The sequence below is a fragment of the Chelmon rostratus genome, chromosome 11 (genome assembly GCF_017976325.1).
Source record: "Chelmon rostratus isolate fCheRos1 chromosome 11, fCheRos1.pri, whole genome shotgun sequence".
Taxonomy (NCBI): Eukaryota; Metazoa; Chordata; class Actinopteri; order Chaetodontiformes; family Chaetodontidae; genus Chelmon; species Chelmon rostratus.
In genome coordinates, this window is record NC_055668.1 from 12,791,646 (window position 1) to 12,929,815 (window position 138,170).

At 43.5% G+C, this 138,170-nt stretch overlaps 13 protein-coding genes and 1 non-coding gene across 25 annotated transcripts in view; 6 read left to right on the plus strand and 8 right to left on the minus strand.

The window, feature by feature from the left end:
• gdf10a (growth differentiation factor 10a) overlaps positions 1-3,016 on the plus strand; it is a 6,143-nt gene extending 3,127 nt beyond the window's left edge. The window contains exons 2-3 of the mRNA XM_041947633.1: positions 1-185; positions 561-3,016. The exon at positions 1-185 is cut by the window's left edge and continues 981 nt beyond it. Of these exons, the coding sequence (XP_041803567.1) occupies positions 1-185; positions 561-752 (377 nt within the window). The 3' untranslated portion in view covers positions 753-3,016. The remainder of the gene's footprint in view (positions 186-560) is intronic.
• Positions 3,017-5,322: 2,306 nt separating this feature from the next.
• prdm8 (PR domain containing 8) lies at positions 5,323-8,375 on the minus strand. The gene is made up of 4 exons (XM_041948081.1): positions 8,265-8,375; positions 7,277-7,496; positions 6,644-6,872; positions 5,323-6,419 (listed from the first exon to the last, which is right to left on the minus strand). The coding sequence occupies exons 1-4, from the start codon at positions 8,273-8,275 to the stop codon at positions 5,323-5,325; spliced, it is 1,557 nt and encodes a 518-aa protein (XP_041804015.1). The 5' UTR covers positions 8,276-8,375.
• Positions 8,376-9,933: 1,558 nt separating this feature from the next.
• Positions 9,934-32,306, plus strand: antxr1d (ANTXR cell adhesion molecule 1d). Its single transcript, XM_041946978.1, has 18 exons — positions 9,934-10,333; positions 14,795-14,866; positions 14,949-15,020; positions 15,377-15,458; positions 15,912-15,942; positions 16,026-16,099; positions 16,291-16,359; positions 16,445-16,525; positions 16,649-16,709; positions 20,581-20,679; positions 21,133-21,202; positions 24,739-24,817; positions 25,111-25,206; positions 25,296-25,334; positions 26,297-26,395; positions 26,722-26,886; positions 26,997-27,077; positions 31,105-32,306. Exons 1-18 carry the CDS (start codon positions 10,173-10,175, stop codon positions 31,393-31,395), a joined length of 1,722 nt encoding a protein of 573 aa, XP_041802912.1. The 5' UTR covers positions 9,934-10,172; the 3' UTR covers positions 31,396-32,306.
• On the minus strand, positions 32,273-44,073 carry rrp12 (ribosomal RNA processing 12 homolog). The gene is made up of 34 exons (XM_041946977.1): positions 43,888-44,073; positions 42,891-43,120; positions 42,613-42,696; positions 42,432-42,508; positions 42,216-42,321; positions 42,008-42,124; positions 41,753-41,891; positions 41,512-41,639; positions 41,309-41,407; positions 41,141-41,232; positions 40,949-41,060; positions 40,631-40,731; positions 40,426-40,540; positions 40,198-40,340; positions 39,989-40,110; positions 39,838-39,902; positions 39,585-39,744; positions 39,334-39,488; positions 39,112-39,179; positions 38,924-39,017; positions 38,661-38,819; positions 38,485-38,565; positions 38,297-38,402; positions 37,769-37,876; positions 37,515-37,672; positions 37,335-37,426; positions 35,821-35,976; positions 35,557-35,729; positions 35,345-35,455; positions 34,577-34,623; positions 34,389-34,467; positions 34,153-34,220; positions 33,975-34,057; positions 32,273-33,863 (listed from the first exon to the last, which is right to left on the minus strand). The coding sequence occupies exons 1-34, from the start codon at positions 44,024-44,026 to the stop codon at positions 33,761-33,763; spliced, it is 3,870 nt and encodes a 1,289-aa protein (XP_041802911.1). The 5' UTR covers positions 44,027-44,073; the 3' UTR covers positions 32,273-33,760.
• Positions 44,074-44,718: 645 nt separating this feature from the next.
• ubtd1a (ubiquitin domain containing 1a) lies at positions 44,719-51,380 on the minus strand. 2 transcript variants are annotated; one of them, XM_041947877.1, is made up of 5 exons: positions 51,169-51,380; positions 50,646-50,732; positions 46,537-46,764; positions 45,829-46,014; positions 44,719-45,614 (listed from the first exon to the last, which is right to left on the minus strand). In XM_041947877.1, the coding sequence occupies exons 1-5, from the start codon at positions 51,218-51,220 to the stop codon at positions 45,400-45,402; spliced, it is 768 nt and encodes a 255-aa protein (XP_041803811.1). In that variant the 5' UTR covers positions 51,221-51,380; the 3' UTR covers positions 44,719-45,399. The 2 variants fall into 2 exon arrangements, with proteins under 2 accessions (XP_041803811.1, XP_041803812.1); XM_041947878.1 differs by lacking the exons at positions 50,646-50,732; positions 51,169-51,380 and adding an exon at positions 49,220-49,477.
• A 1,897-nt stretch (positions 51,381-53,277) lies between these two features.
• Positions 53,278-59,473, minus strand: zdhhc16a (zinc finger DHHC-type palmitoyltransferase 16a). Of its 3 annotated transcripts, none has more exons than XM_041947412.1 (11): positions 59,339-59,473; positions 58,022-58,279; positions 57,746-57,940; positions 57,565-57,653; positions 57,002-57,030; positions 56,780-56,913; positions 56,525-56,608; positions 56,351-56,436; positions 54,216-54,339; positions 54,015-54,085; positions 53,278-53,900 (listed from the first exon to the last, which is right to left on the minus strand). In XM_041947412.1, the coding sequence occupies exons 2-11, from the start codon at positions 58,253-58,255 to the stop codon at positions 53,798-53,800; spliced, it is 1,149 nt and encodes a 382-aa protein (XP_041803346.1). In that variant the 5' UTR covers positions 58,256-58,279; positions 59,339-59,473; the 3' UTR covers positions 53,278-53,797. The 3 variants fall into 3 exon arrangements, with proteins under 3 accessions (XP_041803346.1, XP_041803344.1, XP_041803345.1); XM_041947410.1 differs by lacking the exon at positions 59,339-59,473 and adding an exon at positions 58,782-59,302; XM_041947411.1 differs by lacking the exons at positions 56,525-56,608; positions 59,339-59,473 and adding an exon at positions 58,782-59,301.
• Positions 59,474-59,556: 83 nt separating this feature from the next.
• mettl18 (methyltransferase like 18) lies at positions 59,557-63,515 on the plus strand. Its single transcript, XM_041947864.1, has 2 exons — positions 59,557-59,952; positions 62,358-63,515. The coding sequence occupies exons 1-2, from the start codon at positions 59,848-59,850 to the stop codon at positions 63,324-63,326; spliced, it is 1,074 nt and encodes a 357-aa protein (XP_041803798.1). The 5' UTR covers positions 59,557-59,847; the 3' UTR covers positions 63,327-63,515.
• A 1,481-nt stretch (positions 63,516-64,996) lies between these two features.
• Positions 64,997-79,345, plus strand: sufu (suppressor of fused homolog (Drosophila)). Of its 3 annotated transcripts, none has more exons than XM_041947941.1 (12): positions 64,997-65,275; positions 69,357-69,491; positions 69,868-70,004; positions 71,395-71,537; positions 71,961-72,046; positions 72,449-72,521; positions 74,721-74,877; positions 75,028-75,130; positions 75,500-75,634; positions 77,378-77,516; positions 77,603-77,671; positions 77,758-79,345. In XM_041947941.1, exons 1-12 carry the CDS (start codon positions 65,268-65,270, stop codon positions 77,845-77,847), a joined length of 1,275 nt encoding a protein of 424 aa, XP_041803875.1. In that variant the 5' UTR covers positions 64,997-65,267; the 3' UTR covers positions 77,848-79,345. The 3 variants fall into 3 exon arrangements, with proteins under 3 accessions (XP_041803875.1, XP_041803873.1, XP_041803874.1); XM_041947939.1 differs by lacking the exon at positions 64,997-65,275 and adding an exon at positions 66,645-68,981; XM_041947940.1 differs by lacking the exon at positions 64,997-65,275 and adding an exon at positions 66,645-68,981 and having other exon boundaries at positions 74,724-74,877.
• Positions 79,346-81,148: 1,803 nt separating this feature from the next.
• On the plus strand, positions 81,149-91,766 carry trim8a (tripartite motif containing 8a). 2 transcript variants are annotated; one of them, XM_041947521.1, is made up of 7 exons: positions 81,149-81,416; positions 81,986-82,588; positions 88,361-88,456; positions 89,155-89,388; positions 89,671-89,702; positions 90,278-90,393; positions 90,494-91,766. In XM_041947521.1, exons 2-7 carry the CDS (start codon positions 82,019-82,021, stop codon positions 91,150-91,152), a joined length of 1,707 nt encoding a protein of 568 aa, XP_041803455.1. In that variant the 5' UTR covers positions 81,149-81,416; positions 81,986-82,018; the 3' UTR covers positions 91,153-91,766. The 2 variants fall into 2 exon arrangements, with proteins under 2 accessions (XP_041803455.1, XP_041803456.1); XM_041947522.1 differs by having other exon boundaries at positions 81,149-81,412.
• A 7,740-nt stretch (positions 91,767-99,506) lies between these two features.
• On the minus strand, positions 99,507-101,904 carry npm3 (nucleophosmin/nucleoplasmin, 3). The gene is made up of 5 exons (XM_041947925.1): positions 101,741-101,904; positions 101,484-101,569; positions 101,151-101,270; positions 100,963-101,056; positions 99,507-100,127 (listed from the first exon to the last, which is right to left on the minus strand). The coding sequence occupies exons 1-5, from the start codon at positions 101,811-101,813 to the stop codon at positions 100,024-100,026; spliced, it is 477 nt and encodes a 158-aa protein (XP_041803859.1). The 5' UTR covers positions 101,814-101,904; the 3' UTR covers positions 99,507-100,023.
• Positions 101,905-103,143: 1,239 nt separating this feature from the next.
• oga (O-GlcNAcase) lies at positions 103,144-115,911 on the minus strand. Of its 4 annotated transcripts, none has more exons than XM_041947229.1 (19): positions 115,416-115,911; positions 114,619-114,670; positions 114,413-114,510; positions 114,085-114,215; positions 113,767-113,938; positions 113,571-113,669; positions 113,151-113,435; positions 112,855-113,013; positions 112,509-112,612; positions 112,097-112,360; positions 111,727-111,930; positions 111,087-111,261; positions 109,493-109,546; positions 107,917-108,002; positions 106,730-106,834; positions 106,237-106,328; positions 105,922-106,114; positions 105,675-105,834; positions 103,144-105,064 (listed from the first exon to the last, which is right to left on the minus strand). In XM_041947229.1, exons 1-19 carry the CDS (start codon positions 115,579-115,581, stop codon positions 104,928-104,930), a joined length of 2,736 nt encoding a protein of 911 aa, XP_041803163.1. In that variant the 5' UTR covers positions 115,582-115,911; the 3' UTR covers positions 103,144-104,927. The 4 variants fall into 4 exon arrangements, with proteins under 4 accessions (XP_041803163.1, XP_041803161.1, XP_041803162.1 ...); XM_041947227.1 differs by having other exon boundaries at positions 112,509-112,699; XM_041947228.1 differs by lacking the exon at positions 109,493-109,546 and having other exon boundaries at positions 112,509-112,699.
• Positions 115,912-118,323: 2,412 nt separating this feature from the next.
• Positions 118,324-128,733, minus strand: pprc1 (PPARG related coactivator 1). Its single transcript, XM_041947448.1, has 14 exons — positions 128,627-128,733; positions 126,296-126,391; positions 126,020-126,169; positions 125,716-125,796; positions 123,550-125,623; positions 123,263-123,316; positions 122,183-122,243; positions 121,812-121,879; positions 120,812-121,532; positions 120,522-120,707; positions 120,342-120,408; positions 120,134-120,255; positions 119,637-119,788; positions 118,324-118,762 (listed from the first exon to the last, which is right to left on the minus strand). Exons 1-14 carry the CDS (start codon positions 128,705-128,707, stop codon positions 118,662-118,664), a joined length of 4,014 nt encoding a protein of 1,337 aa, XP_041803382.1. The 5' UTR covers positions 128,708-128,733; the 3' UTR covers positions 118,324-118,661.
• LOC121614392 lies at positions 119,880-120,019 on the minus strand. Its single transcript, XR_006007230.1, has one exon. It is a non-coding gene; the product is annotated as a small nucleolar RNA SNORA50 (small nucleolar RNA).
• Positions 128,734-135,379: 6,646 nt separating the features above from the next.
• The window catches only part of ldb1a (LIM domain binding 1a), a 17,110-nt gene continuing 14,319 nt past the window's right edge, over positions 135,380-138,170 (plus strand). For all 3 annotated transcript variants that reach the window (XM_041947358.1, XM_041947359.1, XM_041947355.1), the window contains exon 1: positions 135,380-135,555. In XM_041947358.1, the coding sequence (XP_041803292.1) occupies positions 135,528-135,555 (28 nt within the window). In that variant the 5' untranslated portion in view covers positions 135,380-135,527. The remainder of the gene's footprint in view (positions 135,556-138,170) is intronic.

Below are 138,170 nucleotides of genomic sequence, written 5' to 3' on the forward strand. Positions count from 1 at the left end.
GTTTTGATGAACAAACCATGCGTAAAGCCAGGAGGAGGCAGTGGGGGGACAACCAGCACAGGGGCTGCTCCAGGAGGAACCTCAGAGTGGATTTTGCAGACATTGGCTGGAGCGAGTGGGTCATAGCGCCCAAGGCCTTTGATGCCTACTACTGCGCTGGCACATGTGGATTTCCCATGCCCAAGGTACGAGCGTTACACTCTACAACAGGCGTGTGAAACTCATTCCATAAAGGGCCGTGTGGCTGCAGGTTTTTGTTCCAACCAAGGAGGAGCACAACAAGCCAACCAATCAACATCAAGGGATCACTTAGTTATCAGCTGAAGACTGAGATCAGCTGATTAATTGATTCCAGCCAGGTGTGCTCCTCCTTGGTTGGAACGAAAACCTGCAGCCACACGGCCCTTTATGAAATGAGTTTGACATGCCTGCTCTACAACATCTCATTTGGTTCCAAAATGCCGTTAGCAAGTTATATTGAGTAACTGTAGTGTGTTGTTCTTTTCCTTTTTATTCATTTTCTCCTTTGCACGCCTCTCCTCCACTCAAACCTATCCCAGGTGGCGAGGCCATCTAACCACGCCACCATCCAGAGCATAGTCCGAGCCGTCGGGATCATCCCCGGAGTTCCTGAGCCCTGCTGCGTCCCAGAAAAGATGAGTCCTCTGGCTGTTCTCTACCAGGATGAATCCAGGAACCCAGTGCTCAAGGTTTACCCCAATATGTCCGTCCAGTCCTGCTCCTGCAGATAGGAAGGGGAGGGCAAGGGGGGCAGAGGATGAAACAGGCTGGATGTGGAGAGAAACAGAAAACAGGACTAATGGAGACAGAACCATACCTCTGTTTGTCAAGTGGTTTCTTGATACTAAGAAACAAAGTCACTTTGGCCGTCGTTATTCCTGGAGGAACATAGGCTGTAGAGAAATCACTTCCATCTCTTCTGCCCTGCGGCAGCAGACTTGAAGAGACACATTGTCTGGCGGCTGCCTTAGCAAGAGGAACAGAGTCGCACATGTAAAGTCCGGGCTCCTCATGTCCAAGATGCCCAGTTGTTTCGATCCTGCCCTTGAGATAATATTGAGGATTTCATGGGCAGGAGCATTTAAGGGATGTTTTCCTTTCATCGCAGAACTTTTTCAAACAGCTCACAGTGAGTTTGTGTTCATGTTTTCTTTGGACACAAAGGCTCTAAATAAAAGACTTTATCATTTTGTCATCGGGCAGCTCACACAGTCAGGGAGATTATGAGACACATTTCTACATTTTTACATGCTGTGTGCAGCTGCTCTTACTTTTAAGATAATCATATGCCACACTGTACATACATGCAAAGTTAATTTGTTTGCGAGACAGGAAGATTATTTTACATACTTGCTCTGTATATCTTTAAAAGGAAATATCCAATGGATTGTAGAGAGCATCTGGAATTCATTCACACCCACCAACCCCCTCATAACTCTTCAAGAATGTTATATTGAAACCAGAAATATTTTTCTATTTTGAATGTGAAACTTGGTTAAAAATAATTTGTCATGGTTACTAGGTCATGTATTACTATATTTTAGATGAGATGGTCTCTTGTACATGTGTATTGTTTAAATTATGAAAAGGTAACCTTCTATAAATTAGAATAAAAAAGTAATTTAATCCCAGGCTCTTGCTGGAATATTATTGTTTCATACACTTTGTGTTATTCTTGGTCGTTGCTGCATATAACGCTTGATTCTTGGGGGAACTTTTCTTGTTAAAACAAACCTAAAGGGGCACCACTGTTCCAAAATAACTTAGGACAAAAGCAGGAAGGTTCCACTCAAAGATAACCAACATTCCCCTAAAGCCCCTTGAACCCATTATTACCCCACACCAAAGGCTCAGACGTCCGTTGTCCAGCATATAATGTGACTGATGCAGTTGTTGTGGGTTAATGGTTGATGGAGGAAGCAGGCACGCACCTATTAGGACGTCAGCCACTGGAACTTCAAAACATTATGCACCCCACCCCCTCGAGCGCAGGATGTTCTCCTCAACCACTTTAACTCGACCTCTTGTCGCCTTCATTCACAAGAGGAAGACGGTGAGCCATGTGGTGCCTAAACAGTGTGTCAAGCTGACAGTGAAATGACAGAGGGAACTTTTTGATTATCAACCCATTACGCTGCGGCTGCTTTTGCCTTGAGCCTGAAAAAGTTGGCACAGAGCTCCACATCTGTTTGCAACAGCAGAAGGCTCTGAAGTTTGCCAAGACTGGACAGTAATTTTGTCTCAAAGAAAGAGACATTTAGTAACCGCTTACGGGGGAAAAGGAACAAAAGGCTGGGCCCTGATGTTGTTTATTGTAAAGAATAATGCTGTAAGTCTTTTGGCTTGCAATTGTGCAGGGAGAGCTAAAAAAAGAACAGTCAGTCGCCTGTCATCATCTCTAAAAACGAACTGTGCCACCTCCCTGCTGTCTGCATTGCTTTGTCCATCACATATACATAGACTACAAGACAGTATTCAGCCTCTTTCAAAGTTGTTGTGTTTTATTGTCTTACAGTAATGAGTCAAAGGGGATTTAATGTTTCTGCAAATGTGGCATTGACTCAACAAAATCTGGACCTTTAGGAAACAGGTGTACTTCTGCTGCAGTCAGTTTATCTCATTGTCGACACAACGTGTGACTCCATTTAACTAATAATGTGAAACCAACTCTGTGCGCCACACACTGATGATTTAGATGCATGTGTGTGGGGGGGAGGTGATTTGCAAACATATATTTTGTATTTCATATTTGTAATTGATTTAGATCAATTTGTAGAGACCTGCTTCCACTCGGATATAAAAGGGTCTTATTTTCTGTTGATCAGTGTTAAAAATCCACATTAAATCTCTGACATCTGATTTAATGTTGTAAAACAATAAAACATGAAACATTCCAAGAAGGGCGAATACTGTGTGTATTAGACCAGTAACTATAATAAAAAAGGGAAATCTAATCATTTTACCTACGTAACATAAACCATGTTAAACCCTATTTTGCCATTTATCATTATAAGAATTAAACTGATTTTTTTTTTGTAAAAGAGATTTTCAAGAGACACTGTGGAGTATTCACTGACATTATGTGCTGCTGTTTTACTGTGACATGATGATGTGAGATGATAAGCAGTATCACAACCCTAAAAGGATTATCTTTAATCCATATTTGAGGATGCCGGAGAGAGACAGATGAGGGCAGAGAGACATATCTGAAATACCAAATGCATGATTTACTTTTCTCCACTTTGAACAAGTGGAAATGTTCAGCAACAACAAGCCGTTTTTACGAATGCAGCCTTTACGGGGTCTAACCTCCATTTATATTATGATGATGACCGTAATTGCGGTTATTATAAATCATGTTTACATTAATAGATGTTTTAGCTTCAAAGTAGGTCGGCCCAATTGTAACGAACACATGCAGGTTCATTTTTTCCCTCATTTCCTGACTGATCCCTTTTACAGTCTGGACCCACAGTCTGCTATTACAAAGTGAACCCCATGTCAACCGCAATCACAGTCACGGGAGAGCACTTACAATGGTCAATTCCAGCCGAGAAAACCACACTAGTCTCGGCTCGTGTTCAGAGCCCAGTGCCTAAAAGCCAAAACCAAACGAGACCAAGCGGGGAACCAAGAACAATATTTGTTTTTCCACATGATGACTGTTCAATTAAAGGAGAGCAATACGGCCATTATTAGACAACAGAGGATTTTCTGTGTCTGGGCTGAAATGGCTCTTTCCTCACATGGTCACTGAGCTCAGAGAACTGTTCACTGGGACGTAGCTTCAACAGAGTGTGCCTCTTAATCACCCATTTAATCATGTGGGCCGCTGGGTATTTTGCTTTAAAATCTTATTTTTCCTTTGGAGAGTGGGGGGAAAAACTTTTACCAGTTTCCAAATAACTTTTAGAACTTTTATTCAGCCAAGGAGTTCATTTCAGACTGGAAACAAATATTATTTGGGCAACCAAAAGATAAATGAGGGTTTAAAACTCAATGAAAGATTATAAACATGTTGCAGTGTGTTTGCTCTCATTGTCAAATGTTTGTACGGTGCAGTTTTCGTGCCTTGTGTAGGTTTCAGTACCGCTGGTAAAACAGAGCAAAACGTCTATGAAAGAAACCTCTTATATTTAGTATTAATGAAGTCCCTGCAGGCCCCCTCTGATAGTCTGTGGTATGAAGATAGTGGGCAGATAAACTCTGTTACTCAAATAAAAGTAGATAACAGCAGTGTGGGCGGGTTTCCATCCCTGCTTACGTTACAGAGTGACTGAGCAGGGTTGAGGCTTGACTTTCCCATGAACTTCATGCCTTCTTCCCGCCTCATTTACCTGCAACAGAGACGGCTATTTATGTCCATCTGTCGGCAGCCTGACCTGAATGGGACGCAGTATTGGTGGAGGAGCATAAAGTCACAAATTCAAAGCAGTGGGCTTCTGTGGACCCCATCCAGGTCTGCAGATGAACGATAAGCATGAAACTTTGATTTCTGGAGCAGCGGCCTGGAATCAAACTCTTATTGTTTCAGCTTTTCAAACAGCTTGTGGAAATGTTGGATGAGATGACAAACAGCTATTGTATGGATGCATCAAATTGTGAGTGAGAGCAGAGTGAGAATAAAAAGATGTTCATTTCCATCCATAAATTCACGCACTGTGCTTCCTTTCTATAAACGACTCAATCCTGGTATCATTCAGGACAGTCTAATGACAAAGTGAACATGTGTGATGCTCATTGTTCTGCTGAATAGTCTGCAGAGGGGAAAAAATTGAGAAAAGTTGGACACAGTCGCCGCCTATTGGAGCAGACAAACACTGGCACCCTCTCAGGCTTGAACCAATGATGGTGGAAGAAAAAACTCGACACGTCTGTTTCATTCTCATAACTTTAGATTTCAAAACGAATGTGCAAACACACTCAAGTCACATCTCTTGTACAAATCAAAGCAGAGAGAAGCCGATAAATAAAAGAGGATTGCGTCGAGACGTGTGACAATCGTGAGCTGTCCTCGAGATCTCTCGCCTTTCTTCCCTCCTGAGTTCCGTAAGGCACAAAATAATTATCAACCTAACACACAGGGCTATTGGACAGACAACAAACTGCAGTGGGATCAGCTTACACGCACCTCTATCGTCATCTAGTGGACGAGCTGCGGCGGCCACGTGTGTCCGTTTTGCTATTTTCTACCTACATTCACTGTGATACAGCAAAGTCTCGCTGTGGATCTAAACCTGTTAAATACGAGCATCGTTTAGCAAATAAATACAGTTTTTTTTGTGTGTGTCCCTTCTTGTCTCAGTTATGCGAGGTCATATGTCTGGACAGGTGGTGCCGCTCTCGGAAGTATTCGTGGCAGATCGGGCAGGTGAGTTTCTCCTCCCTCCTCCTCCTCACCTGGGACTCCGCCGCGAACTCCTTCTTGTGGTGAGAGCGCATGTGGAAAACAAGGTCGGAGGTCATGCGGAAGGACAGGTTGCACTTGGCGCACCAGTTCTGCACCGAGACGCCGAATGAGGTGAAAGTCGGCGGGAGGATCGTGAGGGAAGATGTGGTCTGCAGCTGGACGCCAACGTTCCTGGACCAGTGCTCCGGCGCGTAGTGGAAAGCATTGTTTAACGCAACCGGGGAGGGTACGGTCTGTATGTCACCGCTCAGGATGTTGGACGCCATCAGGTTGTTGTATCCCATAACAGTCCTGGAGGGAAAGGGGTCAGTCATCTCCTCTAGGCGGCTAGAGGGGGCTGTTGAAGCGCTGCTGTGATGCGACTGGGGGTTAATGGGAGAAGGTCTTTTACTCGGTTTGCAGAAAGCGCTTTTCTGCTCGCCCTGACTGTTGGACAGGACCAGAGAAAATGCGCTGCTGCTGCTGCCTGAGTGCACACCAGAACTCTCGCCTGTCTCCGACCGTGCCTCCATCTCTCTGCCGTGCGTAAAAGTCCCTTTCATTTCCCTCGCCTCAGCAAAACCATCATTCTTACATCCCAAATGATCCGGTTTGACCTTGTCGGCTTTCAGTTTCCCCACAGAGGCAGGTGCATCCCCCGCTGCCTGGTCGTAGCCCTTACTCAGCTGTGTAATATTGTCATCATTTGAAATGTTCGTTTTTTCCAACAGAACCGTTTTACGCGCTTTGGGATAAAGACTTTCCTCGTATTTCCTTCTCTTGGGGGAAATCTCCGCGTCCTCGCTGCTGCCAGATTTTCTGTGTTCCAAATCTCTGGCGATGTTGTGGAAATCTGTCACTCGATGTTGCCTCTTAATTTCCACTTGCTTGTGCTCGTAAACCTCGCGGCTCCAGGCGTCGCTCTTGACTTGAGTACACAGGAATCGGCAGTGAGCCAGGAAGGGATACTCATTCTTGAAGACCTGGTGACATCTTCCACATTTGAACGCTGAAAGAGACAAAAAATAAAAAAATCACACGACGTGACCATGCGCAGAAAAATCAGTGTATAACATAAACAGTTCAAGCAAACACACATAATGACAGCCTACATTCTGGAATAAAACAAAATCAACTTTTGCTGAGACGCTGCAGTAGAGCGGTTTTCTCGTTAACGTCCATGTTTCTGTAAGTATCCTGACCTCGCGCTCGCTTCACAGAGCTGTGCCTCACCTTCACTCGATCCCCTTGTCATGTCTGTGAAGCCCAGCAGGTGGGACAGCTCCTGGTCATACCACACCAGCAACTCTTCCTCCTGCTGGATGTCCCTGGTGGTCCGCACATACAGCTGACCTGCTTTAAGGAAGGCCTCCGTGTTCTGCTCCTCTTCATTGCGCGCAGCCTGCACGAGCCGCAGCCAGGACAGCACGAGCGCAGAATTACGCATGGCCTCGGGGTCCACCTGTTGACAGGAATCATTGACGTTAAACTCGAGATCTCAGATTATTACCATTTCCTACAAGCGTGGTATTAATAAACATAATTAAAACTCCAATATTGGCAGGGGCCACTTAAACCTTTTAAATGATCTAATCCACGTTTTTAAATGTTACTTTCATTGATATAATAACCAAGACAGCAGCTTCGTGACAAACAAAAAATGCAGATGAATAGCATGAAAATGTAGTCATATAAAATAAAAAACAGGGTAAAACAGAATTGTAAATTCAATCAAAATTAAAATAAAATAAATTTAGTGTCCAAAACACCCTGTTCATGAAACCACCAGGCGCATCACCCCCATCGAGTTATATCTCTGAAGTGTCCATGTTTAATGACAGCTGAGCACAAAATTGCACAACTCACCCTGAACACGTAGGATTTGGCTCTCTTGTCGCAGGATTTCTGCGCTATGAAGGCGATGGTGTCGTAGAAAGTGTTTTGGAGCAAACATGGGCCGAAGCACGTGCCCGCGGGGATGCTGCGCGTAACGACCACACTGGTGTAGAGATCCGCTGGGTGCTGGAGGAATTTACTGTCCCCGGTCCAGATGGAGCGAGGCAGGAAAGTCTGATCCATCGTTAAACTGTGAGAAAACACAACGAGGATTATTAGTCGGAGAGCAGGTAAACAATTGGCTGTATTGTTTTATCGTGCAGAGTTGTTATTATGTCAAGTCAAAGGTAAAATCGCGAGGCCTGACTTGATCTTTAATAGAATAAGACTAAAGTCCTGAGACCTGTAACAACTAATACACATTTTATTTTATGTTTTAACCAAGTAAAATAATTGAATGAATGAATGGCTAAATAAAAATAAATACAGGTTTTAGTAGTCGAGCATGCCGTCAGCCGATTTGGACTCAGATGCTCTAAACACGCTGCACCGTCTTCCACGCAATGTTGACAAAAATTATTTATACAAGAGCTCTTTATGGTTTTCCGCTAAAGTAACGCGTCCCAACCGCGTTGCAGGCGCAGCCGGTGTCGAGGCAAAATGATTTCTAACGTCCTTTGTCTCAGTTTTTCAGTCGGTTTCTCCTTTTGTCTCCCCATCTGCCGTAGAGCCCAACTGCCTCCTCTGTGCGCACGATAAGTTCGATATGTTTATTTTCTAATTTATTAACAGCATTACGCACAAATAGCACGCGAGTATTGATTTCCCCCCTCTCTGGTCAATAAAAAGTATCGGTTGTTTGATGTGCCTTCTTTAAAAATATTGACTGTTGACCGCGCAGCATCACCACAGAGTAACCTGGTGCCAGGCTGGAAATGCCAGTCCTCCTCGTGAGAATAACAGCATATGAGAGAAAAAACGTGTGTCCCTGTGATCATCGCGTCGCATGAGGACTCACCCGCCGGACATTGAGGAGGATGTTTGCGCCGTGTGGCAGCAAGTTGCAGCAGGTGCAGTGGACCTCGGCAGCGATGCCCTCTCGCTTCTTGGTGATGAGTTACTTATCCGACTGAATCTTCCTCCCGACTGTCGTCCGCCTCCTCTCCCACTCCCACTTATCCCCTTCACAGAGCGCACTGAAGCGTTGCGCATTGATGTAAACACGTGCGCGCTCACGTACACACGCGCGCGCCCTCACACGCCTTGAATTCAGTCCTTTGGTTAATTGTCCCTTATCTGATTTAGGAACCGAAGAAGAAGAGAGATATGGGGCAGACAGCGATAATCTGCCCAGTAATGCACATTATGAGGTCTTTATCTGGTGGTTCATCCAATACATGCATGCATCTGTGCACCACATAAGGACAAGAGTAACATTTCCATCTCTTTGACAGTGTGACACGTTTTAAATACAATGTTTCGAGTCATTGCTGCTTATAAATTACAGAATTTGAGGCAGTGCGCAGAAAATCCTTAAACCATGATTTTAGAGGACCACAACCTGCGGAACAGGACCTCACACACTCCCATAGCCTGCAGTTAGTCAGATAAAATCATTGTGCGCATGGAGCTATTCTGACATCTTATTTTCTGTCACAGATTTAGATGAAAGTCACTCCACTGATTCAGATTACGCAGTCTACACACGCTATGCGGAACCCAAAGACAGTTTTTGGTCACGTTTCTGGAAACAATGAGTCCAGCTACGCAAGAGTTACACGAGTGGTGGAAATTGTCCTGGCTCATGTGGCCAATGGGAAAATGTTAAGTTGGCCAATAATACATGATATGATGCAGGGTGGTCTGGCTTTGCCACCGGGCAAATGCATTATTCATCAACTAAATGTTTCTGTGTAATGAGCATTTAATGGATTATTCTGCCTCAAAGCTTTGGTTTGGGTGAATGTCCTCGTGGTTATCGTGCCAGGTTTCTGTAATGAGAAAGAGGGAACACAAAAAAGGGAGTCCTCGGGCGCACTCCAGCTGCTTGCTTAAAGGGCAGTTGCACTACGGGCTGAAACATATTTTATTTTGTACTAGGTAACATTTCCTCTAATTTAAGTAGCTCGTTGCATTGTGTTGGGAAATTTGCTGACGATCTCATGAACACTTTGCAAACCTTTCACATCCTGTCAGGGGTCGATGTGCATTCAGGCCCGTAATTGAGTTGCACTTGTTTCTGCAGTTTTTCATTTGAGGGCTGAACGCCAGAGGTAGAGGATAAAAAAAACACACACACAATTTCTGAGGCACAAAAAATGACCAAATTGTTCATTGTTCAAAACAAAGTGCATGATTACTTCCTAAAGATAATATTAAATCACTGACCACATGAAAACCGGCCTGCTTATTTACTTTTACGCGAGAAAGCAAAAATATTGAGTTGAAACGTTGCATCAAAGCACGTGAATGTAATTTTAATAAATCACACGCAGGCCTATTATCCATAATTTCTGGTCTTCTGATCTTTCAAAACACGAAGAAACAAAAAAACAAGGCAGATTTTTTTTTTCTTCCATTCTCACACAGTCTGTTGTTATTTTGGGTGATCCCACCCCATAACTGCTCGCTACTTTTCATGGGGCTTTTTTTCCTGTGTAAAAGTGGAGTTTTGTGTCTCTCCTCGGGTGTCGCTCCTCTCCTCCATCCTGCCCTGCTCCACTGCATTTTTTTCCCCTCCTCATCTGAAAGAGAAGACTTGGAGAGGCCGGCTTAAAAGAGACTCCTGTGGGCTGAATGCGCTCGACCTCACAGGACCGGACGCCGAGGAGAAAAGTCGATTCAGTGAGCGACGACAGAGAGAAAATGTGAAGCTCTCCGCCTGTCACGGTGTTGTGTTGGAGTAGTCGACTGTAAACCGGGAAAGATGGCGAGGACGCAGACTCGCATGTTCGTCGCCTTGGCTTTGCTGGGAATTTTCCTCCTCGATGTGTCGGTGAAAGGAGAGCTGCGGGGAGAGCAACAGGAGGAGGAGGAGGAGGAGAGGTCCTGTCAGGGCGCCTTCGACCTCTATTTTGTCCTGGACAAGTGAGTGTCCGCGATTATTTATGGCTTTGTTACTTTCTCACCGCTGCGCATTGCCATGCAACCGCCCAGTTGTTTGGAAACGCGGCGCGCATCCGTCAGATTCAGCCTCCACGTTTCTGTTGTTGTAGAATAAAAGCAACATATAAGTTTGAGCTTGTAAAGTCAGACGCCTTTTTTCCTGTTTGCTTTGTGTATCAAGAGACCAGCTCTAAGTAAGGTTCTTGATTAGTGGGGTTGCTACACGTCCACATTCACTTAGACCTTCATTATTTGTGTGTCTTTCACAGTATTTTTACAGTTTTTATTTGAAGGAAGTGGGACGCATAGTTGGAGCAATGGGGCATGCTTTTCTTTTCTCTTCGTCCGGTTCAAAGTGGAGAGGCAAACAGAATGAGCTTTACCCACGGGATGTGGGCAGGGCGAGCAGGATGGATAGAGTTTCAGCCTGATGACGCCTGCGGACACAGCTGCAGCAGCTGCCCCACAGCGGTGCTGCAGTATGTGGCTGCTCTCTCCATCTACTGGGATACTGTTGTATCCTGAACCGGCCGTGTAGTGGAGAGGAGCAGGGGCCTGTCTTTATTGTTTTTTTTTTCTGCAGGGGCTTGTTTGTTTCTTAACATCTGAGTGGGTTGATGTTTTTATGGAACAAAGACACCAGAAAAGAACATGACTTCCATACTGGTGCCATGTTCTAACTATATCACTGGTTAATATGTTTATTAATGCTTTATACATCTGTAATAAGTCTTTAGTAAGAGTAATATTTAGGTTGCTGACTCATCTTAGCATCACCAGGATGTCACCCACTTGCCTTCCAGAAAAAGGCCAACAGAACCTGAGCTCAAATATATTAATTTTACACTTACCATTTAAAACCTTCTTTTGAAGTGTGTGTCATATACTTATGACACATACCCTTTTGAAGTATGTGTCATAAGTATGTGTCACTTCTCTAAAGACTGTTACTACTCCGTCTTTAGAGAAGTAGCCCAAATTTTGAAACTTATCCCAAAACTTATCCCAAAATAACCCAATTTATTTCCTGAAGTATTTCATGGGCATGTTTGTGTTCATTTGATGAGAGCCAGTCGAGGGTAGACAGGAAATGAGGCATGAGAGAGCGAGGACGACAAACAGAGGTCTCCAGCCTGATCTGAATCAGAGACCTTGCGATTACTTACGCCTCTTGGAACTCAAGGCCACAAAGACACCAATGACCCCAATTCTAACATCAATAACAACTCTCAGATCAGTCTTTGAATAGCTTTATTTTTAACACTTCTATCACCTGAAACTCAATGCACATTTCGGTGGCACCATTTATAAGCCAAGAGGAATGCACATTCAGCCACCTCACAGCCCCGAGAAACATATTACATCTCATAATGGTAAGATTTGCCAGGCAGTAATCTCAGTGAGGATGTTTTTGCCACCTTTTTGGCTTGTGTAAGCCTGACTATGCAGTAATTATCTGTGTGAGATCTCTCTGCGGTCTCAGAGCGCGCTGACTGCTGTTCATAGCAGCTCAGACATTATAATTGGCATTTTTGTCCCATCTTGGCTGGCGTTGCAAGGTGAAATTAAGCATGTGGACACAGAGCAATCAGACATGTCAAAACAAGCTGAATGCGGAGAGAGACAACAAAAAGACATAGAGCGACTGAGTGCAATGATTTTGCAGTGAAGGAGTTAAACACTGCGGTATCTGTGTATAACATTTGGGAATACGGTGAGGTAATGCTTTTCAGAAAGCTCACTGTATGTCCTCAGTTGCCCTACGTGCACCACCTATGTGCCGTGCGTGGACACGATGAGCGACATTTTACTTTGGCTTCGGCTTGTTTCACGATCTCTCTGAGTCTGCGGCAACATCTGTCAGCCGCTCCTCAGTCTTTACCCTTTGCTTCAAAAAGTTTAGGAGGAGCCTGGGGAGCGTGGCACGTCACGCATGGCCAAGTCTGTGGTACGCCTCTGTTTGTTTGACTGTCTGGACCCGCATGCTTCAGCAAGCCTTCAGGAAGCCTCTGCTCTTTTTCCCGAGATGGCACAGACTTGTTGGCTGTTTTTCAAATCTTAAATGCCACACAGTGACCTAATCTGATGCTTCTGCAGTGGATAGCAGAGCTAAAGTCCTGCATAAGGGATGTTTGTACATGTCCACACTGGTCTTCACCTCTTTATTTTTGGCTTTGGCTTCACAAGGTTGTGAGGCATGCTGCGTAGAGAATGCATGTGTGCAGAATGTACATTAGAAAAAGTAAAACGCTATCAGCTCCCTGCATTCCTGCACTCCACGTCTGATCCACACCAAATACCAGGCCACATTTTTCCTCTTTATCTGGTTACCCACAAATAGAATAATAGGTGTTGTGTTTTATAGCTTGAATAGAGGTTTGTTTTCACTGATCCAAGTGCTTGCAGTCTAAAAGAGACCCTACCCTGATATTATACAAGCTTAAGAGGCAGTAAGGTGAAGACTAATTGCTGAATTGGTTGGATGATGGCAGTGATTTAGATCTGTGGCCCTCTGTGCGTCTCTGTCATGAACTGACTTTACATTAGCTGAGAATGAGGACTGTCCTGTTGCATGCTGTTAAAAGCAATTAAATGTGTGCCTTGATGGATTATTTCATTATTTTTCCCATCAACTGAATAATATTTTATTCCAAACATTGTCAGAAAAGAATGAAATATGTCCGGAAGACCAAGGTAATGTCACTAAATAGCTTGTTTTATATGAACAACAGTCCAAAGCCACAGATGTTCACGGACATAAAACAGAAGAACCGCATATCTTCACGTTCATACACGTAGTATACGGGATGATATAAAGGCAGTGGAGCCCTTTTTCTTCTCTCTCAGTCTGATGAAAAGAACACTTGAAGGGTTCGACGTAAGCAGTGTTTTAAGATGCTTTCTGTCCTTCTCACAGGGTTGAAACTGAGCTTTGTTGTGCACGTGTATCAGTAAACTGTGAATTTCAAGATTTAGCCATTGCAATAGTACCATGACCGTGAGAAACGTTTTAATCATGCCCTCACTTCCTGGGAAGAGGATAAGTGGAGAAGGAAGCGACTGGTTAAATGAGAGGTACAAAGCAGCCATCGTGTGTCTACAGCTCAGACTTTCACTGTGTTTATGACCCTGTTACACACTCACACACACACACACACACACACAGCCTTGCTGAGTTCGGGGTGGAAGCTGTTTGATGTTGCGTCCTTCAATAGACGCTCACACTCATATTTACCCCCTGCTGAGTGTTACTACTGTGACCCGCTGTTGTTCACGTTGCAGCCTTTTCACTCTGCGGACCCCCAACCTGTTGTTAGACTTGCTGTGCTCACTGGGACCATCTGTTCCCCCTCACAGTCTCACACACACACACATGCACACACTCACACGCACGCTCATATAAACACAGATACTACACACACACAAACACAGACACACAGGCCAGCTGCCTGCTACATGGTCCCTGCTAGAGGCAGACTGCTACATCTGTCCCTGTCTAACCTCAACCCTCTGGCCCAGCAGCAATTAGCCCCCATTAGCAGCCCCCTGGGACTGGGCTTCATTAAGGAGACTGTCATGGACACAGCAGCATGTAGCAGGCTAACCAGCAGCTCTCACCGCTGACAGGTTACTGTCCGCAGTAATGGAATGTGACTGAGTGGCCGGAGGAACGTCCTCAAATGTGGACGAGATAAACTGTTACTGCTGTTCCCGAAACGTATCTCATAGCCATTAAATCCAGCTTGTACACATTCATGTGCGTCCACTAACTTTGAATCACATCCTATGAAAAGCGATTGCCACATTGTTCAGATATGGATTTGTATTTGTGGGCTGATGGCAACGTCAGTGAGGTGTTTAGAGATCCTGAAAGTTCTCACACTTCTTCCTGTGCTGAACATGAATGCAACAAATTTCCTGCTGATCTGAATCACATCCTACAAAGGCTGACATCTCTATTATTCACACTTGTATTTTTAGAAATTATCAGTGAATTTGGGGCTCTTATTTTGTAGGTTTTTGCTTTAGTTTTCTAAAGTGAAGGAAGGGTAAAATAATTTTGTTAAGGTGTAGATCAGGTTTTAGTCATGGTTATGTGCAGTGATTTTTTTCCTTGCACGTAAGGCCCGCCCCCTCTCTACCTCTGATTGGCTCTGATCCTGACATTTTTTCTAGCCAACCATCTAATCCTAACCCTAACCAAATGATGAACACTAGCCAATCAGAGGGACACTGGGTGGGTCTTTTTGGACTTTTCTTGGACTATTGGGTTTTTTTTTTCATGCAATAGGCAGATATGTTTTTTTTATGGCTGCATGAATAAAACTAAACTTCCTGGAAGATCTGGCCGTGTTTCTCGGTAATCCTGCTGTAATCTGCAGTAATCTGTGTCAACATCACATTGTTTCCTTATAAAGTTGTGTTTCTGTTGTGTTTTTTTAGATCTGGAAGTGTGAAGAATCACTGGATAGAGATTTACTCCTTTGTGGAGCAGCTGGCAGAGAAATTCATCAGGTAAAAGCAGGATTGGTCATTAAATCATTTGGACGTTTTCTGTGCTTGTCCACGTTAATATAAAACAACTGTGTGTTTGCAGCCCCATGCTGCGAATGTCCTTCATTGTCTTCTCCTCACGAGGAACCATCATCATGAAGCTGACTGAGAACAGGTGAGACCCGCAGCTGAACAACACCTGGATCTTTGCCCCCCTGTGGTCCTACATTTCACTGGCAGACGTGTCCTCTCTTGTTGTGCTTGTCTGAAAACTGAGATTTTCTCAACAGATTGCAACTGAAATTTTTAAATATACAAATCATCCAGTTTCAAGTAACCTACTAATACAAAGCATTGCATTCAGTCTGCTGACCGACTGAGGGCTGACCTTGGATACTACTGAGCCACACAATTACTTGCCAACTCAAACTACTCTCTACCTTCCTCTTTCTCTCTGCTGTATTGGGAATATCTTTCCCTAAGAGAATCTCTCTTCCAGTTTATCGGGTTGTTTGTCTGTTTACTCTACAGAGAGGCCATCACGGGAGGCTTAACAGCTCTGAGAAGGGTCATCCCTGGAGGAGACACATTTATGAACTTAGGCCTGGAGATGGTAAGGATAAGGCTGAGAGCCCGACACGTTGGTAAAGCCAGCCTGAATCATACTTCCTTAGTCTTTGCTATAAGATTTTATTCTGGAAAACATTCGCTGACGATTAATTGAGCCTGGCAGCTGGAACCAAGACCAATTAGATCAGTATGAGGAGTGGGTCAGATCATGAATGACTTTCTGTCAGTGGTCATTCATCCAATCAGTGGTGGGAAGAGTTCATGATGGCGTCCTAGTAAAAGAGCACTAACAATCTTATGTTAGAGAGTAGTTGAAGTGACACCTGTACCAAGCTAGTGCGCACCGAGCCTGGCCAGACCACACTTGTGAGCTGGCTTTAACAATATCAGCATATTCAAACCCAGTGCAGGCTTTTGTAACATCTGAAGCTGTTCTTTCTTTCTCCTTTACTGAACCAGTTCAGAATCTTGACTAATGCCGTCTTTGCAATTGCAGGCTAATACACAGATTTATCAGGAGAAGCACGGTAAGCCCGGTCTAATATGCTCATGACGTTAGCGTGCATCTGCCGCGTTGTTTCAGAGGACATGACAGTTCTGTGTTCTGCAGGGACAGCCAGCGTTATCATCGCTCTGACTGACGGAGAGCTGAATGAGTGGCAGTTTGACACAGCTCAGCGAGAGGTAAGATGCGAGGGGTGGACGAAATACTGTGAGCGCTTAATGAAAAGGGATCTTAGATTGAAGTCGCTTGCAAATGTTACCACAGGGGTCTTCTTACTGTAAGAGTCCATTCTATTCCTGCAGGTTCAAGTTGTTACTGCCGTTCTGTTTTATTATGTATACTGTTTTGGTTCATTGTTGTTTCTTTGCAGGCAGAGAGGGCCAGATCAATGGGAGCCATTGTTTACTGTGTAGGGGTCAAAGAATTCAACCAGACCCAGGTAGGTTCCAGCAAAGGATACTGAAGATGTGGCAAATACATAGAAAAGCAAATACATTTCTTTCTGTGTCTGTATGTTTTTCTAGCTTGCAACCATTGCAGACACTGTGGAACATGTGTTTCCTGTATGGGGAGGCTTCCAAGCCCTCAGGGGAATCATTGACTCGGTATGACACATACGTACCACATGTACACTCACACAAACTCTCCTCCGCACACAGAGAGGACTGTTATGTCATGAAATTGTTTGTGACTGTGTTTTTCCTTCCCCCTGCTGTCTGATCTCCCAGATCATCAAGAAGTCCTGCATCGAGATTCTAGCGGCAGAGCCGTCCAGCGTGTGTGCAGGAGGTAAGAGGTGTGAGGAGGAAATCTTTCTGCTCTTTGTCGAGACGCTGGGCAGTCACGGTGTGCGATTGTGTCAGATGACAGTCATCTAAAGCCTCTGGAGTGGAACATGGGGTTGAGTAATCGCATGGACGCTTATGACCGCAGAGTGACAGAGAGCGTATTGTCATTCACGGCCGGGGGAAATTAGCATAGCCGCTTCAGCGCAGCGTGTGCGCAAAATAAGAAGGAGGGGGGGCAGCGGGTGTTGGTCAGAGGAATTAGCCTTGAATCTTTAAGCATGGCTGCTTCTCTGGCCTAGTTTGCCACATCGTATATGTTAAAATGGCTGTTTCAACCCTGTCCTCCTCCTCACCTCTCCTTCCATGTCCAGCTCTTGTGCTTCTGGACAGTTTCAGGAAGTAAGAGACAGGATAAGAACCAAGGGAGACGATGAGAGAGAGCTTTTATGTGTAGCCAGCAGGATGGATGAGCTCTGACATGACCTTATTAGGACTCACTTAAGAGAGTGCATTTGCAGCCGCGCTACCAGGACGACCAATGGAGATTAGCACCCATTATGGGATGTGAAGGAGGGGAGAGGACATGGAGAGGAGAGGAGAGCGGGAGAGGAATGAAAATGTTGTCTTGAAAGGACAAAAATGAGGAAGGAATAATAAAGAATAACAGTTGTCTCCATGTGATAATTACAGACTCTGGTTTGTTGCCTGAGTGTGTCAGTTGACATGTGCCCAAATATCCTCCAACAGCCTCATTTATTATTCGATTGATGAGCAGCCTAATGGTCAGTGAACTAAGAAAGCAAGGACCCACTTAAACCAAGACTTGATTCTGGCCTAATTAATGAAGGCCAGAGATTGTATAGTGCTGAACACGTGCTTATTGTGCGTTCGCCTTTGTTGTGCCATGAATAATACACAGCTTTTATTTCCAATACTTCGATCTTATGTCTATGAATAGCTATAAATTGCATTCCGGAGAAGTAGCTCATTTCTGTCCCTTACTCAAAGCTTATTCATAGAGTATAATGTGATATAATGTTATTGTCAAGGACAGTTTAGAAAGCGTTTGCTTTTATTTTGAACTGAAAGACTGTGGACAAGTTTTAAATAGAGCCATCTACCCACATCCATCCATCCTGATGCATTTGAATATAAGTTCATACTGACACATTGCATACTGCATCTGTGTCTTTCTCTCTGGGTGCATGTAGTCACATACCATACATGCTTTACACCGACACACACATGTTAGGATGTTCTTTCGTCAGCACACACACACACACACACACATCTTCAAGCATGTACACACATGTCCCTCACATTGATTTGAAGTGACCAGACCGAGCTGCCTGCAAACAGGCCATCAGACTGGACAGTGAACGTTGGGCCACACTATCCGACATGACAGCACCGATTCCCCTCACACAAACACACACACACACACACACACACACACACACACAAACACACACCGGGCCTTAGATCTAACATGACAGCAGAGATTGCTGCTTTCATTAACGCCTGACCCTTTCCTCCCTGTTGTCCCGTCCTCCTTTGCCCCTCCCTGCCCTTCACTGTCCCGTCGCACTAACGTGATTGAAGAGCGGCCGTTCAGACAAGCCGTACCCCATTTTCTCCACGCGTGCAAGACACGCGTGCGCATACGTGTACATGTGTTATATCCGCACAGAGACACACAGTCATGCATCCCCTCCTCAAACGTTCAGGTGTGGATGTATGTGGACATGTGGAGACAGAGGCAGGCAGTAAGCAGAGAGGAGAGGGCAGCAACATATGTGTTGTACATGTCAGCAGGACACCACCAGTCCCTGCCCACCATGTGTCTGACAGCACTGACCTTTCAGCCCATCAAGCCTGTGTGTTTGTGTGTGTGTATGTGTGTGTGTTTCGAGGTGTGTGTAGAAGATCGATAAAACATATGTGGAAAAATACTGATACAGAGCATTTGACCATGTTTAGCAAACTTTTTAGTTTGGAAATATTCAGGAAGACTCACGATTTAATATATGAATGAATAAGCTCCTTCTCTGACAGGCAGCAAAGCCGGAAAGCAATTTTCAGACAACAATCAGTCTCAAAAAGACATTTGCCATTGGAGTAATATCTGCCATTTACCACGTCCATGTTGATTTGTGTTAGTGTGTGTCCACAATTGCAGTTGCAACTCATGCTATTTTATGGTAGCACTGTATGAAGGCGGGTGACTGCTATAGCAGTAATAATCAGCGCTCATACCTCTAATTAAGTTGCACATTGTTGAGGTTGCAAACCACTACAAACCACACAAACCATCAATTTATGTGACCATTAATACAATCCGAGTTATTGGATGTTCTGTTGTATAGTTGTAATTTATTATTCTGATTGTTGTGATGTGTTTTACATTAAAGTTAGGGCAGGAGGAGGGAGAAGACATGGGCTGTGGTTAACAGTAAATGATTAGGCTGTCTAATGAGGTGTGTGGTTAACTGGGTGGCGTGTGTTTGACTGTGTGTGTATGTACATATAAGCCGAAGAGATGACATGAGCGCTACTAGTTGCAAGTCACTGAGCATCTGTAAAAAGGCATGTACACACACACACACACACACAGAGAGAGACAGTTTAAGAAGCTTTTGTCTTTCTGAGGCTGTATAACTGCACTGTCTGAATAAATTAACGTGTAATGCATTTATAATATGTATCATCTGTATATCATATATGCAATGTATACAACTTATCTTTGTTCAGTGAGAGCTTGTACATCACTGCTTTTCCTCCTACATCTGCTCCAACAGCAAATCAGCAGTCTTCAGCATGTTTACAGCCTCTGTAAACATGCTGAAATGTGCAGACAAATGTAAAGTGATGTTTGTTTTCCTCCACTCAGCTCTGCCTCCCTTTGTGTATCTGTGTTTAATGCTTTTCATAGCAGCATGTCTGACCTTTAAGGAAACACTGTCACATATACACCCACACCCCGTGATGTTTTTGTCCAGTGATCTTCACGCTGGCGCTTTAAATGTTAAAGGTGTGGCAAACGCTCGCTTCTATCAGCCAGGATAATGCTAGAGGAAACCCTGGTGCACAGCCAGAGACCACACACACGTGCACACACGCACACATGCACATTCAAACACATGTCTGCACACATTCATGCATGCACACACTGACATGAAGACGCTTGAACGTTCCTTGGAAAAACATGAAGGCAGTTCACACACGCAGTGTGTACACCAGTATCTACATATCTTCACACACACATCCTCGACACACACATGTGCTAATGGCGCCATAGGTAAGGTCAGACCTACTTTGACAGTGCTGTGCTGTTGTCAGCCCTGCAGGCATGTTTTTAAGCAAGAGGTTTTTTTCCCGCTCTCTAACATATGCTGGGTAGCAGCCACATAGACACTCCAGCATATGCTGGCAAGGCTCTGTCAGTGCGCTTTAACAGCGCCTGGGGGGAACTAAAGGTCAAAGACACACACGCACACACACACGCACACAGCTTCTGGCTACTGCACAGCACATATTTGTGAATAGCAGCACTTTTAGCATTAGCACCATTGGAGCTTATTATGGCCTTTCCACACACACACACACACAAGCACGCAGATATAAACAAGCAGTAATGAGGCGTGCACTTAAGTTGAGCACATCAGAGGAAGGAACTGGCCGTCAGCACTCACCATAATGGTGCACCAGAAATTTTCTTCCACTTCAAATGAGAATAGGAGGCCAATTTGGATCTCTTACATCTCATATTTTTACATACAGCAGAAAATATGTGTCTAACCATTGTTGTGCATGAGCGTGCATGTTGCTTATCGTTTCTGATGGTGCATGCACTTTTTCTGCTTTTGTCTCAGAGAGTTTCCAGGTGGTGGTGAGAGGCAACGGGTTTCTCCATGCCAGAAACATTGACCAGGTCCTCTGCAGCTTCAAACTGAACGATACATACTCTGTGGGTAAGTTCTGCAAATATACACAAGCGACACGCACTCACAGATACACACAAAAGAGCAATATGCCTTTTTGCACAGGTTGCCAGGATAAAAACAATAATTCATGTTAAAGTAAATATCAGAAGCAACCAAGCAAAAGCTTGTGTCAGTCATTAATCAAGTTTAGGGCTTTTACATAAGACTTTTCCTGCTGGTGTTTAGTCTCTTGAGAATATAATGCTCTAGAAAATACATTCGAACAAAGAACTATTATCAGATCACTGAAATCTGCTGGATCAGTTTATTTTGTATCCTTCTTATTTCAGCAAATTGCTGTAATACATTAATGCTCACACTTAAACACATCATGAGATTTTGGTTTGGCTTGTGCATGTAAGAGAAATGTGGGACTGTGCTCAGGTGGCAGATGTTAAAATGTCGACAACGCAAAGTATGATTTTGTTTTTCCCTGTACAGATGAGAGACCAGCTGGAATAGAAGATACCGTCCTGCTCTGTCCTGCTCCTGTCGTAGAGGAGGTTGGGAGGTAAGCTGCCGATCTCTTTGAGCTCTCGCTGCCTTTTCACCTCCACGCCGTTTGTCAGCCAGTTGCTTAATTCTCCATGTTCAGCTGTGACACTCAGAGCCCAGATATTTGCCAGCTGCACGCAAGTTTGCTGTGGACACAGAAGACTGCTGTCCTTGAACAAATTAGGGCCAAAGTCATTGAGTGTCTGTGATCAATCAGTGTTTGTCACAGCTAACGAAGCCAGACACCAATCACAAGGGGACAACAGGAGTAGAGCCCAGGAACACGACTTAATGAGAGCCTGCTGGAGAGGACCTTCGCAACCGTGTATGTGTGTGTTTGTGTATTTGCGTGTGTGTGATGTATCCCAATCTCTGTCTCACACTTTGGGAGAGCGAAAGTGTGAGTGGAGTCGGCGGGGCAGTGTAAAGTTTCCTCCGAGGGCTTCCGGCTTTGCTCACGGTGATTCAGAGCAGAAGTTTCTTGCGGGGCAGACAGAGCGATGCTGTGGGCTGAGCTCGGAGAGGACCGAGGCCCGGCAGCCTGCAGTCCTGTGCATAATTATACACTCCAGCCTGCGGCCTCAGACACCTCCCAGTCATCATCTGTCTTGTTGCTGTCACTCAGATTTCTCGTGTGATTTGAGGTTGTCTTGTCCGCCAGTGAAAAGTATTGCTTTGGTGGGGAAGTAGTGCTCAGAGATGGGGGGTACATTTTGTTTTCACACTGTGGCAGCAGGGAGATTTAAGAGTCTGTCACACACACTATATTGTAGACTGTAGATTTTTATTGTAACATACAGACAAATTGTGGGGGATTGACAAAAAGACAGAATTAGAATCCACAAAACAACAATTCATTAACTCACAATATTCGGTCCCAATAAGTCTGCCAGTCAGGCTGCTCCTCCTGAACGCAGAGCAGAACATGGAGCATCATTACACTCTGCAGTGGTGCCTGAAGGAGGCGTCCTCCCATGTCACAGGAGCCCATCAAAGCAGAGGCAGCGCTGCCTAATACCCTGAGTGCTACCAAAGAGGAAGTCAGCTGTGAATGGCTGAAGGGCCCAGAGAGGGGCCAACAGCTGGCTAATGAATCCTGGGCTGCGATGCAATAACGGGCCGAGAGAGGTGGAAGCATTTAGTGAAGTGAGAGGGCCGCTGTGCAGGCTGGACAGGTGATTGTGACACAAATTGATTTCCTTTGAAAACTGCGGTCTATTTTCAGTCGTCTCGACAGAATCCTCCCTTGCATCGCCCAAGATCACCTGATTCATAGCTATATATGCACATTTATTTTCAGTCTGAGCCGCTTACCAAGAAAAATATATGTTAGATAAGATAAAACTTTTTCCATCCCCAGCAGCATGTTAAAGCAGTGGTAAGAAAAATAGCAGCAGAGGTAGAGAACATTCGAAAAAAAAACAAAATACAAAACAAAAAGTAGACTATATATATGTACATATTATACAAGCACAATGGAATTTGACTATATAAAAGAAAAATAAAATGTGCAGAAAAAAATATAAAACATATGTAAAAAGTGTGTATTGCTCCAGTAGCTGTGGAAGACAAGAACAATGTAAGCTGCCTTCAGATGTTAGTGTAAACTGAGCACCTTTGGACAGGCAAAACATGGAATAAGAAGTCTTCTTGCGTGATCTGAAACTGTGATGGTATATTTTCTTTTTATATATCAAAGATTATTGCTCTAAAGGGAAAGAGGAACACAAAAGCAAAAGCGTGGTAGATGAGACACATCATAAAAAGAACCTAACCACACAAACTGACCAAAATAACAGCACCATCCCACCAACGCACTTTCTCTGAAACTTTCAACCCCGCCTCATGGCCTTCCTCAGAGGGTAGAGCTGCTCTAAGGTAAACACCACGCGGACCTTCTGATGAAAATCTTTTGTCAAGCTGCTGTTTTCAAGGTCAAGAATGAAGCTTGAAGCTCACCTGTTCAAGTCCATTATCACAGCATCTGTTGAGGTCATTGAGTGACCAGTAAAAACAGCCATGACGCATATATTAAGTAACACAGAGAGAGAAAAAAATGTGGTTAAAATCAACTGTAAGATTTGCACATTTTATCTGCTGACATACACAGAGCCACCCAGGGTGGGAGGAACCAGCCCACACACCGGAAGTGGACAGATTACACCAGTAGTATAAAGATAGCTTCCTAATAGAGCTCATTTTTCACTGTTTTCTTCAGCTGCAGCCCTAAAAATCACTCTTATATGTCAGATCACATTATAGGTGAACTGCTTCCTGTTTTGGGGTTGTAAAGTCTTGAGGTCTCAGGGACTCGAGCTCCCAGCGTCACCTCTTCACCCAAACCCCAAACCCCCTCGCTCACCTCCTGCTCCACCCGAGTCTTATCACATGTAATGAAGTCATTGACGCTGCCGTCACACAAATCTGTGTTGACTGGGAACCTTCCGGATGCAGCACCCCCTCCTGCACACACACACACAGGGCACGAGACATATATAGTGGGCAGATTGATGATTGATAGGGGCTGAGATCTCTCTGTCAGAGAGGGGCTGATAGCACCGTGCCTGCCTGAAAGGAGGGCTGACCATATGAACAGGAAGGATGGCGAGGGGCTGAGAAGGGAGGGAAGAGGTGAAAGAAAAGATGAGTGGCACCTGCACCGCCAGTTTCCTGCTCTCAAGTCAGTGTCAGCATGAGTTATGAGTGGATGCAGGAGGGGCGAGGAGGCGAAAACAGAGTCGGTGATTGAGGAAGTGAAGCGGGGGTCTCGGAGGGGAGGGACAGTGCTGAAGGGATGTAGAACAGGAAAGGCCCGCCTCCTACCATCCCCCCATTCTCTGTTTCCTCTCCTCGCTCCCACCCTGCAGTGACCTACTCCCCCTTGCCGCCCCCTCCTCAAATCTAAACCCAGAGCTCAATGCCCCCCTTGTCTCTCCATTCTTTTCCAAGCCTTCAACTACAATCCAGCTGTCTGCGTTTCCACCCTCACCCGCCCATTTGGCCAACATGTCTTGTTTTTGTTCATATTTCTTAAAAGCCTTATGAATAACCTGTCAACTAACTATCCCATTCTCCTCTCCACTACCTCAGTCCTGTCCAATCTTCCATCAACACCACTATCCCATCACCTTCCCAACCAAAAACTGCTTGTTTTCCCCGTCTCTTGTCCACGCCCGGCCTATCTTTGTGCCGTTACAGCTGCGTATATCAGCGCTGAATACTGGAGAATAAGAAGCCATTTATCTGTCTGTGGTTTCCACATTAGAGGTTTGGGTCTGATCCAAACAGGAGAGATTCCTTCTGTGGGTGGAGAACTCCCTGACCTCTTTAAAGGCTTTGGTTTTGTGTCTATGTCAGCATGTTTGCGTGCTTATAAAGCGGCAAGTATGGACAAAGTGGGTGAGGGAATGCATTCGGCACCTCTGGCGAGCGCCTAACCGTGGCCCGAAACCAGGCCGGGAATGTGCACACGAGCCGGCGTGCGCCCGTCTGTGCATTTCTGTGTCCGATGATCAGATGATCAGATCAGTCATGAGTGTGTGTGTTTCGCAGGGTGATCTACCTGCAGGTGAGCATGAACGAGGGCCTCTCCTACATCACCAGCTCCGTTCACATCACTACTACTGAATGTGTGAGTACATCCTGTCTGCATTTAGTCTGCACTATTACAACAACTCCTGATGATGTTTCCCTGTGGCATGCGTTCTTATTTGCATCAACTTCCTTTCAACCTTCTGACTTCCTCCTGGTTCTCCAGCCGTCTTCTTCTTCTCTCCTTCCTCTCTGAGGTCTCCTCTGTTGTGTCTGTCCATCAGAGGAGGCTGTGAGTACTCTTGCTTTTCTTTTTCACCTTTTCTCGCCACTTGTCTTTCAGTTCAGTTTAAGTTTAACCTTAATCCTGCCGTTCTCTGTGTGTGTGTGTAGTTCGACGGCACCATCGTGCTCATATCGTTGCTGGTGGTGTTCCTGCTGTTGGCTCTGCTGCTGATGTGGTGGTTCTGGCCTCTCTGCTGCACTGTGGTAAGTCTGAACTTCATTATTTTGACACCGTGGTCATTTCTTGATTATACTGTTATTTCTCTCATGACATTTTATTTTTAAATCTTCAGGTAATCAAAGAACCTCCACCACCTCCCCCTCCAGAACCAGTAAGACTTTTCTCTATTCATTCAGGAAACAGGGATTCATGCTGTATTATCAGAGTTCATATAAAGTCTTGAGAGTTTGGAAAATGCCTAATTTTAACTGTTATATGTTGAAGGTTAGGAATATGCTCGAATTTGAATGTACTCCTTGAAAATGCTGGATTTCCAACATAGTCTGGTGTTTCATCACCACAAACACCCATGTAAACAAAAAATATTTTAATATTTGAAATGAAACAATCTCGCCGTCATATTTGTTTGTTGTCTGAGAGACAGTAAAAGAAATGAATGAGTTGCCATGAGCATGAAGCCTCTCTAATGTAAATATATGCATAATTTCTCATCTAAACATGTAAATAGACTGAGTAAAAAATTAAGTATAGTAAAACTGAATTTTAGAAATTTCTTATACCACTATAAACAACACCATTGTAATTCATTACGTCATACAGTATATCCTCTGGTTGCAATTCAAATGATTTTATTCAGTAATGATTTTCCTTAAAAAAACAACACAGGGATCTTTTTGTTCATTTGATCATTTTTGTTGTTTGAACAGATACAGATTCTGCTGTAGTCGCTGTTATACGCAGACATGTGAACTGTTTATTAATTGATTTAAAGGCTGCCTGTGCTTTGACGCAACTAAAGATACCAAAAAAGCAAGGTTTTTTTCTTGTGTTCACTCATCCCTCATGGCTCGATAAGTCCTCTGTTGATCCCTCATTCTGGAAATTAGCGACAATTAAATAATCGTGATCAAAACATACAGTCAAAGTTAATATGAGCAGCTGTTAAGATAAACAACGCGATGGTATACATTGATTGCTGTGCGTATAGAGGAAGGTTGTAAATTTTATTTTTTGCAGTTGCATTTATAAAAACAATTTAGATGGGATGCTAAAGGCTTGAGAGTGTGGGAATTTTTGGTTTGAGCTGTGTCATGTAATGAGTCTCACTCTAAGGACTCAGATGATGATGACGGGATGCCCAAGAAGAGGTGGCCCACAGTGGATGCATCCTACTATGGAGGAAGAGGAGTGGGTGGCATCAAACGCATGGAGGTATGCATACCACACACACACACACACACACACCTATTCCTCTGTCCATCACTTCATTACATAGACTTACATTCATTTCCAGGAGACTTACCCTAATCATAACCATAACCACTACTTACCAAACCCTAATTCCTACCCTAACCTTAACCCAAATCCTCACCCTAAAATTTAATAATTTTAAATTATGGGGACTTGTGTTTTGTCCCCATAAGAAAGATAAGTCCGCACAATGTGACTGGAACCAGATTTATGTTGCAACGATGTGAGTTATTCAAGTCCACACACACATTTTAAATGCTCAAAAGAATTTAATGTGGCTCTCTTAGGTGCGATGGGGGGAGAAGGGGTCCACCGAGGAAGGTGCTAAGCTGGACAAACCCAAAAATGCTGTTGTAAAGATGCCAGAGCAGGAATTTGAACCATATGAGCCAAAGCCCCGAAAACCGCCCCGCCGCCTCCCACAGCAAAGGAGGTGGTACTCGCCCATCAAGGTTGGTTTCGTAGTAAACTATAGTGAGAATTTTAAATGTACGTTCAAGGTTTTTGATTCTATATGAAATATTTTTTTCTTGCATCAATGTGTTCCTTCTGGGTTTTCCAGGGGAAGCTCGATGCTCTGTGGGCTCTGTTCAGGAGGGGCTATGACCAGGTATCTCTGATGAGACCACATCCCGGAGACGAGGTGAGCCTGCCAGTCACATTTTGTCTTCACCTAGAGTATGACTGGAAAATCAGATGCACCGCAAACAGGCATAATGACTGACACAAAAGTGTAATTTGGTAATTATGTGTCATTTTCGGGATTGCTCTGTGGGTACCAACCACTTAAAAGCTTTTTATGAGCAATTTGGATGGTACAGTGTGTTTCCCGTCTCTGTATGTGGACAACTGAGCATCTGCATTCTGTTTTTCTGTCTGTCGCACTGCATAAAGACGACATGTGTCGGCGAGCAGCATGTACAGCTTCAACACAGCAGCTCAGTACCGATTGTCTACGCACACACACAGCGAGTCAATGAGCTGCTGGTACCACTCGGCTCGTCAAAGCTGCCATTGTTCAGTAGGACTGTACTCTTCTGTGCTCTTCTTTGAGAAGTCCCTGAAAGCGACTGGGCTTCTATGACGTTTCCAAATAGCATGTTACACACACTCGCTCTCAAGTGCTAATTATAGTAAAACCAGCCACTGTGTCGAGCTGGGTTTTATTTGCTTGGTTTCATGTAAAATTCTGAAAAAATGTAACGTGCTGTAATACCGGCCACCAGTGCTGCTCCTGAAAAAAACTCATAAATCAGAACATCGCTGGCCAAGTGTGTGTGACAGAGCAAGAGAGAGCAGAGCGGCCCTGTTATCTAACCTTGACCCAGTGTATGGCATCCCATAACCCCCACATGTTTTCATCATCGCACCGGTTGTCATGGTGAAACATCTGCTCCGTTGTAAATGGTGTCATTGTCGCCTCTCGTAGCTGAGGCCATATCGCCGTGAAATTTATCGATTTGTTCTTTGAATGGCGTGATTCATCTTTCTGGTTTGATTCGGGGAACAGCACGAGTGTGCGTGTTTGCTGTATTCGGAGTCTATAAAAGTGGTCGTCTTCAATGATTTTATCCCTTCTTTCCAATCTTAGATGGGGAACAATTCATCTCTGTCATCAGGACAGAAGTTTCTTGAGCCTTTGTCAGCCACTTTCTGTGGGGCTGCGGTTCACAGAGCCGCTCAACAATGACCCCCACAACTCCCTTCACGAGCCATTAACTGCAGAAAATGAAAGGCTACTTCTCACATGGAAAGAAATGAGTGGAAAGAAATCCACTTTTGTTGCGAGGGGGATAGTTGCCATATCAGACATGAAAGACGACAGTGATTCCTCGTGCTGACAAAAGCCGGGCGCAGATCTAAATTCTCAGCGTGAATTCTTCACAGTAGTGATGTCAAACACCTTCACGAGAGCAAGAAGCTGCAGCGGGACGACAAACAGCAGAGAGGGATTACAGAAAGCCCAACGAGGCTGGCGAAAAGCACAGCGTTAACAAGCGTGGATCAGACTCCCTGATGCAGATTGTTAACCAGCAGCTCGGGAGGAGCTCGTCCTGCTTTCTCCCCACATTACCGCTGCTTCACTGCCTCTGCAAACGGCCATCAGCGGGCTGCCAGTTTCTGCCACACTCCCTGTTCTGCGTTTGATCTCTCCCTGCTGTGTGTGCGTGCGTGCGTGCACGTGTGCGTCACTGTAACGTGTGTGTCAGCTCTCCCGAGCGAGCGTCACACAAACAGATGGGGAGCTGAAAGGCCACGAGCCATATTGTGACAGAAGAGATTCCCTTCTTTTGTCCCCCGAGCTGACGGCACTGATGGCCTCGTCGCACAGACCAGACCAGACCAGAGGGCGGCCACCATCCCTGCGTACTCACACATGGGCGGCGCCCCCCCCCCCCCCCCCCCAACACTTTACACAGCTTCAGTTTAACTCAGTTCATCTCTCATCCGTATCACACAGTTTTCATTAGGAGACTGAGTTTGCTCAGTTGCCACGGAGATTTTTAATTGGAAAAAAATGATGAGCAACATCTGTTTCAAGTATCAGTTTCTCTGGTATTCTGGATGATCCACAGGAACTGCTGTTAACAGCTATCACAGGGACTATTTCCTCCGTAGAAAGTAGTTCCAGTGAAAAGTGTCGTGATCCTTCATTATCCAGAGCACTGAATGCCAACCAGGAAGCATCTGCAGCTGCCCGGTGGCACGTGGAAGGATTATGGGGTGTAGTTATTGTCACAATAACCAGTCAGCAGCTACTGCTACTACATATATGGCTACCACAAGATTTAAGTGATAAATATTTTACGTAATTTAGCTTAGCAGACCCTTTGATAGACTCTAAATTGTCCGTAGGTGTGAATGAGTGGTGTGCATGGTTGTCTGTCTTTATGTGTAGCCCTGTGGTAGGCTGGTGACCTGCCCAGGGTGTCCCCTGCCTTCGCCCGAGAGACGGCCGGGATAGGCTCCAGCCCCCCCGTGACCCTGCAAAGGATTCAGCGGTGTATAGATAATGGATGGATGGATGGACCCTTTAATACTCAGTCTCTCCGTTTCTGACGTTATTCGACATTAAGTGTTGCACCTTTCAGAGCAGCATATGTGCTCTATGACATGTGTTAACTCTTGTGGGGACACACGGAGCGTCTTCCTCACGCGAGTGGATCGCTGTAATGTCACGCGAGGTGACAGGCAAAGCTGTCAGGTCGGATGTGTGTCTCCGCTCTCTCGTCTTTCTCCTGTTTTCTTTACTTTAATGGCGACAAACGTGCGCACACATCGGTTCCCCGTGAACGGCCACAGAGGGAAGGGCGAAGTGTCGGGGCTCAGGGGGAGAAACTGGGGCCGGACAGAGGAGTGGTGTGAACAGGGACGCTGGAGGTGCTTTAGGGTTTTGTTTTTCTCCTAAAAAGGAGCTGAGGGGTTTTAAGTAAACAATCGCCAAGAGGGGAAGTAAAGCAGTGACAGACTTTACAGCCGCGGGGAGACTGGCCATCACAAGCGACACATTGCTGACCTCTCACACAGCTCATCTATGTGCATATCATTTACCTCAAAGTGGGAAAATCTCCTCTTTTTGCCACTTTCCTGTTGCTCTTTTTGCAACCAACGGTATGTTTCTTGACGCTGCCTCGCAGCCAGCCCCCTAGCCTTTCTCTCCCCTGTTATTCATGAGGCCGAGGTTTCATTCAGGCCATATGTTCTGTTGGAGGCATGCTCACAGTCACACACAAACACAAACACACTCATATTCATGAGCTTGTGTTCTCATTGTGTCCATATGCTGTCTCTGGTGTTGTGCTGCTGCTCACAAACTGGCCCTTTCACCACGGCCCCGGTGACAAGACCGAAGCAGTCACCCCCCCAACGGTGCCCCCCCCACACACAACAATTACACACCCCTCATATAGGCAAACACACAATGGCCCCCTCAGTCACAAAGCTACTGCTGCTGGGATCCTCTTATTGGCCCCTGTGTGACTTTAGGGCCTCTCTGTTTAATAAGGTGTTATAATCAGACCACCAAGGGTCTGTGACACAGAGACCTACTCTCCATCCTTCACACACTGACTGAGGAAGACAGGAGTTTCTGTGTGTGTGTGTGCAGGAGGATGCTATGCAGTGAACAGAGAGGGGAAACCATCAATGAGAACAATAAGAGAAGCGTTCCATTCTACCAGACTTGTAAATTATGTTAAACGCCAAGAGGCCTCTGTTAACTATTGTGGGGATATTTAAATCTCCCTTTTCCATTCCAACAAGTCAAGCACATAAGAGACATAAACCACTTTCTGTTCTGCATCAAGAGGGGCCGCATCGCAGCAGAGGCTCCTGCAGAAGAGGAGGGGAAATGGGGAAAGCTGCAGCCTGCAAAAGCGTGTGTGTGTGTGTGATAACTTTGTCAGTGCCTGTCTCTGCTAGCATCACAGCTATTGTAGTGCAGGTGTGGACAGAAGACAGAAGCAGCTCTGTGTGCCCTCCAGGGCTTCAAACACACATGCCTCTGTCAGCAGAGCTGGGCAAAGGCTCACACCAACCACCCTGGCTGGTGGATCTCAGAAGCTCATTGATTTTGCACAGACAGACTCCGTTTTAATCTGTGTTCTGCACCGAAATGATGAGTCGTCGCTGTGGTTTAACCTTCGTCTGTCTGTCTGTGTGTCGTGCAGGGTCGCTGTATTAGTTTCCAACGGGTCAAAGATGGAGAGTCCACCCCGAACAACCAGGCTCCTCCTCGCACACATCACTCTCCCTCGCCTCCTCCTCCTCCGCCCGTCGAACAGCAACCTCTGGTCTCTAACTCCGTCCCCCGTACGAAGCCTCCATCGAGAGGGCCCCGCACCACGCCGCCCTCCCGCGCACCCCCTCCCGTGTTCCAACCCCCTCCAGGTCCACCCCCAACCCGCGCGCCCCCTGGGCCTCCAGGACCCCCGCCATCTCGACCCCCACCCAGGCTCTGATGATGACGAGAGGGCCTCCGATGAACAACTGATACATCAAGTCTTTGCGTTAAAAAAAAACCATGTCCTCCTTTCACCCTAAAGACTGAGACAGCAGAGAGGCGTAAAATCTTATAAGGCAGGAGCTCTGACCTGAAGCTCTGTGCTTTGTTGCTGGACAGCAAAAAATATTTATCTGATATCAAAATCAGCTACTGACTTTCATCAAAGGTCACATTTTTTCTAAAACACACCAACATTATAGGAAAGACAAGCATGTAGTTACTTGATTAAGCCTGTGTGTAGAGTAATAGACGTCATGTGGACTGAGGCGGTAAGAGTAAGTGCAATCCTTTCTGGAAATTCAACCAAATGGATTTACGTGTTGAAAGTTAGATTGTGACAGTTTATGTGTGTGTGATGGTAAACAGACTTATTTACTTTGGGTTGGTAGAGACTAATATTGGGTGAGGACGTGGTGAAAAATGCAGCATGTAGTGAAAGATAACGATGTCGGTGATGTTGGCTCTTGGTTTTTTAAATGTATATCTTAGGTTGCTACAAATCAGCCTGTTTCATCATTTTACCTTTTCAACCAAAGAAACCTTTTTTACATCCTACTTAAAATCCAGTGTAAAAGTTCATTGATCTTATTGCAACTGCAGGGCAGTTTCTCCATATTTTATTTATTTTAATACAAGCCCTGTCTGCATCTGTTTTCTTTTTAGTGTCAGGTGGCTTTTCAAATTTTGAGGAAGGGGAAGATTAAAGTGGAAACAAGGGAAGCATCCTGATGTATTTGATTGCATTGAAAATTAGTATCTTCAGGGTTCTCCTGTATACTGCATTTACTGACTGAAATGATCATTTGCATTATTTCTTTATTAACAACCTTTTGTGTCTGTCTTCAATAAACAAAATGGGTTTTTTTATGTGCTGCCTGACTGTGATTTCTTTTATGGTTATTAAAAGTGTTAAAAAAATGTGGCATTATATTTCAATAAGACTTTTTTTGCAGTCACACTGTGAATCACCTTACAAACACGCCAGGGTCAGTGCCGCAGAGACCTAATGACATATTTATTAGTTAATTGGATATTGCAAGCGGCAGCATTTGGTGTTGTTATGGGGTTCTCTTAAAGCAACGTTCTGAATTAAGCTAATTACACTTCAGCTGCTGTCAAGACACTAATAATCTAACCATGACGTTTATATAGGTGTCCTGCAAAGTTATTGCGAAATTCACTGCATTTGGATTTGTTCAAAGTCACATTTCTGGAATACATCAGCGCTCTGAAATACATCTTTTTACCACTTCTTTCTTAATTTAAACATATGGCATACAAATCCTGCATTGTGCTTCCAGCAGCTTAAGGACAGAATTCAAACCAAATTTCTAAAAACTAATTTTCACTTTTTCATTCTGTAATATTTTGTGTAGGAAAAAAAAGTGAATTTAAATTCAACTCTGTAACACAATGAGGTGGGTAGGAAGTGAAATGGTCTGAATACCTTCTGAAGACACTTTATATATACACATCTACGCTCTGATGATGCCCAGTCTGAGAATGTCCTGAATCAGCACAGGACATCTGCCCCCCCCTCCTCCGAAACACTGCCTGACACACTGAGCTCAGTCACAAAACAGTGCAATTAGGAGGTCAGTCTGCCACTACATGACTCATTTCTCTGCAACCCATTGAGGGAAATGAATCACATGAGGCTCATGGTATGTGAACTCACCCTGCACAACCAGAACCTACAGCTTCCCTCTCCGTGTCTTTAAAAGGAGCTGCACTGAAGGCACACTTAACCACAGGCTGCAGATAACTGTGGGCTTCTGTGAGGAAAACTATCAAAGAGGAAAGCATTGATTTATACGTTTCAGAGCAGCTTTAAATCTGTATTTAAATCATCTTTAAATGCATTCATGAAAGCACTAATGCACTGTTAATAAGCCAGAAGTCTACAGCGCCCTCAAGTGACCACAAATTACATTACACTTCCCAAACCTCTCTTATTGTCTGTCTACACATCTAGACAATGTTCACATGTATATTTATCAGAAAGGAGAGTTGATTGATCTTTTTTTGACAGTAAATGTATTTTCCATTTGGTCTGTCAATATCTATCAAGGCAGGTACGGCACATACAACACACACACACTGACTACTGACTGTCGTTAGAGCTGTCTAACGCCAGTCAGAGCATTTAAAGAGTTTACAAGGATGGAACAGTTTAAAAACAAACTGGTTTCACCTTCAATGAGTCTGTCTGAAATACACAGACATACACACACATCCAAGGTGTATGTCTACATTTTAGTATGTTTATCAACACACCAACACACATGTTTCAAGTCCATTCTGAAATATTATCACGTTCTTCAAGCTTTCCCCTTCCTCTTCTGCATTTTCTTTCCAGACAGCGCCCCCTTCTGGGCTCCTTTCACCATGCCCTTGAACTGGCCGTGCAGTTTGGCACGCTTCCTGTGGACACACAAAGGACGAAAACATGTTAGCGCCTGGTATTCTCATTTAAATCTGCTCCTCGTCAGAGAAGTTCATGAAAATCTATGAAAACAAAAATGCTGCCAGTACCTGCGATTGAGCTGGGCCTTCTTCAGAGGGATGTAAGCGTAAGGATCAAGCTTTCCTTTTTTCTTCACATCTCCTTTTCCTTTCTGTGAGATGTGGGATGAAAGAATAAGACACTCAGAACTATAGTTTCTTAGCAACACCACCTGCAGTGTGCCTTTCTGCATGTTGTCGGACTCACCTTTGACTTGTAGTCTGCCCCGATGTCTTCCTTTCCTCCAAGGGGTCTGTGGATACCCGAACCCCCGGCTGAGAAGAAAAATTATGTGTTTCTTAGTCTAAATTCGTTATGCACACAATGCTTTCTAATCATGTCGCAACTCCAGAATTTTCCCAAATATTAACCTAAAAAGAGATAATGTGATCTCGAACTCCTGCCTATGACCTAAAATTGCTGCCAACTTGCTTCCAGTCTACCTTTATACTTAAGCTGGGGTTCAATGTCCATGTCCTCATCAAAGTTGTCATCTTGGAACTTCCTTTTCTGTGTCTTTTTCTGAAGGTGATCAAAAACACACAAATGATAAATGAAAAACAGCAATAAACATGTCTCTACAGCCACAGGAAAGCCACATAAATACTGTGTGACATAGAGCAGCACTCACACTCTTGACTCCAGCCTCTTCTAGGATATCTTTCATCTCTCCCTCATCTGTGGGGAAAGTTAACAGGTTATTAGCCATGTTTCCATTTAACTGTAAAGGGAATTTGAAGTGAACTTTTGAAATGTTGCAAATAAAAAAAAATGGAAACAACAAAAACACAAGAGCCACAACAGACTTGTTTAAGAGAGCAAAATGCTGTTAGCAGCCGTGGGAATACATTCAAAGTGATCCTTTATTATGCACGATTATCCTTCACAATCACAGTAAGTGGAATTTTAAGACGAAATAATGAGTGGATTAACCACGCTGTTTCAATCAGCTAGGATCAGAGGAGTGACACCTGAATGTATTTTACCAACCGTCTTGACAAGGAGGATGGATTATGTGTCATGACCAGACACAGGGGAGGAGGCTACTAACGAGGTTTTCTTTGGACAACTTGTAAGTTAACATTAACTTGTTAATGGCAGCTGGGAACACGGTGCAGACCGGGTCTCCTGGCCGGGTTCTGCCTGACATCTCTCAGTGTTGCACTGGTCCCGGTCTTCAAGTAATAGACAGGTCCTCTTCGAATGCGAGAATACATTTCTAAGTCTTTTTTTTGGGTTTGGTCATGATTTTTTTGGACAGCTGATCACTCATGTGAGTTGTTGGTGTTTGCTCAGAACTTAGTTGGAAAAGGTGTTTCCATCTCTAATAAACGCATAAACTCCTTTTGGAAAAGGCAATGTATAAGACAGGTGGACTAACTGGAGGATTTCCTCTTACCTTTGTCTTTTACATTCTCCTCTTCGTCCTCTCTGATAATCAGCCGTCCGTCTGACGTCACCTTGAAGCCGTGCTCAACCCTGGCACTCTTTTTCAGCGCCGGGTTGGTGGCTGAGAAACAACAAAAAGCATGTTAACAAATACCAAGACACAATATTTATTGAGCTTTTTTCTTGATAAACACATGCAGGCTCACAGTAACCATCTGTTACCTAGCACTCTCTGGGAAACCTTGGGATCCAGGAAGTTAAGTGGGTCATCTTCCTCTCCTTCTTTGAGCCAGGCCCGTCCTTTCTGCGGTTTGCCTGCCTTCTTCTGAGCATTACCGGCCTTCCCTTCATCCTCTGACAAATCACTGTCGGACTCTGCAAGGATGTCCTCAATACTAGAGAGGAGAAGACGGCAGGTTTTTAAGGAGCAAGTGGGGTACATGTATAAAGGATGGCAGGGTTTTGTGTTTGGGAACAGTAGTCTACCTTGTGCTCTTCATTTTAGGTGCCTCCTCTTCGCTCTCTGAGTCGTCCTGCTGCTCTGCGGCCTGTTTCCGCCTCTTGGTGCGAGCCTCAGCCTTGCGGATGTTTGCGAGCACCTTGTGGTGTTCTGCAGGCAGCATGCTCTTCACCAGCTCAAAACTGGAAATCCAGCAGATTGTTAGACACAAAAATACACACAGAACATGACTCTGTACCATGGTACACTGACTGCCGGAGCAGGGTTTCTGTTATCTGGTAGTTACAGGTTTTTAAAGGGAAAATCTGTTGAAGACCGACATGCTTCATTCTCTCTGGTCATAAAGTCTGCTGAAAGTTAGATGTGAAAATATTCTGATGTGGTCTGTTTTACCCTGCTGCTTCCCTGGATCCTCTCCCGATACTTTCACATCTAAATCATTAAATTGAAGATTTATTTCAACCAAACCAGAGTTGATGGTGTTTGTTGGATCAGTGAAAGATGAGGCACACTGGAATGAAGTGTGCTTTACCATGTTAAAATAATGGCTTCTGGTTAACCAAAAAAGGATCTTACTCTTTAACAATCAATCAGTCGATCTCTGTAGGGATCCTTTCCATCATGTTGTCACTTAGAATAACGAGTCTGTCAGGGGCAAAACACTTCTGGTAGACGTACACTAACGGTGCACAAACAACACATTGCAGCCCGTTTCACAGCTGCTGGCTGCAGCGCTCTCACTCAATACTGAACCACTTACAAAAAATGTTGTTTCCATTAGTCACTTGGAAACAAAAACATGGGAAAACAGGGTCCATAAACACAGATAACATTGACCGGAATTTCTTCCATTTGTCCGGGACATTGAAATCTTTCAGGATACGTGGACCGGCACCAGCTCTTCCAAACAGAAACAATGAGGAGGACATGTGGAACTGTTTCATCTTCAGCTCTAACCTCTATTCCAAAGCAATCAGAGTTTAGGAGGAGTCAGCTGTGCCATTATAAAACAAAGCTCTTCTTTGTTAATGTGAGCATATGATAAGTATTGGTATAATAGGTATTATTGCTAACATCTTCCAATAATTTCACTGGACAGTCCTTTAATCAATTGTGTTTACAACAAGACTGTTTTGGTTAACTGGTAACAGAAAAAAAGGGAATCAGTAATCAGAATCATCCCTGATTATCAAATATTTGCTCCTAATGAAGTCCAGCACAGACATCAATCAACTCTGTGCAGTTCTTTTAAGAATACAGTGACAGACATTTGTTAACCAAGCTCTATATCACATGTCCCAAAACGCAAATATGTAACATGATTACGTACATGCGTTTGTCCACTTATGTGCTGATATAAGGTAAAAGGGATTTAGTGACACTGCTGTGGAAGTGCTGAAGACACAATCTGAAATAATCCCTTAAAAAAAGACGTGCATCATCACACACACCACCATGTCTCCCTCAGAGCAGCTAGCTAGCTGCACGACACCCGGGAGTAAAAAAAACACAAAGGGAGCGAAAGACTAGCAGCACTTACCCAAACTTTCTGATGAACTTAGTGAAGATGTTCTTCAGTTTGGTCCTGAAGTGCCTCCTCACGTCGTCTTTGATGCTCCCGACGCCCTCCATCTGAACATGAGAAAGAGTGAAGCCTGTATTAAATGAGGGCACAAAACTCTTTACTGTGGACTCATGAATCTATAATGCAGGTCTCTACCATGACGGTGACGTGTGACGCCAGCGTTTTGGGGTCCATGATGAAGAGGATGACCTTGATGAAGCCCAAAGCCGCCTTGACTACCTCTCTGGTACGAGAGGACAGCAGGAGACAAACATTGTGCAGCAGTGGCTCCCTGGTGCTCGCCTCGATGCTGTCTAGGAAGGAGAAGGCACCAGACTGAGTCTGCCAGTCCGCGAACACAAGCAGTCAAAAACACGAGCAGGAAATAGCTGAAAGTCAGCGGCCCCTACCTTTATACTCAAAGATGAGTCTAGTAAGCGCCAACACTGTACAGGTGATCATGGTGACGGAGCCTGTGAGTCCTGCGTACACCAACACCAGATACTCCTCCATGGCAGCTGGATCACAGACGGATACTCAGTTAGGATTTTAAGCATTCACTTGAAATGAGAAACTTGTGTCCACATATACAGTTAAGACAGGTTCATATAGTTTTTAAAGAGTACAATTCAAGCACTTTCAAGATACCAAGAATTCAAAAGCCTTATTTTAGCAGCTGTTCAGATTAAATTTGATTTCATATTTTGATCAGGGATATTTAATGCTTGCCAATTTCAATGTCAGGAGACAAACAAATATGACATTTCATATAAAAAAAAAGATTTGTGGTTCATATGACTGATTGTGAAAATAAAAACACCATGTTGCAAAGAGTGTAATTGCAAGTATATGTCTAACCTTGAAAACGGTTATAATTTTTGCATTTTCCAGACTTTCAAGACGTTGCATAGACAACAGAAGGACGACAGGTGTGTCACCTTTTGTGTTGCCGCAGAAGCGGATGAATGCGTTTCCTATTTCCACCAGCAAAGTGTAGGCGTTCTTACGAGCTCCAACAGACACCTCCTTGGTACATATAATCACCTGAAAGAGACAACAACCTCATAAAGATGATAAATACCGGTATCCTCTGCGTGTGTTTGCCAGGACTTATTTGTGTTTGTACCTCTGGCAGCAGTGTGGTGATAAAGTCTTTGTGTTCTTCACTGAGCCTTTTCACGATGTGGATCAGACACTTCAGTCTCGGCTGAGGAAGATAGGATCAGAGAGCTCGGTAAATCAAGGTGTATAGTCCCATCTAGTGTCTGCTTCATTTTCTTCCTCTCTACACAGCAGTCTCACCCTCTTTGCTGGCGATGAGGCGTTTTTCAGAGTCTCCAGCAGGACAGCTTTGAGCGTTTCCAGATTCGCCACGACAAACGACCTGCACTCATCACTCTCTCCTCCGCACAGCTCCTCCAGCACGCGGTACGCCTTCTTCTGCATGCCCGGCTCTTTGGTCTGCAAACAGCAGATCCAGGAGTTAAAAAGGAAAATACTTGGCCTCAATAGCTGTGATTTTAAAAAACAGAGAATGTCGTTCAGCACACTGTGTGTACGCTTACCTCCAAATATGGCTTAATCAGCTCAAAGGTTTTAGTCATGGTGGCCTCGTCTACAGAGGGAGCCATGGTAACCAAAAGGTCCATCATTGATAGCCTGAGAGATAAAGGCAGACAGAAGAGTGAGTACACTAATATGTATTCTATGACAGACATGAGTCTATGGCAATATATCAGTATTCATGTCCTACCGTGTGAACTCAGTGGTCTCTGTGCTGATGAGTCTGTCAGTGGCTTTTTGCAGGAATGTACAAACCATCTGAGGATGATGATGACTGTGATTAGTAAGACACCGGTACAAGAAATATGGCCAGTAACAGGACAGACAGCCTATCGGAAAGTATTTATTCTAGACATGGTTTTTCCATGCACGGGAAACATTGCGCAGCAGAATGAAAGCAAACTTTACTCACCTGTCTTTCGGTGACACTTAAATAGACCTTGATGGTGTCTAACACAGCCATCCTGTATGCACCAGACTCTCCAGCTGCAGGCTGCAGGCTGTACACGTTGAAGAAGATGGGCAGGAAGTTCTTGGAGAAGCGTCCCAATTCTGTCTTCTCCTCCTCTACAGACACAAAAGCAGACACACAGGGGGTTTGGGATGACTTGATTCAGGAATAAGAAGTGTGTCATCTCTCTCTGGATGTGTGCATCTTCCTACCGGTGGAGCTCTTGTTGATGATGGTGCGTAGAGCCTGGCACACCGTGAGTCTCAGGTCTGGACGTTCGTTAATAGCCATGCCGAGTACCCGGGCGATGCCTTTGAAAGAGGCCAGCAGGTCCACGGGACATGTACAGAAGCCAGGGAGCATGGTCCAAATCTGAAGAAAAAGTACAGACACCCACTTCTAAACAGCTCATTCACTGTAACCCTTTCCTCCGAAAACACCAAAGTTAAGTGAGAGTAGAGCTACCTGTAGCTGTAATGTTTGGTAGACTTTGGCCTCAAGCTTCTGTCCTGCTTGCTCCAACTCTTCGGCTACAACACAAGAACAGAGTCATCCATTAATAAACATTAAAAAATACGATCACCCGACCCCTTCAAGTGCAGCATCACACACTTACCTCTTTGCTTGAGTGTAGAGGCCAGAGGGAGGAAATAAGAAGTGAAGAAACCAAGGTTGGTGTTCTTCACATGATCCCGTATGACGGGGACCAGCCAGCTGCGTGGGAACTCCAGGTCATCCCTGGAGGGGGACAAAACACAACACTCATTCAGTTAAACCACTGTAATGACAAGAAGGCCGCGCCACGGTGTTTGTGCGTCCACTTACTCGTAACCGGTGATGTTGAGAGGCACTGCACCCAGCACAACTTCAGGCCCCATGCTCTCCACAGCTCCTCCTACAGCCAGGTCCAACTCACCACTGAAGGGGAAGTGAGGAGTGGAGCGCAGGTCTGCCAGAGACTGCAGGGACTGTCGGGGACACAATACAGCAGACTCAGGCAAAGTTCTCTCCTTCTTTACTCACATGGTGGTCTACAGATATAAATGACTGTACCTTGGTCATGATGGGGTGAGCTTGTTTCCCTGCAACTCGATAGAAGCAGCCCAGGACCTGCAGCACAAACGGCCAGGAGGCATGGAAGCGATACGACAGCCCTTCTTCTACAACGCTGGAACACACAGACACAGCCACAATAATCATAATGAGTCTCTACAGAAAAGGGGGGAAAGACTGAGGCTAGCTCGGTTAGAGAACTCACCGAAACATTTTGCAGACATATGAGGGGTTCCCTGCAGAGGCTGTGGCAGTGATTCTGCCCATTTCCTCCATGCAAGGGGCAACACATTCAGTCAACAATGTCTGAAACAGAAAACATATATAAATCATCAATCAGGGCCCTGCATATACTGTGAAAAATGAAAATCAGCTGAATCTTTTAGAAAGATTTACTAATTTTGCAGACCTCCTTGTCTGGAATACATCTTTAAAGATTTGATTACAATGCAAGAAATAACCTGAGCCTGGCAGGCCTTGACAAACAAAAACATCTTTATCAGTTAGCGGATAACGTCTTTACCTTTAGCGTATTGGCAGCTGCGGAAACCACCTGAGTGTGAGGCGACAACAGACAGGACATGGTGGCAGAGAAAAGGCGAGGGAGGTGACCCAAACTCAGAGAACTCTGCAAACTAGACAAAAACACACAGACTGTTGACTAATCTGAATAGAAAACATGCAATTACCATGATTACATGAACAGATTTGTTACCTTGCTAAGTGAATGTGTGCTTTCTCCATGACAGCGAGCCAGGCCAGCAGAGGCTGCAGGTCGTTCTCACTGGGCAGGTAGTCATAAAGCGCCTGAGGATGACAATTAGCATTTAGCTTTCACACCACATTATGACAGAGCCCCTTTGTGTGGTTTTTATTTCCTCACCGTGATGATCTGTGCGTTGAGTTCTGGTGAGAGGGTGGACGCATTCGGCTTCCCGCTGAACAGCCTGTGAAAGGCCTGCATGGCGCTCGCCGTCACCAGCTGTCGCCAGAAACACAGCAGCCATATTAAAATCTACACATGAGCGCCCGTGAAGGTGAGCAAAGGGTATCTGACTGCACCTATTAAAGTTTTTGTGCCCTCACCACATGGCTGAGTGTCATCACTCGCAGCAGAGTCTCGCAGCAGGACTTGACAGCTCCCAGAGGAAACGTCCCCATCAACTCCTTTAGGAGGCCCAGCACATGAAGTGTGGTGGTGTCCTCTTTGCTCCCTGGGGGGGACAAACAAACACACAACTATTATCTTCATCACAGTGAGAACAATGAATAGGCACATGCCAGCTGTATGCATGAGCGAAGCATGTCAGTGAGTATGTCGACTTACCTCCGGCCTGCTCCATTTCTTTGATGCAGAACTTGGCTGTGGTCACAGCAGCAGGGTGATGGGCTGGTGCATTATCTTTAAACAGGAAGTCACTACCTCTGAGAATGGAGCAAACCCCTTGCTGCGCTGCTTTACGGATCTGACAGACAAAAGTGGAAATAAATTGAAAAAAATGCATGATTTTAGCATCTCATTCAATATTAAATCAACATGTAATGCTGCTGTGGCAGTCACTGGTAGGCTGGTGAGACAGACCTTAGGCTTGCTGTGCACTGTGAAGCTGAGAAGGCCGTGATAAGCCTGAAGAGTAGACGGGTAAGTCCAGACAGATGCATCCTGTTTCCTCAACAAAGTGGCCAGACAGGACAGGATCTATAGGTGCAAAAATGACTAAATCAGCCTTTTCTGCAGTTTATAAATGAACAATAAACAGTCAAACAGCCTCAGAGAGAAGTCTGCTCACCCATCTAAGAGCCGAGGCGGTCTCAGACGTGGCCTGTTTAGACATGACGTCCATCAGAGCCTTGGTGGTGTCCGAGAACTTGGACATGAGCACTGGAGCAGGAACCCTAGGGAACACAAAACCAATCAGATGAGAAACATTTCCAATCACAGCCCATTAGCCTCAAAATGCGTGGTGGGGTTTTTTTTGGAGGAAAGAAAGTTGTTAAAGTCCAACCGTTTCATGACAAGGTTGAGGAGGTACGCCACTGCAGCCTGTGACTCTGCTGAATCAACAACCTCCAGGGTGGTCATCTACAAAAAGGACAACACCTACGTTCACTATCATTTTTCGACACGCCACAAGTTATTTGGTACCGTCTTAGTGAAGATAGTGAAAACAAAAGGGCAGCGCTCACCAAAGCAGCAAAGTACTCTGTTTCAGTCTCCTTCCCTCCTTGACCACGGATCACCTCAGTAACAGCTGCCAACACTGCACAGATCTGTGACACACATCAGGTGAAATGTCATCAACAACTTTGCAGTGCTACCCTCAGTTACTTAGCTTTTGCTCCTGATGCAAGCGAGAAATTTCATTACATCAAAAAAAAAAATCTGCAAAAATCACAAATCAGTTATATAAATCTCTTTTGGTGGGTGTTGTGGATGCATGATCTACCATCAGTATAACAACTACCTCTTTATGAGCAGCAGAGTTGGACTCCCAGTAACGCTGCACCTTTCTGAAGGTCAGGTTGGAGCAGTCCGACAGGCCGCTGAGGAAGGTACCCGAGGTCCTCTCTGAAAACGCCTCATCGGGCTCCTCTTCCATGCAGGCGTCTTTACGGCCGCCTGCACTGAGCTCCAGCGGTCCTGCCTGCAGCTCATTGTGCAGCTTAAGAGCATCGACCGTTAGATCACTCTTTGCTGTAGGGATAAAAATACCACTGCATTAAGCTGACCTCCCCACAAGACAAATGGAAGCCATCCTCGGGCATGATGGGGTCACATCAGAGTCAATGGCATAAACAAGGATACATAAAAGACTGGCATAGACAAGACAACTAGAGTGCTGTCTCAAAGTGCCTAGAGAGCCTATCTGTGTTGTTCTAGCTATATACTCCAACTCGCTGAAAGTGACATGGAATAACGACAAGCCTGAGTGCTGATACACAACTTAAAGGTGCTTGAAGGGGTTTTATATAATATATATACGGCTATGTATGGCTGTAAACATCTTAAAAGTGTAGCTGAAAATCTAAACTTTAACTTCAGACTAAGCATAAACACTAATGTGCTGGAGTACAGAGCCAACATGAGTAAATGTGTGTCTCTGCCCTGACAGTTATAAACTGTTTGTACTGTTACTGTCAGGATTATTTCAGGGTGTGATCTGCCTGGCATCAGCAAGAATGAACAGATATTTTGATCTGACGACACAGCTCAAAATGTGTCTCTGCGGCTCACACAGCCACAAACACACAGCAGTTGTTGACGTTTCAAATCGAGGATTAATCTGACTGACCGGTTATTTCAGATGACCAAAGGCAATAGACGGAAAAATAGAGATACTTTCTGCTGACAGCATTTAATGGCGCAGCATTTACAGTTAGCTTGGGTTGTTAACAAGTTAAATGGCTGACGCTAGCTAACGTTAGCACTAGCCACAGACCCACGTGTGGTGGGAAGCTCACCGGTGGGTCGGCTGAAGAAGCGGCTTTTAGCAGCCTGCCGGAAGCGACTCGTCTGCGGGTTTGAGTCGCTACTGTGTCCTTTCTTCCAACGTTTGAGTTTCGACCCGGTCCCGGATCGAAGTTTGCCCGACTTGACCATTTTCGGGCTGAAAATACTCGCGTTACCCCAAACTGTCTGAGCAGCTCCAGATGACTCTGTCGCTCGGCAAATGACGCCACGGCTGTGCTCACGTGGCCTGGATGTTTTTCTACCAGTAGATGGCGCCATTCAACACTAAACAACATGCACAGCTTTAAAAAAAAACACAGCTGCTCAGCTTGCATGAGAGTACAACTGAGCAGCCATTAGGCTGCTGAGGAAGACTGTGTGATGCGGTTAAAAGCACCGGAAAATGCAAGTGGACCTTGAATTTGGATTGTTTAGTTAGATACTGAGAGATCCATATCCATGTCAAGCAAACTGATTAACATGGTGTATGATATAGCTGAAAGCTCCTGAAAATGCAACAAATGGACCTTGATTTGGCCTTTGTTTAGTCAAACATATACATTATTTTACTGTGTCCTGTATGCACTTAAAACAGGACTTTAAGGGGTTTTATTTTGTTGTGAGCTGTGAGCAGGTCCTATTTTTCCTTCATAGTTCTGTCATTTGAAGGATTTCTAGTAAACTGAAGAGATGTCAGTAGACAACATGTTACTAGAAAAAAAAGTCAAAATTAAGCAAAAATATATTTATAGAGACTTGTGGTGCTTAAGAATGAGGAAAGCAGAGAATTACTTTAAATTTACAATATTTATTGATTAGTTATTCAAGTACAGTGAGCATCATATTGTACAGAAGACTGCTGTATCATGTTCTGAGTGATGAAATAAAAAACAGGTCTAATTATCTCTTATTACCTTTCAGAAAGGTGCCATCATTACATTCCGTGTCTTCATTATGAATATACAGTGAATTGAAAACGTAGTGTGCACAGTTACATGACTAAACAACACATATGGAAACTGATATTTACATTTTCCTTTTTCCCTACAGTTTTTTGCCATCCTTAAACTACTTCTCATACAGCATGACAGAAATCTTTAAAAAAAAAAAAAAAGAGAGAGAAAGACAAAGAATGGATTTTCCTTATCCGGTTCCCCATATTCAGTTTATCAATAAGCACAAGTAACACACATGACAAGGAGGGGAGCCGTGTAAACAATAGAGCTGTGAGTTGATGTCCACACTGACAGACAGACAGACAGACAGACAGACACTGGGATGTGCATGTTAGGACTCTACTCTTCATCTAAAGTGTTTCAGTGCTTTTCAGTATTCTTACTTCATTTGGAAAAAGGAAAAAATACAAAAAGGAGCAATATAAAAGCAATATCTTATAAAAAATGTACACAAAATTCCACTGCAATACCAACAGGAAAATGATTTCAAGCCCTACTCCCACTCCTGCACCCCTCTCTGGCACGTCCTTCATATTTTCTTCACTCCACAGCCCTCTGTCTCACTCCTCAGTTAGCTATGACCGGAGGGTTCATATTCACAATCACTTGGACGACAAAGTCCTTCTGGATCTTGGCATCTTGCAGACGGGTCTTGTCAGTCAGGAGCTTCCCGGAAAAGAACCACCTCTGGCGGGTCACGTCTATTTCTTCCTGCTCTTCCAACTGCTTCTTGAGCTCAGCGATGGAGTCCGCCATGCTGGCTGTCAGACGCACATCCTTCCCTGAGAAAACCACCAGGCATAAACAGAGTTGACACAGATTTCGGAACGAGCTGTGAGACACTAAAAAGCCATGAATTATACATCGGTCTCCAGCCTAGATGAGACAAGATGCCATGAAATGTCATATGCAAGGGGAGAGCTGCATAACATGTTGTTCTTTCGAGTTAAATGTCATATTCTACTTACATTGCAGGTCATCCTGAGTGATTCTTACCTGTCGACAATCGCACCCGCAGCTGGAACTCTTGTCTGCACGGAGGGGCCTGAGCTTGTTTTTGTGTGGATTCAGAAACCTTGCTCTCACTGCACGTTTCAGTGATGAGGTTGACAGGCGGGGCTAAAGTGTAGGCTGGGAGCTGGTAGCGGTTGCCCAGTTCATCATAACTCTCTGTGAGAGAGCCTGCGGAGGGAGACATGACCTAGATAAACCACAGTTTTCCAACAACCTTTCTATCAAGAACAGCAAAAACTATAACCCTGATACACATCGACCTTCTCTGCTCCCAACCATTGTGAATAAACCAGAGGCGTTCATATGTACATAGCATTTACTTGCATCACATTTACATGAACAACACCAGTGTCCTCAAACTGGTAAAATAGCTAAAACAACAGCAGGTGCAGTAAATTTGTGCGGACAGGGAGTAACTCTGTCAGGGCTTTCTGTGCACCAATCCGTTCACAGTGGTCACGCAGCACTGCGACTATTATGTAACTATTACAGCAGTAATCTCTGAACAACTGATGCATGGGATTCTGCAAACTGTCCTTTGACATTTTGAGAATTATTACAGTGAGTGATGTATTTGTGCTGGAACTTTTACGACATCTACAGCTTACAACTGAAAGCTGAATGAAGCACATTTACATATCTGAGAGAGGGCACGTGCGTGCGCTTAAGTGCATGCGGGTGTTTTCATACCGTGCGGTAGAGTGATGCAGGCTCCATCCACTATAGCCTGTGCTAGCTCCAGGTCATTGCACTCTGCAGCCAGCGCTGCTGCTCTGAGTGCATCCCAGATCTCTTTCCGTCCATCAAAGGCCGGAGCCGTGTCCCAAAACTCATCCCTCTTACTCCTCAGCTGGCCCTCCGTCATCGGGTACTCGCTCTTCCACTTTGGACGCTCCTTCTTGAGGGGCTCGTTGCGTCCTGACAGAAAAGAGAAGGCCGTGTTCAATCTGATCTTAAGACTGACCTCAGAAACATCAGGGCAATGCTCTGCTCGACGGTCATGTAAACAACTTTTTCAAAGGGTGCCAGGAGCTACATTTGCAGTAACTTTTTGCAGTTAGTTTATCCTAATGATATAATGGCTGAAGCTAAAGGGGATTATAAGGCAGTAAAACCAAGTATCTGGTAGTGAAGATCTGAGAAACCTACTTAGTGTGTAGACTGGTCAGCTTAGGTCACAACCCGTTGTGTAATTCAAATGTGTTACTAATATACTGCCCAAAGTAGAGCCACTTCTGGCAAACCTTCTCTAACTTTACTGTTATAACTTACTGTTGTAACTTTATGTTCACTTGGTCACGTAAACACCAGTGAGGTCAGACAAAGACAAAACGGCTCATCTTAAGTCAGCATCTGATAAATAGATTTGGTAACAGGTCTTGAAAATGCACACGTCTTCACCCCCTTGCAACTATGACACTCAACACAATTTCATCTGCGATATAGAACTAAAGTAAAGCCAATTTGATTAATTTTATACTTTCCACAATCGCATGTATACATCCGCTTTACCAGCATACCAAGAAAGTCCATTTGATTCACCGAGGGAGGAAAATCAAAGTGATTATTTTTAGTGTTGTGGATTACTGCAGTGGCTAGTAACACATACATGTGTACTGACAGGCACACACAAACACACACACACGCACACACACACCAGTGGATTATGGGCAGTAATCAGGTTCCACATAACAGGATTTATCTGCTCCTATCCCATAAGGCATTGGGAGGAGAGATGAGCACTCTTTGGCCAGTGGAAGCCAGCAAAAACACTCTGTGATGAAGTCTAAACTACGAGCGCATGGAAAAACAAACACATAGCTTCAACAAATTCATTATCACATGATCGTGTTCCTGAAATGTACAACATTTTTCTGTCTTATATCTAATGCAAAATGTCTCATACCAAGAACAAATGTCCGTGTTTACTGTTTACTAAGTTGGACATGAGGTGCCATCCCATCATACAATATGCACAGATTGATGTGATTTTCTATTAAAAATGCAGACCACAAAATAATGATGAATGTGATACCATGACATTATACCTGCATATGCATGAAGAACGCATTTTATAATTTACATTTTATGCATAAGTTTAAATATCCAAATCCATAATTACAATATAGCTGACTCTGAAGGAGGTAACTACTATAAAAAATATAGCCAGTTTTGCCCTGATCCAGGGTCTGTGACATTATGTTGCTTCCCTTGCACAAACATGGCTTTTAAACTTTCTTATCTTCTTTTGTTCCCGTGGACAGGCAGCTGCAACGTTGCTGTTAACCTGGCAGCCAAACGAATGCAAATATTATGGTCGTCTGGAATCCTAACAAGCAACCTGACTGACAGGAAGGTACACTGAGATAATTGCAAGGTCTTCCTGATCTGTTGTCATGACAAATGAATCTAAGAAGCGTGCACACAACAGCTGCAGAAAAACAACTGTCAAGCCTGAGCATCCTGAAACACAGTCAGAGACCAAAACCCAAAAGGCATTCTTAGGTTTTTACTAGAACACAACATGACCGTAGGTGGGTTTGGTTTGTTGCTCACTAGAATGAGGCGAATGTAATCAGTGACAACAACCTGCATGACATGGGGAATGTTTTACCCACTTTGCTGCTGTAGAGAGTCAGCGAGGCTGACTGACTGGGAGCAGTGGAGAGCGCGTGTCCTCAGAGATCAGCTCTGACAGCGTGTCGTCAGCTGTAAGCCTACGGCAGCTACCTGGAACCTAAGCTTAGACATTTCAATTGAAGCCAGTGGATCAAGTTGTTTTTTTCCTCGAGCCTAAGCATTCCTAGTGGATGGAAAAACTACCTACTGATTCAGTTTCTGTTATGTCAATGAAAGTGGTATTTTTGGGGCCATTACCAATCCTGCATTTCTATACACAATACTAACTTAAAAAGCATCATTAGCAGTAATAGTGCTAAATAGTATTTAGCATGGTACATGAAAAACAGCACTGCTGGAAAACACATTAACTAAATATGAGCATTGCAACCCTAACTGAATTAAATCAGTCTCACAACTCCATCATCAGTGAACCTCTCCATGAATGCAGGGGTCTCAGTAAGGGGCAGAAACATAAATGCTATCAATTATATTGTTTTGACCTCTTGCTATTTGTTTTTCATGCATTTTTTTAGCCATTTTACTTAATGCTCGTCATTTGTCCCTTCTCATTTTCTGTACGCATTGTTATACAAACGCACCTTGACACAATAACAACAGCATTAACAGAACAGACAATCTTGAGTTCAATACACGAAACCCTTGGAGACAAATTATGGCACAACACAGTGAGCGGCAAAAACATGAAAATATGAAAATATTTCTCTCATCCTGCATAAAAATCTTTACTTACTCTTCAGCAAAATCCTAAAGGGTGTGTTTGGAGCGTGATGGTAGTTGTATTCTCTGGAGTTTGGTACTCCCATAGCTGTTCTGTCTGAGGTTTGACCGCTCAGTTTAAAGTCTGCATTAACAAGCTCCAGATGCCGACCCCGAGGAAGAGGACTGACCTGCTGTGTCCAACCAGCTCGCTGCAACAATTGACAACCACTTGCTCTACTTTGCCACGATGTGCAGACTCAGACTGAGAGCTCAGTTAACAGTCGTGACACTTCCCCAGTTGCTTAAAAGTGACAACAATCCCTCCACTTATATCCCTTCTAATAACAAACCCTGTACAACCCCAAAATACCACAAGATCAATTCATGGAATGAGTTTCAGTTTAGAGGGAGAGTAAGTTGAGTGTCCAAGGTAGGAGGTAACTTCTTTACACAAGTGGCTTAATCCTATCAGCTCTATTTAGAGACAGGACAGGAATACCCAAAGGCAACATGCTAAACCTATTAACAGACAATAAACCCTTGTCAGTCTGTTTGAAGGAGAAGCTACCGTACTTCTGTGAACTGCCTCCCACAGGTGATTGTTTTTCTTGACAGAGGCTATGCTATTTATATGAATGAACGCAAATCTGTCTCTTGGATACTGCATTTTCCACGACTAACACTCAGGCACTTCATCACAAAAGCCTTTTGCGTTTGCACCTCACAGAAGCAGTATGTCTACGTCTAGTGTACGGGCATGATCTGAGAAGCCTGTCTTGCAGGTAAACCTCCTCTCTCTCTGCCCATGTAAATGTATTTCGCAGCAGGTCGACACAAGGCAAATCATGCACCAAGTAGGCCGAACTAATATGAAAACTCTCCGCGCAGGCTGCTGCTCAATACATAATGCATGACAACCCAGCTGAGCGCACAGCTGCCTTTTTTCCGCAAGGAATGGATTGACCGGTGTTTATATAAAACACTGTCCTGTCAGGGCAGGTCCCCAGCACAGATTAGACACATGACTAAGCCTTGACGCCTGAGACAGTAAGCTCCCAGACAGAGAATGACGTGCATGCAACAGGGATGTAGCGAGGCCTCCAACCTGCATATTATCATAAATGCATGAATTGTTAAGGCTTCATCTGACTCGTGCTATATATGTATGTACATCCCGTTGCACTGTCCTGTGCAGCGAGTAACATGGTGAAAATCACTGTTGTACTGGTCCTTACAATGTTTCCTGATATATTTACATGTCTGATTTATTGCCACAGTCATCTCATTTGTAACAGCACACACACACACGCACAGTTTACACTCACTCAGCATGCAAAAATAAGTGTATAAAAAATGCTTTATTTCCAGTTTCTGGTTTAAGAACACCATGGCTGATGCTTAAAGTACTTCTGCTAAATCCAGTCCAACATACAGTCCAGTGGGTTCCAGCTTCTTACCTCCACGTTTTTTGCTCCTTGTCGAGCTTCTGGCACTCCCTTGTCCATCCATCCTACTCCTCCCCACACAGCCTCCCATCACTGTCCCTATACATTCCACACCAAGGAGAAAAATCATCAGTCTATCCACACATTCAACACATATTCAGGTCCGAATGCTTTAACATGCAAATGATCGTGTCGGACAGACAAACAGTTAACGATGGTGTCAAATTATGTGCCATAAATGAAAAGCATGATCAGGGAATAATGACAGCTCAGCACTCCTTGTTCCTGTGAGGTCAGACGAGCTGCGATGTTTACGTCACGTGTACTGCCAGCTGACGGGGACACGCGCCTGAACCTCATGCCACCATCGCTCTGATTTTCCATTCACATATTAAAAAATACATGTTATCTATCACATTTATGTTGCCTGTTTGTAATTTATACCTCCAACGGGATTTGATTCATTTGCAGTCTTATTAGTAACAGGCCTTTTGCTATATCTTTTTTTTTTAATGCTGTGATTCATTTTGCCTACCGGAAATCCAGTCTGCTAAATTATGCATCCGTCTGCAGTTTGCTTGCCACATCCGAACTTGCTCCCAAGTGAAGTTATCACTGGATCCTGTCGCGATGATCAGCAGAAGATGCGAGTCAGCAGGTTGACAGACACAGGCTGGGAGCAGCGTGTCCGTGCAGGGCTGGCGGGCTGGAGAACAGTCTGGCCCTGCAGAGCCTCCGGGAAATCTCAGCAGCTTCTCCCCAAAAACCTGCACTCAATATCCGTGTTCCCCCAGAATCATAATGGATGGAGCTCACCCGTACAAGCCGTTTGCGCTGATCTAGAATTAAATCCTTATCAGTCTGCACGCATGCGCATCTTAGATCAATTGGTGGACCCTGCGTCAAGCTCAGTAGAATAAGAGCGGAAACTGAGAAATGATCCCTCCAGAATAAAACGGCAGATTGGAAATAATTAACAATTCCAGTTTCAGAACATTACGATGCGATGAGAAACAACATAACTGCAATATTGTCCAAGAAATGCACATAATACATACATTTTTAAGTCAAGTTCGTGGTGTAATGTGATGTATTAGTTGTAAAGCACTTTGAACTGCAATTCTTGTATGAAAGGTGCGATACAAATAAAATGTCATTATTTGCATACGTTAATAGGGTTTTAATCTGAAAGGAAAGCGGAAGTTTATGTTGTTTTGTTAGTACTATACATGTCATCTGACGCTTGCCCACAGCCAACGTGCAGTTCAGCCTTTTTTATTATTTATTTAATGTGACATTTGCAGTAAAACTGCAAATTGGGTAGTTTTCTTAAAAAAATGCAAATGTTGAGTGACACGTCTCAAACAGTTATTATTTAGCTATTTAAACAGCCTGATACACTGAAAATATGTCAGTTCAAGAAGATTATTTTGTATGTCGCTTAAATAAAGTGAACTTGTTTATGTTCAAATGTACATTTGCATCCCAGTATGAGAGAAATCCCATCTGTTTAATGCTGACAAACTATAATTAACTTTATGTATAAAGCCTATCCATTGTCTACGTGTATTTATAGTACATGCAGGTAAGGGTAAAAACAAAAACACCTCACAATATAAATAGCTTCAGGAATCTCATAGTAGGACTACCATTTGCATTTGGTCGAAGTTTAGAAGTTCTGAAGTGTGTTTGGTGAAATACTTTTCTAGTTAGTAACAGAAATCTTGAAGCATTAAAATCGAAATAGTGTAAAACACCAACGGACCAAAGCACCAACTGGAAATGGTCAAAATAAATTAAAGTATGCAATCAGAATACTACTATTGAAATTATGTTGTTTCCTTATTATGATCAATGACTTTTATTCTCCTATTATAATTCACAGCTTCTGACCAAACCCTGACATGTTGAGCACTGACATCTGCTGGAAGACAGAATATTGGCAGGTATATGTGTGTGTGTGTGTGTGTGTGTGTGTAGCCTGTTTTAGACAGAGTGGGAGGGTCTGATGAGCAGTGGCTGGATGAAAAACAGCCTGAAAACTGTTACTATGCCTTAATCTCTTCTGTCTTTATCAGACACCCCCTTTCAACCGCATTCACTCTTTTAACTGACAAAATCACATCCATTTTTTAATAGTCTGCTTATCAAAGGCATTAAATGCAAAAATGAACTTCAGGCCCCTGGAATACTTTCATGTAAGCCAGATTTTTCTCAAACTAGAGGGACAACTTTTGTGTCTCCTCTAGGTCATTTGCTTTCATCTTTGTGCATTTCCACTATCGCAGCTGCTTAGTTCTGATGTAACATAATCATATGAATCTGCAGATCAAATCTGGTAGGCATTTCAGTTAATCCTCCCCTACAAGCAACATGTCTCTGGGTCTGTCTGCGTAAACAACACAGTGACGTAACACTGGAGCTGCTCAGTATTGTAAAGTGACCCTGGGGCAAAAACACTGAATACCATAATTGACAGTGAAATAAGAAGAGTGAACATTTATACCTTTCAAAAAGAGTCTGAGTTAAAAAAAATGCAATCTGTGCATGTATCTGCGATGTGCATCTTTAGTAATAAATGAATACTCAGTGTGAGCAATTGTTTAAAAAAAACAATTTATAAAGATTTATTAACTTAACAGGTACAAAATACAGATAAATAATAACATTACCACTGTACTGCTGTTTTCCATGAAAGTTCATTTCAAATGCTAATATTGGACTGGAGTGTGCAGCTGGAATAGTGAGGTTGAGGCGTTGGGAGGGACAATTATGTCCCAAATTTTAGAGTTTTTTCAGAACTAGCAGAGATAGATTACTTAAAAAAATGTTATTCTAAAGGAACTTCAGTCCAATAATATGTCAGTCAGTACATGTGATTTATAAAAATATCAAACCCATTATTAGCTCAGAGTCAAGTAAGACCTGTTTTTAATACTAACTAAAACCCAGCAGAGAACAAACCATCCAAAATGTAGACTGTCGAAGCATGAGCAATGTCACACCACGTTTTTGAGGTATTGGAGGTTGATATGACCCCATTTCTTTAGCTGTACGGAGCCACCATGCTTGGATCCTCTCAGCCAACCAGATCAAATGACCAGAGCAGGTTGGCCACAGCAAATGTTGCAGAAATTAGGCTACATGTATGCCTCAGTAGTCCGTCATACAGGTATTAAGTCCTTTTTAACTGGGAAGACATCCCATGTCAAACCATTGCCATGTGGGGTGTGTCCAGAGGGAAGGAGAACGCGTGTCACCCAGTGACTAGAGACAAAACATAAAAGAAAACAGGGATTACCAGAAGTGCAAGGCAGCTTTGATCATATATGATAAAAGTTGCCTTAACAGAAAATCATTCTGAACATCAGAGAACCACACCTTTTCTTCTCCACGCCAAAGAAGACTTTCCAGTTATTCAGCCTGCCATAGTTATAAGGGTTTCTGTACACCTGGCAGAGCCATTAAAGAAGAAAAGGGACCAATTAAAAGGCAACTGTCATTTAATTGAGAGTTTCATCATAATCTCCCTTAATTTATCACAACTTTAATTATTCCATTTGAAATATTTAACATGCTCACCTTTCCTCGTTTTGCCATTCGCTTTGTTTCTTTGCTGTTAATGTGTCTCTCTATGCTGGTCTCTCCTCTGGAGATGAGAACGGCGTGCCAAAGAGTCAGGGCTCCCAGAGCCACTCCCACTGTGCTAAAAAACACAAAACACATTTTGTTTGACCCGCAGCCAAGATAATAGAAGACAGCCACCATGTCCCAATTCTATACTGACAGCTCATGTCATATAAATTATAGTACACAGTGATATGGAAGGCCAGCCAGGAAAATTGCAGACTACAAAAACCACCTGCTGTTTAACCCTGAGATGCCGACATAACAGACTTACACCAAACAGCCTACGTCTAGGTTCTACAATAAAAGGCTACAGAGTTGGAATAAGCTTAGAGAAGACACAGAACCAGATACTGAATGAAGCAGTGAGACAGGTCCATTACATCACTGAAGCTTTGAATAAAGAGGCTGACAATTTACTCCAGATACTGAAATCACATCTGTCTGATGCAGTCTCAGAGAAGGTCACTGATTTAATTGAGAACACAACTATCTCAACACCAAAAGCAGGGAAAGACAGACACGGAAATTCCAAAACCTCCAGTTTTCCCAGAACAACTGACCTGGAGGCAAAAGATAATTCCACACTGGATGAAATACACAACAGACTGGTGAAGAACCTGTTAGACAGGGACCTTACCCAACCAGATCAAACCAGAAGAGGTTTGAATATGGTTGAACTGTGCCATCACACCACAGCTTTTACCAATAGAATCACCGATATATCACAGCAATAGAATCAGTCATAAGGAAAAATAGCTTAACAGGAACTGAGGCAGAATATCTCAGGTTGAAGTTATCGACCACCTTTTCCAATACAAAGACGTTCCCTTCCAACCTCACCATGCAGGACAGTGACACTGAGTAAGGATCTGAACGTCACCATCCTGACAGCAGATGCACAGTGGTCCTAGCACAGCAGGGTCACCACGCCACTGAGTGAAACTTACATATGTAACGCTGAGGTGAAGAAAAAGACAACAGAATGTCTGCAGCTAGAGAAAGAAATACCATCACTGTAAACAATACCATTGTCTGCATCCTGGAGAAGCCATCCCCGGCCTGTACCAAGACCCCAAGATCTTCGAAGAAGGAACCCCCCTCAGGCCCCTTATCAGCAACATCAACTTAGTTACTTTAAACATTTCAAAACACATCTACCACATTAGCCCCCTCATTTGGCAACACGCCTCATATTCAAAAATCTATGGACTTTGTAAACAAGGTTCAAGGATTGAAACTGGACCCAGATGAAACTACAATGTCTCATGATGTGACTGCATTGTTAACATGCATCCTAACTATGGAGGTGGAGGAAACCATAAGGAAAAAAAATGCTACAAGACAACAACCATAACAATAAAACCAACCTCAGCCAGATCAGATTTGCAAACTGCTGTACCTCTGTCTGAACACCAACTATTTCCAGTACAACAGGGGGGTTTACAGACAGAAGTATGGCTCTGCCATGGGCTCACCGGTATCTCCCACTGTGGCTAACCTCTACATGGGCAGAGAGGACAGATGCCTGAACTCCTTCCAAGGATATTTAACATCTATTCACATTGGGCCTCGTGCCAGCTCCCACACCTGTCATTTACACTTGGCCTCAGGTGACTCTAATGAATCTAATGCCTGCCAGGAGCACTAACAAACCAGGTGGCTTCAATGACCTTGATAACAACCCCACTGAGGTTATATGCCTGGGACTCCCCACCAGTTAGTTAGAACTGAAGAAGCCCCTTGGATGAGAGGTGAAACCTTTCCTAGTATTTACAACCAAGTCTAGTTGCCCTATATTCATCCCTCCTTGGATAACTATGACTTTTTTTGTTCCTCTTCTTGGAGCAGTTTTACCACAATTTGTTATTTTTGCAGGTGTACGCTCCTTACTTTCCTTTGTGCATTGCATTGAGGGACAATAGTGTCCATCAACAGCACATTCAAAAAGTGTATGCATACTCTTAACTGTGAGCATACTTAATTTTGTCACTTTTCTAGTGTGAACACGCTACATATGCAAAACCTGCTTTGAACCGGCTGGCATGGTTGTACATATGACAAGTGACAACATGAAATGCATTTCTTACCTGGTCAGCACCCACATGTAGATGATGCTCTTATGAATCATCTTATCCTTAAAGGTGTATGGTGGTGCAGGTGTCTGATAGCTGGTCTAAAAAGAGCAAATATTATATAAATAACAGATAATAAATACACATAAGCTTAAGCATGTCATTGCATGCATACTTTTGAAACTATACCTGGCCTGGGGGGAGAAGCCCTATAAGTAGTCCCATCCCTGTTACTGGTACACCTGGCTTGTCCATGTCCAAATGCTTAAAGCGCTAATGGAACAGCCCGCAAACACGAACCCAAGTGTTAAAGACAGAAACAAGGCAGTGTCAGTCAGAAACAGTTAAGCCCCGCCAAGAGACACCAAGCATTGAGGAAACATAAGAGACAAAACCTAACAAGCAGGCCAGCAGTAGTATAATACAGCAGCTTGAGAGTCTCACCTCAAGAGCATTGTATGCACCCAGGAACAAGTTTCTGCCACTGATGCTACAGTAGACACAGCCCAAGGTCATGAAGAGGCAGAAAGAGAAGAAGTAACGGTGGTTAAAGTGACCCACGCAGTTATTCAACCAGGCTGAGATGCTGACATTAAGGAAAAGCACCATTTCTTCACAGTCACACTGTCATTTCTGATTCTATTTCACGTAAACAGAAAAGGATACGACAATGATGGTCCATCTTCAGAATGCAACTGCAAAGGAAAAGCAAAATATTCAGTCTGATACTTATACAAACAACTATTCAAGGTTAACAGGCACCCAACAGCCTGCCACCAAAAACCAGACCGGCCCACTGTAAGTCCATTATATTCCACTAAACATATGACAGGGTCTTGGTCGACCAAGACATTTTATTCAGGTAGGTATTTTATGTCTAGAAATAAACCAAATTAATAGTCACATCTCTAACATCAAAATCATCTGTTTTCATCTGCAGGGAGTAGCAATACTGGAGAAACAAATGTATGATAAAAAAAGGAATCCTACAGGTTAATTAAGAATTTATGTAGTTAAGGACAGCTCTTTTACTAACCATCATTAACTGTGTTAGGATGTCCAAAGTTTGAAATTCTACAGCACTAAGCATTTTTACTACCTCAACAACTTAGCTTTGGTGGTCATAACATATAGACAGTCCAAATAGACAGGCAGCAAAACACCTGATACTCCAATCACAAACCAGGTGGCTATTACAGAAGTACAGAGGAAAAACAACTTTGACTCACCTGTTACAGATACCACAGTGGTGTGTTCTTGCTGGTTTGGGCATGATGCATTTTTTGCAGACTGCCACAAATGGACTGTCATTTTTTTCCTGATTAAAAGAAGACATTTGTGTTGCACTACTAAAGTCTAGATTAGTAAAGTTATTTGTGGTACTGCAGAAAAGTGTAGCTGACATCTTACTGTAGGGGGGTACCCAGGGGAGGTCTTGGTGGCCTTGTAGTAATGGAAAGCTATCATGATGAGGTTCCAATGTCCATAACATACGTGCCAAGCAATCCACGGAGGGGAGTAAGTGTTGAGGATCAGAGGCAGGAGGACCAGATAGGCTATCACCACGATGGAGCTGGTCAGCGTCACCACAAGAAAAACAAACACCTGCCAGAAATAGAGAGCTTTCTTCAAAGAAAAACTCATAAACTCCGTCTGACTAGTTACAGAAAACAAACAAACACTCACCGTGCCAAACCAGCGGGTGACATAATCCACAGTCCAAAACACTGGCTCAAAGATTGAGTCAAAAACCACATCCGAGTCCGTGAGGGAGTTAAAGTAAAGAGACTGCACCAGCACGCTCACGTAAGCCCATATTTCCCTAATCCACAAAGGCAGTCTGCTCTTTCCTCTCCTGGTACACGCCCGTAACCGCACACAGCGCAGCAGGTGGAGCACTGAGTTGGGACACCACCGCATCCTGCATCTGTGATAGGAACGCACCTTCAAAGGCAATAAAGAAATAATGAACAATAGACCCTCACAGCTAAAAATAGCTGTAACAAGTTGTAACCCCAATTGCATGTATAATACATCCATCTACAACAAAAAGGAAGAGAAGGTAATTTCGACTGACAATCCAGTGTAAGGCTGCAATCAACAGCTATTTTTAATATTGCATGATCTAAATAGTTAGCATAATTTAGCAAAATCTGCTAAATATTTTCTGGATAAATCAATTCATTGTTTGGTCTATAATATGCAAAAATATGTTAATGTAAAAACAGTCCAAAGCTACCATTCGTATTAAATTCACTATCACTTAAACACAGAAATGCAGCATTTCCTTACAAACTGTAAGTTGCAAACAGACAGTGTTTGGTATTTTATCTTGAAAGGTGACAACAAACCAATAATTCATCGATTATCAGAGCAGTTGCCTGTTCATTTTCTGTGGATCGACTAATCATTTCAGATCTAATCCAGTGCATTATATCAAACTTACCCAACGCTGAATTTGGGAGCCAGTCATGTTAGATGTTTTGGCAGCTGACTCTATAACTCGCCACATCAATCTGTGCCAACTAACACTTCAACTTCACCCGCTGCGGCCGCAATTTCTACACTTGCAAGAGCATCCGTTGGTGAGTAAAGCAGAAATATAAACGAGTGTCAAAAAGAGCTGGCTGCTTAAGACATATGCTAAACGTCAACCCTTGCTGTGCTGCATTCCAGACAGGGTGGAGTCTGGGTGGAGGTTTTTACCTGAAGTGTGAGGGGCAGTGGTCTGGACTGGAGCAGACTTCTGTCAGCAGCAGTATTTAGATTCACCCCATCAGGTAATGTCAGGCTATTCGCCGACCATTACGAGGCAAGTTAACTAAACTGTCGCCTTATGAAAACCCGAACATTTCATTTGTTTTGACAGTCTAATACAATCCTAATGCTTCCAAATCCCTTTTGTTTGGATGTCATTCAGTGTTTTCCTATTCAAAAGCCCGACGCTGTGCGCTGCGTTTTCATATGTAATAATATTTCAGATTTAATTTAGGGCATACTCACTGTTCTACAAGGGCAAGAAACCTGCCGAAATCACCCTTCCCGTCGGCATTGTCAAAAGGTGGGCAAAAACGGAATTATTGCCACATATCAGCAGCAGAAAAGCAGGATCAGAGATCTTCTGTGACAGTTAACAGATCTGAATCCTGATCCGGACTGAGTGCGCATGCGCAATAACGGCGGCGAATGGCACCATGGTTGTCTGAGTCCGGAACTAATTACAACAGTTCAGACATGGTCGGTTAGGATTCCCTCGAAAGTTACATTAATGTGCTTAAATTTCCAATTTTATATTCCTCTAAACCTAATCTTACTTGTACATACTTGTAACTGTTACTTAATTGATAGAAAGGCAACAAGTTGGCGACTATGGTCCTCAGAATTCTGGGACTTGCAGTTCTTCCACGCAGCGGCTCTGCTAAGCTAGACTTGCTTGCCATGTGCATCCTGTAGTTAGAGGGGATACTAACTTTTCAACCTCAAGACAGCTGCGTGTGGTGTTGTCCGTCATCATGTCATTTTGTTTCAACTTCGATGTTCCAGCACAAACAACAAACCCGGAAGGCGTTGATGGAAGTGAATTGCAAAACAGAAAGAAAGACAATGCTGCTAAGTCTGTAAGTAACATTAGCTAACAAATAATTTGTTCTAGGTCAAGTTAACGTACTCAAAGTACTCAAAGAACTTGATTTGGACTAGGAAGAACTGCACTCTAACTTGATGACTGTACAACATCAACATTACATTCACAGCTATAGCAATGCAAAAATCCTAGCTGCATGAAAGCAAAGAGCGCAAAACAGTAAAACTATACAGAGATAACTTCAAGTGAAAGTTCATTCTTATTAAAAAAAAATCTTCACTCAAGGTCCACTTCCTACAGCACTTCGTGGTCTTCATCACTTATTAATTTCTGCATAAGTAGGCTTAGATTTAAGGAGTTAAACAGTTCATTAAACAGATTACTAAAGAAATCTCTTTAATAAACTGAAGAAGAATTGTAACAATAAAGGAATTGATATGACAAAAAAAAAAAAACTGCTAAACTCATCAAACAAGAGAAACTGATTCATGACTCAGTACACTTTCCGGACTGGCTGGTGTGTGAGTGAAACACCCCTAAGGGAGAAAAGTGATTCTTGAATCGGTGGGTGTCTGTTATTTTCAATTCATATTTATTAATGTGGAGTCTACCCATCATAATGGAAAATAATTGATCTTTTTAGATATTTCATTTTACAGACCAGAGTTTACAATACATTAAAGGGTAGAATAGTATGGATTTTACGAACTATGAAAATAGACCTGTCTTCTGCTACAGCAGAGAGAGCAAAAGTTGTCCTTCAAATGGCACACAGAGGAAAAGGGCAGGGACGCATCCCCTCACCAATACACGCACATTACATGAATTAATACTTGGATTATTTAATTGAGTAATTTCCACTGGCTGAGTAATTCCATCCCTATTTACAGTGTGAATTCTTCTGTTAGATGTGCATCCGCTAGAGAGCATGGGTTGGCTTGCCCACAAACTTTGACGTCACAGGGCAGAAGCAGGTCAAGAAAAATTCGTAGCGGAAATCATACAAGTTCATACTAATAGTGGACTGTGTGAGTGGTTATTGTCAAACACCAAAGTTCTGAGGCAGGCGTCACCAGGCACTTTTAAGTACACATTTGTGCTCTGGTGGGTGTGACTACAGTGTGACCAAACAATCCAATTTGCAAATAGTGTTTCAGTCACACAGTGAATCACATGGCCGATATGTAACAGTCTCATGTCCAAGATCATCAGCCCGCCAAACAGTATTTTAGTCTTTGTTTACTGAGCATCGTGTAATTGATATGTAGACGGTCTGTGGCATGGTTTTAAACTAATTAACATTCAATCAAACATCCTATCCTCCATCCTATAATAACAGCGCCTGCTTCATTTGACCACACAACATTAATTTCCGCAGCAGATGTCACTTTGTGACCCAGTTTTAACCCATTTTCCCCTTAGTTATCTATTGGTTAGTAAAAATTCAAAGTAAGCTAAGGATGAGAAGTAAGGCAGTACATTAGTCAGATGTTGGCGTATGTTTGGTAACGGCTTTAATATTGAGTTTTGATAAAACATAAACAGTTGTCTTTTTTTTTTACCAAAACACTTACAGCACACAGAACAGCATATTCATGACACCTACAATTTGTAGGAAGTTACTATGTAGATCCAAATCCGACCACCATCATCATTTCTAGTGGTAGCCTCTAGGTACACTGATTCATTTCTGTACAGCTAAATGTGCCTCAAACCATTGGTATTTAAAGTGATAATCTCTAAGATTTTCATTTAAACAAATATTTGTTAAATCACTGTGTATCACTGAATTAGGTAGCACTATTGGGATTGAATTTACAGCCCACTGATGAAAGTATTACAACATTTAGATATTTACAGTATGAACTTGGTGTTGGTCCTGACATTAAAAAAAATAAAGACATTAGGTTACTGCTAATGCAAACAAAACATTTCCCACTGCTGCAGCATTTAACTGGCGAAACATGAGTCGACCTATGACGTGGTACCAGGTGGTCACAACCATCATTTTTGGCATTTTTGGACAGCGGATCAGTTTGATATATTGCAGGGAGTAATGGAACAAAAAGGAGCAGCCACAGTGAGCTGTTTGATGAAGAGCTGCACACCTACAGCTTAACAAGCTCCTTTCAATGTGCACTACTTACAGCAGACTTGTGCAGTGTGCAGCATCACATCAGATCACTGTTGTTGACAGAATGATGAAAAAAGGTTGATCATTAAACTTCTTTATTAAAACGGAAATAGATTGTTTTGCTGCTTCCACAATTTTGTTACCTGTAGAATTAAACCGCATCCACCAGTAACTACGCGGACCACCAAATCAGCCAGGACTGAAATCTACGAGGTTGCCACTTTAACAAGTGAAGTCAAACATAGGTATGTAGCTGAGGGAATTAATTTGTTCCCTAACCATTCATACTGATTTTTATTTTTCAGACTGAGGGTAACACCAAACCAGCTGAGCCAGTAAAAGAGGCCAAAGAGCACCCTCCACTATCTGACCCAGAGTTCGCCCTCATGGATGCTGTCGCTGAAACGGTTACCATAGGAACTCTTCCTCCTCTTCACTTTCTCAACGAGACAGTTTTCGAAAGGACGGCCTCGGAGAGAGAGGACAGGGAGGAAATTCTTTCTCGCACTGCGGAGCAGAGGTCTGATCTCATCTCTGGGGTGTACGAAGGAGGGCTGAAGGTGTGGGAGTGTACTTACGACCTTCTGGAGCTGATTGAGAAAGATGGAGAGACCTTTGGGGGGAAGGCGGTTTTGGATTTGGGCTGTGGTGCGGGGCTGTTGGGGATATTGGCTCTGAAGAGAGGAGCCAGGCAGGTCCACTTCCAAGATTATAACAGTACAGTTATCGAACAACTCACAGTGCCAAATGTAATATTAAACTGCCAAGAGGATGATGAAGGAGACAGTGAAGATGACAAAGAAGGGAGGAGCAAGGGAAAAATACAGGAAGAGGATGGTCGTAAAATGAAGGCCAAAGGGACACAAGAGGTAAAAGATGGCAACCCACCACCTAAGAAAAGAGCCATAGACCTATCCCAGCAGCCATTGCTAGCCAAGTGTCGTTTTTTCTCTGGTGACTGGAGCACATTTCTTGCTTTGGTTAAAAAGGAGGACCCACAGCCCAAGTATGACATTATATTCACCTCAGAGACCATCTACAACACTGCATACTACCCCGCGCTACACGAGACCCTCCACATGCTGCTGGCACCAAGAGGGCTGGTCTACCTCGCCACCAAATCCCACTACTTTGGTGTAGGTGGTGGGCTGCACCTGTTTGAGGCGTTTGTTGAGCAGAGGGGTATATTCTCTTTGGATCACCTGTGGGACGGTGAAGAAGGACTTCAGAGACATGTAGTAGTCCTGCGTTTTAAAACGGCAAAGGACACTTGAATAAGTGAAGCGGCCCTGGATTTGAAAACACTGGGATTCATGTAATAACTGCCAGAGACTCTTTTGCTCTGTTAAAAAAGAACAGTGTTTGTGATGCAAGTAAGTACATCAGGGTTTCCTTTCAGTCTTCCATATGAAGATTGTAAGTTATATGGTGGTAAAAATAAGGAAGAGCTGTAATAAAAGATGCTGTCTCATCTCCTGTTTGCTCCTTGATTACCTACACCTTCTTTCACTTCCTATATAGAAATTTGAATGTGTCTGCCAGTAAGTGAAGTGCAGTTGAAAGGGGCTGTTACAGGTCTTTAGATGCATGGGGAGGAAAGAAAGGAAATGGGCTCAGTGACCTTTGCGAGTGATTTCCCCAGTGTTCAAACAGCAGCATGAAAGCCAGGCTTGTTTCTGAAGTCCGGCACAAAATGTCAATTGCAACTTATCCCGCCAGCCCAAGGATGTAGTTTGAAAGTGGAGTCTAGAGTCACTGCACATCAATGGTGGGACTCTATGGGGTCTCTGTACCTCTGATTCTCGTAATGGCTCCTCGTGATTTTGTGGGTTTTTACCTTCACTACATAATCTGGGTGTGCTCCTTTGCAAAAGCCATGACACATTATAGTGACTACATACATCCAGGAAATATGTGCAAATACACATCCAAGTACAAGAAGAGAACTGTGCTGAGATTTTTTTTTCCAACAGCGTGTGGATTCCCCCCTTTTGTCCAGATCAAGGAAATCAGTTGAATTAATCTGACAGGGCTTTTTCTGAGGAAGTATGCATGAAGTCCAGGCTAGTTTCTCATACATGAGGTGATGTGGTAAAGAGGATGAGGAAATCAGAGGGTTTTTACAGGGTCGTTGAACAATGAAACTGTAAATACTGCACTTCCCAGGCTTGTGGTTTTTACCCTGTTAACCTACTGTCATGTTCATCTGAACACAGTATCGTATCCCCGTCATGTTTGACTATGACCAGAGAGCAAACAAAGTAATCTTATGACGGCCGCCTTATTGAATCCACCCCTATCAGACCTCACCTGAATAAATGACTCCGGCTATACAAATATTCACATGAATTGATCTCATCCCAAACACACCCATGACGCAAATAGTATGCGCTGCCCTGCTGATAAATAATACTTAGCAGAGATAAAAAACACTTTTCTAAGAACCGTGGTGTCACCGGCTCAAACATGACTGTGCATTTCAACGCCCACTGTGTGTGGACATAATTTCCATTCACTTATTATGTAAACATACTGTAGTGCTAAACACTATTTCACTCTCGCGCTCATACAAAACACCCAACACAGTTTCTGTTTGCATACGCACGGCCAGCAAACTTCCAGTGTGTCGGCTTCGTCATCGTCTCTCATCTCGACAGCTGTTCACGGCCTGTGGGGGAATTCCTGGTTCCTCAAGTAGACACAGCCTTTCCCCTGCTTACTTTATGGGAACAGGGGGCAGGGCCAGTCAGATGGTTTTCCTCAGAAACTATTATGTGTTGATTCACTGTGAGGGGGCGTGCTCTTCACTCCCACTGTTTCCTTCTTACTGGGAAGTGACTGTCAGGCTTACCGAACAGAGGGAGTGTATGAGAAACAGATAGAGAGGAGGGAGGGAGGCTGATGGGTGATGTGAAAGGTGGTGGTATTTAAGGTTCTTAGCTCTGAATGTCAGACAGTATGCTGTATCCTTCCTTGGAACTTGGAGGACATGGGAGAGTGAGCAGAACGTGCAGGTGAACCGGGGAGAGATGGCTGTGCTGTATGTTCATTCGGTTTGGGAAGACTTGCTGCTGATTCTACACTGAAACATCTTTTTGTTGAGATGGGACCACTGAAGTGTGTTTAAAGCTTGACTCTGCGAGAGAGCAGTCCTGGGAGGCCTTCATGAGGAGATGTATTTCTGATGTACCCAAGAGCTGGAACATTTTCAGTCAATGTCTGGGTAAGTATATAGGAAGAGAAGTGGTCAAATTATAATTAAATTAAAAAAAAATACTGGAAATGTTCTAAAATTTTCAGAAAGCTCTTTACAAAACTACAAGCTACAATCTTCCAATGTGTTAGTTGTGAATTTTTTTGAATAGGTACAGTTTCTACTTAAATTTACAAACTTCCACATTTCCTGAGCACCAGCAGATGAAGGATGTGTGTATGTTGATCAATCTGATCTTCGTATGAAAGCTGGTAAATTACTGCAGGCTTTAAGAATGGGTTAATGCCCTAATAAGGGATTTCTTGTCAAGTTATAGGCTGTTGAACCGGTTGTTTCCCAGTCCAACTGCCGGAAAGATAGGAGTTTCCTGAACGTGTTCAGGTGTGGCCTTCCTCAAAAAGTTCATTGTACTGTTTTACATCTATCCTAAAAGAATGTACACTCTGAATAAACCACAGTGACTGTGATAGCATTAAGGAACTATCTCACTGTACTGTCACAGTCAATATTGACTCCAGGCCTTGAATTAGGTGTTTTTTTCAGATAAAGAAAGACATCCTGTAATATAACGCATGTCGGTTAATGGTAAACCTACCTTGGAGGGCAAAGATACATCTAAACCAACTGTATGTGAGTAATCACATTGTCCCAAAGTTCTTTTCCTGGGAGTGTACGGCCATAACTGATGAGTCATTTCATTCCTTGACCAGCACACTATCACTGTGATCTGATTCAGAGCTTGCATCATGCCAGCAGACAGACTTTCATTTCAGTGGTTGTGAAGCATTTCCAGGAATACTGGAGCTAAGAAGATGGTTTCCTCAGATGACCCTGAAGCCACAGAATCGTATCCATTCAATCATAGCCTCGTTTTGAAATTTTGCTTTCCACTTTTATGAAATGGCTCACAATGTGTTGCCAATTTCTGAAAAAGTAGATCATTTAAATTAGACATTGAACAACATACATACCGCAAACGCCAAATATGATTCATCACAGTTTAAGATCAACTGTACTTCCCACTGTAATGACCTATTGCTCAATCTTCCAGTGAAGTAGGGCTGACGCTATCACCTCATCATCACCCTGCTTTTCTTGAGAAATAGGAACGGCCATCTCAATATGTTGCTCAACATGTTACGTATCATATATCCTAAACCCGCTGTTATTGTTGATTTAAGTGTTCGTGTTGTTTTCTTGGTTAGAAATGGCTTTACTTTGGTTTTACTTATTTATGAAGCTGAGTTGAAAAGAGCATTCTAAAAAAACCACAAGTTGTGTGAAATGATCAAAAGGATCAAGAGTGCTCTACTATGAGAACTGAATTCCATAGATGGTGGCATCTTCAGGTGTCATCTATGGGCTCAGTTCTTTTGGTATGGTACTAGTTTGTCGGCTGCGGAAATCACGACCATCAGAATGCAATACTACTTGTGTGGTTTAGATTCATTCCAGCACGTCTCAGGTTTGCTGTTGTTTGTATGATTGTGTGTATTGTCGCCTTTCTTTAAATGAAGACTAAGGAGTTCATTTGCGTGTGAGTGAAACAAGCATTTCAGTCTTTTAAAAAGATGTTAAGCATGTTGTTAATAAAGTAAATCAAAGTGACCTGTTTTCCTCTGTGATTTACTACCTCTCATAACATTTTGCTTGAGTTTTTAAATTTGCAGTACTTGATTAATGGGCTACATTTTACAATAAAGAGTGAGACTATGACTTTCAGAAATACAATGGCCTCCATGCTAATTAACCCACACATGCATACCATTTTTTACTCAGTTGTAGTTCCATAAAATCTGCAACCATGGTGATGGCAGTTAGCTAGATTAGCTCTAAACAATGTAATGAGATATGGCAGCCATCATCTTTTTCAATTACAATATCATGGGATTCTAACATAATTTCCAGCTGCTGCTATTGAAGTATGAAATACAAAACAGCATGTTGTTATGTGGGCTTTCAGGAGAAGAATACTCAATCATAGATAGTTGTTGTACACTAGCACTGGTTTAAAGCAGTTCTTTTTGAGTGTCTCAGAGTTATTCTGTAAATGCCATGCACTGTGTACAGCACCCTACTGACAACCTCTGTTACAGTAGCTGTAGTCACATGGCTGATGAATTTGCACACACATCTCCATCATTCATTTAACAGTGTTACAGGAGCAGGTCGGTCTGTAGTGGTGGTTGTATTCTTCATCATTCTTGCTGAGCCTTGGTTATTGAAATAACTGGCCTCCAGGCTCCAGGTATGAATGTATATAATGTGTGGTGGTCGCTTTCTTGTAATACATAATAATGTAACATGTATGAGAAAATCAAGGTACAAAGGAGAGGTGGATGAAGGGAGCTTGTCAGCTGATAAAACAGCACCCTTACTGTTGCTCTGCACCAACATTCAGTATTATGAAAGAGATGACACTGCCACAACTGTCTCTTACCAGGTTAAATAAGTGTCCTTTGCTTTTCAAAGAGAGAATGTATTGACTGAACTCTTTGACTCTACAAGAAATGGTAATAATGCTCACTTTATGAAGAGGATCCAACTAAAGTGCTCCTTGACGTAGTTTCTTTGATGAAATGCACCGGCGGTGCAAATAGGATTTTCAAGTTTTCTGGACTAAGAATTTATGAAATCATATTGAAGCATATATGCAGAATATGAGTAGTTGCAGTGGTGGAAAGTAGGGCCTATTTAAATACATTATTCAAGCACTTTACTGGAACACAGGTTTGAGGGGGTTTGCTTTACTTGAGTCGACCTCACTGAATTTTACTTTGTTGATTCTGATTTTTTATTGGCTCAGATCAAAAAACATGACACACTGATTTGTTATAGAATAAACTACCAAATAAAGTTAAAGTTGGCTCCAGGTGTTTACAGGTTAATGCGTCAGTATTTTCAGTCCAAGGGAATTATATATAATACTGTACTCCAGTAGGGGCTATTTTTGTGCTTAATGAATAGTTTAGATACTTGAAGTACATTTTGGGTGTCTACTTCTGCATTTTTACTCAAATAGAATTTTTATGCAGGACTAAAATGGACTATTTTAACATTTTCGTATAGCTATTTTTACTCAGTAAAGAATCAGAGTATTTCTTCAGTCACTCGTTCGTTTCACTTCTCTTTAAAAACCCATTTGGCACATACGTCCATCATTTGGCACCCTGAAAAACTTTGAAGTCCCGACCCTGAAATCATAGCTGCCCACTGTACTGATTGACAGTGTATCAGCCAGTTATAATCATCTACAAATCTACATTACCCTAAAATGTCATTCTCCATTGGCTAGTAGCAGCCGTCAGTCAATACGTCATGATCCCCAGCCAACCAATGGTTAGGTAGTTTTTTGTAGTTTTTGTAGATGCTGAGCAACAGGCTGTGCCCCTGCTGAGGGTACCATAACGATCGGGATTAAACGTGTATTTCGTTGGTCATCGTTACTATTGAGGGGCCTTTATGATTTAGGTTTCTCTCATTTTGTGTACCTGGGGTAGGTAGCAGAGGATAACTGCATATACGCTGGTTTTTATAGACTAACCAGATTTGTTCGCGGCCTGGGCATGGATGAGGCACGGCCTACCAGTGGTGCTCAAGCCCACGGGCTGGTGCCGCTGTTTCCTCCCGGACTGCAGGCTATTTACGGGGAATGCAGGCGACTTTACCCCGAACAGGCTAATCCGCTTCAGGTTACAGCCATTGTAAAATATTGGTATGTATTCTGTTCTGTTGTTGCGAGTCTGACATGTCTGTAAATTAGACACTGACTTTGTAGAAGAAGGTATATGTAGCTAGTGATGGCTAGCCAACAGTTAGCATAGCTGCTAAGCTAACCTTTCAGCTAACTACATCTCGAGACCATACTGAAGGTAGTCCTTATGTTTTGGGGAGTTTGGGTATTCAGTATCAAACCATTCTATTTTAATAAAGCACCTTTATGTAAACGTAGCTAACTGCATTTGCACAAATAATGGCATTTTAGCAAAGCTAACTGTCTTTACATAGGTGTACTGAAGAGTAAACACACTTCACTGATGAAAATTCTTCTGGTGTTTGTCTGATGGTTTTCGTTTTATACGTCTCACAGGTTAGGGGGACCAGACCCGTTAGACTACATCAGTATGTATAGGAGTATGGGCTGTCCAGCTCAGGACATCCAGGAACATTGGCACTATGTCAGCTTTGGACTGAGTGACCTGTATGGGGATAATAGAGTTCATGAGTAAGTAAACTAATGTAACTGCTTGGACTTGCTTGCAGCCAGCTTGCTCAATCTGTTTTCATTTATTCATTTTAGATGGTGAAAAACCTGGGAAAACTGTACATAACACCAAGCCTTGCAAACTAAATATTTGCTTATGCCAGGAGCCTTTTAAGAATAGACCACCTACTGAATTACATGGCACCTAATGAGCCTCTTTTATTTTGCTGCCTGCTGCTGGTCTTGACAAGCATTGTAATTGTCACAACCCTAATGCATATTACAAAGGAGTAAAAGTACAGCTTTTCAAGCTTTGTTTACCCAGTTTCTCACTGTGTGTGTGTGTGTGTGTGTGTGTGTGTGTGTGTGTGTGTGTTTGTGTGTGTGTACACATTAGATTTACAGGAGCAGATGGGCCCAGTGGGTTTGGCTTCGAGCTCACCTTTAGACTCAAAAGAGAGGTGGGAGAGACAGCCCCACCAACCTGGCCAGCTGAACTCATGCAAGGCTTGGCTCGCTATGTGTTTCAGTCAGGTAAGAGAAACAAAGTAATACTTATGTTTTGCATCAAGTAAGGCACATATTAAAACACCTCAAGGCCAAGGCCAAAGTAATTTAATGTCATTACAACATTGTTGCTGTTTAACAAACTGTAAATTAGTTTGAACTAACAACTTAATTGTGGACCATTTTGCTGTAATAATGCCAAAGGATCAGGAGTATACCTCCTCTAATAAGTGTTTTAATGATAAGGGAACTATATGAAATATTTCAAGTTAAAACCACTAACCATTAGGTATTGATATGATAGCGAGCATTGTCGAGAGTTACATGTTTTTTTTCCCCTTAGTTTAGTTAAATTTTTAGTTAGTGATTGGACTAATTATTTGAGTCATTGACTCAGACTCTGGAAATGTCACTCTCGTTTTATGTTATTTACACATTGTACGGAGGAACCGGTTAATTGGTTAATCAATAAAATAAGAAGTAATGAAAAACGTTGTTGGAGCCCTACATTCTTCATCCTTCACCTGGAAAACTTGTGTTAAAGAGTAGTGATTTGTCTTTTCCATTTAGTCACAGTTTGTTAATAGACTAGTAAATGATTTGTCTGCAAAGGTTTTGATAGAACAACTCTCCTTGGCTGCAGTTGCCATGCCTCCTTGTCACGTCTTTATGAATGTGAAGAATGTGGTCTTTGTAACGGTAGCTTGTAATTCCAGTAATATGTTTAAAGAGAATAGAATAAGGGAGTCTGCTGCCGGGAGCAGTTCTAGGTTTAGTACATATTATTTTGTTTGTTGGAGCTCTGGGTATTGACAGGAAGTCTAATTTCCTCTTTCTTTGCCTTTGCTATTTGTGAAAACAGTCCTATTAAAATGGTAAACAAGGCCATTGTTGATGAGTGTGAATGTATGCTCTGTGTGTAATGGGTACATAGCGTGCAGCTAAGTTCTTTAAATCCATCAGTCATGTATATAATGTGCACAAGAAAATGTGATTGAAAGGGGAGGGGGCTTTTAAAAGCCACACAGAAGAGAAGAAGGCCATTCTCTCCAGGCTCCCCTCTCCTCACCACCCAGCCCTTCTCTGCTATCCAGCTGGGGTCAATTTGCGCTTGGGTGGGCTGGGCTCCTGAGCTAAATGAATGCTGATTCCTGGCCATCTTCCCCCTTGCTTTTCTCCTGCAGCAAATCTGGACTGGATGCTTGTTACCTCCCAAGCAGACACATTCCTCAGATAGAAATGATGTTTTTATGCTTTCCTTGCTACAATTGTTTTTGATTTTTCTTCCCACTGGTGACTGAAGGCAGTGGCCCGAGTGCACTGTAGACTGAACAGTCATGTCACGAGTACGTATTGCAACAGCATGTTTTGTCATACTTAAAAGTTTAATGTCTCCTTTTGTTCTCCTTTTCTCCAGAAAACACATTTTGTAGTGGCGACCATGTATCGTGGCACAGTCCGCTAGACAACAGTGAATCTCGTATCCAGCATATGTTACTCACAGAGGACCCACAGATGCAACCTATTCAAACACCATTTGGCACAGTGAGCTTTCTCCAGGTGCGTGCACATATTTGATAGTAAGATAGTTTTAGCAATTTCATATCGGGCACTTTTGGAATCTTTTTGCGTCCTAAATTAAAGCGGATAGCGGGCAACTGTGATGGACTTAAACACAGACCAGATGAGAATGACAGCTGCCCTCTAATTTAATATGCAGACAAAGTTGGTCATTTGTCAAATCAGTGACAAAATGCTGAACTACAATCATCAAAGTTAATACATGCAAGAAAATCCTTTGCAAGATTCCAGTAAAAAATCAGTTTTATTGCCAAGTAAGTGGTAGATCTTTGGTGCCCATGACTGTGTGTACACTAACCTGTTCTTTAAGTAAGTTAAATTAACAGCAGTAGTGGTAAGAAGCACTCAGGAAGTAATGAGATTGTAGACCACCCCTTTTATGCTCTGCACTGTCTCCTACAGATTGTGGGTGTATGTACAGAGGAGCTACAGGCGGCCCAACAGTGGAACGGCCAAGGCATCCTGGAGCTGATGCGTGGAGTCAGAGTGTGAGTGTGCTCGCCGAGATAAAAAAAAAAGCCAAGATTTAGATTTTAAAATGATACTTTACATATTGGGCTATGTTATTCCCAGATTTTAATTTGTTTCCCAGCATTGTTTCGCAAAGGATTGTTCGTTAGTCAAACCAGGCAAGGTTCTGTTTCAAAGTGTGCGATTGCTGTGTCAATATAAATGCCACTCTAAGCAATTCTAGAACAATATTTACATCTACCACCAAATGGTCAGTCATTGAACTGGAACCACTGTCACATCAATACTATTCTAATGTAATGTGTATGCAGTCCAGTTTGACAAATGGAGTGTAGCTACTTGTTCATTTATTAACTGTGTGTGTTTAACTTGAGGTTAATGTTGCCTGGGACTAATGTTGATGATTGTCCTGTTTCCAGAGCTGGTGGCCCCTGGCTAATCACAGACATGAGGAGAGGGGAGACCATTTTTGACATTGATCCACACCTACAAGTAAGGCTTTATTAAGTTCTGCATACTCTGCTCAGTACAAAATATTGTATTAAATGGTGTGGGTTGTAAGGGTCAATCTTATGTTCCACTGCTGCTAGATTCTTATGTATTAGAAATGTCTAATACATTCATCATTTTGTGGTGTTCTGTTTTCAGGAACATTGATACAGCTCCAAATGTATTATGATGCTGTGTTTTTTTAACAAATTGGTTGTATATTGTGAAACCCTGTCAATGGATAGATGATCAGTACAGGGAATAGGGTGTAAAAGTGGAGCGAAACTGTAAAGAGTTAAGTTTAAAGTGACCCAAAGGAACCCATTTGTTCATATACAAAGATATAAATAGATGAACAGAATCCATTTATAGCTTGCTGTGCTATCTGGAACTGGCCTGGGACAGGTCAAGGATTTGTCCTGTATATCAGAGGCAAAGCGACCTTTACATCTACAAAACATTTTAAAGGGAACCCTTTAACTGGGAATCTTCTACTGTGAGGAAAAGTATGGAATTTGATTTTAGTACAAACCCAATTCCAAAAAAATAGGACACTGTATAAATCATAAACAGAATTTGATCATTTGCCTAATCGTTTTTGACATATACTCAATTAAAAATAGTACAAAGACAGTATATGTAATGTATTACATACACATACATCACAGGTTTTGTATGAGATACATACATTTTGCTGATGTAATTACACAGCTTCGATCAGTGACATTACTTAGTTTGTGTATTTAACTTCTTCCCTCAGAATCACTCAGAGACTATATCAGGAAAACAGTTTGTGAAAGGGTGGCTTATTTATAGCTGATTTAAATGCAAGCTTCTGAAAATACTCTTCTGGAGCAAGTGAGGTGTAAAGCCAAAGTGCATCTCCTGGCACTCAAGCTCGGTTGAAAGTTAGGTTGCCACCTTCGTGACATTGAACTTTACTTTTTTTTTCACGTACACCCCTCAGTTTGGAACAATCCACAGGTAAACAGGTTATTTGGTATCAGGTGATAGTATCATGACTGGGTATGAAAGGAGCATCCTGGAAAGGCTCAGTCATTCACAAACGAGGATGGAGGTTCACCACTTTGTGGACACATGATTGTGTAAAGGATGTTACTACATGGGCTTAGGAACACTGTATAAAACCGTTGTCCTTATATACTGTTTGTTTGTAAATGATTGCATTCAGCTTTTATTTATGTTTTACACAGCATCCCAACTTTTTTGCATACAGAGTTGTAATTTCCAGGTCTGGATAAGAACGAAAAAAAGACTTTCTTTTTTTTTTTGCATTCCATTTTCTAAAACCAAAAACTCTGAATCTCTTAAAATAAATTGATCATGCAAGTCAAGTGTTTTTCATGGTGTTTGGAGCAGGCGGCCAGCACAGTCAAAATGTTTACTACTGTGTGACAGAGTGCCTGCCAGAACGAGCCTGATGTCATTGAAAGCAACTCAGGAAGTGTGGCGTGCAACTGAACGCACACTCATAAGCAGGGCAGCCTCTATGCCTGTAAGCCACAGCCTGCAAAACAGCCCTGCCCCAAGTGCCTTATAACTGAACAAATCCAGACATCTGTGACCAAATTAATTTGGCAGAAAATGTGTCTTCGAATTGCATGAGCTATGGAGTGATGTAGTTATCAGAAAGGTTGAACAGACTTTCTTTCCTGTGTGAGGAAACCACACATTTATGGCTGCGTTTGTTGTGTCCTTTAACAAAGTGTATAAACAAGGCTGCACAGATGCTGTGAAAATGAAATTATTTAACTTTAACTCATTTTTGGTTTATATTTATGAAAGAGACTAAAAATATAGGGGGGAATTATAATATAGCATTTATTCAGTATGGTCAGGGACAATTATTTGGCAACATCATAGCGTACGTAGTGAGAGTGTAACATGTTAACAGCTGGATTTTACAACAATTTATTTACGTAATATCATGTAGCTATTTGTACTCAGATGGAAAATATGGTCTAAAAAATGTACCCACATTATGGTAAATGTGTAGGAACCCTGTTTATAGACAGTGTGGTGTTATTTTCCAACAACGTGAACACTGTTTTGCTGTCTGACAGCATGTAGCAACCCCTGTTAACCCGTACAGTAAAACTTTATGCAGTGTCGTCATGGCTGAAGAATACAACCTTATGCGAGCTAGTGTTGATGATTGCGTATATTTTTTGCTCATCTAAGCAGGAGAGAGTGGACCAGGGTATCGAGACAGAGGGCTCTAACCTGAGTGGGGTCAGTGCCAAGTGTGTGTGGGACGATCTGAGTCGACCGCCAGAGGACGAGGAGGACAGCCGATCCATATGCATAGGATCACAGCCACGGAGGCTCTCAGACAAAGGTATGCCAAGTCCCAAAGGAGTCAAAAGAGTCCATCCTCTAATTAAGACCAAGAACGCTTAACCGATCTGCACGCAGGAGTTCTGGTTTCATGATGTCAGCGATCCATGATGGGATAATTCCGTGCTGATCTTTGTCCGTGTGTTGACAGACACGGAGCAGATCAGGGAGACCCTGAGAAAAGGGCTGGAGTTTAACAGCAAGGCAGCGCTACCACCCATCAACAGCCAAAAACCGAACCATGAAAGACCTCAGTGAGTATTCCTCCCACACACCAACATAAACACACTAGCATGGGTTCGGCTCAGCACCAGGGCTGCACCGGGATAACTCCCTCCACCGTGTGCAATGACTCACAGCACAGCTGACTTTTGAACCGTTATCGCCATTGTTTCTTAGCTACCAGCATATTATGGTGGTTTGTCACTGTTGCTATTTTTCTGTGGAAGTTGTCTCTTCTTCCGCAGAGGAAGGTAACAGCTCTGTGAGCTGGGTTGTGAAATCTGTGCCAACACATATACAGACAAAAGCCAGGGAGCGGTTTTTCATTCTCTCATTGCTGATTGTACCATATCAGACTTCCTCACTTATACTCTCTTCTCTCTTCTTTGTCTGTTTCTCAGGAGTCGGAAGGACAGTTTGGAGAGTGAGAGTTCAGCGGCCATTGTTCCTCATGAGTTAGTCCGAACACGACAGTTGGAGAGCGTCCATCTGAAATTCAACCAAGAGTCAGGCACACTGCTGCCCCTCTGCCTGCGGTAATGCACCATTCTCTCCTACTCCCACTCACGATATTGACTCTTTTGGAATGTCCCTAAAACAGGCCGATTAAAAATAGTCCAAACATTTGCGTTGGATGAGTGTCGGAGAATGTCTAATAAAACACCAGAGTAAAAAGTCAGATGACACCAGTTTCTTAAAGGTTAAAAAGGGGCTTTCTGCAAGTCAGCCCCAAACTCATATTTTCCTCCGCCTACTTTCACTTTGATGTCTCTTCAAAGTGTGAAGACAATAAAAAGACAATGTGTCCAGTGCTTTTAAGTCAGCTGAATGTGCTCAAAGTGAAACTGTTTTAAGTGAGCATAAATGTAACATGTGAAATGAATGACATGATGATGTATGTATTGCTGGTCACTTGTAACTTAAAGGGAGTGGACTCTGGTCCTCTGTATTTGTCTGACATGTGTCTAACTAACTAGCAAAGTCAAAGTTTATTTCTTTACACTGACACCATAACTGATTGACTGAAGTCAGCGTAGCTCATAGACAATGACTGGCTCTCTTTACTGCTCGCCCACACGTCCAAAAGTGTGTCAATCTGTAGGAAGTAGCTTTAAAAGGATAAAGGTCATGATTCGCTGAAGTAAAACTGTGATTTTCAGTCAACATAAATTCTATAATAAAGTTTCCTTATTATTGCACACACCCAATGGATTCTCACAATGTCAACCAACTTGCGTTTAAGTTTTTGCAACATAAGGGGGGAAAAAAGCTTAAAACAAGTGCACAATGAAAACAAAGATAACAGACATATAAAAGAGAAAGTTAATACATTACATGCTATGATGACAGAACAAATTAAAAGCTTAACTTGTTTTGCCCCCTCTGGTATGTTCTGTGTCTTGTGAAAGTCACACCTATGGCTGATAGCTATCTGGGCTTGGTTTTCGCCTTTATTTGGAACACGTGACATTTTCTTTGGAATGTGTTTTAACAGACAAAATACCATCTAAGCAATAACTGTTCAATAGCAACTGGAGGGTTTTTTTCTAAACGCTCCTCTGCACAGACGTGAGATGAAGAAAAACCTGCCTCGTGTAGGAGAGCACAAGACCAGAGCTGGTCGACAGAGAGACCTTTTGCGTGAGAGAGAGAGAGACGTGCAGGGAGTTAAGAGTAAAAGCACAGCACAAAGAGCTCAATTATGTGATTTTGGCATGGGGCACGATGGCGTCAAACATTACCTACGCACTGTGTGACTTTTTATGTCCGAAAATGCTGTGAAAATAGGTGAGCTTTTCACACTAACAGACCCCACCAGACACAAAGGAAGACGTCTGTTAGGGCTGCTCCTTTATGGCAGAAATCAGATTCCCGTTATTTAACACAATTACTCATTGACTTTGGAAACATCATGCATTTACTGAACGTTGAAATAAAACTTAACCAACTGAACCAAACATGCCGCAGCCTGGCTGAGAGCGGGTATGAGCTTTTAGGGAGGGGTTGAAGCGGACTGCTGTAAAGGAATGCGGCACAATTTTATCTGTGTTGTCTTGTTTTTATAATCATTGGAAGCTAAAATCGGAATTAAAATTTTAATAATGCAGTTTTTTTTCCCCACTAACCAATATTCTCGAAGAAAATGCATGTAGAAAGATGCAACATTAATTTTATTCTCACATTAAGTGCACATATTAAATGTCCTGGCATTGTTCCACTACAAGGTGGATTCTATAAAGCTTCATACTTCATACTGTACTGTGTTTGATCTTTTCCAGGGGCCGGTTGCTCCACGGTAGACACTTCACCTACAAAAGTATCAATGGAGACACAGCCATTACCTTTGTGTCTACGGGAGTTGAAGGAGCTTTTGCTACTGAAGAGCATCCGTATGCAGCCCACGGCCCCTGGCTTCAGGTACACACACACACACAGACCCACACATAAAATCAGTGTGTTTAGTGATTACTGCATTTATTTGACCTTCCTTTCTCCCTGTATAGATATTGTTGACTGAAGAGTTTGTGGAGCAAATGCTTGGGGATTTACAGGAACTTAACACTCGTGAGGAGGTAAGTAATTACCCCTGTATTTTAACTTTTGTTTGGTTTTGCCTAACCGGCCTGTTTTACCTCATATATCCTTTCTCTTTGTACAGACAAAGTTACCAAAGGAGTACAGTTGGCCAGAAAAGAAGCTGAAGATCTCCGTACTACCAGACTCGGTGTTTGATAATCCACTACAATGAGACGCTTAATCACTAAATAATACCAACAAAAACACCTACACACACGCACACACACACACACACACACACACACACACACACACACACACACACACACACACTCTCACACATACTCACACTCTCAGAATGGACCGTTATAAACAGGAGAACCAAGACATGCGGCGACCCTGAGCTGTCAGGGCGCACAGATTCTTCTTCCCACAGCAGACGGCCAGAGACTGTTTCACTCTAGAAGATGATCCGACGGATGATCTAAACACTTTTGCCTGTTACTGCATTCTCAGACTTGCCCCGCTGTTTACACCGTTTCTCTGAGGCTTGAATGCTTTTGAGAATGTCAGATCAGCCTGTCCAGATGGTCGACCTGTAAGAACAATCATAGGTGACACACTAGCTGTAGGGCAAAACAGGATGTTCCCCCAGTAAGGCCTGCCAAGGTCTGAGGTCCAAATTATACGTCACTAATACAGTTGAGCACACTCCTGTGATCACCAGACATAGTGTCTCTAATGGTTGCTGGTTGATGTTCTCAAAAACGGATCTATTTATTCCATTGGCCTTAGAAAGGATGGAAAAGTCACATGTAGTTTTTTTTTGTTTGTTTTTCATTTGAGCTTGTGTATAGTATTTACAAATGCTGGACATTTTTCTCTTATGTGTTTGTGTTCATACCAAAGTTTTAACTGTTGGCACTCCACTGCCAGCACTGTCTGTGTCTCAAATATGTCATGATTCAGTAATAATAGGCAGGCTGAACTATGATCAACTATTACTCACTGCCTATTCGTGTGGGATAATCACAAAAGCATCTGAACTGTTTATTCGGTATCTGGCAAATGCTGCAGGTAAAACCACCTTTTCTCCCCAGTGCCAAGAACATGACTCCTGTATTGAGTAATATTTTTCTTTGGAACGCGTCCTCTCTCACGCACGATGATGCGTGTTTTAAAGTTATGAAATGTAATACATCAAGTCCGTTGTAAACGTTCAAAGAGTGGTAGTCCGTGTTCAGCGTCCTCTCTCAAGCGTTGTCTCCAGTGGCCACATAAAAATGTGTTTTTTTTATCAGTTGGACCTGCTTGAAAGTGAGTCAGAGAAAAGTTCCTCAGTGCCTTGAGTTGAAAAGGACCACACAGTCCCTGTTGACTCTCCATGCTGCCTACAGTGCCGTGGTTATGAGACATCACTTTGGATGAAGGCTGCTGTGCTCATTGTTTTTTTTTTGTGTTTTTTTTTCCTGATACTGTCATTACATTCCAATTTAACACTAAAGCAGAAAAAACTACTTTTACTACAGTGTCTTCTTACAAAAATGTACTCTTCTACAACATGTGATGGCATCTTATTTTTGTTTTTTTATTCAGAGTGACAAGTGTAAAGTTTAGGCATTGTTCATATGGCGTTTTGTACTTCCTATCTTATTGACTGAACTGGTTGATTGTAATCCCAAGTGCATTAAAGAGTGTAGATATTTACACAAATAAAGCTGCCAAACTAATGCAGAATTACAAAACTTATTCCTTTTGAAGATTTTTTGTGTGTAACTGACTGCATGGCTGCATTTGTGTAGGGCTTTCATCCAGTGCGCTTTAACCATCTAACCATTGGGAACAATTTTGGGTTTTCTGTCTTAGTCACTTCAACGTGTGGACGGGATGAGCTGGGAATCTGCTCTGCCTGCTGAGCTGCAATTGCCCCTTTGTGTATATACAGTGTTTTGAGACGCACAGGATTATGTACTTTTATATGTCCTTATAAATGCCTATAATGGGTATTATGAGCATTTGATAAATAACACATGATTTCCTATAAAATATATAGGAATGATAATGCACCTTTTTTAAGTTGTTTAGAAAGGCACAAAGGCATTATGAATGGTTAATGGTTGGAAATATTTTACCACAGCTTTATAGATCCAAGAGGAGCGATTAATAAGGGAGATTTGGTTGCCAGATTGTGAAAAACATCCCCATTGGCTGGTGTTAACCCATTCTACATGGTAATAAAACATTTATAAATGTTGGTCATCTATCAGTAAATACTCATGGGTTTCTGAATTTCTAGTTACCCACCACGTTTGCAGTTATAAATGATGTAGATTAATGAGGGTCATGGGTTTCTCACTGTCTAATAAGACTTCAGACAGTCTAAAGTTACAAATGTTAACAAGATGGTGATAAATGTTTTTGTGCCCAGTTGCTCTGCACACCTTTCCTCAAAGGCAAGTGGTCTACTGGTCCAGTGGAGTGGTCTTCTTTAGACTGAATCACCAAACCCAGAGAGGCCCCGGAGCCTCACTCTCACACGGTGCATCTTCCGTTATATCTTGTTTTTACCATAAGCCAACACAAATGAAGTATTTTTGTAGCACTGTTTACACTGCATACACTGCACAGAGGGCAGCTAACTTTCTTTGTATAGACAGCTGTAATAACCACCACCCTCATCTTTCAATTATGCTGTGAGCCAGTGTGTGTGACAGCAGCTCCTGTTTTCAGTATCTCACTGCAAGCTTGAGTATGCAGATGTGTTGTTCTCATCAAGGTACATTTTGCATTTCTTTTCATTGTTTGAGAATAACAATATGAAGAAGAACAAAAACAAAGATGATGACACATGCAGTCAGATCAGATTCAGGTTCAGAAAAACTTTATTGACCCCTGCGGGGAAACTGCTTTGTTGCTATACTAGTTGCCCAAACACACAGTTAGAAAGAGGGATAAAATACTTGAAAAGGAAAAAAAAACTATAGTTACAAACTACTACAACGATAACGACCATAACAATAATAATAATTAATAATAATAGTAGTACAATGTGCAAATGTACGTTTACAATACACACACACTTTTTTTTACACAACCTGGCAATCCAGGTATTAATCTTAATGTCTTATTAATGGAAGTATAAGCTGTTAGTAAATTATTGAACCATCAGGAAAACAATATTAACCATTGCTTTAGACGGTAGTTAGAACTTATAAACTGTCATAAAGGCTGTGTCATCACAAAAGTGCCACTAAATCCTCTCAGTCTGCACAGAAGGAAAGCTTTGTGTGCTTCAGTGCCTCTCTCCCTCACTGGCCCTCTCATGGGCCCCTGGGGGCCTCCATCCGACTCGGCCAGGACTTTACAGGAAGCCGTGGTGCAAGGGAGAACAGGTCACACGAGTGTCTCCTGGTCATTTGCGATCTCTCCGGCAGAGTTTGCTGTGGCCGTTCCCCTGCCTTCCTCTTCTCGGCTCCTCCCCGTCTATTTATCAACTCTGTGACGGGTCACGTTATCGGAGGGGGGCAGTCGGTGTGGAAGCGCTGAGCTCCTTGCCGACGACTCACAGTCTGCCTGCACTTACCATTAGATATTACTCACAGAGTTGACGGGAAAGCGAAAGCAGCCGAACAAAAGCCGGGATTCTGGTGAATAAAAAACCCTCCCCAGCGTGGAGCGGTGCGTCGGACAGGCTGCTGGAACCTGACCGAGGGAGCCGGAGCTCACCGCGGGCTGGATGCGAAGCTCTACGGCATTATAGGTGCACCGGAGTCCGCCGACGACATGGAGAATAAATAGTTGGTAACGTTGCTTTTATCCCATAAGAACACATCTGTTTCATTTGAACGCTGAAGAGCTTCGCTGACATGAGGCGAGAGGGTCCTCGCGTTGAGTGAGGCGTCAGTGGAGCCCGGTGTGACAGGGTATCAGACGGGGTCCCGTTTCCAGCGCTCCTCCGCAGCAAGTTGTCACTTGCTCTCCACAACGCCACAGCTTGTATCGTCCTGTGGCGAATTTACCAAATTCACGAGCCACATGTGATATTAGCATCGTGCCCAATGTGAAGCGTGTTATTATGACGTTAGTTTAATATGTGTTGTCGAAGTTTGACTGCGGCTGCACTTGGTTTGAGTTAATCTTACCTGTTCCTCTAAAGTCAGCTAATGCTCCATTAGCTAATTGTGTTATTGTGACTCTTCTTCATGCGCTTTACCTCCAAAAGATTTTCTCCACCTGTGTGTTTGCTTGTCCCACATCTTTCTGTGTGAACTACAGTAGAAATAAGACTGTGGTAGTATTCATAAGGGGGTTTCTTGTTTTAAAAAGAGTCAGTTTTTAGGAAATAATCCTCAGTTTCTGCTCCTTTTTAGTCGCGAAACGTCAGTTTGGATCCAGCCAAAGTCATGGATGCAAGTTGGAAAAACTGCTTCGAAGAGGAGCTCCTGTGTCCCATTTGCCTGAATGTCTTTGAGGAGCCCATCCAGCTGCCGTGCAAGCACAACTTCTGCAAGGGTTGCATCTCTGAGGCTTGGGCCAAGGACAGCGCTGCGGTCCGCTGTCCCGAATGCAACCATGACTACGACCAGAAACCCACACTGGAGAAGAACTTCAAGCTCGCCAACATAGTGAAGCGGTTTAACGCCTTGAACACTGAGAAAGTCCCTGCTGCGCTGCACTGCGTCCTCTGCAGACGGGGCCCCCCGCTGCCCGTGCGGAAGGTCTGCCTGCGCTGTAAGGAACCCTGCTGCCAAACTCATATCCAGACGCACCTACAGCAGCCGTGTGCAGCCCCGGGACACCTGTTAGTTGACGCAGAGGAGCTGAGTGCTTGGACCTGTCCCAGTCATGAGGAGTACAGGCTGCTCCACTGTGAGGAAGAGCAGGTGGCTCTGTGTCCATTCTGCTGCATCTCTCACTGCACAAACCAAAGACACACGGTCTGCGATGTGGATACCCAACGCATACAAATGCAGGTACGTAAATTGCACCAACACCTCGCTCACCCCTTCTCTTGAGTTGACTTGATGGATGCACTTTCTTCCACAGATTTGTCTTTGAATCTCGAGGAAACAAGCATTTATTTCAGTTCGTCAGTCTACAAAGGCCCCCTCTCTTTGCCTCCTCTTTTAATCTTATCTGATGTGAGGCGACTGGACAGGTGAAAGCCACCCCTCGGGCTAGACGGGAGCGCACACACATGCACACAGCGCGCAGGCATACGTCACACGCTGCTTTTAACCTTGATCAAGCCGCACATTCCACACCGCCACGCCTTCACATTAGCCGCCCTGTGCCCTCGGGTAAGTGCTGTGATGCAATCTGCATCCACCGGAAATGATGACCCCTGTGAAGCGGGGGCGGAGCCGCATGTAGTTTGTTTGTGTTAGCTGCCGTGATGGGTTTCAGGATTTGTTGATGAGGTAATGCGCACTGGCAGGGCTTTAGGTGCCGATAAATGAACTGACATCCTGCTTTTGAGACGGAAATGTGGGGATTCGTGACAGTGTTCACAAGCCAAGTTTGCATTTCAGCTATTCCCTCATGCTCAGGGAGGCGAAAGGGAGGAAAATGGATTCCACAGTATGTGTGTTAATCTAACTGGCAACAAGTGACTAATGATCTGTCTTGGCAGGGTTGACCTCAGGATGCACAGAGGAATTCGTCTCACATGAGGCCAGGGTGTCATGGCGGTGTCTACTTCTGTATTTTCTTCAGTTTGATACTGTTTTTCAGTTTGCTCTCGTTTCTCAAGTCTAATGTAAGTGGCAAGGTGTAAAAAACAACCACCCACACTGCCTCATGCATATTTCTTCCCTGTTCCTCCCTATCTGTGAAGGGGCGGGAGTGAGAATCAGATTAGTTTTAGCATCTGCCATGTTGCGGTCTTGTTGATACGTTCAGTGATCGTATTATTCCAGTTGGGAAAGTTACAGGCGCATTTCTTTCCAGTGTGTGCGTCGCAAAGTTCTAAATCTGTTCGAGTCTTCGGTGCAAACTGTTGCTCTGGTTCGGAGCTATTATTGGGACAAAAGATGTCTGTTCAGCCCTTTCCACAGCTGCTCTCTACACACACATGCACACACCCACCCATCTTTCTTTTCTTTTCCTCGCTGTATGTTCGCAGTGTAAATGGAGTTATCCAGTAGTCAGAGGTCCTGGCACTTCTCATAATTACCCCTGTCCGTGCTTTGGCCTTCAGACACAGAGTGCGCTCTAATATTGATCAATGTGGCAGTAGCCAAAAGTTAGACTTCTTGAAGTAATGTGAGGCCGGAGTGGCTTCTCTATGTTACTTACTGAAAGGTTGTTCTCCTTGACAGAGCTGTGGTCTATTTTGGTAAAAAGGATTTTAAATTCCCCTGGCAGCACTCTTGTTGCTTTTGGGATAAACAAAGAGGGAAAAACCAACATTCATATCTTTGGTTATCTTTGGCTCTCAAAGGAGGCTTTTACAGTAACCTTTTGCAGGCGTGCTGGCAATTTCAAGACGAGAAAGGCAGAGTAATATAATAGTAATGTCGTCCATGGGACCGGCGGAGGAGGACCCCTCCCACACAACCTCACCTTGGTTTTCTCAGGCACCTCAGCAGGAAACCGTCGCTCATGAAAGCTCTGCCGTTTGCAGTTTCTTGTATCTGGGCTGGAGTGAGTCAGTCCCTCAGAATGCTGAGGGCAGTCCATTGACATCAGACGTGGGGAATAGTTGTCAGTTGATTGTGAAAGAGGCTCTCTGTTCATTGAGCCTGAGGCTCCTCATTTAAACATGAGCTTCCTGGCAACCCGCGGGTGTCTGGATGCCTAAATAGGACAGTGGGGAAAGTGATCATTGGCGGGTTTAATCTTGATAAAGGTAGGCTTTCACACTGCTACACAGAGATCAGCAACCAGACAGTTCCCTCCTGTCCCCTCATGCTATTTCAAGCACACATCAAGACAGGAAGGCAATTGGAGGAAACATGGCAAAATGAGGAAGACGCAGTTGTTGAGCAGAAGCATCCAGGCACAGAAAAGCTGTTGCCATTATGTGAAGCCAAGTCGCATAAAGCAGTTCATGCACCGTTTACGACAGCAACAACCCAACAAAGTGGTCTTTCCTGTTTTTTGTCAATACAACACTCACGCAGAAGGTACCACTGAACTGCACTGAGTTCAGACAGTGATTATTAATGCAAGAGTGCTGTCTGAAAACTTTTAAAGTGTTGTGCATACAGTGCATGGAACAAGAACCACAGCCAACTAACTGGTTACAGAGCGAGCTTGCAGGGCAGAGTCAGTCATTATGTGTGATATCAGATTGTTTGAAGAGGGCTGTTTCAGTAAGCTGCCCGCATAAGCAAGATGAAGTACAGGTGTGGGATGTGTTTTCAGTGTGTGACAAGGAGGCACAGACAAATGTGTGTTGATTATATACTGTACATAGCAAGTGTTAAGTGTTTCTAACCTAATAACATTAGCTAGAACATTAGCTGCTAACGGTTGCTAGTTAGCCATAGATTGTCTACTCGACTGTATCTTTAAGACCTGACACGCGTGATGAATACATGTTTATGAAAACATTTGGCTTCAGTGCATCATTTAAATGTTTTCGGAGTCTCCTCCTCCTCCTCCTCCTCGTTTGCTGGCGAATTGCAGCATTTTCCCGAAGACGAACTCCATCAACTTACCACCTCAGCCCTGTGATCATGCTATGTGACCTCATCGGTGATGTATTAAGTAGATCAGGATGTGCTATGAACCATTCGTCAAACATAACCCGCTCACCCAGCGCAGCCGTCTTAATAATTCTACAATCCTTGTGCGTGCTGGTAGAACATGTGATACAAACGATTACTACGTTGCTCCCCCTGTGCCATCATTGTTCATCAACTCCTCTGGGTATCTTTAAAGTGCAACCACTGTAAACAAACATGTTGCACACACTGTCAGTTGCTCCCAAGATGATGGACAGGTCATTTAATGCACAAAGCAATAATTGGTAAGAAATATATAACCAACACACAGATGCTGTTTTTCCCACAGAAACTATTAACTTCTTTATATGAATTTAGCTCAAGTTTATATGCTCCAAAAGTGAAGAATTGGCAAGGTGTGTGGTGCTGAGCTTGCAGCTACAGGGAAAGTATCTGAGTGCTTTCTTAGCTCAGTTTCTGACCATGAGAATTAGAGAAGAAAGTGTAGCTGTCAGTTATAATCCTCCAAACTAAAAATTTAACAACATACAGTTACCTTAAGGTAGGCTTGTTGCCCCAGCATCTGTATAATTTATCATTTTATGATGCTGGGTTTGCTTCAGCAGCTCAGGTTAGTCCTCGCATCTCGTGCTCACGCCGTATAGTCCTCGGCATCACAAACCGTGAAGTAAAATGCCCTCTTGATTTCCCGAGAGGGAACCCCCATTAACACTGACAGTCAACACTGCAATATGGAAGCAGCAATTAATGCGCGATCATATTACTGGAAATGCAGTTTTCTTATAAGCACTTAAAGCTGCACTGATCAATATTTTTATCCGAGCGATAGATCAAATGACTGTGCAATGCGAGAGTGGTTGGTCTTTGTGACAAACCCACAGAGAATTATCACCCGACTCTGCAGTTCCCCACAGCTCTGTGCAGCTTTTCACCATCTTTAAGTTAATTCTTTTGGTTTTATGGCCTTGTGGCAACTTTTTGTTGATTTAGTCAAACTCTCATCAGCAACATTTCCAGCCACAGCAGGCAGCGAGACAAAAACCTTTGATAAACCTACTGTACACTACCAGCCCAGCTCCAAAGAGCAGACTGACAAAGTTAGCGACTGGCTAGTGTTGAAGTTCGCTGACTACGGAGCCAAAGAGTGGCCAGAGAGGCCAAAAATATATGTACTGTTTATATTGAGGCCATGTTTTACTTCATACGAATTGTATCTCGTGTTGGTGCAATAGCAATTCAAGCCCTCAATGTAGTAAAAGGTGGCCTTGATATAAATATTTTTTGTACCCTTGTAGCGACTGTTTCTATTACTTGGTGAAAATGTGGAGCATTGCATTGTGGGATTGTTAGTAGAAAGTAGTGTTGCACACATGGACAACATTTCTTTCCATTGTGGAGCTTTTGGAAACTGTACAGCAGATAAATTCATATGCTCAGGCTGACAGTAAATATAGTGCAGAATGTAGTAAATAGAGAATGAGTAGCTAATTCTGCAGAGCATTTAGCCGCTAAGAAGCCAGATGTGAGTTGGTAGAGACCAAAACAGAGCTAAAAGGAGAGTGAATATTAGACCGGCACTTGTCGGGTGGCCAGAGAGACATGAGTCAGAATAAATTTAATTGTCGGTCTTAGTCTGGTGGATGTGAAATCAGGCAACTGTTAGCTAAAACATTCACCAACCACTTGATATGGTGATAGTTAGTGTAGTGCTTACAGGTTGTTTTGGCCTGCGGCCCAAAAAGTATTTTATGCTGCTTTGAGAGTTTAAATACTAAATAGTTTATGTTGTTTTCTCTTAATAGTGATTCCATCCCCAATAGTCCAAAATCTGTGGCATAACGCAAGGTATCTTAAATTAATACATGACCTGGAGAAGAGAGAAACATTTCTGCCTTTTCACAGATGACAAAACCATCAGCAGTTTTGAAGTCTATGCAAAAGAGGGTGCAGTATTATCTTTTTGTCTTTTTGTTGTAGAAACTAGGCAGACTGTTGGAAGTGTTCGCTGTGGTATAGTATGATGGCCAGCCAGTTGTTGTACATGAGTGTTGTAAGCAGCTGAAGAGGCCTGTTGCTGTGATACCACAATGCAGCTACCCTGAAACTCGCTCACTAGAGACCGCAGGAATGTCCTCATTCTCCCTATCTCTCTCTTTCCCTTCAAACTTTCTCTCTGCTGGTTTCACTCTCTTTTTGTATGTCTTTCTCACTTTCTTTCTGTCCGTTCTTGGCATGTGCAAGCAGAGCCCCACAGCACTTTGCCTTTGCTGCCTTTCCCTTCTCTCGCATGCACGATCACGCGGAGGGAGAGAAGCGACCCCGGCGTTATGCACACAGACATGACAATCTGTCACTGACACAGAGGCCAATGCAAACAATGGGAGCAATGCATGTGGCCAACTGAGAAAGCAGAGAGGGCTAGAGACAGGCCCGCTTTTTGCTTCCTCCCTGCTCCCTCACATGCACATTAGCCTCCACATATAAATACATACACAAGGGTTTGTTGCCATGACAGCAGGTTTGCTCTTACTTGAGCGTGGTGAGTTTCCCGTGCAGACACAGTTCATTAAAACGCGTACCTGCCCTCCCCTGTTCCTAGTTAGCTGTCAGCCTGTGACTGTAGATTGATTTCCATCTCCTGCAGTAAATGGGGAAGGATTATGTTTACCGGCTCTTTTACTGGCTTTTTGCACACTGATTCAGCCCACAGAGGAAGTAGGCTGGTCCCGACAATAGGCTTCACTTGATGTAGCACGGTCCCTGTTAAACTACATCAGATGTATTTGTGCAATTGTGTTTGCCTTTGCTGGTGCTCTCCTAATGGGTAAATGCACGTGGTTGTCGCTGGCAGCTGTTTCCTCAGTCTCATCAGGATTGTGTAGGAGGTTGTTTCAGTGGCTAATGAACAGCACCCAGGTTTGCTGAGGTCACACCAGAGGCCTGAGTTTTAAGTCAGAGTTTGTATTTATTTATTTCCTTATTTCTTTCTATTTTCAGTCTGCCTCGTTGTGGTTCATCTGTCCAATCCATCTCTCGCATGTCATCTCTCCACAGGCCATGCTAATGAGGCAGCAAGACAGACTGGAGGGTCGTGTTCAGAACATCGATGAGCAGCTCACCAAGCTGGAGTCAGACAAGACACTGATGAGGGTACAGTACGACACACACATTGTGAATACTTACAGGGATGCCGTTCTGAACACGGTCAGTGCACTTCTCTGTGCTGTTATTTTATCTACACTGTGCTGGAATGAAATGACTCTCAACCTTTGTTCGGGGTTGGAAAATGAAAAGACAATGTAATTTATCTCGAGCTTCGAATAGTTAGTGCATAATGGTGGAAAATGCATTTTACAAATGACGCAGTCTTGAACAAGGAAAGCACAGATTCTACAAAATGAAGCAAGAAAAAATATACTGTCATATGCACTTACTGAACTAATCAATTCATTACTAGGTATTGATCCATAATTTGTTTGTTTTTTTCATCCTAGGTCTTCCCTTGCTTTCTGCTGAACGGTGTTAATGATAATTCATGTAGATTAGCTGCTTATGCTAATAAATTGCAAAAACAATTGGTAAAAAAGGCAAAGTTGTTAAAATTGCCGGTCCAGCATTTTAATTTTGCGCTTTCAGGGGGGCTGGCATAAATTGGATTAAAGAACGAGTGTCAAACTTGATGAAACCAAAAGGGATGACCCTTCAGTCATTTTTGTCAGACTTGACAAAAGCTCCTCCAGAGCAGGCTGGGTTGTACTCTCCATTGCTTATTTTGATATGTAAAAGAGATGACTGTGCGTGCATGTGTTTGCTAATCAACTTGTCTCCAACCTGTCCTCTCTCCTCAGGACACAGTGTCTGAGCTGGTGGAGCGTGTGAGAGCCCAGTATCAGAGGATGCATGCGCTGCTAGACTCGAACCAGGCTGAAACTGTGCAGATGCTTGAAAGCACTTTCACCGTGTATGTGAGGAAAAACTCCCAGCAGGTTCTGCAGCTCAACGAGAAGCGCCAGGAGGCGGAAAAACTCCTGAGCACAGTGCAGACGTTCTTCCAAAGATCAGACAGCATTAACTTCATGAAGGTACAAATCTGCACTTCTCTCTCTCATTTCTTCCGCATGCATTCATGTCTGCACAAACACTTGATACAAACACTGGAGAATGGTTTACAGTATCCACAGAATCTAATGTAGGACTTTTAACTGTCACACACACAAACATTGATGCACATACACAATGTACATAGGCAGACCTCAACAGGCCGAGTGTCTTTGTGTTCCTCTGTTGTCCTCTAGTAGCTGTTAGTGAGACCTTTAGAGGCAGATGAATGCTGAATGACTTGTTCGTCCTGTCGTCTTTTTCAGAACACAAAACCTTACCAGCTGCTAATGGACAGGTAAGCATTTCTATTCTATTTTACTTTACTGGTGTGTGATTGCGTTTAGTATTCATCGGCAAGCAACTAGCATTGTTTGGTATTATATTAAATGGTTAGAGATCGTGGTCATTTGATACTCTTGTGCTCTTTTCTTTCTATTTCATTGAACTAACCAGTGATGCTTTCATGTGCACTAGTGGTGCACTGACTCTTTTTCTGCTGCCATTAAGATTAGAACATTGAATAATCAAATATTCTCCTCCCAGTCACAATTTAGTTTTCATATATTTAAAACCAGAGAATTGTCCATGCAAAAGTAACCTGTACAAACTGGGAAAAACCCTAGTAAATCAAGAGAAATATGCATTCAACTGCATGTTATCTCTCTGCCTATTGTTTACATAGTCCTGCTCCAAGTGTGCATGTATAAATGAGACGTGTGTACTTCACTATTGCATGTAAGGTAAATATTTGTTGACAGTCTTCCAGTGAAATAAAACTCAAGTGTCAAAGTTCAGATTGCGTCTCGACCAAGGGTTCAAACGGCTTATTGAATCTGGTCAGAGTATTTTGTATTTGTGTCTGTTTTTTAGGTCAAACTCACACCTGACTGGTTCCATCCCTCCACTCAGAGTGGGCCAGCTCACCTCTCATCATTTGCTCGGCGAACTCTCAATAAGAGAGAAGAACCTGCAGAAGATGTTGGAGGGTGAGAAAACATTGCTACGTAAAGAGCAGCGAAAAATGTATTTGTGTAACTTCTGTCAGAAATAACTGTCTCTTTCTTCACCACTACTTGCAATTCTCAGAGCCATTCAATGCGGCGCCTATTCTTGAGATTGTCCAGTCTCACTGCAGCTCTGCTGGCCCCCACATGGGCACAAGTTCGGGACTACAGAAGAGGAAATATGGCATGGCTTTCCTGGAGAGTAGCACAGCGAACTCCACCTCCCAGAATCCTCCACCATTGCTCTACAGCAGCAAAAAACCCTTCCTTGCTGACCAGAGCCATCATGCTTCATCCCTGTATTCTTCTGAAGGCCTCTCCCAGAATCCTCAGGCTGGCCCCGGCCATAGCCGACTCCTTGACACTTCAGCCCATCACATGGTGGGTCTAGGGTCCAGCTCTGGCCACCACTCAGGGACCATATTCCCCCCCTCCCACTACCCCAGCGGAGGCGCCTCGCAACAAGCCATGTACGAGGGGAGGAAAGTACTGATGTGCACTCTGAATAACTGCTGCTGCTCCAGGGCCCCCGCTGCTCGTGCCCGGCCTCCGTACCCAGGATCGGACTCCTTCCCCTCCATGACTTCTCAGGAGTTTCCCCCACATGCCCCGCTGCCTGCAAGCCAGCCACTGCAGCATTTTCCCATGAGGGGGCTGATGGAAGCCTCACAGACAGCCAGGCACCCTGAGTTCTACGGGCTGTACGGCCAGTCTTCAACCAAGCATTACGGGACCAAGTAATAAACCACAATCAGCATTTGTTCTGTTGTATTAAATTGGATTAGGCATCAGAATTTCCATATTTGCTTTTCGTTCCTTTTCATTTATGTTCAGAGATGTGTTGTCAGTATGTGTCTCCAGTGCGCCTCCTTGATAATGTTATGTTGAAATTTACTTGACCCCATTTCTGGGAAACAGTGCCCTGTTAGCTTTGGTAGCCCTGTTTACTTCCTCAATCACAGTAGACAGTAGTAATGCTCTAATCTGACAGCACAAGTTTGTATTTTTATTTATTTTCTGTTTCAATTCGACTGGAAGTGCTAGTGTGAATAATGTAGTCTTAAATCCATTCAAGCAGTGAACTAAAGAAACAACATATCCTTCATCACGGGTCCTGACATGGGACTCCAGAGACTTCAGTGCCTAAAAAGACTGTTAACACGCTCTTATTGTACTTGCAAGTTCCTAGCTCTTGATTATTTCCTGTTTGCGGCTGAAAGCATGCAGGGAGCCTCTCCGTGCACTCCAAAGTCCATGTGGCTTTAGAAACACACTGGACTACAAATGCTTGTCAGGTTTTTCATGAATTTTTATACAAGATTATGAATAAACTGAAACCAGTGGAAAATATTGAATAAACAGGCATATTAATTTACCTTTTTGTTGTAATTTAAGCATTGGTTTACAGATTTTAAAGGGTTTTATCCATACTTACACAGTAGTCTGTACTCTAAACCCAGTGACACATTTGTTATTTTAAACATCATGTTTGATTATAGTTGGAGGTCTGTTTGAAGCACATTGTGTGATTTGTTTAGGTTCGGAAGTTTTACAGTTTGACTCACTGGGTTATAGTTGAAATGTCAGAGCTTCCTGTTAAAGAAAAGGAAGGCCATTATTGCATCCCACCCTGCAAGTCACCCACAATGTGTTCATAGGTTAAGGCTTGTAAATGTTAAAGCAAGACGCTGCATGACCACATGTTTGAGATCTACTCATTTCAGAGGAATCTCAGGACGGCGGAGGAGGTTTGGACAGTGATTTGTTACAGACCGGGCCACAGCAGGCCCATTATCTGCCAATTTAGGACAGTTCACTTCCTTGTCAACATCCTGGTCTGGGGCAAAATCTCTGTCTCATCCCTCTTTGTCTCATTATTGGAGCTTGTTGTCAAGTTAGGTCAGAGAACAGGAATAACTGATGAGCAGCACCTCCCTCCCCTCGCCTCCGTCTCTGCCTCTCCCGGGGTATCATTTGCCGGGGCTCGGTGTGGAGGAGGAGGGGGAGGAGGGTGAGAGCGGCGGATGATATAAGCGCAGAGTTTTAATGAGGGCTGGGACAGCAGAGTCATCTACTTATCTGTCACTCATACTCCTTTCATCAGCCCCTCCCCCCTGGCACCCCATCCCCAGCAAGATGGCGAGATAGAGGGAGTGAACGAGCCGAGGGGCGGAGTGGAGGGAGGGGAGGAAAAAGTGGGCAATGTTTTAGAGAGGTGGTGGGGAGGGGGATACAGAGCAAGTGAGGCACATCACTTATTTATGGGTTAGAAAATGTTCTGCCCTCCTGTTTTTGTCCCCTTTTCTCTTGTCCAGTCTGGTTTTCGTTTTGTTCTTCTTCATTCAAATTCAGGAGAGTGGATACTGAAATTTCTGACATCCTTTCCACAGAACTCGGCCTCCTTTAGCAGTGAATACATGAGGCAGAGGAGGAGGAGGAGCAGAGCTTTAGTTACAGTGTGGCATGAATCTGACATTTATTGTGTGTGTGTGTGTGTGTGTGTGTGTGTGTGTGTGTGTGTGTAAGCCTATTAGCATTCCCCTTGAGCACTGTTCCTTCTGTGTGTGTGTGTGTGTGTGTGTGTGTTATTAATAAAACATACGGTAGATATCCTGAAGGAGGCCATACCATTAATTTAATCCACATAAATAATTGCATTTATAATTGCATGTCTAAATCAGGCTTGTCATTTTAAACTCTGAACTGGTTAAAATTTCAATGCTCAAGAAGACTTAGTTGGGTTTGAAAAGGGTATAAAACATATTTAAAGTCAGTGTTAAGATTTCTAAAGCAACGTTCTACTGCAGATCATTACACAGTCTAACGGCGCTGCCATTTATCAATCTTATCAATCTTCTATTGGCGTAAACATTAAGCTTGGAATAAGGCACGTAGCTTTGTGTGCGTTGGGTCTGCGGTGCCTCGTGTGCAGGCTCGGTGCAAGTCGGATCCTGTCGTACGAGCGAATGTGTGCTCAGGTGTCAGCGCACGATCAGCCAGTTACTGCATGGTTCCTCATATATGTGCAGAAGTAGGCTCTGCGTGTGTGAGTGTGTGTGCGTGCGCGCTCGGTGAGGTTACATGTAGGGTAAAGGGCGATGCACTTGACAGCTGTGCTCTGTTGTGGCAGGTGTGTTGGAGCTGTATATGTATGAGTACAACACGCCACTGACTGCAACAGGGCATGAGCCTGTAGTGTATGAATGTGTGTGTGTGTGTGTGTTTTCAATGCATGGGGAACTGTCAGCTGTTGTGCAGCTGTTGTTTGTGTGCTTTAGCCAGTGGCTAGAGGTACCATCGGAGTTACAGTGGGCACTGTCTGTTTCATTCACACACACCTTTTCTTACCCAGCATTTATCAGATTATGCATCTTAGAGTGTATTTACGTTTGATGAAACATTGATAGTGTGACAGATGTTTGCATCATAACACGTCAGCGATGTCTCTGTGACATTCGCAGCCACAGGCCCACTGCCGCTCAAGCCTAAAGAGGACGTCTGACAGCAAAGAGGAGATTTTACAACCATTGTGTCTTAAAGAAAAAATCCTCCGTGAAGCAATGAAGAAAACAGCTTCACGATTCACCACGCTGCACCCAGATTAAATAATCAAAGAGGGTCGACACAGTCATATGAGGGTGGGGTGAAACACTTCAGCACAGAATAACTCCTGGAATGCACTGAACTTCACAGACTGGTGATATATAGCAGCTGAGCAGTATCTGAGGGTGGGGTTTTCCTCTGTAACTCAGGCCTTTGATGAACATTATTGACATAGTCCCAATACATTTGCACAGCTTGCCGCTTGCATAACCGGCCGGTCGGTTCAGGATGTGAGAGGTGGCTGACAGCATTAAATTTTGTAGTGTGTGGATGAAATGGGTGGCTATCAGGGCTATTATACACATGCACGCTCACAGTGTTATCAGACCTCCCAATGACTCTGACTGGTACACGGACACATACAGTGCAAGGCACACAGAGCTGCTTTTTTATCAACCATGCAGAATGCTAACCTTCATCTGATAAGGCCTTTGAAATCTGTGCCAAAACTCCAATGCAGGATAGCAGTCTCCACACACACACACACACACACACAAACACATACACACACACTCACAGTGCAAAAACATCAAAGACAAAGAGTTGTGGCCAATGTTTACTGATCTTCAGGTCTATTTTTGCTTATAGAAATCTTTGTAACATATACCAGTCCTTTAGTGAGATTTAGCAGAAGGGAAACACGCAATTTAAATATACGTGTGTGTGTGTGTGTGTGTGTGTGTATATATAAGTCAAAGAAGCAAAGACAGGAAGTGTGTGTGCAGATGAACTGTACCAGGGGAAATGTGTGTTGCGTGTGTGAACATGGCAGGCATTTCAGATCAAAATTAAAGGGCATTTCAGAGTCCCTCTGTGGAGAACTGCTGCATCAGGCGGAGTGAGAATAGAAAGTGGCGTGCTTCAGCTGTTGCCATAGTAACTTTGGACAGAGTGACACATTTAAGTGTCAGAGGTGGAAGCTAATAAAATATCTTTTCTCTAGTACTGCGCTTCTAAATTTGAGTTTATGGTCATTCCCCTTAGTGTTTCCTTTTTTTCCATTTCCATTTTCTGCTTTTATTCCACAGCATTTTTGAGGAAAAACATTCACTTTTTACTCCACTTCCTGTCTCTGAAGGCTGCAGTAGAAATGATAGAAGAGTTATTGTGCCTAAATTTAAACATAAATGTATTCACTTTGGTTCATGTGGTATATATGAAGATTATTGTTGTTAATTAGTCTGTGTGTGTGTGTGTGTGTGTGTGTGTGTGTGTGTGTGTGTGTGGAGAGTGAGGAAGAAAAAGGGTCGTTATATTGGCTGCTCACAATGACATCACTGTCGCGAGACGGCAAACAGGAAGTTGTTTCTGGCAGGTATTTACCAAAGAAATGCCTCACATCACTTCACTTCACCAGTAGATGTACTGTTTGAAGAGGCATGTTTTTAACTGTATTACACTACTTCTGCTTCCTTTGTCTGCCATGTTGACCAGCGTGTGAATGCACTCAGAGGGGGAGCGAGGCGCCACGCAAAATCCCCTTCCAACTGTCTTTCCAGTGTTATTTCACATGAAGACACAAGAAACTCCCCAACTTTGCCTCTATCCAGTTCACTGTAGTGGTATGATTTCTCTTTCTGTATTACTGGTATGTTCATAGTCACTGTACTTTCCGAAATCGTCTTCATCACTTGTGCTGACTGGAGAGACTGAAACACCTTTAACATACAAATGCTAAAAAAACTAAATGATGAAACTATTTGTTTCAGTGAACCAGTGAGGTAAAATGTGTACTTTTTGCATTTTTGTGTTCAAATGTTGGCTAATTTTCTCATAGCAGGATTATAAACAGATGCCAGATAGCAGCCAAGTATGCAGATAATAAAAATATTAGAATGTTTACCTTCTTTAGTACTTTTGTGATATTTTATATAGTTTATTTCCCAATATGCGCGAGTATATTCATCAGTGTGTTATTGCCTTTCAAAGTGAATAGTTTTTACCAGGTGTGTTATGGTGGGCAGGCAAAGCTGAGTGGTTTAGACAGTCAGACATGTCACTTACATAATCAAACTGGCATACAATAAACTACAGGCCCTAAATTAGATGCCACAGCCCACAGTGGGCTGCTTTAGTTAGAGATGCACCATAAATCTGTCCCTTTTTTTTACCTAGTTCTCCCTATAGTGGTCTTAACAATGAACCTCAGCTGCTCTGGCACTGAGCTCAGATTATTTTTATGAGCTGACTGAAACTCTTTTTCAATATCAGTCATAACTGGCCTGCTGCCTAACACCAGGTCAGAGGACTGGTGGACAGCTGCAGGTGGACACGTCCCTGGCAACCGTGGCACATATCTGTCCGGATCCGCTCGGTTGGTATGAACAGGAAGTGCACTGAACTGTGATATGTTGTTTATGAGTGTGTTTGTTTGTGTGAGAGTGGGCACCGCTGAAGAGCAGCTGTTCTACACTGACAAACCATATGACTCTGCTGCCACCTAAACACTTGTGAAGCTGATTGAGCGCATGTCATTTCAGGTGAGCCCAGAACAAGTCCAGAATCACAGTCCACACGTACCGGTGGTTTTAATAATGCTGGTCTTGAGGACTGTGGCTGTGGGCGAGCCAGACTTTCAGCATGTTGGTGAAATGCTGCATCACCTTGTTCTCATCACATGCCAACAGCGTTGCAGTTATTTAATGAGCTATCAATGAGTGACTCACAGCAGCCGTATCTACGATGAGCCGACCTGATGAAGATGGATTCTTCTGGCGTTACTAGATCACTCTCACTGTACTTTCCAATTTGTATTAAGGCCCTGCCCAAAATTAAAAATCAGCCATCCATGTACTGTGTGCTCATCTCTAACACTTCCACAGATCAGCAGTTCTGAGCCCTCTCGTAATGTATTGAAATTAACGAGGCCATCTTTTTGCCAGAAGAAGAAATGTAAATTTGTCCCCAAAGCGCTGTGGCTAAACGCTAATGAGGTAAACATTCCAATCATGTGGTTGATGGATAGACTTGTACTATGTTTCACAAGCTGTTTGGAGACTTGTGACGGCTGTGAAAAGGTGATGTCCTCGCTGTCATATGGACGGACAAACGGGAAACTTAACTGTACAATGAAGAGAAGAATTCTTACTGTCATTCTTAAAACTATAAAAACATTTAATTTCATTTGACATATTATAAATGTGACGGAAAAGCATAAATTCAAAGAATATGTGAAAGAGTTTCAGTGAAGATAAAGCTGACACTGCACTGTCCTACCAATGTCAGGGGAGTCTGCAGAGACGTGTCTAGATTTTTTGTCCCAAGTGAGGTACTAGCTTATACAGGGGTGGCATGGAGTACACACACACACACACACACACACACACACACACACACACATTGGAATAGCATTAATTTACCATTTGCTCTTAGATAAAACATGACAAAATGCTGCTTCTCACATTTAAGACTGAATTGCAGCTATAAACGAAAGTCCGATTTACTCGTCGTTGGAGTTAAGGTCCTACCTCTGACCGGGCAGATAGCCCGTCACAGTTGGCCAATCATAGGCCACAACCTCGACACGCCCTGGAGGTCCATCATGAAGGTAATCTGAGCGACACTGAAGAAAATGTTATGCATCTTCCCGCAAGACAACTACAACAACCTATAATGCGCTTCTCCATGTGAAGGGGCAGATTGTTGTTGCTTATGCTGCAGCCACACACACGCTGCTCTGGACACAGCTGCAACCTCTACACAAAGGTGAGGGCTTAATGCACCACACAGGCACTGGACCATAAAACCCTTACACCTAATAAAAGTGGTGTAAAGGTTCACAAAACTCCCACTCAGCGCACACCAGCTGGATGTGGTTTATGAGTCAGAAAATAAGAAGCAGCAGCACCTGCTCCAAGTCAAGGTGACATTAACTAGTTGGAGGATTGTTACACATTGATTTGCTATCTGTCACATGTTCCCTCCGAGGGTTTTCTCCCTCTGCTGGTCTATAATTCAATGAGTCTACCTCGTGAGCTGAGATACCCTCACGAACTGTGAAAGCACCATCAAAATCCAGAGCAGGTGATGTGAGGATGTCTCTTGCCTTCCCCTCCACCCGGTGGTTACCGGCAACCACCTGGAACAAGCAAGGGCGAGAGCTTGACGATAACACCCTAATAAAGCAAAATCAGTTATTTAAAGCGCCCCTACCCTCCTTGTCTTTGTGCCTTGGTTCCCCCTCAATCCCGCCTCCTTGTTAACAGACGGCTGCCATCAAGGGCATCACACAGGTGGTCATTTGTCATGTTACCATGGCAGCACCTGGCATGACTTAGTTGTCAGGACAGAAAATTGTGGTGGTGTTACCCTCTTATGGACATCTGGTGCTCAGCAGTGTTGCTTATTTAGTATTCTCTCTCGACTTTTCCCCCTCCTGTCCCGCTGTGCCACAGCCGTGCTGCCCATCGTCACACAGAGGCGGCTGAGGGATGATTTCCTGCAGGTGAGTGCAGACAGCTGAACGTGTGCGAAGGAGGTGTGTTTTTTTTTAATGGAGTTTACGTCCGCAGATTATTTTGTTCTTTCAGTTTCAGAGCATCATGTTCCTCCGTGCACCTCTGCGTATTTGCAAATGATGTGGACTGTAACCTCATGCAGCCACATTCTGCAATTTCCCAGCTTGGGATAAATAAAGTATATCTATCTATCAATCTATCAATCTATCTTTCTATCTATCTATCTATCTGCCTTCATAAAGCTTTAACTGATATCATGCTGTCTACTGCTGCCCATCAGCCAATGAGCTACTAATCGTAGGTGATTTATGGTCAGCTTGACCAATCGTTTTCCACAGCACCAGTTGACTTTAGGTCATGGTGCTTTCCAGGGAAGTTATCTGTGTTAAGTCACTCGTCTAGCTCTCAGTTTGTAGCACCTCTATTATTAATTATTGTTAATTTAGCTTTTCTTTTAGCTCGTGGACCCCTTTGACTGAATTCAGATTTGCAACCTTAAAGGTACTGACAGGCTGTTTTTTTCCCCATCAACTTTCTGACTACAAGAAAGAGCACAGAGCTTCATTATTTCACTTGGGAGATGTTTTATATGTATATATATGTCTGAGGCATTGCTTATAAGCCCAGGACCCTGTCAATCAAACTGAGTCATAGTCACCCACTAAGTCATAATGTGAGTGTTACAGTCTTTTTCTGTTCCTGAAAAGTAATTTATTTCATAATGAATAGTTGTAAAGTAATATAAAAACAGTTTTCAGGCTCTATGGTTATTAATTGGTTGTAATTGACTTAAACACAATGTGTCTTCATTACAAACTACTTACCAAACTTAAGTGATCATATAGCTACATAAGATGGATATCATTTAATGCAATAGGCTGGAAATTGTTTTTTTTTGTGTGTGTGTGAATTCAAATTGGAAATAAATGAAAACAAACATTTTCTTGATGCATTCACTACAAACACAAAGTCTTCACATTTATGATGACATATCACATAGAAAAACAGTATTTTGGAACTACAAACAACTGGAAATGGAGATACTGTTGAACATTTAATAAACTTTATGTGTGTAAATCATCTGATTGCACCATTTAGTTGGAATTAATCTGGAAAGCCTTCCCCCCCCACACACACACACTCACACACACACGCAATGTTTTTACTTTTACAAGAACAGTATCTTCGAAACAATACCTGAATCCACTGGTGGTAAAACACGTTTTCCACCACTGGTGCAATAAATCCATGTCACTGGTAACCATATCATACACAGTATAAAACACCGGGTAGCATTTCATAGCAAAAACAGTTCTTCTACGAGTGGCGGTCTGAGCCGCAGTTTAATACACTGCAGAGACCAGTGAGAAACCAGCGAGAGAATGTCAGAGTCCGTCATGATGTCCCTTCCTCCGACAGCATGTTCAGCTGCGTGGAGGAAGTACTAAATTTGTAAAACGTGTCCGTCTGGTACAAAAAGCTGCGTCATTTCATAAAACACATCAGCGAGCGAGAGAGGCCATTCCAAAAATCCATCGGCGGCCTCCTCCGCCTACTGCTTCTTCTTTGCTGGTTTAATGGGGGTGATCTCTTCCTCCTCCTCGTCCTCATCTTCGAATTCCTCATCAGACAGGTCCGACTCTTCGACCTGCGAGGCTGCACAAGAACGGAAGACGACATTCAATCAATGTTTTAAATTGAATCCTGGTATTATATTTAATTAGAAAGGCCAGAAAGGTGCCTTTATTTAATCTGCCCTCTCAGCTGACCTCGTGCAGTTAGTAATAAGCAGCAGCACACGCCGGACACAACCAGCGGTGTCTATTCCCTGCAGCACTGACAAATCTACACCCTTTTTTTCTTTTAAATAAGTCGCAATCTGATTTCATGTCAAAGGTCTTGGGTTTTATTCGGAAAGAAATTTGATCAGTCACCGAAAGACACATTTACCTTTTCATGCAGTTGTGTCAAATCCAACAGAAACTGAATAAAGTGTTTCAGAATATCAAGACCCCCAGTTTTCTCCACGTGTAGCTATTGTAATATTACGCATCAATTAATCTGCCACTTATTTTCTCGATTAATGGATTTGCTAAAATGTCACAAATGAGAGAAAAGCAGTCACGAAAGTTTCAAAAAGCCATGTTGACATGTTCAGATAAAGCTAAAAAACATATCAGACACAGAGGAAATGCAGAGGAAAACCAAGAACTATTCATATTTAAAAAGCTGGAACCAGAGAACTGTTGATATTTTTGCTTTAAAAAATTACTGAAATGATTAATTGATTATTAAACCATTGCCAGTTATTTTTCTGTTGACCAACTAATGGAATAAACAAGTGTTTCAGCTTAAAAGAAATTATTTTTGGCAATGTCAGATGTCTTGGATAGAGAACAATATTCTTTTTAAACCCTATTTTGTTTAAGTCTCCATATGCACAGACAGAAGGATTCAAAGGGTTTTGTGAAGTAAAGAACTCAAGTTTTACCGATGAGGTGCAACCCGCTGACAGTCACTGGTCCTGTCCCGGCCTTGAGCCGGATGGTCACTGGGGCTTTCAGCTCAAACTCTCCCAGACTCACCTGAGGACAGGAAGGTAAAAGCTGAGATGCATCGCTGCAGAGTGTGTGTGTGTGTGTGGTGCGTTAACCTGCACGTGGACAGAAACCACCATACCATGGGCAGACAGCTGATGTGGAGGTTGGCGATGGGCACTGAGATAGTCTTTCCTTGGTGGTTCATGGCCGTTACCTCCACCACATTGCTCTCCACCTTGGCACCGTCTCCCAGACAAACCTGCAGGAGTCACAGCAGATAAATTACTTACACGCTGTCGGCAGCCAGATCAAAGCATGATGGATTTGACACTATAGTTTAAATCTGAAACACAAAACTACGTCTTAATAGCCTTGGACACTTGGATACACACTGTCCTGTAAGGCCTGCTTGAAAGTGGTTGAGCCAATTGAGACTCGATTTGATTGTACAAACTGTTGCAACTGTACACACTGTTCTGAGTTCAAGGAAGTGCTCCAGGTCCTCCTCTTCATCTCCTTGGAAAGTGTAGAAAGGGACTTTGGAGGACAGCTCGCAGCCTGGAAGACAAAACAAATTTGAGATTACATGTAAAGCAGCGCGCTGGCTCATAGAACAAACACGTGCAGGATGATTTCACAGATATCGGAGCAGGTTCTTCACTGTCACAGCAGAGACCCACGTGTGCGCCAAAAGAGCAGAACCGCTAAACTGTGTAAAAACGTCCGTACTGAACAGGAAGCTCTCCAACTTTGATTGACCAGCCAGTCCGACATCTGATGATTCGTCGTCGTAGTAAGACATTTTGCCGGATCGCTAAACTGGGGTTTGCTGTTAACACTTTGTAGCCGAATGAAACCTCCACGAAAAATAACAAGCGCGTCGCAAACGATGAGCGTAGCTGACACGTCATCACTGTGCGCCGCTGGCTCCTGCAGACCAACACATTATAACTGTCCATGACATGTTACCACACACAGCTAAACTACTAATTAAAAAACAATGACTTAAACCTATAATAATTCTTAGTAATTATCAATTAATAATTTATAAGTAGAATGAAGAATGAAATTTAGTAATATAATCCTTATACAATCAAGAAAAACAAGCTCTTACTGAGAGGCAGGTGTACACAGATTATTCCACACAATACTTTAAAAACATGGGAATTTATGTTTAAATTAATTTTTCCATAAGTCCAGAAATACTGCAGCTGGTAAAGACAGATTACACCATAAAATGAACCCTAACAGGGACATCAAACTTGGAATCACCCTTTATGCTACCTGTGCTGAACATGGTGTGTTAAGTGGTAAAGACTGTTTCAGATTTCTGAGCAATTACAGGTGTAGCCTTCCTTTTATTTGTCAAAGCAGAAACAGGAAATCGTATTTCAGGGCAGACAGATAAGAAACATTTTTAACTGTACAGTCCGGACAATCTCATAGACAGATCTGCGAAACACAAGGGACACGAGGCAACCAAGTTACTTATTACGGTTTATTAGTTTTTAATCTTATGTATCTTACATACAAATTTTACATGGTAAACTGTCACTGTTATGACCTCCCCACCCCCACCCTAACCCAGATCATCAAAATGTACAATTGGAGCACTTCCTCTCAGTCACAGCACATTTCTATCAAACGTGGTTGGCAGAGGAGAAAGGTTGAGCAAACTTCAAAATGAATCATTGAAAACAAGCGTGGAAATTCTTTTGTCTTTTCTGCAGACGGACAGCAGATCTGTTGGTGAGTTTCGCACCTTGTACCACAGCCAGGTAGGACAGCTGTGCGGGACAGGGCGTTGTCAACAAGGGCAACATTTGCTTTTCTTTGAAGGGACAACAGAAAGCTAGCCACACTTTCAATAAAGATATACAAAATAATAACACTTTATGACCGACAGTGTTAACAGACTGTCCATCAACTACAGTATTATGCTCATAGAGGCGAGTGGCATGCGTCTTCCTCTATGCTGCATGAGATGAGGTTACTCTAACGACCGCAACAGCAAATCCAATACACCTCATGCACATTATGAATGTACACAGTATCAAAACATCACATTGGCAGGCAGCTACTTAAAAGCAACTGATGATCCTCATGTATCCAACAGAACACTCCTATCTATAGTCCAAGTGCTTTTTTTTTTTTAAAGTAACTATATACATACAAAAACAAATGGGAAATGCATCGGAATATAAAACATTCAATGGACAGATAGGAAAAGGCCGAGGAATTTATGCTCCAAGCCCAACAACAGTTGAACAGTGCAGGAGTCACTTCGGTGACAGGATTTATTAACCTCTGTGATGCTGAGGGCGCTCACCGAGGCTCAGCTGAGAAGACATTCATTTGAGAGTCAGCAATGTTGAAACAATGCAGGCAGGGATGCAAGATGACAGATGTAAATAATTTTTTTTTTTTTTTTTTTTTTAAATCAAGGATAACAAGCAAAAGGTGACCCTTTCGCACGGCACAGCTCTTGAATGTAGCCGAGATTACCTGCTGTTTACAAGTCAGATTTGGAATTAGTGGCTACATAAAAACTGAGCATGACCATGACAGCGGGAGGGTTGATGCTTCCATGTCTTTAGGATTCTTATTCATTTTAACTTAACTTCTCATTCACTTATTAGTAAATGCAACATTTTACAGAACTTAACAAGACGGTCCTAGCTTCCTCTGACAGGCATATCCCTGTCAGTCAGTTTAGGCTTACTGAGGGATTTCTGTGCTGGAGCCTGCGGTCTGGTACGGCAAAACTAAGACATGTGACTGTCAATGTTAGGGCTGTGTCTGTGGAATCTGAGCAGCGGCAAGGGAAAATGACCCTTCTTTAGCTGTATCTGACTGACACATGTTAGAAAGCCTTTACACAGAAGACACTGGGGTCTGCAATATAATTCCAAAATGTGAAGGCAAAGAACCAAAAGGCAAAAGCTTAACAGGAAATAAGCACAAAAAAATACTGATTTATAAAAACAAACAAATGGCCACAAGCGAAGCGCTGAACAGAAATGAGAACCATGTTTGTAAACTTGTGGAAGCTTTTCTATTGCTTTCCAAATGCCGACTACTACTTGAACGGAAATTCAGAAGACCCCCTGGTCGAGTCTTTAGCAGACTCAACAAATACTTCTCCTTTGCTGGTCTGTGATGATCTTTTATTAAGGGTTTCACCAAACCCCAAAGCTACAATTTTCCACCCACATGTTCATACGTACAGACGTCGCTCTTCACATCACTTTTTGTTAGAAACACCCCACTTAAAAGGCCTCTTTCTCCAGGTATATTGTGGAGCAACTGGAAATACCATAATGTGATGATGAAAGGCAAACTCTCACACAGCACCTCACATCCTGTACAAAGGTGTCCTACTTATGTTGACAGCTGTGTTATTTCTCTATGTTAAAGCTGGGAAAGCAGGACGTAGGGGTAGCAAGACACTACCTGAGATGCAGGCTGCCCTCATTTCACAGCTCTGCCTCCATTTCAGATACAAACACTATGTGTTTGGGCGTGCGGGCAAAATCCATGTACTGGCTACTGGATTAAATCAGAAAAAGGCTTATGGAGTTATTACTTCCTGCCTCCTGGAGGTATATGAGTAGTGGGACCCCAGGAATCAATGCTGGAGTGCCACTCTTCCATCTGACTATAGATCACTCTCTGCCTTTTAGCTTCAGATCTGCTGAATCCAACAGAGTCAGAAAAAGGGCAGCATAGGGAATCTGTGTGTGCGACTGCTGTGCTTCTGTACACAAATCCTAAAAAGAGGTTTTCCGGGGCAAGCCCAGATGGTAATGTAGTATAAAATCATCATGGAAGTTTTTCTCATGAAGGTAGCAAACATGTTTACGCCACGTCGACTTGCTTGCTCTCTGTCTGTCTGGTATTGCAGCAGGATGTTTCTTCATAGGCTGCGTCCCATAATGATGACATCTTTGGGAAAGCCCTCCATTTTGGCGACTTCAAAGCATCCCAGCTTACTATAGAAGTCCAACATTCTCTTATCAGTCTGACGAACCTTACAGAATGCACCAAGGGACCCTGGAAGTGAACGACAAAAACAGATGACAACTATGTCAGTTTAAAGAAGTCATGGCCAAATATGGTGTTAGGCTGACAATAATCTTCAACTGCGCCCCTGACCAGTAATAAACTGCTTCAAGACCTCTGCCACAGGAGGGGAGGATTATTTCAGTCTCTATTTCTTAAAGCTGAACACCCTCCGGTTCATTTTTATTTTGGTTTGAATAACACAGTGCTATATTTGTGAACCTCAATTCATTTTTGCTTGCTAAATGGATGCTAAACAAGGCTAAAGACCTTCATGATACAAACAGAAAGGGTACACATTAGGACCTAATCCCAGAGGCATGCATTTTACCGTGACATGGATAAACTATGTCTTATAAAAATGCATCTCAGAACTGGTTTTACTTTGGTCTCATTTTCACAGTAGATCGTAGATAAGACCCGTGAAACTTCAGAAACAAATCCATGTACTGATTTACACCTTTGTCTTAAGATAAATAAAACACTCTAACACCCTTTTACCCACGTGACAGGCAACACTAATGCAAATGCTCTTTCTCTAGTTAGCACATATGGCAGCATTGAACATTGTTGTCATGTCGTGAAGACCTCAGCCACCTACCATTGGCCTTGAGAGAAGATAGAAGACACCCCATCATGCTTTTGGCCACACTGGGATCAGTGACTTTGGCGTGAATGTCGACCTTGATGAGGGAGGGGAAGTTGGAAAGGAAAGAGTCTGGAAGACCCTCGTCCTCTTCGTGGAAACTCAGCATCATCTTCTACAGGGACGACAGACAGAGACGGTAAAGTAAAACTCATTAACGTAAGCCACCCGACACAGATGTTATGTTAAGTTATGGTCCTACCTCAGCCTCTGTGAGGTCCTTCTGACAGTCAGGTTTGTTGTATTTCTCTTGCATGAATGGAATCCAACTCAACTCGCATTTCTTGATGAAGGGCTTGACATCCACAGTACCAAGAGCATAACCGCAGATCCCTTCTTCATCCTCAAGCACAAACCCATACTCTGAACTCAGTGTCAGGAGACCTCCTACTAACCTGTGAACAATCAATGAGGATTCCTGTCAGCCAGGAGCATTTGCTCTGCAGGGAGAAAAAAAAAACTGCAGCCCAGCCTAAAGCCTGGGCTGACTGTGAACAAATAAATCTCCATGTTTTACCTGTCTCCTATGAGGTCAGGATCCTCATCTGAGAACGGAACATCCTCCAGTCCTTCACAGTACATTTCTTTACAGATTTTATAAACCGCTGCCTACAACCAGAAAGACAAATTCAGCTATTATTGTAGTGGATCAGATGCAACACTCAATAAAACTTGCCAATAAATATTAAAGCTAAGCCCAGAAAATACCACAAAGAATGTCAATGTGCTGTAAGATATTTTGGAAATACACAATCTGAAGCTGCCTTTACATTCAGTACATATATTTGCTGATGTAAGAGCAGTTGAGCGTAGCATTATGGCATATTAAACACAGAACACACACAGCATAAACTCGGTCAGTTCAGCTGGGAATACAAGAAATTGGCCAACATGCTTCTGCGACTATACATTTAGGTTACAGTATTATTAATGCCTAATTACTGATGACAAAATACTTGAGTTCTGGTAAAAATAAGATGCACGACTAAACATGCAAACAAACATCTTACCTCATCTTTGGGAAAGTATGGCCTTATGGAATAAAGTTTGGAGGTTGGCATTGAAGGTGGAGGTTGGTAGAAAAGATCGTTTGCCCCATCTATTGGCAACAATCTCTGTGGGTATCAAAAGAAACAGGTTCAGTTTTACTGAGACCAGGTGGCGTGCTGCTTTGGCTGACTGCCTCACTGTGCATTTGCTGCAGCTGAGCCACTGTCAAACCAGAAGGAACTAGCAAAGTGCTTTGGAATGACAAATATTCTCTAAAAAAAAGAAAAATCTTTGAAACTGACATTCCTTATTGACCTGACAGTGGACAACAAGAGCAAACATCACATCTTTCTCATTTTTGCTAAAGGAACATAGCACAACAAGCACACAAGTATTTGCTTTTCAAATATAAGAAAACGAGGGTGGTATTTTGGTCTGACCAAGGTTTTACTGGCTGAAGGAGATGCTCCTTTCCCTTTTGTAAGACATCGCAATATTTCGCTGCGCAGGACCCTCCTGTTGAGAAAAATAATGATGCTGGCGCAGAGAGACAGAGAGAACTCCAGGAAAAAAACCAAAGTGGCAAATTAAATGTAAGCAAACTGAGTCATTCAATATCAGTTGCTGTCATGAGTCTTGCTACTCTCCAAGGATGGAGACAATACTTTTGGCTGGACTGGTGTGTTTGATCATGGAGTTTTCCCATTGCAAACATGCTGGCGTTCTCGCGGGCGCTGCGATGCTTGTGCGTGCGCTTGCAAAGGGTTGGCTTGGTAATTTGTGCGCTGTGCTTTCCTGCAAAGAAATGAGATGTCATGAAAATAAAACCTAGCCATGCTCGCTTGCGCTGCGTGCGCTAGGGAAAAGCAGCATCTCCTTGGGCAGTTGCTGAAAGAAATTCAAATTAATCAATCAGAAAATGCCATGCCAAACACGGGCTGTAGGCTCTTTTGTCAAGATGGGTTTCAGGCCACCCATTCCCCTCCCGCAGACTGACAATATTCCAAAGTAATACAAGGACACAAACGTCTTTGGAGAACAAGTGAAGGGGATGGAACCGGGATTTTATGAAGCCTGACCCAATACAATCAGCTCACCTTCGACAGACCAAAGCCCTTCATACCTACGCACATATTACCATTGTCTTCTTTGCTAACAACACTCCTTTTTTTCCATTTGATGGCTGTAAATTCAGTGCATTAGATACCTGGAACTCTCCTGCTAGACCTCCCCTAAAGGCCCAGGGCTCTTGGTCTCCTCTAAGGAATTGTGCTGAGGACTGACTACGACACCCTGTTAGGAGCAGAGCCAAGCGGACATTGTTACCACAGGATGGGGCTCTCTGACACAGATGAAGCGAGTGGGGAGATGGGGAGGAAGGGGGTCATGTATCTAATAGCAAAATCCATATAATTAATTTTGTTTTAATCATTAACACATAAAAAGGACCTAATTTGGGACAGATTATATTCGGAGGATTCAGTTTATGATAAAATGGGGATCGAGCAACTAAAGCTTACGTGTTTGAAAGAAGAAATCAGGTCCGAGTTTTTAATTATTTAAAAAGCCTTTTATGAGCTCTGAACCTTAAAATTCTCAGTGTTAATACATGATCAAACTGCTCCACATAAAATGGTACGCAGGTCTTAAGAAATAACTGCTTTCATGCAGTAGAACACACGCTCTGAACCGAGAACTGAAGCAAGAACAGACTTAAGTGCAGTTCAGCTGACGGACTTCAGAAATATTAAACTGACCATCAGAACCAAAACCCATACTGCCTATGGACTACAAAGGTAAGCTTCAGCTGCCGTCACCCCACTCATCTTAGCACCCCGTGTGAAGTCACATTCTCATCTTTATCTGCCTCGTCACATGACTGGGAACATGAGTTATCAAACCAGGAAGACGGAAAAGGCAGTATGAACAGTCCCTGAGTGAAAAGGCCTCTCAGCTTACTTTAAAAGCCACAACCAGACAGACCACAGGGGAATAAGCTGCAGGGACAACGCATATAAGGAGGGGTATATATATCTGAAGCACACAGAGCTCTTACAGTCAGTAAACACTAGTGTTGCTAGCAAAGTCTAACCCTGGTTGACGAGAAGCCCTGTCATGTGACCAGACAAATGCAGCGCGCGGGAAGGATATCTAACACTGCTTTACATATGAACCTCACCCTGATACCTAAAACAATTCCTCTGACGAGCTGGCACAACACAGCGCACAGATGCACCCACGGGAGGAACCCTGAACTTGCTTACCCAAATTAAAAACCTCAAAATGGACAAAACACTGATCTCTTATTTGGGCTACTTCCACTTGAATGATCTGTTCAGATTGCATTATGTTAACACAATCAGCTACTCAGAAAAATGCAACTCTTGTCCTTGCATGGCCCAGGTGTGTATATGAGCACATTTGTCTTAAAACTACAAGGTAAGAAGCATCCCTGAATCAGATGAAGATCAAGTGCTGTGGTTAAATTTCAAAGCCAAGTGTAAATTCCCTTGAGTAGGTGCATCAGGCTGGTCTGAGCCATTTCTATAGGCCTACTGACAGAAACAAAAAAACAAGTTAGAGAGATGCTGCCAAAGAGAGAAATTTGGGAGTTAACACTTAGGATTCAAAGCTAGAATCGCTGCGCAAAATGTGACTTCATCCGGAGGGCTGCTTCCTTTCCTCCAAATCAAATTTTTACACGTATAAATCTAGTTTATGAAAAAAAAAAGTATATAAATCTGTTTCAAACAAAAGAAAGACAACGTCAGCACTGTGCATACATCGGCCACTGTCGATCCAATAGCAGTAGAAACTTGTACTGTGGATTCTTCCATCTGTACACAGTGAAGGGAGAAAACAGTAGAAAATAGTTATTAGTAAGTGTTCTCAGTACAATAACCAGGGAGGTTGTGACTAAGTGCCGGCTGCACAGCTTCTATTAAAAGGGAAAACATGGGGACTGATGCAAAAACCTGCTAATAGCAACAGCAGAAGTCAAACTTTTGGCACTTAATGACACTGCAGTTATTAAGAAGATATTATGGTGCTTTCATTTTCCTCAATGTTGCGAGAGTGGTTATAGTCATTTCCTGGTGCATTAAACCAGCATGTGGATTTTTGATGTGGCTTTGCCAGTGTGGGTATGCTGCCTGCTGTGTACTGTGGGCTAGAATCCTCAGCTTTACCATATAGCCGGACAGGACAGAAACCTGCGAATGAAACTGGGTTACAGGGGGTAGTCTACAGGCCATGCTGGTGCTTTAGACTATTCAAAAGAACACTCCATAAAAGATGGAGGTGTTATCGAAAGGCTGAACGCCACACAAACTGCATCACAGTGCACCATCTGAAAGAATGGAAGAAAGTGGGAGGTGAAGGGAGAGGGGAAAAGTGATGGATCCCACCCTGATACAGATTGAGCAGATGTTTCAGAGGGTTAAAATCCAGCAACAGCCTCATTTCAGAGATTACTCAGGGAGGCAATGGCATTAAACTTCCAGTAGTGTATTCATATGGTTCATGTTAAAACCAGCTGAAAAAAGCACACCAATTTAGGTATTTCTGACTCCGCTTATGCACCAGAATGGCCTTCCACAGTCAGTCAGTCAACTTGCTCTCCAAGCTCGCGTGCGCGCAAGGGCATGGAGGAGGGGGGGATGGGGACTTCCCCCTGGCTCCCATCCCCACAGACAGAGAGATGGAAGCAAGTGTGTCTGTGTGGGAATGCAGCAGTGATGTTACTGGATACACAGCAAGCAGCAGTAACCCTGCTGGGACGTTTGCCACGGCGGCCCAGTTTAGATTTCGCCGAGATGGAGTAGCTAGTTATGGAGTAAATAAGGAGGATGCTGGCAGTGCAAGCGGCATTCAGTCAGATGAAGAAAAAAAAAAAGAAAGGAAAACAATCAATATATGTGAAACGAGCAATTAATAGAACTATCATATCTATTGAGAGGTGACGCATCTTGCCTGATTTGTGCTTAGCTGTTCAATAATAAGTTGGCCAATTAAAAATGGGGCCACTATACACCTTGTTTACAGGTGGTGACCAAGATCTATAGGAACTGTATCTCCTATTTAAGTCTTTGATCAGTAATACTACCATCTGTTAAGCAGACTGTTGAATAATTAGAAATTTGCCTCATTAAACTACATAGCACTGGACTACAACATAATCCATGCAGCTCAATAATCAATCATTAATGTCCTTTTTCTGAATATAATCTGAATCTTTTTTTAAAAAAAGCAACTGAATGATTTGTGTAGAATTGTGTCTCTGAGAATAACAAAGGTCATTATTACCAGACTTGCTCAGACTATTGTTATGCTACTGCTCTCTAAGAGTAAGCTCCTTATGGTTCCACTCATACATACCTAGCCACTGGACAAAAGACTTGACCATAGAAATGATGCTCTTGATGTCCCAGATGTAAGGGTACAGGTCGTACAGGATGGTGCGGTTGGCTGAATTGGACAGCCGTGTGAACATCTGGATGACTGAGGCGCACATCTCCTCAAACTTCTCTGCCCTTGATTGCCATTCTGCTACCTGTAGGCGACACGGTGACGGAAATAAGAACAAATAATGCTGAAAAAGCACAGCAGTAAAGCATCATGGTCTAGAATAGGCCCTTTTGCACAGCAGACATCTTGACTTGCCACAGCACGGATTTTACTTCTAACATTGATAGTCACTCTGTTTATTTGTATTCTAATAAGCAATGAGAATGTTGACGTGACATCGTTAATTTTAGTATTCACACCTGTGCTCTTCAATGACATGTTAACGAGGCCGATGGTTTAAAAGGGGAAGCTTGGGTTTACACAGAATACATTGCTCTGTGGTGCACTCCATCTCCTATCATAACTGCACCACCCAATGGACAGTATAGGTAGTACACATCCACCATTTTGTTTTCAGCAACCAACACTCATCAACAGCAAGTTCAGTTAATAATGAACTAGTTCTCACATTCTCTGGACTCTTGCGCATTTATTTTATGAATTCACCCACCTTGTCAGTTTCCTTTCTCTTGCAGTTGACACTGACGACACTGCTGTTTGCTCTTAGCCAGTTGAACTCCTTCAACATCTGCACAGCCTTGTTTCCGTGTTCATAAGGCAGGTAGAAGAGCTCTGCCAGCAAGCTCAGGTCCTCAAGTGTGAGGGGCTCTGCCGTGAACAGGGGCTTCTCATTGGGCCCAGGCACAAACACATCCTGTGGACAGAAACCAGCCATAATGTGACTGTGTCAAGAATTTTTTTTGCTTTCAACTACAGAAAGCAAAAAAATTTTGGTGCAAATTTTTCCTTGGAGATGAATAAAGTATCTATCTATCTACAGATGTAAAGGGTAAAAAAAAGCTCTCAGACGTCATCAGCACCTGTTTGAGCTGGTCGTCTGTCTGCATAGGAGCGATATCGCTCCCAGAGTCCTCCTGGATTGACTCTTCAGGGGACTTGGACTCTGCCAGACTCTCCTTGTCTGTATCCATAGGCTTCAGGTCCTCAGCCATCTTGTCAGCCAAGATGGGACCAACGTGCTTCTCCTCAGGGTCAGCCTCTGCCTCTGGCTCTGGCTCATCCACCATCTTCTCAACCACCATCTCCATGGGCTCCTCATCTGAATCCTTCTTCTCCACCTCTACCTACACAGGCGCAGTGAAGTAAACAAAGAAACAAACCAAAAAAACTTTAGAAACATAAACAGATGCTCTTCTCTCCAATAAGCAAACGTTCAAGAAAAAAAGTGAACTCACTGCATTGTGACAAACCACACAGAAAAAGAAAACTCACCTCCTCTTCCTCCTGAGGTCTTTTTGCCAAGGGGTGTGAGAGTGGATCCAGACAGAGAGGCGGCATGGCTGGAGACATGATGGGCTGCTGGAACACGGTTGTGACTGTTGTGGAAGAGCAGAGAGAGGGAGCAGCCATGGATGACACATCGATGGCTGTGCTTTTGGCACCACTCTGAGGCACCTGTCGGCCTGAAAGACAGAGTTGAGCCTCACTGCATCATATTCTTCAGCCAAAAAATTTCCATTTTAGGCTGCCCGTGCCAACACTATGAGTGTAATGTAAGTATCACAGCTAGAAAATCTATTAGCATAGAGATATGATACAATAATGGAACTGCACTTACTGTTGTATTGATGAGGAACACAAAATTCCCCTAGCCATTCGGTGAGAGCCAGTTTTAGAGCAAGCTGTGGGCTGTACAGCATGTCTGTCTCGAGTTCTTCATCACTGCCCTCATTCTCCAACTTTATCTGGATGGACACTGTGCTGTCCTCGCCATCCGCTGGTAAAGGGAAAGATGGAGAAACAAACACAGAAAGAAACAGCATTGATACACTACCTGCATTACAATACCACAGAAGATCACAGCGTATCTGCATTCAAACATTACGAATCAGTAAACGTTTGGATCGTACTTACTCATGACCACATCCTTGCGCACCCCATTCATATTAGACTTGTACCAGGTGGCCAGAGTGTGGATCGCTACAAAGTTGGACTCAAATTCGCAGTTAGGGTTAGTGAGGACTCCCTTCAATCTGGGGATAAGCTCTGTGGAGCGGCCTTTGTATGGACCCAAGAAAAGCCTCTTCTGGTCATAATCATTGGCGTGAATGTTGTCCCAGATCACAGGGGCTCTTCTTAGGATTTTTGAAACCTCTTCAATAGACTCTACGGTGATATCTTTGGACACCACCTTGGGGCCTGCAGCAAAGAAAACATATCCCATTTCATAATTTTATCTACTATTACTACTCTTTACTACTCTGACATATATGAATATATGCTTAACAGTAGTAATGGTATTGGTCAGCTGACAGGAAGTGGTGTTAGACTCACCTGTCCATAGCACATCAATGCCAGGCAGTAGCTTCTCTCCTACTGTGTGGAGGTAGGGGGACTGAGGGACATTTGGGTAGCAGAATGTTCCACAATACTCTGGATTTCAAGGCAAGAAAGCAAATAAATAATGAATAACCTATTAAGTGAAACAATTGTGGGAAATGTGCAAAGGATTCAGACAGAACTGAGGTACCAGTTGGACAGAAGAGGAAGGTTTCAGGCTCTCCCAGGTACTGGTAGATTTCGTTTGTAATGGAAACCTGAGCGTGTGCAAATGAGCTGAACACCTCTTTGTCAGCAGGGCACATGTTGTGGTCAATATCGTCAAAAAGTAAGGCAAATGACTTGCAGCCAAAGTGAGTAACCTGATGGGGACAGAAAGGGGGTGGAAGTGAAATCTGACAAAATGGTGTCAAAACGACACAGAGCGTAATATACAAGGAACTCTGAAACATATGCATAGACTTTCAACACATTGTTCATACTTCTGTCACAGAGGATGTTGCAATACCTGATCGAGTTTCCTCTTGAGTGCAGAAACCTCCTTCTGATTAGAGAAGGTGATGTCCAGTCCGGGGGAAATGGCATAGATGAACTCTATCCCATGCTCCGTAGCAGCAGCAATTAAAGTCATGAGTTGTTCTAGGAGATAGTTGGGGAAAGTCACTCACTTAATGCATTGGTGAGCTATTTAGAACAACTTATCTGAAAGCACTTTTCCCACTTCACCCCTGTTTAAAACTGGAATATGCAGACTGTCCCTTAACTCAGATAAACAGGAATGACTTGCTTTCCTTGCCCCAAGCAAACTGATCCAGTGATCGGTTCTGTATAGTCACCTGCTTCTTCCACTGAGTACAGCTCTCTCCAGAACATTCTGTGCTTGTAGTCATCTTTGGGTGCATAAAGGTATGTATTCAGTCCCCATTTCTGCTGCCTGTGAAACATAGCATTATGCAAACTCAGTATAGCAACTCAAATCATCTGGCTATGTTATTAATTTCATTAATATGCTTGCTTAAATAATTCACACAGTACATCTTACCTTCTGAACAACTCTTTCCTCTGTTCCATTGTCCATGGTCGACCATAAAAGCCTGCAATGACAAAAAAAATTGACTCAGTTTCAATGCATTCTGCAGTGTTGATAATTAATTACACACGGACCTGCATCACTACTGCAACTACCAATTTGCCCCATTTGGCTGGAAATGTCATTAGATGTGCAACTGTTGCTTATTTAGATTGTTACTGTACTTTGTCTATGAACTATCGCAAAATATGAAAAAACACCTTTAATTGATTAATGAGAGGCCAATACTATGTCTTATTTTTTCCTATTTAGTCTAATCAGAGGCCAAACCACACAAAATTGAACCGCTTACAACATGACACAAAACAAAGCAAATAATTCTTCATCTTAGTGAACGCATTTGGTATATAAGCTTGACAAATGATCAAGTGCCAAAATGAATCCTATATCAATACAGCAACTGCTGTCGATCACCTGTTAATAAAGATCCATGTTAAGTCTTACTTCATCTGTCAGGCGGTGAACGACGTGTGACAGTGTTGCCTTAACATATGCATACATGATTAATTAAATAAGCGTTAACTTAAGCGTCTAACCGCCGCTTGTCTTTTTTTTAACACACAATTGATTTTTGACTATTGATTTTCAGTCATCCAATTGCAAACTAGCCTAATGACTTGTTTCCACTTGATAACAATCATCTCCTCCAGCAAGCAGGATAGCTGCGGCATATTTCATGCAGATCACCTCAGGATCAAATGACAAATTTGATTGTTTTCGCTCGATATTCAGTATTGATTTGAACTGACCTTCGACGACTCCACTTATGAATTTTCGGTGCCCCGTCGGTTCGACTGCAATGTCGGACTCTTCCACCGGGCCAAGGGCCTCGGCACAAGCCTCTCCGGAGACTGGGCTGGGGCTCTGCTCACCGTCCACCGGAGGAGTCTCCAGCGTCTTATCTTTTTGAACCATTGTTCGGAATTTCTCACAGACCAACGTAAATCCACCAAATTCAGAGAATATCGAATTATTTCTGAATGTAGGTAATCAGACAAATACGCCAAGCAAAACCTGGATGAAATAAATCGTCGCTGTCTGTCTAACGTTAGCTAGCTTAATTTACGGTATTAGCGAGTCTATCAAAGTTCTCGAAAAATTAGCAACAGCTTCTACAAGATGTAACGAAAATACTATAAGGAGGTAAAGGACAGCATTTATGTTACTCAATATATAAGAAAAGACGAGACGTTCGTTCGCCTCTGTTCGATCACTTTCTTCTCTTTATGGTAGATTTGCCCTGGTTTTTCGTTGGTTCTTCCTGTTTACACCGAGTGCGCATGCTCACAGGACTAGATTAAACCAGTCAAAACTAGATCTGCGTGACAAAACACCACAAAGATGTCACTATGTCAAAGAGATAGACGACATTTTTACTGCGCAACGCCAAACATCAACACGTAGCTAACATTAATAAAGGTAAACTAGTCTTTAGTATATCGGCCACGGGCAAATTAATATTAAAGTCAAATGATTGCGTTTGCATGTACACATAAAGTCGTATTGCCGACACATGGTTATAAAAACAATGACTGACAAACGCTCAACCCAATTGATTTGACGTTATTTACAGCAATGATAATCTCGCTGAGTTGTTAGGCAGCCAGTTCAATAATTGTTAACAGACTTCGTAAACTTGCAGCACAAGTTGAGATAACGCCGACTGACTCGCTCTTTTCAGTCATTGTGTTAAGTATCTCAACATCTGTCTAACATCTTGAGATTCCAGTCCATATATGGAATGCTGCTAAGCATTAACACTACATTCAAAGGGGATGTGCTGCTCGTCTGTTATGATCTGAGCCTTTGTATCCTGTGTCAGCAAAATACACATGCTTTGTTCTAAATCACCACGATATATCTTATTATGTGTTGGAGTAATTACCCAGAACTGATACAGAAAATAATTCTCCAAAGGAAGCACAATGTGCAGTAGTTAATGAAAGCTGGTGCATGGTGTATGAGAGGAGATCCTTTCTCCTTTGATAGGCCTCTTTCACACCAAACATGCTGACTTATCACAATAGGAAAAGCTCAGGTATTAATAATAACTAAAGATAGCTCCAAAGTATCCCACTCAGTCATGACTGTGAGCTGGTTTGACTCTTTTCACATCAGGTAAAGCACAGACGTAACTTATAAACATAACGAGTGCATTCCTTTTAGATGAGCTGTTTCCAGAGCCCTCTTATTTTGCATGCTGGCTAAGTGGGACACTTCTTGGAGCCGAGTAAACAAAATCATTTTCACCTATTCTTTTCCTGCTATGCAACAAGGCAAAAAGTCTGCCATGAGCTTTAATATTTCAAGCAAGATTACCTTATTTCTGTCTTTCACAGTTTCAAAATAAAAGAAAGAAAAAGGCCTGCAGGAAGGGGTTTGGGCACCCTGCACGGTCAGTTCTGAGTAACAACGCCTTTGCCAAGTGTCATAGCTTATAAAGGCTTTTTGTAGCTAGCTAAGAGTTTTTCAGTCCTTTGTCGTCGTTGTTTCTGCCAATTCTTCCTTACCATAGGTTTCCAGTTCTGTGAGATTCTTGGGCTGTCTTGCACGCTCTGCTCTTTTGAGGTCCAGCCACAGATTTTCAGTGTTAAGGATTCGGGACTGTGTGGGTCATGGCTAAGGAGATCATTACCCTGCTGTACAAGCCACCCTCTTTTCATCTTAAGCTTTTTTTTTTTTTTTTTTTCCAAAGACTGTGTGATATTTGCTTTCAGAATTTGTTTGTATTCAATTGAATCCATTCTTCCCTCCACCAGTGAAATGTTCCCTGTGCCACTGGCTGCAACACAAGCCCAAAGCATGATCGATCCACCCCCGTGCTTCACAGTTGGAGAGGCGTTCTTTTCATGAAATTTGGCACCCTGTTTCTATTTTAACTTCATCAATCCACAAGACTTGTTTCCAAAATGCATCAGGCTTGTTTAGACATTCCTTTACAAACTCCTGACACTGAATTTTGAAATGATGCAGAAAAGGTTTTCTTCATATGGGTGCAGGTGTCATGTTTGATTTGCCTCTTGAGCAATTCAGCAAGCTGTTATCAAGTTTTCCAGACATTAACTTGACCTCCACTGTTCCTGTTAACTGCCATTTCTTAATTACCGAGGAGCTGCTACCTGAAAACACTTTGCTATCTTCTTATAGCCTTCTCCTGATTTGGTAGCATCAGTTTTTAATTTTCAGAAGGCAGCAGCTTAGAGGAGCCCATAGCTGCTGATTGTTGGGACAAGGCTTGAGGAGTCACAGAGTTTATAAAGCATAGAGATGTGCATCACCTGGCATTTCCTAACGATTATTGTGAACAAGCCATAGCTCTATCAAGCTAATTCAAGTCAGAAACCCGAGAGCTCAAATCTCATGGGGTGCCAAAACTTTTGCATGGTGCATCTTTTCCCTTTTCCCTTCTAAAATTGTACAAAACAAAAATAATGTACTAATGTAGATTGAAATATTTAAGAGGGTGTTTCGTCTTTAACTTTATGACTTTTGGAGATCCGTCCATCTACTCCCTTAACTATTCACAATAGTACAAGTTTTGACCAGGGGCGTCCAAATTTCTGCATGCAACCGTGCCTAAATGACAAAATACAGACAGGTGGGTTGGAATGAAAAACAAGCATGTCAAGTTCTCATTTTTATTTAGGTTTGTAGTACATTCACATGTATTACAACCTGTCCCAGTACTTAGGGAGCTCCACTCCACTTACCTTTCCATTTTAAAAATGATTCTCGCCATACAATTCAGATTTGATTTTACATTTAAATAAACTTTAAAAATTATTTAATTTTACTTATTCCTTTTTTTTTCTTTTAATACTTTCATTACAAATCTTCACTTCAATAGAAGGTGTTAGCTTGCAGAAACAAAATAAAACAAAACAAAATTATGCAAAGGTAATGCAACAACTAAAATGTAAAGACAGTGTTGCAGGTGAGGAGCCAACCGTTGGCTCTGAGGTAAGTGTCAGCTGCTTCCTGCTGCAGGCCTCCTGTTACCTCTTCTGATTCTGCTGGGCCTGCCTCAGTAAAGTGTCAAAGTCTAGTGCATGAAACTTGCCTTTCGCAGGCAACGGATCGTACTCTCTACTCGAATCTGAAAAGAGAAGGACACAAAAAGTCAGCACTGCATCAAAATACAGCAGAACACACTGCATTTGGGTTGAAGCACTGATGTGACTCTTGAAACCACAGCTGCACCCAAGATTTTATAAATACTTAAGTCATGAGTCCAAATCCCTCCGGAAAAAAACATTTTTTAATTCGCCACCCCTCCTTTTTTCTTTGACTATTTCTATATCTATTTTTAGTTAATAGATATAGAAATAGTCCCCCCCCCCCACTCGAAGGAATGCAGTTCTGGGAGGGCAACACTAATTCCTTTATTTGATACAAAGTGTATAATTTTTTGACTATCAATTCAAATCACTCAAATTTAACCACGCCGAGTTAAAAAACATCAGAATCAACATTTAAAACCCATCACATGTCATGTCACATGTCATTAAAAAAGGTCAGGTCCATAAAACCACCACACTGAGAAAATCAATACATGGACATGGCCTGCAGCTCTTCAGTGGTGGCTGCAGCCCTGCTGGCAAGCCACGACAGAGACTTGGTGACTTTGTGTGAGAGCCAAACAATAATTCAGTGTTCAGCATCCTACGTCTTAATGTAAACTTTTAATAATTGAAAAGTGTGACTCTTTTCAAAACATGCAAACAACACATTAAAAAAGGACAGAATCCCACCAAGTAGCTGCCGTGGGATTTGCCAAGTTTCTGAGTTATTGGCTCTGGTTCACAAAGTACAACTGCTGCATTTAGCTTGTGGTGAGCACACTGCATCACGATGAATTGCAGCCAATATTGCCAACCTTCTGCAATCCACATCAATACTATTTGTAGAGATCAACAGCACTCGGGCTAAGAGCTACAGAACTTTTGTTGTGTCTGCTGATTTATGCGTACCCAGGTCAGCATAGCTGGTCTGGCAGAACTGTCTCCTTCCACCAAAACAGAGATCAAATGGCAGCTCATCGGGCTTGCGTAGCTTGCTTCCATTCTCGATGGCCATGAAAGCATCCTTGTTGTTGTAATAAGTCACAAACCCATAGTTGTCCCTGTGACAGATGAGGAGACCACCAGCTTTTAGTCATTTTCAGTTTCTCAGAGGTATAGGGAAGGTCATAACAGGTGTCGTACATAGTTTTGAGCTGTGACTTGCTTTTAAAAGAGCGACCTGGGAGTGTTGCCAGGAGGCCCCAGTTATGAACAAGCCTGAATTCACTTTCGCACTGTAGCTTGGCCTAAGAGGTCACGGACAAGACCAACAAGGTTCAAAGACAGTGCAATTTGATCTTATTGCAGTCTTACTGAAATGTTAACAGTGAAGTAAACCTTTATTATAAAAGAAAACCATTAAGAGGAATGTATGCATGTGAAATACTAGCCATTTGGGTACTCACCCATGGTCTCTAAAGTGCAGGGTGCAGTCTTCAATCTCACCAAACAATGAGAAGCGCTCTTTAAGTTCTTTTTGGGTCATCGTTCCCCGAATTCGACCAACGTAAACAACACGACGCTCCTCCTGAGAGAAGGACGTAGTTTATCAGAGGATTCAAATTTTGAACTATTTTGCTTTGAGATGTGTGTACTCAAGTAAAATTAACTTACGATGGCTTTCTCCTTGCATTTCTTCACATTCTCCACATTCGTCTTTGCACTGAGACCATAGTCGGGCCTACATGAGAAAGGCAAGGTGAGGTCTTTAGTCATTTTCTTCACTGATCAAAGTAAAGCTACAAAACCCCTGTACTGACTAGCACCCAGATGAGCATGATTCATATACTGTACCTGTGTAATCTTCTGCTTCTACTCCACTGTGCTTGTCTCTTAGGTGACCCAGACCGCGACCTGGAGCGACTCCAAGAGCCAGAGTGAGAGGAGGAATAGGAGTATCTCCTCCTCCTCCTGGGAGGGGAGCGGGACACTGAGGGAGAGGATCGAGAGGAGGAACGGGATGAGGAGCTGGAACGATATCTAGAATGGAAGGAATGACAGTGATGAACAAGGGAAAAGATAATCTCCAGAAATGCTATCAGGATGCTGCAGGAATGGAAGAGATTTTGGCTGAGGGATCTAACCTTTTTTTAGATGGAGAGTGTGATCTAGACCGAGATCTAGAGGAATGGGAGTTTGACTCTGAACTGCTGGACATAGGGCTGGGAGAACGATGGGATCTTCTTTTTCTAGACCGGCCCCCAGTCCTCTCTTTGGGACTAGATCTGGGGCTGGGTGTGCGACGAGCAGCATGTTGACGGTAGGACCTCCCAAAAGGCCCTCTACTGGGGCTTCCTTCTTTAACGGTGGTATCAGTCTCCTGCCGAGCAGGCGAAGCATCAGGAGTCTCCAGAACAGAGCTCGTCTCCATCCCATCAGTCCTGTGATCCAGGGGCTCTGTCATTGGGAAAACTTGTGCTTTGGTTATAACAGCAGTGTTTGTGGTAGACTGGCCAGACCATTCTGGGGCAGCTGGGGGTGTTTGTGTAGTGGTTGCAGTGGGCTTGATGGGTTTAATAGTGATAAAAGATGGCTGTTTGACATTCCAGCGCCTGCCTGGCTCTCCAGTGCCTTTGTTGGGGAGGCAATAGTCATGGTCTATGCATGCCACTTCGGGGGCGACAGTGGCAGCAGCAGGAGTGGGCTTGCTGCGGGACCTGACTGAGGGCAGAGGCCGGGCCTCAATCTGGATAACCTTGGAGGGGCTTGACTTGGAGGCTTCAGCGGCCTTGCTCTTCCCCAGCAGGGCCACGGGAACCAGGGGTCTCCACATCTGGTGGGGTGGAGTGGCTGGAGGAGTAAGAGCTAAAGACAGAAAGTGCACACCAATTATATGAGTTGGCCATCTGTGGTGTAAGGTAGTGAATCTTTGATCATGATGTACCATTTAAGACAAGCGTATCTAATAACTGCAGTTTAATGCTGGATGCATTCAGAACACAGAGGCCATACAAGGACAGAATCAAATGGAAACACTTCTGCAGCTTTGTCAAGATAAAAATCTAAAGTCACATTTCTTCATGTTATTTTAATGATGTAACTTAATGGAGTTATCTTGAAGCCAAAGTCAAAATGCTGTATTACCTGCAGTACTTGAGAGGTCATTAGCTCTAACACGCTCCACGACTGTTTTCTCTGGAGCCAACTCAACACTGCAAAGGGAGCACAAGAGTCGGTTAGTACAGTATAGCACTGGATTAGAGTGCCGCCAAGTCCAGGCCAAAAAAAACCCAGCCAAATTGTGCAAATTCAGACCTGAGAAGGCCACTGTGGCCAGACAAAAGCAGGGTTTGCGGTAGGTCTTGGCAAGAGGCGTTTGTATATCACCAACCCACACACACAAACACAGAAACAAACACATACATACACCAAACAGGAATCACTCTGGGGACATTCAGAGAAAGCACAACACCACCACTCACTCAGAGCAGCTTCAGGGCTGTAGGGTAACTCACCTAGAGTTTCCTACAGCTGCTGCTCTACCAGAGACCTCCGGCACACATTGTTCCTCTTTGGCTAAAGAGAGAAGGAACAAGGAAATGAGTGCATCAGCACAGGGAAGAACACAACAGACAGAAACACAGCCCACCCAAAAATGTTTAGATAAAAATCCTGCTAGACATAGGATGAGCTGTACAACCTGCAGAATATCAGGTGTAAATGCAGTGCATCGTGTGTTTTGTGCTCCAAATATTTGTGCACAGTGTAGTTTCAATGGGAGTTCTCCAAACAGCAGCTGCATTAGCCATCGTACACAGTATGATGGCTCAATAACAAGTCCACTGACATGAGCAAAGGCACATACAGAGTCCAGCCACTTTTTCGGGGCTTGTACATCCGCCCAAACAAAGACAGTAGGGCGAGAGTTAAATGGATTTGCGGACAGGGCAGAATTCCAGCAGCTGAGCAGACAAGAGCACAAAGCAGCTTCTCTGCCCCCCGCAGCACCCATCTCTTAAAGGGGAAGGTTTCAGTTGGGTGGGGGGTACTGTAAGTTCCCTGCAATCTTTGAATGTTGAACACACTTTTCGAGGAAGATCAGATAAGCTTAAGTTTATATGAATAGCCTGATTCTTCTTGTTGGACTATGACCTCAGAGGCCCTCATATACACTCTTGCTGGTCAGAAATATGAGGGACTAGTGGTTTAACTTTGCTGATGACCCACTACTAGCACATGCACAACAGCAGTGTATTTGTTGTGATCAACTAAGCTTTTTAGTGAGGCACTTGCTATGCCTTGAAGTCTTTTAATTAAAGTCCTTACCCACTAAACCACTACTGCTAACCAAGATAAGGTTGCAATGTTGTGCCTCCACCTTCCTGCCATTACAAAACCAGGAAAACTGACACTCTGACTGCATTTAGCTTGCTACTACAGCATGTGACCCACTTAGCTACTGGCCAGTACACCCACCCTTATGCCAGACATCAAGTCTGACAAAAAATACTTTGGAGTGTGTAACCCTGTCAAACTCGGAACGGACGGGGTACTTCTTTCTGACAGAACAGTAAATATCTGCCATTACTGATTACCTTGGGTTTCCTCAAACTGCTCCAGCAAGCTGGTCAGATCAGCTGCTTCAATACCTAGAACACAAAAAAGATAATTTCATTATGTATTGGATTATAACACAATGCATAGTGGAACAGTACTTATTAAACCAATAAAAGGACATGTTGGCTCAGCACACAAGATCATATATACAAATGCTCTGTTTACAGTCACACTGAAGAAAACCAAGAACACACTCAAACAAGACAAAGGAGTCAACAAAAGAAACATTTTAGCAATCAAAATATGAAATCAACCTTAAGCTCACCTATCTCACTGGTGAAGGCCTCAATCAGCTCCTGTGTGGGGCTTCTTGCCCTTTGGGGCTTTACAGCTGTAGTGGGTTTCTCTTTAGTTTCAAGCACAACAGGTTCTGCATTTAGACTCTGGCAGTCTGAGGGATGAGTAGTGCAGGCGACTTTAGTACCATTGGCTGCAGCTTTGGCGGACTTGCTATCAGATCTGATTGGGTTATCCAACAATGTAGGAGCAGTGACGTCTGGCACATTCCTAAAAACAACGGTGATCTTCTGGGAGGCACTGGGTGCAGACACGGTAGCAGCGGTAGGTTTCATCACCTCTGTAGTGGTTTTAGTGAGCTCTACAGACTTAGAAGACACAGTCTGAGATTGGGGCCTTTCGTCGACTCCACCCTTTGCCCCTGAAAGTGCAGGAGAACATTTCCTATCTGCTAACGCCATGAACTGAGTGTCGGGTTTTACAGGAGCTGGAGACCCAGAGCTCTGAGGCATGCTAGGTTCTGCAGTGATATGCTGATGTGTGGGTACATTGTTCACAGGAGTTGGGTCGGGAACTGAGGGCTTCTGGGGTGAAGAGGGTTTGGAAGGTTCAGGTGTTTGCTGAGGTTTAGGAACAGGAACAGCAGCTGAAGCCTTGCTGGATGAGGCAACCATGTAGGCTGGTGGCACCAACAGAGCCTCAGGGGTGGGAGGTGCACATGGTCCCCTTGGCTGCCAGGCAGGTCTGACTTCTTCCACTTCCTTCTTCGCCACCTGGGGGTTGGGGCGTCGGGGATCCATGAGGCTGGGGTCAGGCAGGCAGGGAATAGGGAGAAGCTCTTTAGGGGGCTCAGGTAGACTGGGCCACCTGGTGCTGTTGCTGTTGTCTTTGTTTTCCACCAGAGCTGGCTTTTTCTGCTGTCTGAGCCGCCGGTACTCAGCTAGACTGAGGGATTTGGGCTTTGGGTCGGGGACTGCAGGGGCAACAGGAGGGAGGGCCTCACCAACAGGTGGTGTCATCTGAGGTGTTACGGGACTGAGAGCAGCTGCAGGGTACTCTGAAGACACCGGGGGCAGAACAGCAGAGGGAGCTGCTGATGAGTCTTGCAGCTTCTCGGGGGCCGGCTGTTCAGGAGTTTCATCAAGCTGTTGGCAGCTCACCACTGTGGGCGAATCACTACGCTGACTCTTCTCAGGGTTAGCATTTAACAGAGCTGTTTTCTCTCTGGATGACACAGGTGTGGCAACTTCCATTTTTGTTTCAGCCAATAGTGTTGTAATGGTGACTTTGGTTTGTGTTTCAGTCGGGCATGGATTTAGTTTCTTAGGTTTTACAGAGGAAGAAGTGGTCGAGGCAAGGGGAACCTTTGGGAGTTTGTGTTTCTTCTCTTCTTTGATCAATCTCTTTTCTGCCTTTCTGGGTGAGTCCTGCTCTGTATTCCTTACTGTGCCACTCCTAAGGACCCTTCCCTCCACAGGTTTGGGCTGGAAGTGCTCCTTGCATTTCTTTTTCTTTTTTCTCCGGGAGGGACTTGTCGCTTTGATCTCTTCCTTCTGTCTCTTGATCATCTTATCTTTCACATCTGCACATAGGTCTGGTGTCACTTTCACTGGAGCCACGCTAACTGTTACATCATCATCATCATCATCATCAACGACTATATGCTCTGAACTGTCAGAGGCCACATCTTCTGCTTCATCTGAAACTTTCCCTTCATTTTCTGAAGACTGCTCTGTAAGTGGCAGAGAGACCGGGAGATCCATGTCTGGGATGGCCAGGATGGGTTCTCCATTTTCCCCCTGGTCCACAACCTCGAGTAAGATGCCTCCTTCAGGCAACATCTGTTCCCCCTCGTCATTCTCCACACAAATGGCCATACAGTATGGGTGCATATGCCTGACCAGGTCCCCCAGGCTAACTGAAACACCATCCTCCCCCTCCTGCTCAAAGGTGACGGGAAGTGAGGGGGTCAGACCTTCCCAGCCCAGCAGGTCATTGTCATGAGATGAATCATGCCTCACTGGGCTGAGGGTGAGGGAGCCATCTTCCTCTTCCTCCCCATCACTCCTCTGGAGAGAGTCCGGCTGCATCCTGGGGAGGCTCTGGGTACAGACAAGGACACATATCCAGATAAATCCTGAAATCTGTCTGCTGTACAAGTTCATACACATTGCTTATGAGTGTGAAAAGCTACCTTTCCAGTCGATAAGGGTCTCGCGTTACATAGTGCGTCTTTCTCTGGAGGAGAACGGGACAGACACAGCAATCTCCTCAGCTAGAGAGCGAGAGATAAAAACATAATGCCATTAATGTTTTTTTTACATTTGTAGACAGTAACAGAATGGGCAAGAAGTATGTTTAGAACCACTGAGGTCAGCAGGTAGTCCTCCCACCCCCTTTCACTCTCGCTGCCCCAAGCTCAAAGGCCAGATGGGGGATGTTGAGAGCAGGAATCTGTGAGACACTTTGAGAGTTATGCATGACAGCTGGGAACTAACCGGAGAGTGTTCCCTGCCCTTCTGACCCGACAGCAGGTCTGAGTCAGGCAGTGTGTCAAACGGGGACAGGTTCTCATCATCCACATTGTCGAGGATCTCCGTCAGGGCGGTTAGCAGCGTGGCTTCACTTTCCTCGTCCAGTCCTTTAGTCTAAATAAACACATGGAAATGAGGTCAAAGCAGGCACAACAGGGAAAACAAACAACTTTTCAATGCTCACACGTCACACATCTCTTAGATTTCTCCAATACTCCAACCATGTGAAATCAGTCTTGCCTCTATTGCTGGCGTGTCCTCAAAGATAGAGAGGATGGAGGGGTCTAAGCAGCTTTGAAGGGCCTCCAGAGTTTCTCCAGAGCTCAGCACAGCAGACTAGAGAGGGAAAAAAACACTGCAGAGTTCAAACACAACTGACAAAACTGAAAGTGCACAATTGTGACTGCTAACATTTAATTACCACAGTACAAAATAGATGAAGATAAACGATGGTTACTGAAAACAAACACTTGCACTCCCAGTACACCCAAACCTAAAGACAATAAATCAGTAAAACCACTCCTGTGTGTACTTTAAACCGCTCACTTCATTCTATTTTAAGCAACACTTTATCTTGGCATTTTATTATATAGTGGCAGCAAATTTATTAAAAACTGTAATGTCTTTGTTTTTAAAAGTTTGTAGATGAAGGGGTAATTAAGGTTCTGTTCCAGAGGATAAACATCCTTGTAGTATCATATATGGACCACTGGGGCACATTTCCACTATAACTGAACTTTTCTGCTTTTTCTCTTTTAAAATCAAGCCCACCTTCCTTTCACTTCTACATTTCTCAATGTTCTACTACCTCTGTTACAAAACCAGTGTCGTATCATATACATCTGTTTAGGCAGAGTTGACTTAGTGAGCAGTGAAATAGGTCAATCTAGTTTATTTACTTGGTGACTGGAGCTGAGAGGAAGCGTAAGTGAAGCATCTGAATATGCTAGTCAAAAGGAAACCCCGGAGGGCAAAAGAGGGCACGTGTCTCTAGCTCCAGCTTGATGAAGAGAAAAACAAAATACCAAAGCCATTTTTCTATGACCTGAAATATTGAAGAACATTGGAGCAAGAACATAATCGAGATGCAGGACTCCAATTTACACTTAAATTATCAATTTAAGTTATAACTTTACATATAATTTGACAAATAAGTTAAACACCTTAAATAATTTACAAAGACAATTCAATAGAAAACACTGGTTAGGCTTAAATACTCAATTTTGAATACTAGTTTGATAAACTAATCTAAAATTCAAATAGTTGAAATGTGCCAGATCCCATGTGATGCAGGCTCACTTGCGCCTTTAACAACTTTTCAGATTTGACTCATATACATAACTGCACTAAAGTCTTGCGCACAGGTCCCCCTACAAGAGCAGCAAACTGATAACATCATGCATTTTCATCTGAAAACGCAGCAGCATCTCACAGTGACCCACGTGTGTGTGACTACACATGCACACACAGTGCGCAGACATGTTTGATCCTAGCCTCACCCCGTCCGAAGGGAGGCTACCTCGCCCACGTGTTGCACTACAACAAACCGGCGCAGGGCCCTCACCTCCGCTCCTGCCTGATATTTTTGAATTAGCAACTGATAGCGAACATTAAAACACACTTCTGGACAAAAGGTTAAAAAAATCTACCGGCAAGTAGTTATTAAACATCAGGATAGGGCGCGTGTAGCGTTTAAACGGACTGTGGCTGCTCTGCGCATGTGTGCATGAACCCGAAACGTGTGAACCACATGTAGAAATGACAGGACAGGTTTTGAATGAAAACTTGCTTCTGCAGAGAATAATCACGCAGGTGTGTGTGTGTGTGTAACTGTACTGACTGCAGGCACCGTCTAAATATAAAAGAGCTTCAGCATGGTGTGCATCATCACCGATGACACATTACTGCAATGTGCTGGCATGGAGCCTATAAACTACACCATCCCGACATTTAGCTTCCCCACAGTCAGGTAAAAGAAGCAGGCTACACCCATACTGTACTGATGATACTGCTAGCTTACTAGCATCTTGAAGTGTCTGTTCCCACGTGTGTATGAATCAGTTTGTGAACAGTACACTGAGTACTTTTGCACAAAAACCCACAGATGGACCTTAAATTTGTATCACTGATATGCGTTATAGAACTGGTGGAGATGTCAAGCAATCTACCAATAAAACCACACGACTGTCACTTCACTCGTTTACACGACTGATATATTATAAGGGAGGAAACCTGCGGCGTTCACTGACTGACCGCCCAGGCTACTCTGACTCACCAGCTAGCATTAACATACAGCTAAAAAAAAAACACCCCACCAGCACGTTCATACTGAAGCGTTATGTATCAGATACACGAGCAAAGAGTCACCAAGCTGTATTCACCATTGAACAAGTGAGTACTCCTTCAATAAGTTTGACTAGTGATGCTACGGCTGCATCCACGTGTCACTTTTCCATGCGCATTGTACAGCTCGTACTCACAACACGCTCTGCCCCGCGTCCAGAAACACACACCAAACTAGTAACAGCGGAACCACACGCTAAGAAATAAAGCACAGAACATGTTCTTTACCTCGTCTAGTGTATCCATGGGGAAAAACTCCATATTGCACGCAGTTAAAGTCTCCTCGCCTGCTCCCCACCGCGCCGCCATCTTGCAAGTGTACACCCTAGCCGGACTCGTTTCGGAATGAAAAGTAATGAATCGCGCATTGGAGGAACAAGCACGCCGGCAGGGGACACGTGGTCCAACATTCCCGGCAAAATGACGCATATGACGCAGGGGGTCAGGGGTTACGGGACCACGTTTCTATTTGTAGTTCTATTTAGTGCGTCCGTGAGTTCTTTACTGTCTTTTGGTGGCTGGTTGTTTAACTTCTGCTGTAAAGTGAAGAGGACAGAAATGTACAACAGGCACGAAACCTTTATATTTTATGCAGATGTTTTATTTGTTATGTTTTAAAGGGGTGACAATGGGAGAAAGAACAGGTTAGAACAGTTACTGCACGTGAGACCCAGCACCGACAGGTCACCGGTTCATCACAGGGCTGACACGTGGAGACAAACGAACAGAACAGCTCACATTGACATTTCACACACAGTAGACAAGGGAAGAACATCCAAGATCATCCAAAAATATGAAAGCAGCGTCGACTAACCAACCAATCAATCAGCAAGTTTGAATTAGTTAGTTGAATTGTTTAGGACGTATCAAGAAAAATGCTAAATAAGTGCTGATGATACGCTGATTTTGTTTTAGATTCTGTTTTATATGATTATAACTTAGGCATTTTGGGTTTTTTGTGATGGGCAGTCACTAAGCACATTGATTAATTAAAAAAAATCAATAGATACATTAATTATGACAATAACTGTTACTTGCAGCCCTAATGTGAATTCCAATCATGCAGCCTACACTGTATAATATTGAAGGTGTTGATTAAATTTGATGGGACTGTTGCTTTAAAAAGTGCATATGCTAGTTGGTTATTGTTATTTAATGCACTTAAAAATTATCAGAGTTTCATATTTAAACAATGCTATTAAACTTTTGAAGAACTCAACACAACTCAAGAACACATTCATCTTCTTCTGGATGAAAAGTTAAATTAAAAATGCTACAGCTTGACATGGTCTGGTATGACCAATAGCTTATAGTGGCCACTGTTAGTAGATACTGATTACAAAGTCAGTTCAAGTTATGTCTCAGTTTTTTTAAACACTTTCCATTATTCTGTAATTATAACTTATGGCTCCAGGGGTCGCTGTTCAGCAAAGGTCATACAGGCTCTCTTTAATATTCCAGCTATGGAAACACACTGTAATTGTGAACAATACTGGCTTATTCTTGGTGCACATCTTGCATATGACATTCGCTGTTTTCCAGGAGTCCGTGAACAGCTGGAGAAAGATCAAGGAGGCTATTGTCATCCATCACAAAAGACCATTTTTGAACAGAGACAGAGGTTACAATCCGCCCCCACACGTGTCCACCTGTTATCACGCGACCAAAGTCCCGTACTTAGGTGAACAAATGACAACTGAGCAAACTGCATTAGCTGATGAAGACTTTGAGAAGTGGTTAAAGATCTGGCAAATGCTAGTAAGTGGAGTAAGATTTGTTTTTCTGATCAAACTCTATTTTCTGGTTTGGACCTAATAGTACAACACACACCCTTCAGACTAACATACTAACATGCATAATGAAATATGCAAAAGGGAGTACCACTATGACAACCAGGACTAGCCACACATCACACCGAGTAGAACAAATGATTTCCCTCAGAGCTGTGGAAATTCAATAAAGGACATGGATGGATGTCTTTTAGTTACTGGCTGTAATACACGAAGGAAGGATGAACAAGAAGACAGGCTGTGAAGCACAAAGTCAGGGATCAAAGTGGGTCAAAGACAAAAGTGGGGGCGATGTGTTCCTCTGTAGGATCGCTGCAACATGGCACAGAAAAGCCATAGGCAATTCCCTGTGTCCCATAGGCAGAAATGGATTAGAGGTGAGCCCAGCCACACACTCACACACACCCTGTGGTCTTCTACTGTGGGTTACCACTTTGTCTGCGCCTCTATTTTACACATGTCATTTACTCTCAGCTGCGTGATGAATGAAACTGCTGTATTCTCCCGCTGTTGTTGGTAAAGTTTTTAAAATTTGTCTGCAAACCCCAGCAGCTTCCTCACTGTGGCAGAGCTCCTCAGTAAACTCATGCACGCATCGGGGTAAATTTGAAAAAGCATTCTCGTTGGCGAGCTGTGTCAAAACAACAGCCACACCGGGTTGCAGACCCACTGCAGTGTAGTTTTGAGTCTGCGTGCTGTAGATTTTCTGGCATCAATCCAGGAGTCCCTCAGGCAACAATTATGTGTCTCACTGATCAATTTCGTCCCTTGCTGCATTTCATTTGAACATGAATTTACTATGAAGAACAAGGCCATATTGGTTATGTGCCATATAACATTTACTTAAAAACATATGCAGTGTTAATTAAAAAAACTGTGTTTTGCTTCTGACCGAAGCATGTGCTGAATGGCTGGAGCAGTGTTTCAGGTCAAACAGGAAACACAGAGCAGCTTTGCATATTTGTTCCCATGCTTGTGTCTAAATTCCCTGAATGCCACAACAAGACATCTTGGCATTTGCATTGCTCTGTTTGAAGGGTTTTTTGGTTTCAGTTTTCTCCGACCGCAGTTTTGGGGAGGCTGTGAATCACCGTTCTGTCTCAGATGATTGTGTTTGCAGTGCCTCACATTGTCCCTGTCGTGTACTTTATGTGGTGAGAGGACCAAGAGTGAGCTGCACGATTAGAATCAATACGTAACACAAAAGTAACTCATCCCTTGACTTGATGCTGGTAGTTCCCTGCTGTTCTTTTCTACATTTACAGCAGGATTAACTTGTGCTTGCTTGGTGCCTGTTACCCAACTAGTCTGAGACCTACCTGGCCCAAACAGTCTGCCTCACGCTACCTGTCATCTCCTAACGAATGTAGCGCTGCTCATATCTCCTCTTCTAATTTCCTCTAGTGTGTCAGAGGATGTGCGCTGTACATCTGTGGGAGCTGCAAGACTTATGAGCTCGTCTCTGTGTGAGAGAGACAGAGAAAGAGAGGAACGCACCACTGTGCCCCAACACACTTCCTAACTGCTACCTACCGCTGCTCTGCCGTTGCCATGGATACAGTGCCCTCTCTCCCCCTCTCTCCTCTCTCTCAGTGGGTATGGAGGGATGGGGCTGGAGAGGAGTGAGGAGAAGTGGCTCTGGCTGCTGCCTCTGCGTCATATTCATACCAGTGCAGCTGAGAGCTGCCCCCCTCCCCTTTTCCCCTCCTCCTCCTTCCTTCCTTCCTTCCTTCCTTCCCTCCTTCCTTCCTTCTCATCATCCAATTTGCACACTGCTAGATCCCCCCTCCATTTGTGTCTCCTATCTGCATCTGCTCATCACAGTCTCTCTCTCTCTCTCTCTCTCTCTCTGCTGGCGCAGCTTGGTTTCCTCTGCGTGGCTGACCCGGGCGGACTTTTTCGAGCGAGTGTGGGTGCAGAAGAAAGACAAAGGTAAGCACGGAGATGGAGGATGTTTAAGAGTGTTTGTCTGTTAGACAGAGTGTGAAGAAAAGAAAAGTGGTTGGGGGGTGGCGCAGAACAGCTGCAAGACAAAAGACTGAGAGGTAAGCATTGATGGCATGAACTCACCTGAGATAACAAGTATGCCACCAGGAGCCTTTTAAACATTTTGTTGGGATTTTAAGGACGCAACGAGGTTGTCGGTTGCATGTGAGCGCTTGTTTGTCTGCTGTCAGAGGACAACATGCTAAGAGTGTGTTAATGCGCGCGTAGATATGTGCCCCAGCGAGCCTGGCTGCCTGTGTGCAGGCACTTTGCTGGCTGTCACACAATGTCACGAAACTGCTGCTGCTGCATGTTCCCACGGTGGAGAGAAGGAGGCGAACAGAGGGGGAACTTCATTATTCACAGAGAGCTTTTTGAGCGATGTGCGGATGTGTTGACAGAGCGGGAATCTCTGTATCTGCAAGAGTAGGAGAGTGAGAGGAGGAGGAGGGAGAGAGAGAGAGAGAGAGAGAGCAGTGCAGTCAGTGGTGAAGTGCTCAGCTTCAAAGCCTAATCGCTCCTGGAAACAGAAGCCATTTCCCAAATCACATTCACGCACCCCTCCTCTATTTCTCCTCTCTTGCTGGCGTCTCCTCTGTTTCTCTCTCTTGCAGTGTCGGGGATGCCGCTCTCTATCTCTCATATCTGCCTTTGTTCAGAGTTCACCATTTTACAGTAGCAGGATCTTCTGTAAACGTCAGAACCCGCAGATCGAGACCTACGAGGCGCACAAAGGAGCGAATGGTGTCAGCATAGCAGCGACAGATGAGAGGACTCCGGGAGAGAGACAGACCTTGTTGAAGCAGAGAGAGACAAAAAGTGTGTGAAGGGGAAATGAAAAGACGGGGGAGAAGACAAGTAAGGGGAAAAGAAGAGGAGGCCCGCAGGGTTATTCATTGTGTCTCGGTCCTGAGAGCAGTGTCTGACACCGTGTATGACATTTAACTGTGATGCCTCTGCCAATGCGCTGGTGTGTGGGGAATGTGCCTGTCAGCTTTCGTTGCAGTGGAGACAGTTGTTTGTCTTTTGTTAGTATATTGGTTGTGAGTGACAGACAACAGAGATCTGAGGTTTGTTAAACTAGGCTTCAACTCACTTGGGGAGGGGGGGCTTCTTTAATGTAGGAGATACATAAATCTACTGTACCAGTGGTTTGATGAACCCCCACAGGCCTCTCAGATGAGCCAAAGCATCCCTTTATACACACGATCCATCACATACTGGATCAGTTAAATTTATTTTAAACCTGAGTTTGACCCTCATCCTACCAACATAACGTACAAGAACGCCTGGGGAGGGCAAGAATATACTGCTGTAACAAACAACCATCATAGCAAAAGTTACGGTTAATTTACATGTTTTTCAAAATAACATGGCAGCTTTTATCCCATCTACAATCCTTATTCAAAGTTTATCCTTTCATTCTGGTATCATTTAGTTTTCACTCATTTCAAGTGAACATAATTTGTGTTCTGCTTCTTCTCCTTGCATACTGCCTCCTCTCCCTCTCCCTCTGCAGCCTCTTAAATGTTTTTTTTTTTGTGCTTTTTCCCTCACTCACACCATGTCCTGATCACGCTCTGACTGCATGTCAATCATGTGCATGGCAGAGGGACACAGATGCTCAAGACGTAGTTCCATCTATTTAAACTGCATCAGCAGACTAGGGTGGCTGGATTGACCTAATTTTACTCATTCATCCATTACTTTTACCCATTGCACCCATTTATCCTCTAGTTTCAGCTTTTCCATGGTTATTAACAGTGTATGTATCACATTTAACTGCTTGAACTGTTTATTTATTACTTTTCTCCAATTTTCCATCGCATTTTCACATTTATTTCGACAGTTTATCCTTTATTTATAGCTATCTATTTCAACCATTCATCCATGACTTGTTCAGCTGTATTCTAACTGTTTATCCGCTAACTATTTCAACTATTTATGTTTAGACTTCTCTCCCCGCTAACTAGTCTTCACATATTTTTTAATTAAATTGTAATTCTCTTTTGTGAAATTAGTTGAGCTACTCTACAATCTTTCCAAGTAACCCCTGGCAACTGTGCTTCCTGGGAAAAAGGACCATTTTTGGGGAACCACTGCACCAGACTGTGCTGTATGTGTGTTTATACTTTGCTGTCAGTTAAGTCTGAAACTGTGTTTTCTTTTAACATTTTCCACTTTCTCGTGCATTCAGTCACAGTGACTCAATGATACGGCTCAGTCTGGTGGCCATCTGACAGGATCAGGTACACGATCAACAAAGACATCCAGCTCATGGGAGTCAGTTATGTGCTCGTGTGTTTGTGTAGCGAAGTGTGAGAGCCAAGAGAAGTTATGGGATGAACGAGAAGGGAAACTGGAGACGTGTAAGAGGCAAAGGAAATGAAACAAAATCACATCAAACCACATCAAGCTGCAGAAAGGTCAAGGTGGTATCAACAGGGTGAGGAGATTAAATTGACAGAGTGAAGTAAGATTAAAAAGCGAGAAAAGAGTGGAAAAGAGAGAGACGAGGCTGAGGCCGCTGGGCAAACAGTCTGCAGTTGAGTCAGACTGTTTACATGCAGCTCCTGTTGGGTGTGAGCGTGTGCACGTTTCTACGTGCACGCTCTTCCTGCCTCCCGTGGGTCTCCAGTGTCCCTTCGCTCCAGGTGGGCTTTGCATTTTTAATCGATACTGTCTGTAGTGATTAACACCAGTCTTCTCTCAGCAGCAGAAAAACAGAAGGAAGTAGCGAGAGAGGGAGACAGAAAGAGAGATGGAAATCTGTCATACACGAGGCAGGGTGTTTGTGTGTGTGTGTGTGTGTGCGTGCGCATATGTGTTTGTTTGGCAGTAATGACCCTCTGCCTCTGGGCTCCTACTGAGCATGTTTATCTCCCACAGCAGCACAGGGTAAAAATGGACGATGCATCACTGCCACACACACATACACACCATGTGCATTTTCTCCTTTTCCTCTCCTTTGCTCTAATTGCCTCCCTCCTGCATTCTCCCTTTCATGCAAACACACACACACACACACACAGTCCCTCGCTTCATTCCACATTACTTACTCCAGTCTCACATACCGTAAAGGCTCTTTCTTCCTATTTCACTCCTCTCTCATTTTCCCTCCCACTTGTGTTGCAATATGCCTATTAATGATGCAGCTAGAGCACCACTGCCAACTTCCTGCCTCTGACAGAGAGAGAGGAGTGTAGTTGTGCTGTACATGCCCTGCTTTGTACCACTCCCTCTAATCTCTCCACCCCTCTGTCCGTGTTGTTTTCCTCAGAGTTAGCCCATGCAAGCGGCGTGTGGACTGAGTGCAGCTGTTTCGTTCCGAGCAGAGCCCAACATGTGAGAAGATGTCTGTTGGAGGTTGTGCTTGTCCCGGTGAGTGCCTGCTCTCGCTCTTTCTCTCGCCGTGCCTCTCTTCTCCCGCTCCCTGTGCTCAGTGGTGCTGTCAGGGAGATGACTTATGTAAAAGTGCTGCAAAGCCGCTCAGGGCCAGCTGTGTGAGTGTGAGTTTGCGTGTGCACGCATATGTGTGTGTGTGTGTGTGTGTGTGTTGGTGAAGCCATGCTGCACTCTCAACACATGTCCTAAAACAAGGTTATAGACTGAGGCTACCACATTTTAGGATTGAGTTGTTCAGCAGACCCTCTCAGTCACGCTAGCTTGCTGTGCAGCAGATCAATGGCTCTTTGAGTTTTGCCACATACACGGACTAAGATATCAATGAGTAGTTCTTTTCACTCTTTTTCTCAGCTGTATCTGACCACTGTAGGTCTGCCTCTTGATTATTTGTGCTCTTACGTGTCTAGTAGAGTTGGTGGAAATCACTGCTTACTGTCACAGGTTTTTTATATTCATCCCATGGGTCAGAACCGAATGAGACAAAAGTGCTTTCATTTACTCACTGCAAAATGGTTTAAAGCTGGTCTCTCTTGATGAGTATACACCATTAATGAGGCCACTTAAGAAGATTTAACTAAGAGTGGAAATTGCTTGGAGTTAAGCTGCTGTTTGGATTATCAGACAGCTCTTTGTCATTGTGACTTTGCATTTTGTACTCTTTCATATTTTCAGTTTTTTGTGCAGTTGTCACACAAAATCAAAGCTCTTGATGTCTTCAGCTTTAAATAAAGGTTACATAAAGCCGCTATCATGGTGTCTTACTGGTACTCAGTTTCCACACTCTGCTCTTGTGCTACTGTGTCAGAGCAAGGGGAAGGAAACCTAGTAGTGTCTGAATCTGTCCGCACATGTCTCTGGCAAGCAAGATGTTATGGCAATTTTTATCAAGTAGATCTCATAATGTTCTCTCCCATAGAGCGTTTGATCCTTTGGAACAATTTCTCTTTAATGGTACCCCAGTGAGAGCGGACGGGCTGCAGAGACGGTTGCCTTGTGCACAGTGAAAGCCTCACAGTGCCAGGGGACGGGCTCCGTGCAGCACAAGGGAGCAAGTAACAGATAGAAATTGAATCGCAGCATGTGCTCAGGGGTATCTCAGAGAGGACAGATTGAATTAGGGTGCCAGTATCATTTTAATGGGGCCATTCTGATTCATTGGTAGTCGGCTATCAGATGGAATACAATTAGAGAGGCCTCTGCTTGATGTTCTCCTCTCCACTATCATGCCTCCTCACTCTGTGCTGTAGTTTTCCAGTATCTGCCTCCTTCGCTCCCTCTGTTGACAGACTTCACAGTGGAGCAGAAACTTTTAATGGCATCCACATGTTTCTGAAGGATGTACGGAGAGAGAGGTCGAAGCCAGAGCTTTCTGGAACGTTCAAGCGCTCGCAGGTTTACACATGCAGGCCTGCGTGCAGACGTACAGCGCATGCTCACCCTTGCACACCTTCACGAGGAGCCTGCTAGGACACGTTTCGGCTGGTGGATCTCGCAGATAACCACAGAGCAGCATTGATCAACACCAGGTCGCAGCCCCCCGTGCATGCCCTGTAAATCATTATATTTGAGGGATGAATGGTTTGTTTACATTCTTGTATGATGGTGGATGGAAGATCCTCCCATCCTTTTGTGTGTGACTCTGCACTGGAAAAACTAATCCTCTCTTATTCTAACATCACTTTCTCTTTTCATCTGGTCCTTGTTTTGTTATAAGGTCAGAGCATTATGGAACACAGGAGATCTGAAATGAGCGTATTTGCATGTGACAGAATGTGAGCCACAATAAAGGACGGGCTTCTCCAGGCTGTCTAGTTCATTGACAACACTGTGACATCCTGCTGTTGTTGTGACTTTGCTGTGAATCAGCCTTTTTAAGGCTTTGTTCGCCGCATGAAGGAGATCCGTCCGAACACAGTGGAGCCAATCACATCCTTTGTTCAGACTAAATGGTAAAAATAGATTGCCTGTGAGCTGAAGATACCCCCCCCACACACACACACACACTCTCACATGCACCCACTCAAGCATGCGCTCCCCTTTGCTCACCACTCTCTCCGTCTCTCACTCTAACCCCTCCCTCTCATTTCTGCCTTCCTCGTCTCACTCTCTCCCCCTCTTCCTCTTTCCCCCTCACTCCCTCTTTCTCTCCCTCTCTGTCACTCCCGCATCCCTCGCTCGCTGCCTTTCGCAGTAACAGCGGTGTTACCTCATGCAGAAAGTCACATGGCTCCTGATTGGAAAAAAGTGACTTAAAGCAGAGCCAAGATGGCAGCCAAACAGCCAGGGCTTTTTTGATTACCGTTACACAACAACACGACTGGCTCAGCTTTATCTCACTGCTCTGAGAGCCTGTGCCTCTCTTTCTCTTCCTCCTCAGGTCTTCACTTCTTCCCTTCTCCTAGACCCCCCTCCTCTCTAGTGAGTCTCTCAGATCTTGTTTGCTAGATCAAAATGGCTGTGTGTGCAGAGGCAGAGAGAAAGAAGGAATGCGTGGGAGACAGAGATGCTGGGGAGTCAGAGAGATGGGGGGGGGGGGGGGGGTGCAGAGCGGAGACGAGCTGTAGTGATGTCACATCTGCTGCAGGCCGACA

What these genes read in the sequence shown, in the direction of transcription:
- prdm8 (XM_041948081.1), bottom strand. An exon ending in CCAAATCCTACGTGTTCAGG is followed by an intron (nt 6,873 to 7,276) that starts GTGAGTTGTGCA and finishes TCCTGTCAACAG; the next exon opens with GTGGACCCCGAGGCCATGCG. An exon ending in GACAAGGGGATCGAGTGAAG is followed by an intron (nt 6,420 to 6,643) that starts GTGAGGCACAGC and finishes TGTCTCTTTCAG; the next exon opens with CGTTCAAATGTGGAAGATGT.
- antxr1d (XM_041946978.1), top strand. Translation starts at nt 10,173, where the DNA reads ATGGCGAGGACGCAGACTCGCATGTTCGTCGCCTTGGCTTTGCTGGGA. An exon ending in TTGACACAGCTCAGCGAGAG is followed by an intron (nt 16,100 to 16,290) that starts GTAAGATGCGAG and finishes GTTTCTTTGCAG; the next exon opens with GCAGAGAGGGCCAGATCAAT. An exon ending in GTCCAGCGTGTGTGCAGGAG is followed by an intron (nt 16,710 to 20,580) that starts GTAAGAGGTGTG and finishes CTTTTGTCTCAG; the next exon opens with AGAGTTTCCAGGTGGTGGTG.
- rrp12 (XM_041946977.1), bottom strand. Translation starts at nt 44,026, where the DNA reads ATGGTCAAGTCGGGCAAACTTCGATCCGGGACCGGGTCGAAACTCAAA. An exon ending in CCTCATCGCCAGCAAAGAGG is followed by an intron (nt 38,566 to 38,660) that starts GTGAGACTGCTG and finishes TATCTTCCTCAG; the next exon opens with CCGAGACTGAAGTGTCTGAT. An exon ending in ACCCCAGCTTAAGTATAAAG is followed by an intron (nt 34,221 to 34,388) that starts GTAGACTGGAAG and finishes TTTTCTTCTCAG; the next exon opens with CCGGGGGTTCGGGTATCCAC.
- ubtd1a (XM_041947877.1), bottom strand. Translation starts at nt 51,220, where the DNA reads ATGTGGCAAGCAAACTGCAGACGGATGCATAATTTAGCAGACTGGATT. An exon ending in TTTAGCAGACTGGATTTCCG is followed by an intron (nt 50,733 to 51,168) that starts GTAGGCAAAATG and finishes TGGAATGTATAG; the next exon opens with GGACAGTGATGGGAGGCTGT. An exon ending in AAGGAGCAAAAAACGTGGAG is followed by an intron (nt 46,765 to 50,645) that starts GTAAGAAGCTGG and finishes CTTTTCTGTCAG; the next exon opens with GACGCAACGAGCCCCTCAAG.
- zdhhc16a (XM_041947410.1), bottom strand. Translation starts at nt 58,847, where the DNA reads ATGTGGCGAGTTATAGAGTCAGCTGCCAAAACATCTAACATGACTGGC. An exon ending in TCACCCGCTGGTTTGGCACG is followed by an intron (nt 57,941 to 58,021) that starts GTGAGTGTTTGT and finishes TATTTCTGGCAG; the next exon opens with GTGTTTGTTTTTCTTGTGGT. An exon ending in CCCCTGGGTACCCCCCTACA is followed by an intron (nt 57,654 to 57,745) that starts GTAAGATGTCAG and finishes TCTTTTAATCAG; the next exon opens with GAAAAAAATGACAGTCCATT.
- mettl18 (XM_041947864.1), top strand. Translation starts at nt 59,848, where the DNA reads ATGTCATTTTGTTTCAACTTCGATGTTCCAGCACAAACAACAAACCCG. An exon ending in AAGACAATGCTGCTAAGTCT is followed by an intron (nt 59,953 to 62,357) that starts GTAAGTAACATT and finishes TTTATTTTTCAG; the next exon opens with ACTGAGGGTAACACCAAACC.
- sufu (XM_041947939.1), top strand. Translation starts at nt 68,833, where the DNA reads ATGGATGAGGCACGGCCTACCAGTGGTGCTCAAGCCCACGGGCTGGTG. An exon ending in ACAGCCATTGTAAAATATTG is followed by an intron (nt 68,982 to 69,356) that starts GTATGTATTCTG and finishes TACGTCTCACAG; the next exon opens with GTTAGGGGGACCAGACCCGT. An exon ending in CCCACGGCCCCTGGCTTCAG is followed by an intron (nt 77,517 to 77,602) that starts GTACACACACAC and finishes CTCCCTGTATAG; the next exon opens with ATATTGTTGACTGAAGAGTT.
- trim8a (XM_041947521.1), top strand. Translation starts at nt 82,019, where the DNA reads ATGGATGCAAGTTGGAAAAACTGCTTCGAAGAGGAGCTCCTGTGTCCC. An exon ending in CAGACAAGACACTGATGAGG is followed by an intron (nt 88,457 to 89,154) that starts GTACAGTACGAC and finishes CTCTCTCCTCAG; the next exon opens with GACACAGTGTCTGAGCTGGT. An exon ending in CCTGCAGAAGATGTTGGAGG is followed by an intron (nt 90,394 to 90,493) that starts GTGAGAAAACAT and finishes TGCAATTCTCAG; the next exon opens with AGCCATTCAATGCGGCGCCT.
- npm3 (XM_041947925.1), bottom strand. Translation starts at nt 101,813, where the DNA reads ATGTCTTACTACGACGACGAATCATCAGATGTCGGACTGGCTGGTCAA. An exon ending in ACTTCCTTGAACTCAGAACA is followed by an intron (nt 101,271 to 101,483) that starts GTGTGTACAGTT and finishes TGACTCCTGCAG; the next exon opens with GTTTGTCTGGGAGACGGTGC. An exon ending in ACATCAGCTGTCTGCCCATG is followed by an intron (nt 101,057 to 101,150) that starts GTATGGTGGTTT and finishes TCCTGTCCTCAG; the next exon opens with GTGAGTCTGGGAGAGTTTGA.
- oga (XM_041947227.1), bottom strand. Translation starts at nt 115,581, where the DNA reads ATGGTTCAAAAAGATAAGACGCTGGAGACTCCTCCGGTGGACGGTGAG. An exon ending in CCTGACCTCATAGGAGACAG is followed by an intron (nt 106,115 to 106,236) that starts GTAAAACATGGA and finishes GATTGTTCACAG; the next exon opens with GTTAGTAGGAGGTCTCCTGA. An exon ending in AGGACCTCACAGAGGCTGAG is followed by an intron (nt 105,835 to 105,921) that starts GTAGGACCATAA and finishes TCGTCCCTGTAG; the next exon opens with AAGATGATGCTGAGTTTCCA.
- pprc1 (XM_041947448.1), bottom strand. Translation starts at nt 128,707, where the DNA reads ATGGCGGCGCGGTGGGGAGCAGGCGAGGAGACTTTAACTGCGTGCAAT. An exon ending in AGGGCAGGGAACACTCTCCG is followed by an intron (nt 125,797 to 126,019) that starts GTTAGTTCCCAG and finishes CTCGCTCTCTAG; the next exon opens with CTGAGGAGATTGCTGTGTCT. An exon ending in AATGCAAGGAGAAAGCCATC is followed by an intron (nt 120,256 to 120,341) that starts GTAAGTTAATTT and finishes TCCTTCTCTCAG; the next exon opens with GAGGAGCGTCGTGTTGTTTA.